This window comes from Onychomys torridus, chromosome 7 (genome assembly GCF_903995425.1).
Source record: "Onychomys torridus chromosome 7, mOncTor1.1, whole genome shotgun sequence".
NCBI lineage: Eukaryota > Metazoa > Chordata > Mammalia > Rodentia > Cricetidae > Onychomys > Onychomys torridus.
The window spans coordinates 47,984,337-48,105,418 of NC_050449.1; the positions used below are offsets into that span (position 1 = coordinate 47,984,337).

Here is a 121,082-nt window from a genome sequence, read left to right on the forward strand (position 1 = left end):
GAGGAGGGAACCTCAGTTGAGAAACTGCCTCCACAAGATTGGGCTGTAGGCGGGCAAGCCTGTAGGGCATTTTCTTAATTAGTGACTGATGAGGGAGGGCCCAGCCCATTGTGGGTGGGGCCACCCCAGGCTGGTGGTCTTTAGTTCCAAAATAAAACAGGCCGAGCAAGCAAATAAGCAGCACTCCCCCATGGCCTCTGCATCAACTCCTGACTCCAGGCTCCTGCCATGTTTGAATTCTTGTCTGGGCTTCTTTGAATGATGAACAGTGACGTGGAAGCCAAGTAAACTCTTGCCTCCCCAAGTTGCTTTTAGTCATGGAGGTTTTTGTTGTTGTTGTTTGTTTAGTTTTGTTTTTCTGAGACAGGGTAGTTCTCTATGTAGTTTTGTTGCCTGTCCTGGATCTCACTCCTATAGACCAGGCTGGTCTCAAATTCACAGAGATCCACCTGGTTCTGCCTCCCAAGTGCTTGGATTAAAGGCATGCAAAGATGCATGCTTCACTGATGATATTTTTATGTGTATGGGTGTCTGCATGCATGTATGTCTTTGTGCCTGGTGCTTTCAGAGGCCAGAAAGAACTCCTTGGTTTCCCTGAAACTGGAGTTACAGAGAGTGTGGCCATGTGGGTACTGGAATTAAGTTTTAGTCTTCTGGAAGAGCAGCCTGTGCTCTTAACCACCGAGGCATCTCTGCAGCTTCCCCTCGAAAGAAACCGTTTTAGATTTATTATTTTCATTTTATGAATGAACATTTTGCTCAAATGTGTGCAACATATATGTCCCTGCTGCCCGCAGAGGTCAGAAGAGGATGTCAGATTCTTTAGAACTCATGTATGGGTAGTTATGGGCCACTATGTGGGTGCTGGGAACTGAACCCAGGTCTTCTGGAAGAGCAGCAGGTGCTTTTAACTGCTGAGCCATCTCTCCAGGTCCATTTGATTTTTGTGTTTTGAGACAAGAGTCTTGTTCTGTAGGCAAAGCTGGCTTCAAACTCATGGAGAGCCTTCTGCCTCTCCTGAATACGGGGATCACAAGCACGAGTCACCACATCATACTTTAGTAAAGACATTTAGAATAAACTAGGAAAACTTGTTGGAGTGAGTTTGTATGAACTGGTGAAGTGGGTAAAGCACACGCCATGCAAAGTTCAATCCCTGGGACTCACGGAAAGGTCAGAGGTCAATGTCAAGTACTCTCCTCAGTCATTCTCTATTTTTTGAGATAGAATCACTCAATGTCTCTTGGTGACTGTTCTATTTCTGTGAAGAGACACATGAGCAAGGTAATTCCTACAAAAGAAAGCATTTAACTGGGGCTTTCATACAGTTTCGGAGGGTTAGTCTGTTATCATCATGGTGGGGAGCATGACCACAGGCATGGCACTGGAGCAGTAACCTCAAATCCCACCCCTAGAAACACACTTCCTCCAACAAGGCCCCACCCCCTAATCCTTCTAACCCTATCAAAGAGTTCCGCTTCAAATATAAGAGCTTCTGAGCCATCACTGGCCACAGGTACCTTGGCACACTAGTCTTTTTGCTCTAGAAACAAAGCGCTAAGAGATGTTCTTGGGGCTTGATGGTATGTAGTAGAAAGTCGCTCAGGCTGGGAGTTCCATGTTTGGTGTTCTGAGTAGAAGGGACACTGTACAGATCTTGGAGGCTTCCCAAAGAACCCAACAACTAAGCTGAGTTCTGACAAGTGGCTCAATTTCAGCAGTTAAGAATGGGACAAAAGGGCACAAGGGCAAAGGAGACAGAATGGCAAGAGCCTATGTGTGGAGGGTGGCACATGGGAGACATTTGGGGGCCAGCCAGCGTGCCTACTTGTATGGAACCTCTGGTCTTTGACACTGGAGTGAGTGATGGGAAATAAATTGACAAAATACACCAATGGTAAGGGAGGGTCACCTTTTTGTTTTGTTTTGTTTTTGTTTTGTTTTTCGAGACAGGGTTTCCCTGTGTAGCTTTGCGCCTTTCCTGAATCTTGCTCTATAGTCTAGGCTGGCCTCGAACTCACAAAGATCCGCCTGCCTCTGCCTCCCAAGTGCTGGGATCAAAGCGTGTGCCACCACCGCCCTTTAAAGGCATTGGGAACTCCAGTCAGAGCTTTGTTTAAAGAGGATGGCTGGGAGAGGGAGAGTGCTGAAGAGATAGTTCAGTAGGTAAAGTGCTTGTCTTGTAACCACAAGGACCTGAGTTCAAGCCCAGACCTATACTAGAAATGAAGGAAGGAAATAAGGAAGCAAGGAAAGAGGGTTGGAGAGATGGCTCAGTGGTTAAGAGCACTGGTAGATCTTTCAGAGGTCCTGGGTTCAGCACTCAATGGTGGCTGACAACTATGTGTAACTCCAATCCCATGGAATCCAGTGCCCTTCTCTGGCCTTCGTGTGCACCAGGCATGTACATAGTACACAGACATATATATGGGTAGGGAGAACATTCATTCACATAGGTACATACACATAATAAAAAATAAATAAAAAGAAATAAGTCACTGGGTGGTGGTGGCATACTCCTTTAATCCCAGCACTCTGGAGGCAGAGGCAGGTGGATCTCTGTGAGTTCAAGGCCAGTCTGATCTACAGAGCTAGTTCTAGGACAGCCAAGGCTACACAGAGAAACCCTTAGACAGGTAATCTTCAAACACTTCAAAGACCTATAGAATATAGCATTTAAAATGTTTTTAAAACTTAGACTTTTCTGGACAATGAGACATATCTACTCCTGGCAGTACTTAAAAGAGGATGATGGGCATCAAAGATACTTGTTAATATAGTTTGCTTACAATGTGGAAAAGACTAGCCATTTGGGCAAGAAATTGCTCTTGCCTGGACTGCTTGATAAACTGGACATACAGGACCCATAGGAAAGTGACCACTGAACTTTGCTAAAACAAGGAGAGATGGTCCTTCAGCTTCTGCTTCACAGAAGATACTGCCAGACATTCTGCAGGACACAGAGGAAAGCTCTGTGAAAACTGATGAACTTTGCCGATAGGTGAGACAATCCTTCAAATTTCCTGTTTCACTAAACAGTCTGCCAGAGACTCTAGGCCTGTAGGCTGAAGATAGATGCCTCAATGTTGCAGAAAAAGGAAAGTTAGCAGGGTTACAGTCTCTTCTTGGCGTGATCTGAAACCAGAAGGCCGGACAGAACAGAGGAAGATTTCAGCTGTTTACTCGGTTCTGTATTTTGTGAGTGTATTTCCCCAACTTACATCTTCTCTCTCTCTCTCTCTCTCTCTCTCTCTCTCTCTCTCTCTCTCTCTCTCTCTTTTTCTGGAGCTGAGGACCGAACCCAGGACCTTGCGCTTGCTAGGCAAGTGCTCCACTACTGAGCTAAATCCCCAACTCCCCCAACTTAATAATTTCCCTGATTTCACACACACACACACACACACACACACACACACACACACACTCACACACATGTCACACTCACACACACTCACACACACATGTCTCACACACACACACACACATGAGTGTGTACTTGTGAGTACAGTTAACGTTGGGAGAAGGGTATTGTATGGGCACAAGCCGGTCAGGCACAGGGCAGCTGAGGGAGACCCTTCAGGATGGGCCTGCAGGGAGAGGGGTGGGGGTTGAATTCAGGGAAGGGCACAAGGGATGGAGTTGATGAGCTCCCTTTCCCCACCACCTCTTCCTGAAAAGGCCACAGATTTAGCTGGTGTTCACTTCATCTCATGGTATTCCCTCTTCATGTGGATTCATCACCCTTCTGTATAGATAGAACCCTTTTCAGAATGGACTTTGGGGAGACATGGTCTAAATTACCCTACCTCCCTGGCTCCCAGCTAGCAGCCCTGTGACGGAAAGATGAGTATGGATCTTAATTTCCTCCAAGAAACCTCTCTGGACTGAGTGTTAGGTTTGAGTTTGCCAAGATCCTTTTGAAATCAGGACTGACCAGGAAGCAGAAAGGGGCCAAAGCAAAGACTTAGAAATACGGTCAAGAAAGAATGTTACAATTAGAATTAAACAAGCAACTCCCAAGAGCTTAAACTCTTTAAACTATACTATCCAGGCAAGAGCCAATAACCATCAAACTGGGCTTCCATTGAGAGAGAAACAAACTGTCTGCAGACATCACGTGTCACCTTCTAAACAGAATCAATCAATCTTTCTTTCCTTTGTCAAATCACTATAATGGTCGACAGGACCTAGAGTGACCTGGCCTCTGGGTATGCTTGTGAGGGATTATCCAGATTAGGTTAATTGGAGTGAAAGGCCCTTCCTAACTGCTGGTCTGAATAAAAAGGAGAAAGAGTTGAGCACCAGCATCAGCTCCACCTGCTTCCTGACTGTGGACGCCTGTGACCAGCTGCCTCAAGCTCCTACCATCATGCCTTAAGCTCCTACCATCATGCCTTCTCTGTCCCTGGAACCCTGAGCCAAAATAAACCGTCCTTCCTTAATTTGCTTTGTCAGGGTGTTTATTACAGCAAACAGGCCATAACCAATACAGTTTGTTCAAACCAACCTATGTTAAAAAAAAAACCCAAAACAAATAAACAAACAAACAAAAAAAAACAAAGCCAAGGGGGGGGAGGGGAACCCAGCCTATGTAAGCTTGTTATATGTCCTCTGGGTTTAGGATAAGTTTTATACCCAACAAGACAATCCTAGAAAGGGAGGTGACTTGAGAACCTAGCTCTCCCTCTTGAGTGTGGACTTTCATCTGTCATGAAACTTTCTCCTAATTCCTTACTTTATCTCCTCTCAGTTTCTCCAGAGGTGACAAGGTCTGAGAACCCTGGATAGAGGTCTCTATGTCCACCTCTGAGAGTGCCCCAGCCTTCATCACCTCCAACACTCTGGCTTCTTGTCACTTACAGTTTAATTCCATACTTGATCCAAACTTGGTTTGATGCCTGCCTTTCCCACTGTGTACAAGCTCCAGTACCAGATGCCTCTGATCACCACCAGGCACAGTTACCGAGATGTACCTACAGGATGCACCCACCTACAAGGTAGGAGCCTGACACATAAGTGACACTAACTGTGTGTAGAAGCTAGGTCTAGCGGCTCAGGCCTATAATTCTAGCTTCTCTGGAGGCTGAGGCAGGAGGATGGAAAGTTCAAGGCCTTTCTGGAGTATATAGAGTGAGGTTTGGAGCAGTACTGGTAACTTAGTGAGACTTTGTTTCAGAAAAAGTAAAAATGACGAGGCCTGTTCATTAGAGTAGCACTCTCTTTTGTTGCTTTGGGTGGGGGGGGCGTTTAGAGACAGGGCTCCTCTGTATAGCCTGTCCTGGAACTCATTCTGTAGACCAGGTTGGCTTCTGAGTGCTGGGATTAAAAGCTTGTGCCACCACTGCCCGGGGCTCATTGGTAGCATTCTTGCCTAGCATGTGCTAGGGCATAGTTTTCCCAGTACTAAAAAAACCCAAAAGTTTGTGGATATGTAAAGATAAAAAGATATATCAAGGGCAGGGTGGATGGCTCAGTGGGTGAAGGCACTTGTTACCAAGTTTAATAACCTGAGTTTGATCCCCAGAAACCACATAGTGGAAAGACAGAGTAACTCCAACCAGATGTCCTCTAACCTCCACATGTGGGCTGTGGTACATGTGTGCTCTGCCCCACCACCTGCCACAAAATCAATCAATCAATCAATCAATCAATCATCAATCAATCAATCAATGTGGAGGGAAAAAGAAGATGATTAACAGTTTCCAGGGAGAGAGGCCAGGAGCAGGAGCTGAGTGTAAATGGACCTGAGGAACAAATCTGTATGTTAAAAACCGGATTGTAGTGATGTTTGTTGTGAACGTAAGTTCCCAGGGGAAAAGGCCACATGGATGTTAAATATTCTGTGAGGCTGAATGTGGAGCATTGGAACGTTGCAGCTCCAGACCCAAATGATCTTAGCTGTCTTCTCTCCTACATAGACATTTGTCATCCATCCCTGTGTGTGACCCAGTATCCTCGGGACTGTTAAGTAAATCCTCTTCGGATGCTCGTACTCCGGCTTTCCCTAACTCAAAGGCTAGGAATGTAGTCAGATAACATCTGAGGTCCACAGGCAGGGGTCTCTCAGCTCTGCTGTAACCTGCCTGCCTGATGTTCCCAGTGCATTTGAAAAGTGTCCATGATTTTTCGTGTTCTACTACTATAAGGATTTCACAAAACTGTGGCTGTGGTGGATGGTGTCTGTGTGTGGGTGTCTTAGTTCTTGTCTTCTTGAAGGAATGAATTCAGTCAGGAGACTAGACAGACAGTTTGACTGGAAGTTTACTTAACAAAACAGCAGTTTAGTCAACTAAACTGCCCCAAGCTGGGGGCCACAGCTCAGTAGGTAAGGCAAGCACTCCAAAGAGAGATTAGAATGCACCTCACTTGCCCAAGGAGCTCCATAATGGGTTAGGCATTGTGAATTTTAAAGACGTTATTATGAATATTTATGAGGTAAGTAACATATTCATGAGGTAAGAAGACAATCTTTTCCATCTCAAATCAGGAGCAGGATCTTCTTCCATTTTGCACATTTCTTTCCATGATGCCAAAGACTAAACTGAGTAACAACACCTTCTGCAGAAAGGAGAGCTGGCTCAGCAGTTAAGAGCTTAAGAACACTTTTGCTCTTCCAGAAGACTGAAGTTGGTTCTCAGCACTCAATGAAGAAAGCTTGTAATCCCCCAGAACTCCAGCTCCAGGGAGTTACGTGCTCTTCTGGCTTCCCTAGGCACCAACATACATGTAGCATATGTTCACAGAGACACAAGCACATAAATAAAAATAATTTTTTTTTTTTTTTTTTTAAGTAAAGCTTGTAAGAGAACATCACCTAACTCCAGGAAGGAGACACCTCCCCCACCAGGGATACCTAAACAGGAGGTGGTGAAGGAAAATTGCAGATACCTCTTGGTAAACATGCCTACTGACAGTCAGACCGCTCTTCCGTGAGTAAATATCCGTGGATTAGCAGTTCATTGTTTCTACTATATCAGAAACCTAAGGCACCAGGACATTTACCTACACATGTCCACGATCAAAGGGTTTGAGTCCTCAGGAAATGTGACATCATTAGACTAGCCTTTACATTGTGGGTTGGTACCCCTCCCCTTTTGTTGACATCATGTGGGTGCCAGTCAGACCCTGCTAAGACTGAGACCAGCTCTTCTCTTGTCTGGTTGAGCTTGACTGTCTCATACCCAGCTGTCTTTTGTTTCTCCAGCCAGAGTTTCTCTGTGTAGCCCTGCCTATCCTGAAACTTATTTTGTAGGCCAGGCTGGCCTCCAACTCAGATCCAACTGCCTCTGCCTCCTGAATGCTGAGATTAAAGGCATGTACTGCCATACCCAACTTGCAAGCTGTTATTTTCCCTCCTTGGTGTTCCTGTCTTCAACATTCTAACTTTAACATTTTAACATTCATTTTAACCCACACACTGTTTTTTTATCATGTTGAAACAAGGAATTTGGGCTAACCTAAACCTGTATTTCCTGGCCTCAGTTACTTATATTTGGCCAGAATAAACCCTCTCTTATTCTCTTTGAGGTAATAGTGAGTGAGAGAGAGAGAGAGAGAGAGAGAGAGAGAGAGAGAGAGAGAGAGAGAGATTCATGGCAGGTATTCCTACCTTAGTTTTTGAGACAGGGTCTCTCACTCAACCTGGGACTCATCATTTCGGCTAGACTGGTTGGCAAATGGGGGTAGGGATCCACCTAGCTCTGATTTTTCCATGGCTCAGGTTATAGATGCTCGCCCTCATACCCTGGCTCTTTACATGGGTACCAGGGATTGAATTCAGGTCCTCTTGCTTTTGAAACAAGCACTTAACCCACTGGGCCATCTCCCCAGCCCAAGAGCTGTGTTTTCTGAGTTGACTTTATCCAACAGTTCACATGTACTAAAACTTCAAACTGTACATTTACATTGAGTACTTTTAAAAGACTTACTATATGTATACGAGTGTTTCGTCTGCTTGTAGGTGTGTGTACCACATTGATACCTGGTGCCCCGGGAGGCCAGAAGAGGGTGCTGGATCCCCTAAACAAGGAGTCACAGATGGTTGTGAGACGCCATGGGGGTGCTGGGAACCGAACCTGTGTCCTCTGTAAGAACAAATGCTCTTAACCTCTGAGCAACACTGAGTACCTTTTATATTTAAACTATATTTCAGTAAAGCCATTAAAAAAAATCAAGTTAGCATGGTGGTGCATGCCTATAGTCCCTGCACTTGGGAGGTAGAGGCAAGAAAAGAGGATCAGGAGTTCAAACACAGCCTCAGCTACATAGTGAGTTTGAGGCTCCGTGAGACTGTCTCTAAGAAACAAACGAACTAACATTTGGGGAGTGAGTAAAATATCTGTCGCAGTGGGATTGCAAAGCCCTAATGGGTCCATTACCCCCCAAATATAGAAGGCTCATTGGCCCCTTATAGGTGGGGAACAAAACACCTCATACACACAGCTACTTAATGAATGAAGCAGGGGCTGGGGGGGGGGGGGGGCTTCCGGGTCGCAGCTGGGCCCGCTCCGCGCGTCATCGAAAGAGGAAGGCAGTGATTGGCCAGCTAGTGGCAGCTGTGCAGAGAAGGGTCGGGGTTGCAGGGGAGAGCGACACGGAGATCCGAGCTAGGGGCGGGGCCTCGCCGGGCCTCGGGGCGGGGCCGCGCGGGGCGGGCTTCGGGGGCGCCGGCTACGCGCATGCGCCCCGGCGTTGCCGCTGTCGCCGCGGTGAGGGAAGTGGACGCGATGGCTGGGTCCGCGTGGGTATCCAAGGTGAGCGCCACAGGGCAGCAGACACGCGGGCGGGCCGCGGGGGCAGACTGGGCTCCCTCCTCATGCCTGGCGGAGGCGAGCGCCCGGGGCTGATGGAGGCGGCGCACGGCCCGCGGGAGAGTTCGGGGAGTGCGGCCAGCACGCCGAGCCTGGCTAGCCCTGAGCCGGGACAGCCGCGCCCTCGGCGGGGACGGCGTCAAGGTCAAGGCGGCCGGCTCTGCTCCGGCTGTCCCGACCAGACTCCTCCAAGACTGGAGCACAGGCCTCGAGCGGAGCCCCGGAAGGTCACGGAGTGGCCGCCCAGGCCCGGCGGCCCTGTTCCCTGCCGGTCTCGGGGCAGCCCTGCCGCACGGCCCACATCGCCCCTCCCGGGTCCCTCAGCCGTTTACCCGGTGGGAATGAGAGGTTTTCCCAGGTGAGGGAATCCCAGGGCGGTCCTGCCGGCCAGATTTTTTTTTTTTCTCCCTCTTGGAACTCTTCTTAGTCTGATGCCTGATTCCCCAGGAGCTATTTCCCCTTCAGAGGACACAGGGCATCGTGCTCTTTGGAATTACGCTCTGAACACTCAGAGAAGGAGACCGCGGCGTCATCCGTCCTTTCACGTCCGGTTGTTGGGAACCCTGCGATCTGGCGCTCTAGCTTGCTTTGATAGATAGCCCAGGTACCAGAACGGAAGGCACTTGAGGTTACATATGCAATCTTTTGGTTTCCCGGTGGAGCTGACCTGTCCCCAAAGACACACTTACTCAAGGTCATCCAGGATGTCATTGTCATCTGGGAGAGAAACCCAAGTATTTTGATTTTCATTTCCCTTCTGCCTGTGCAGTGGCCAAGGACATTTACTATGGATATAGTACTGACCAGGCCTTAGGTCAGCTGGTGCTATAGTGAGTGGTTTCCTAGAAATCTGCTTTGGTATTGCTCCCCACCTTTCTTAAAAGTTTAAAGACAGGTTCAGAGATACACTATTATTTACTGGTAATTCAAGTTAGGGATCTTAGTTTTAAATCCTGACAATGCCATTGACCAGCTATGTGCCCTGAGTAAATCAACTAATGTTGGTGAGCCCACCTGTAAGATGTCTTGTCTCACAGAGTTTCTGCATGAGAGCACCTAACCCATGCAGGACAGGAAACCCTGGCGCTTTCTTAGCTATCAGTGTATCTATCCTGGCAATCGTCAAGTAGACAGTGCTTCTTGGACATTAGTAACTAGGCTTTTTTACTCAGTAACTGGTCTACCTTGTCACTTTCTTCAGACCCCCATTTGCTTGAGATGCTATTTGGTCACATTTCCTTTTAAAGGTGTAGCAGCAAGTTCATCCTTTAAAGTCCCGGCTTCCACTCTCTCTCCCTGGCCCACCGTTATTAGGCACAGTCAGCCTTCAGGAGAAGGATAAAGAAAGCTACCCTGCTGAAGAGTGTGCTGGAAATTGGTTTTGTCTTTAGCTCTGCAAGAAAAACTCCCAAGAGCTCAGAAATTATTGGCTGTAAGGTCAGATGTTCCCTCGGGACATGATTTCCCTGTGAGAGTGGCCCAGCCTTTGGGTCAGTCTCTCTCTAGGGATTAGGGCCTTGGAAGGGGCTACTGAGGCTAACACAGGGTGAAGTGCTGAGTGGCATTTGGGGTTTCCATCAGGATGGCTCATTTACTGGTTTTCCATTTAAGGCTTCTGTTTTGGTCTCAACTAGTCCAGCTGAGACCGTAGCTAAGGCTGACCTTGAACTCCAGATCTTCCTCCCACCTCCCAAGGGTTGGGATTCTAGGTGTGAGCCACCACACCCATTCTCCATTTAAGGTTTTATTTCTTAGGTCATTGGCAGATCAAAGATTTCCCACCAAGAAAATGAGGGTTTTGAAGGCTTTTCAGGCTCCAAAGACTATGAAGAGCCAGTTTCTCACCCTACTTCCCACGAGATATCTCGTTTTTTTTAGGTTGGAATATGAAGGTAAAAAGGAAGTGAGGAGCCACAGGCAGGGTTCGGGTGGTCTAGGGCCTGAAATCACGTTCAGGAAGCCAAGGCTAGCCCTCTCACCAGAAAACTCATCTCCTTAGGTTTTATAGAGGACACATGTATATTATAAACATGGCACACAAGTATATTATAAAGTAAAGGACAGTGTGTGTGCTAGAAATTTATGTGAAGTTCTATTTGAATGGACTTTGTCAATGTGTTATTCTGTCCAAGATCATAGAGGAGCGATGGAAACATGGAAAATACTGGTTGTTAGAAGTCATTACAGGCATGGAAGCTGGGTGGGGACCCTCAGCTACATATAGGATTGAGAGTGGCCTGGCTTGTTTTAGAAGGGATTTATTGAGTATCAACTATGAGGCAGGAAGTGTACCAGGCACAGTAGATGCAGGAGCAGACAAAGCCTAAAATGGCCTGCATGTCTTGGCATATTTGTTTATTGCTGTGGTGTTGGGGGCTTAGCCTGGTGCCAGGGAGGCACTCTACCACTGAGCTGCACCCTCAGCACCCTTTCCCCCCATTTTTAATTTTACAGTCAATTACCTAGGCTGTCCTTAAACTCACTCTGTAGCCCAGCCTAGGCTGGCAGGCCTTGAACCTTCAATCCTCCTGAGTACCAGCCATAAGGCCTGGTAAAAATAAGACAGGGTGTAACAAATGTCTCTTTGCTTAGGCATCTAACCTGAAAAAGTTACATTAAATTTTTTTTAGCAGATTTGAGTGCCTTGTAAAGTGCTTGTCCTGCAAGCCTGATGATGGAGTTCAGACTTCCCGCACCAACATTAAAAAGGCCAGGCGGTGACAGGCCATGTTTTGTTGATACTCATGGGAGACCTGCCCTTTCCTGAACAGAAATGGAGGAGGAGGGGTTGGGGGAGAGGAGGGAGGGGGAACTTTCGGCAAGGATATAAAATAAATTTTAAAAAAGGCTGAGTGGTGGCACGTGACTGTAAGTCTGGCATTAAGGAGGCTGAGACTGGAGGATCCCTGTAGCTCACTGGCCACTTCTTCTTGAATTGGTGAGCTCACCCTTCTCAAAAACTAAGATAAGAGGAGGACACTTGTGGGCCTCTGACTTTCACATGTGTGCACACACGTGCACATGCACACTGATATATCACACATGGACACACAAACCCCCCAAAGTAAGAAAAAGTACAGACTTCAGTTCTACAGTTTCAAGTCAGCCACATTGAGCTAATGGTAGTTGAGAAAAATATTCCTGAAAAAGTCTCCAAGTTTAAAATAATAATAAAAAGAAAAAGAATCAAGTTCTTCCAGCTCCTCCAAAGAAAACTATCAGAACTGACTTATCTTGAGTATTTGGGTTCTAATTCTGTGCATGACATTTCTATTGTGTTAATGTAGGTCTCTCGGCTGCTGGGTGCATTCCACAATACAAAACAGGTGACGAGAGGCTTTGCTGGTGGTGTGAGTATAATTATGTCTTTTTATTTTTCCTTTTAGAAGTTTCTCAAGAAAGATGCTCAAATATGTTTATTATTTAGCATTCCATCTTCATTTATTTAACACTAAAGGGAATTGGCCACACTTCTATCTAATGTATATTGAAATTGTATGTATATTGAATTGGCTGACAATTACACAAATCTCTTGTCGTTTCCCTATTTAGTCTGTTACATCTGGCTATGTAAACCTGTCCCATTAATATCATCAAAGAGCCATGATAAAAATAGAAGTTACCCCGAGGCTGTCACTCTATTTTGTAATCTCATTAGTGTCTTAAGACACTTAGGGTTTTGTTTTTTCAGAAACAAGTGCAAGCTGAGAGAGAATTGTTGAGAAGCTTCAAAAATCTGCTTTGCATTTTTGTTTTCTGTGCTTCCCTACAAACAGTGGATAGGTCATCAACTGTGGGTGCCTTGTGCGTCTGTGGGCCTACAGGCTTTCACTTCATATGCAGTCTGTAGACTCCTGCTAGTGGACCACCTAGTGCCCATTAAACCTGCTGCTTTTGGAATTCCTGGCTTTAGAGTTCTGTGCCGGAAAAGCTGATGCCACAGTTTTGGAGCATTCCAAGACTGTGTGTCAGTGACTTCCTATTCATCCTTTTTTCCCCTTTCCTGGACTCTGATTTGGATTTTGTAATCCCTTCATTCCTGTACTCCCACATTTTATGCCTTAAGGAATTGATGAGACTGTTTGTACCTGTAGTGGAGAGGAAAAGTAGCTTCTCGGATGACGTCACGTGTGGGAGACCAGGAATAAGGAGTCTTTGACCCTGCTTATGCCAGAAATGCAGATATGAGCTAGAGCAGCTGAATGCATGCACAAGACCAGTGCAAAAGCCCAAACCAGACCAAATCCTAGCATGGAAGGGGTGTTGGGCACAAAAACCTACCTCTAGCTGTGGAGTGATTGGCAGTTATTAGCTGCTAGGAGACAGAGTGTCAGTCTTCTCCGATTAGACTACAGGCCCTGGTCAGATGACCATGCTCACTGAAGTCCACGAATCCTGAATATTTGAGCAATACAAATTGGTCTTGAAGGGTGAAAAAGAAGAGAGGACACAAAGCTGGATGGGTGGGGAAGGTGGGGTAGGTCTGGGAGATTTGGGAGGGAGGGAGGGGGGATGATCAAAACACATTGTATGGAATTCTCAAAGAACTCATACACGTTTGTAAAAATATAGAATAAGCCTTTCATTTCAAGTTCAAGAATAACCAAACCAACATTTCAAAGCCATTCTGAAGCTGGACTTGATGGTATGGGTCTGTGATCTCAGCCACTCAGGAGGCTGAGGCAGGAGGGTCAAAAAAAGTGCAGGGCCTGCTGGGCTCCAGAGAGAGTGGAAAGCTGGCTCGGGAAACATGAAACCTGTCTCAAAATACAAAGCAAGAAGGGCTGGGGAGGTAGCTGTGTGCAGAGCATTTGCCTAGCACACACATGGCCCTGAATTCCACCCTCAACACCAAAGTGAACAGAAGAAGAAAAACTCAGCACACCTGGAAATGGGTGAGACAATTATGGTTCTCTGCTGTTATTTAGTCTTTAGGCTACTGATTTCTAAAAATATATTAGCCTGGTTGATGAGGTTATTTTCAAAAGATTAAGAGGATATATTAATTTTAAAAAAAATTGATTCAGCTGTATGTAAAATTGGAGAAATAATTAGTCAACCTGTCCAGGTGTCATTGTAAGGCAGAGGAGGAGGGAAAGTTGAATTAGTGATTAAAAATGAACTTATGATTTAAAACATACATAATATTTTCATTAATTCTTTGAGAATGTCATACATGTGTACAGTTCATTTTATCATATTTGTCTCAGTCTTCCCCCTGAATTAGTGATTTTTTTTTACAAAAGTATGTAGTTGGAGCAAGTCCACAGGTAAAATGCAGTTCCCAGTGAGGGGTCTGAATGAGTCGTCTAACCCTCTCATCTCTCCTGACACGCCTCACTCACCTTACTGTGGTCCGGAGCATTTGGAATGAATGTAACCAAAGTTACACCGAAGACACCCTCACTGTCATTCTACTGGGGCCTTGCGGGTCTGATCATGGCCATGGTTGCTAATGACATCCCACGCTCGCTTAGACCATGTGAAGGAGCCAGTTTTATAGAGGCACTAAAGAAAGTGGAAGCCCTCTAGAGATGGAGTCTGATTTCCTTGTGGGGTTAAAACAGACCTCTAAAATTCTGGAAACACGTTGGAGTTTTATGAGCCTGACCAGGATTCCACAGACCGTGCAGCTGGGGCTTTTGTGCAGACCCTGAACAGCAGTGAGAGAATAATGCTGAAGTGTTTTCCTCTCTTGGGATTTACAGACTTGACTTAGTTAGAACTGAAGTTTGTCTGAACAGAAATACAAGTCAGGAAGAGTAGTTGGTAGTTTATTGTCTGATTGAAGAGCATCATTTGCGTTGCTCTTTAAGTTGCAAACTCTGGAGAACAGAGACATGGAGCATCGTGGAGCCAGTTTCTCCTCCACTGTGCTGATCACAGTGGGAGGTTGTCTGTTTCTTCCAAGCATTTGGGTCTTTCCAACATACCTGGGAAAGTGAGTTTCTCTGTGAGTGATACTCTGTTTAAAAAAAATTCTAAAATCAATTCTTACTGTTTTCTTCGATGATTCTTTTCCTACTCAGGTTCAGACAGTAACTTTAATTCCAGGAGATGGAATTGGCCCAGAAATCTCGGCCTCAGTTATGAAGATTTTTGATGCTGCAAAAGTAAGTGTTTTTAAAATCCTCTTAAAGATACTCCATAGAGACCATCTCAGCCCAGGCGAATTGTTCTAAGTTTCTATATGGTTTGTGGGGTTTGTTGTTAAATAATCTCCACAGATTTTCTACTTGAACAAAAATCAGGGCTGGTGAGTTGGCTCAGCCTGATGACCTGTGTTCAGTCACCAGGTCCACGTGGGGAGAGAAAAACCTGCTCTCTAAAGTTGTCCTCTGACCACCACCTCTACTGTGGCATGTACTCCCACACACATAGGAACATATGTATGTGCACCCAAATAAATACATGAATGAATAAAATTTTAAACATTAGTGTGGTTGTCCAGGCCTTAATCCCAGCATTTGGGAGGCAGAGACAGGCAAATCTCTTAGTTCAAAGCCAGCCAGTGCTACCTAGTGAAACCATCTCCGAAAAACCAAGGTGGTTGTTTTGTGTATTTATCTTTTTTAAGATTTATTTTGTCGGGGTTGGGGATTTAGCTCAGTGGTAGAGCACTTGCCTAGCAAGCACAAGGCTCTGGGTTCGATCCTCAGCCCCCCCCCCCAAAAAAAAAAAGATTTATTTTGTTTTGTACATAAGAGTGTTTTGCCTGGATGTATGTATGTGTCCCACATGCCTTGTGTCTGTGGAGGCCAGGAGAGGATGCTGGGTCCCCAAAACTGAAGTTACAGATGGTTGTGAGCCATCACGTGACTATAGGAAGTTAACTCTGGGTCCTCTGCAAGAGCAACAAGTGATCTAAGCCCTGAACCATCTCTCCAGCCCTGGTTACTTTGGAGATGGAGTTTTGCTCTGAAGCCTAGACTGGTTTAGAACTCAGTGTGCAGCCCAGGCTGGCCTTGGGTCTGCAGTGGTCCTCTTGGCTCGGCCTCCTGAGAGCTGGATGATTGTCACTGTGATGATACATGGCTCAGCGCTATCTGTCGCCACCGCCATTGTGGATGGCTGAAACTACCCACATTGGCATCCGTTATTTATTATGTAATCAAATGGTACTTGCAGGACTTTTGACGCTTTAAACTCTGCTCAGGACTAAGGTGTTTAAATCTCGCCCACTCACTTACCTGCCTTATTGTATTGTTCTGCGAAAATGCTTCCCAGTTTATAAGGTGATTTTTTGAAAGAAGCTTTTTCATGTATTACAGTTTTGGTGTGTTAGAGATTAAACTTGGCTGTGCACATGCTAAGCATGCATCCTTATCACTGAATTATGCCCCTAGCTCCTTGAGATAATTGATTTTTTTTTTTCTGTTGTGGTATTGTCATCAAGAATGGGATGTTAGCCGGGCGGTGGTGGCACACACCTTTAATCCCAGCACTCGGGAGGCAGAGCCAGGTGGATCTCTGTGAGTTCAAGGCCAGCCTGGGCTACAGAGTGAGTCCAGGACAGCCTCCAAAGCTACAGAGAAACGCTATCTCGAAAAAACCAACTAACCAAACAAACAAACAAACAAAAGATATCCCATAGTGCATAGCAGTCACTCATGGATCTGCTCCACACCCAGCCCCAGGCAGTCATTTGCCTTCTCTTTATAAATTTAATAACCTATTTATATCAATAGACTTACATGATCTTTTCTGGTAGACTTTTTGCTCTTAGCATTATGTTTTCAAGGCTCATCACATATCTGTGGTATGAATCATTCTATGAACCTTATATCTACTTCTTATGCTAATCTAATTATAGCCACCTCAAGAGTCCTTGTGAAAAAATAAATGAGCAGTTGGCAGCTGGATGTGTGACTGGGCCAGGGAAGTGCAGAGAATCCCTTGGGCACACTAGTGAATATCACTTACAGCATGTCAGGGACTTTAAGACCTTATGGTACATGTTTTTACTAGCTGCATCCAGTCTTGATGAACCATCATTGCCAGAGTCATTCAAGTCTGTCCAGTTCACTGTGCTATTGTGTGGCTTCTAGGCCCCTATTCAGTGGGAGGAGCGGAATGTCACTGCCATTCAAGGACCAGGAGGGAAGTGGATGATCCCTCCAGAAGCCAAAGAATCCATGGATAAGAACAAGATGGGCTTGAAAGGTACAGTGGAGAGGAGGTGGTGGTTGCCCCCAGGCATTCTCATTGAGAGTGCGTGCATGTCCGCCAAATCTAGCCTGACAGTCTACCAAAAGTAAAGACTTCCTTTATGAAGTATCACCTGTGGTAAGGTACTTTATTTATCTATTGAATGTTTTGTGTTTGGGAGACTGGGTCTCACAGTACAACCCAGCTGGTCTACTTTGTGCCCAAGGTTAGCTTTAAACTTGAGATCCTTCATGCCTCAGCCTTCAGAGTGCTGGAATTACAGGCAAGTATCTCTAGATGCTTTCTTTATTTGCTCTACCATGGAACTATATTCTTGGCCTGAGATGGTTATTTCTTATTTGGGACATTTGTTTTAAAACTAGGAAAAATGGGTTGGGGATTTAGCTCAGTGGTAGAGCACTTGCCTAGCAAGTGCAAGGCCCTGAGTTCAATCCTCAGCTCAAAAAAAAAAACAACTTAGTAAAAACATTAAAGTATTGCTGGCCAATACCAACTTTACTGTGTCTGCTATTTTCAACTCCATTTACATCTAGTCAGATTTTTAATATTTTTGTTATTGTTATACATGCTTAAGGCCATGATTCAGAATAATTAGCATGTGACATTGAAATTAGGAGCAGGCTTTAAACCATGTTCACATCTATGTTTGTTTTTTTCCTTCCTTTGTGTCCCTTATGGGCAGTGAGGCTTAGTGGGTGCTAAGCACCCAATGCAGTGATTGATCCTCAGAAGGTCTCAAGACAGGAAATGCAGGTCATGTCCCAGAAACCTCCCTCGAGGATGTGTTCCTCTTCTTGGATCTGAGGGAGGGGGTGCAGTTGAAAGGAACATGTTTTACAGGAGCCAGGTGGGTGAGTGGGTTCCCTGTGAGACCAAATGTGTGCTGCTGTCGCCTGACTGTCCTTTCTTACAGGCCCACTCAAGACCCCGATAGCAGCTGGCCATCCATCTATGAACCTATTGCTCCGTAAGACATTTGACCTTTATGCCAATGTCCGGCCATGCGTCTCAATCGAAGGTTATAAAACCCCTTACACGGATGTAAATATTGTCACCATCCGAGAGAACACGGAAGGAGAATACAGTGGAATTGAGCATGTGGTATGTTCACCTCAGAGTTTTTTGTTTTGTTTTTGTTTGTTTGTTTGTTTGGGGAGAAGGTTCTTTGTTGTTGATATTTTGGGAGGTGCTTTGTGTGTGTGTGTGTGTATTTTGACACAGGGTCTCTTCATAGTCTAGGCTGTCCTGGACCTCACTGTGTAGACCAGGCTGGCCTCCAACTCAACTGAGATCCGCCTGCCTTTGCCTCTCTGGTGCTGGGAGTAAAGGTGTGTACCACCACACCTGGCTCAGAGAGTTTTATTCCCTGTGGGATTTCCTTCTGTGCAATTGAGGCCGTTGTTCAACAGATCAGTGTCACCTCTGTGGGGAGCTGAAGTTGGTGGGTGTTTGGTGCTGTGGGTGTCTGGCTGAATAGGTGAGAGGAAGAACCTGGCCTGGTATAGTTTGGGTATAAGTATATAGGAATCCCACTCCACAGGTATGTCCGTGGCTCCTAGCCCTCTCTGTACATCATGTTGTCACTGTATAGCAAAGCTATGATGACTGTCTCATGGGACTGCACAGCCTGCCACAATAATGAGGCCTGTACTCTGAAGCTGGCTAGTACCAAACTGTTGCCATACCGCCTCTTCCATTGAAGCAGGACTTCCTCTCTTTCAGATAGTTGATGGAGTTGTGCAGAGCATCAAGCTCATCACGGAAGAGGCGAGCAAGCGCATTGCTGAGTTTGCCTTCGAGTATGCTCGGAACAATCACCGCAGCAACGTCACGGCTGTGCACAAAGCCAACATCATGTGAGTACCTAGAGGCCCGGGTGGACTGGCTTTGCTGTGGGGATGGAGCTTCCAGGACTCAATCTCCAGCTTGTCCTCTGAGCCCCAGAGTTTAGAAAAGAGCACTGTACTAAGCAGAGTGGTGTTAAGAGGGGCTGAGGTATTGGAAGGAAGCTAACTGGAGAAGACATGAGGTTGCAGAGGCCACACAGTTCATGTTTCCTAAGTGGGAGAGCAGGGGTGTTCTGAAGTGCTGTGTGCTCAGGGCTTAAAATAGAGCAGATCCCGTCAGAATGTCTCTGACAGTCCAGTTCTTGAGCCCCGTCTGTTAAAGCTCCTCTTACTGGACAGACATGACTTTCCAAACCTAAGAAAGGACTGAATCTGCACAGCAGGAAGCCATTTAACTAACAGTTACCCTCCTAAAGCAATTTTCATATGAGCTGCGGACTGGGTCTTGTGTACCTCTAATCCAAGCACTTGGCGTTTAAGGCCAGTGTCAGCTATACACCAAGTTCAAGGCCATCCTGAGCTGCATGAGACCCTGTCTTTAAAAAAGAAAAGCTCTAACTAAACAAAAATAATTTATTTCTTAGTTCTTGGTGGATACTACTACACAAATCTAGTCTTCTCTATGGGGAGCCAACTGTCCTGTTTTTACATTTTGTGCACCTGTAAGGATCTGAAAACTTTCCAACTCCCAATTTATTAACTGCCCAAGAAATAGTTATACTGTAATTGAAATCAGATAATTTGGATTCTGGAACTTAACTTATTGATTTGTTCATTTTATTTGGTTTTTGAGGCCAGGTCATAACTCTATAGCCCTATCTGGCTTGGAACTCACAGATATTCACCACCTCTGTCCCTAGTACTGCCGTTAAAGGCACGTGCCACCGCACTGGGCGTTTCTTTCCAGTGCATGTGTGCGTGCATGCATGTGTGTATTGGTGGACATATGTGTGGTCCCTAGGAACCATGTCTCTCATTGGCCTGGTTCACTGCTTGGCTAGACTGTCCTGTGGATTCTGGGCCTCCTCTTGTCTGCATCCCCAGCATGGTATTACAGCGTTTCTGTGGGTACTAGGGATCCGAACCCTGACCTTTGAGCACTTCACTGGCTTCATCTTCCAGCCCCTTTGGAACTTAACTTTCTTGAACTTTTCTTTGATTTGATTCTTTGCTTGCTGCAAGTTTTCAGTTTAAACTATTTACCTATGTGTTTTATTAAATACAGGCGGATGTCAGATGGGCTTTTTCTGCAAAAATGCAGGGAAGTTGCAGAGAACTGTAAAGACATTAAATTTAATGAGATGTACCTTGATACCGTATGTTTAAATGTAAGTATGCATTGACGCTTACTGGTTGCTTTTCATGGTGCATACTGTGTATTCATGGTGTGCAGACATGGTTGCTAAATGCACAACTGTATTTCTTGTAGATGGTACAAGACCCATCCCAATTTGATGTTCTCGTCATGCCAAATTTATATGGAGACATCCTTAGGTAAGTCTGACTGTGTCCTTTTTACTTTTGAGCTATAGTTTATACTTAAACATCCTAAAGTGAATCATGGCTTTATGTTTTCAGTGATGTATTATAAGTTATTGTGTCTTTCTGTATCTGTATTTGTAGACAGATGAACTGAATTCAATGTCACTTCAGTGTACCTGGTTACATGCCCAGCTAGTGGATTCGTGACATTATCACAGTGCCCCTCTCCTTCTTGCCCCTTTGTGCTGAACTCTCATGGAGCTTCACCCCAGCCCAGTCACTGTGGACATAATCTCAGAGTGACAAACAACTCACAGTGAGGGTACAAGGAAGCCCCTGTCCTGAGACCCTCAGTCCTCACATGGTGGCATCGTGCAAGCTCTTTCTCGAGCATTCTTCCCCTCTTTGGAGTCTTCCTCCTCCCCCACGGGATGTTGGGAAATGTTGACTTTCAGAGCCCATTCTTATATATTTCGTACGTGGTGTTCTGTTGGGAAGTTACAGCTTTCCTTCTCAGAGTCTGCACATAGGCTTTTAACTTTGGAGCTTTGCACGTTGTCAGGAAATTGTGCTGCTTTTTAAATGTCACTCATTTGAATTTTTGAGGAGGGTCTCAGCTATGTAGCCAGTTGTCTACATCAGCATGTGCACTCCTGGTTTATCACTCTTTTTTTTATTGTTGTTTTTTTTGAGACAGGGTTTCTCTGTGTATCTTTGTGAGTTTCCTGGAACTTGCTTTGGAGACCAGGCTGGCCTCGAACTCACAGAGATCTGCCAGGCTCTGTCTGCTCTTTTAGTCACTAGTGAGTTCCTCACTGGCTCAGGTTGTTCTGACTGGGCTCAGTGCCTCCATTCCATGGCTCCTGTGTCCTGGGCTGGGCCTGCTCTTTGCCTTTCGAGCCTTGCCTTACTCTGGCACAGTAAGCTGCTCCAGGCTCATGTGTGTTTCTGACCCTGAGGCCTGGAATGAGCCACTTCTCCAAGGAACTTTGCTTTCCTCTAGTGGAGCATCATACTTAAACACTAAGGAATGCTAAGTGAATTGCTTTCTTTTTCACAATGTCCTTTCCTGTTCTCAGTGATCTGTGTGCAGGTCTGATTGGAGGTCTTGGTGTGACTCCAAGTGGCAATATTGGAGCCAATGGTGTCGCCATCTTTGAATCGGTAAGGACTCTGAGACCTACACAGAATTCATGTCTCATTGTATAGCCCAGGCTGGCATCAAACTCATGATCCTCCTGTCGCAGCCCCTGGAGTTGAGATTATAGGTGGTGCGCCATCACTCCTGGCTTTCAGTTTTTCAAGACTCCCACCTCAGGCCACCATTTCCTGTCCGTCTAGATTGTCTCTAGAAGCCTGAGTCCTGGAGTTGATGGCCAACTAGAACCTTCATCCACTTGGTCCTGCCCCTTACCTCTGTTTGCACCCCCTCCTCTCCTTAGCCAGTTTGTGCCCTGCTCTGGAAAGCCCTTGGCTTCACAGGAGCACTCTGCCCACGTCCACTTCTGTGCGGCTGAGAGTAGTATTCAGACCATTGCTGGGTGCACTGTGGTCCACACACAGGCTCTCAGCTGCAGTTTGCAACATCGTCTGGGAAATTAGACGTTTTTTATTGTATTTGTTTTAGTTTTTGTGACAGGGTCTCAAAACATGCCTGACATAGAATTTGCTATGTAGACTAGGCTTACTTCAAATTCAGAGATCCATCTACCTCTGCTTCCCTGAGTGCTGACATTAAAGTCATGTGTCACCATGCCCAGCTTTTTCTGTCTGTCTCTCTGTCTATAAATGATTTATTTATTTTTACTTTTTTATGTGCATTGTTGTGTTTGTGTGAAGATGTTTGATCCCATGGAAGTGGAGTTATAGACAGTTGTGAGCTGCCATGTGGGTACTGGGAATTGAACCCAGGACCTCTGGAAGAACAGCCAGTGCTCTTAATCTCTGAACCATCTCTCCAGCCCAGAAAATATTATTGACCCACATTCAGCATATATATACAATGTATGGCAGACAGACAGACAGACACACACACACACACACACACACACACACACACACACTGTAGGCATGTGTGTGCCAATGCTTGTGTATGTGGAGGTCAGAGTGTTGGTTCTTTGCACCTCTTTTGAGTCAGGATCTCTTGTTTTTCTGCTGCAAACACCAAGCTTGCTAGTCCACCCACTCCCTGGGGTTCCATTGTCCCCACCCAGTCTCACGTTGGAGATTGGGATTGTAGCTGCTTCTCTGTGTGCTCAGCTTTTCAGTGGGTTCTGGAGATGTGAACTCGTGTGGCAAGTGCTTCCCCACCCCCCATCTCCCTAGCTTGGGCCCCTATTTTTGCACTCAAAAATTAGCTTTTCATTTCTTCCCAGCTTCATTTTATTTCTAAGATCTGTGTCAATGAATTGCACACAGCAGCTTTCAATAAATATTTTTTGTTGTTGTTGGCAGAGAGGAGGCTGGAGATCTCGGCTTCTCTGGAAGGCTGTGTTGTCTTTTCATTTTTGTTGGTGTTGTGGATTGAGCCTAGAACTTGGTGCATGCTGGGCACATGCTAAGATCAGGGAGGGCTGCCTGTTCCTGTCTCCCCACTGCCGATGCTGTCTTCTTTTGCCATCATAGGTTCATGGAACAGCCCCGGACATTGCGGGCAAGGACATGGCCAATCCCACTGCCCTCCTGCTTAGTGCTGTGATGATGCTGCGCCACATGGGACTTTTTGACCATGCAGCCAAAATCGAGGCTGCGTGTTTTGCTACAATTAAGGATGGAAAGGTATTTGTAATCTAGACCACTGTAAACTGGGCAAATTGTGTTTCTTCTGTGGGATAGAAACAACCCCGAAAGATTTGATGTTAAACCGAGATTCTTTGTGGACTCCCTGATTGAACTTAAGGAAGACATGTGCACATGTATGCATTTTTCTGGGGGAAGATCCAGATATTTCCCCTGAAAGAATTAAGAGGCACTGATGGGCAGCAGTGTGCAGTAGAAAGAACATGTGAGCCAGAGAAAGGCACAGATGCACCCCGCTGGACTGGTGTTAGTGTGTGACCTGGTCAGGCATTCTTAACATAGTGCCTCAAAGCTGGCCCTTCTCAAAGTTACGACTTGGGATTACTTCTTATGGCCAACATACAAGGACTACAAACATACTTTTAACAGCCTGGAGTCACTTTAGCAGGCATGTGATCCTGTTATTTATACCAAGCCTGTGTTTGGGAAGTAATAGTCTTGAGCCGAGCAGAAAGATGCCTGACTTATGCAGGGTCTCTGAGTTCTGCAGCATGTAGCTACAGGAGAATTCTACACAACAACGTCTGTTTGCAGTCAAGAGGAAATGAGTTGGTAGAAAACAGAGTGGTCGCACTGGAGACTTCTAAAGAGGAAAGTTAGGAGTTGGCTGTGTAAATATTTTCATGCTATTTGCCTCCAAATACCAAATTGATCAGAACATGTCTTGGAACTTTTTTGAGCTTTAAAATTTCCCCAAAGACTTTATGCTTAGATTTGCTTTCATTAAACTACCCATAACCGGATGGAGAGATGGCTCAGGGTTAAGAGCACTGGCCGTTCTTCCTGCGGTTCTGAGTTCAATTCCCAGCAACCACATGGTGGCTCACACCCATCTGTAATGAGATCTTGTGCCCTCTTCTGGCCTGCAGGCAGACATGCAGGCAGAACACCATCTACATAATAAATAAATCTTAAAAAAAAAAAACCAAACTACCCATAACCAACCAGTATCTTCTCGGTCAATAGTTTGAACAAAGAGTAAATTCTGGAGAACTTTCCTGTTCCTTATAAAGGCCTTATCCTTGAGAGAGGCATCTGTTAGGTCTCCAGCAGTCTGTCTGTCCAGAAATGAGCTTGACTGGACTATAGAAGGACTTTGGGTGTTAGATGAAACCCAGCATCCTTCAGGAACTTGTGAAACTTTTTCCTCCCCAGACTCATTTCTCTTGCCTCTGGCAGGAAGGACATGTGGCTCTCCATTGACATGCTCCTGTGGTTACATATCAAAGCCCTCACACTAGCATCCTGGCCCTTCTTGCCTCTCTAGGCTTCCCTCCTCCCAGACACCATTTTGTCCCTGCCTCCGCCATCCAGTCACACTGCTCACTCTTCTCTCCTGCTCTCTCACTTCTCTTGATGATAACCCTGGCCATGTCCAGTATGTTTCTTTTTTTTTTTCTCCTCTGGAATCTTCCAGATTCCTCTGGATACCTTTTCTTATTCACAATAAAGACATTTCCCTTACTGGAGTGGCCATTGCCAGGTTTCTTTTTCTTTCTTTTCTTTTTTTTTTTTTTTTGAGGGGAGGGTTTGAGACAGGGTTTCTCTGTAGCTTTGCATCTTTCCTGGCTTCGAACTCACAGAGATACACCTGCCTCTGCCTCCCGAGTGCTGGGATTAAAGGCATGCGCCACTGCCCCCTGGCTGCCATGGTTTCTTTATGGCACCTCCTCAAATACAGCACTGTTTTTTGTTTGTTTTGTCTTTTTTTTTTTTTTTTTTCCAGAGCTTAGGACTGAACCTAGGGCCTTGTGCTTGCTAGGCAAGCGCTCTACCACTGAGCTAAATCCCCAACCCCCACTGTTTTGTTTTGAGACAGGGTCTTGCTATCTAGTCGTCGGTGGCCTGGCTTTGAACTTGAAAGAATCTTCCTGCCTCAGCCTCCCAGTGTTGGATTTGTAGCAGTGCACCATCTTGCCTGATTTGGGAGTGTTTGGGGTACACAGCTCATGGGTTTCCCCAAGCCTCCTATGGTAGGTAGATAGTGTATATGGGACCTTCCTTTGAAGTCAGTAGGCAGGTACCTTGCTCAGTTCCTATTTCACTGAGTGCTTTAAGTAAAAATATCCTTGCTTTAATTTAGTGTGGTGATGGATGTTTATTTTTGCCTTTTCCTTTTCACAGAGCTTAACAAAAGACCTGGGAGGCAACGCAAAGTGCTCTGACTTCACAGAAGAAATCTGTCGTCGAGTGAAGGACTTGGATTAGTACTCCTGCATGGGGTTTGCTGCTCTTAGTCACTCCAGAAGGATACCCTGGAATCCTCCTCAAGAATGCCCACCATTGGTTTGCTTGCTTCTTGACAGAGTACATTTTCAAATCTGGCCTTTTCTTAACCAGACCCTTGCAACAGATGCACATGATGGCCCTAGGCCTTCATTCGGAGGGTTTTCCCAAGTGCTTGTTATATTTATTGTCTATCTGGTAAACCTTTTTTTGTAAACTCTAAGTGAACTGTATCATTTACCATTGTTACCCATTTTACACTTCAGGCAAGTTAGTTTTTCCTCAACTGTAAATATTCTGATACAGAATTAATAAGAGAAAATATTTAACTTTTTAACAAAAGCCCTGGTGTTGGTTTATGAAAAACATACTGGGAATACAACAGGGTTTTAACAATCGCACAAGATAACATTCTAAGACTAAATGGGCACAAAAGAAATGTCTTGGGAAAGCTCACAGCAAAAATGGTATATTTCTTAGCAATATGGAAAATAGAGATATTTGTCCTGTACATGAATTACTATTAATAAAAATGTAAGCTCCAAGAAATATATAATGAACGATGTAATTTTGTTAATAACATATAGGTAATCCTTGAGTCAGAGCCCCAGATGCCATGTGTATTCGATTATTTTGTTACCTTGAGATTTACTATTTTTTGGGAGAACTCTTAATTAAAGAGAGGTCATTCCTCTTCACTAGACACTTTGTAAGTAAGTGTCGCTGAGCTGTCTGAACCCCTGGACTGAGCTCCCAGTCGGGGAGCCAGCCCTGCAGACTCACTCCTGTGTGGCCCTGGGAAGGGGCCACACTCCAGCCGGTGCCGCAGTTGACCCTGGAAAGTCCTGGCCACCTGTCATGGCTGCAGTCGAGGAACCTGGATTCATATTTCTTAGCTGCCTCTTCACTTCCCCTTCTGCCCCAGTAGCACCCACAAAAGACCCCATTGCAGAGGCAGAGCTGACTCAGGCCAGACTGGGGCTCCTATTGCCAGCTTCTGACCCTCAGGTTCCTATCCCCATCCCTCCCCACAGCCTCTGCACCACAGCATGAAGCCACCCTCTGGCCCACACCAAAGCCAAGCTGTCTCCCCTCAGCCCTTGAACCAGTTTGCAAACCCATGGCTTTGCATAATGTACCCGGGTGACAAAGAGGATTTCCTAACAACAGATGTCCTCGTCTGGGCCGTTTTTAAAGCTTTTGTTCAGATTTACAATCTGTGTTTTACTTTCAACTGCTGTTGTCTCTGTCTTACGGATTGTTCTAGTTATCAGTGGCTTTGGGTTCACAGTAATAAAGAATTTGAAACTGACTAAGATGTTTGTATTCTCTGCCTCTTTCCTGGTCCAGGTGCCTTAGGACATTTTGGCTTTGCTTGTTGTAATAGGTGGTGATAGACTTGGCTGCTTTAACTAGAATGTTCCACCTGACCCTGCACCTTTGTTTATTATAGACTACTAATGATGTACTACTAATGGTTACTCACATCCTGTGGGTTAACTGTTCATGCGCTCTGTCCCACCCACCCAATTGACAAAAAACACCGGGTACTTGCTGAGGTCTGTTAAAAGGTTTAATACTCAAAATGACACATTTAAATACAGTCGCGTAGGCGGCGGCAGTTTGTTAAGCATCAAGCCTGTTGTGTGTGAGGTGGAAGAGCGTCTGGTACTAGTGTCCGAGAAGGTGCCGGAGTTAAGTCAGGCCCTGCTGTCTCTGCAGCACACGTTAGTAATGGGACTGTCATCCTTTCCCCTCTCCTCCAACAGCCTGCCCCGGGAGACCTGTTCCGAGAACTAGAACCTTGTAAGTCTGCCTGGACTGAGGCCAAAATGAACAGTCTTCCCTTTCGGAAGGAGAATGATCTCACCTGACACCAGCACAGGAGCAGTGGTTAAGGTATTGGAGATGTCAGTGCTGTGCCCTGAACTAGGGGTGAAGGCAGCTTGTCAGAGTTCTCATGTCCAGGGGAGGCACCTGGAGCTCAGGAAGATGCCCGACAGCCTGTCCTCCTCCGGTGGGCACCATGAGCATGGCTCTTGATTACTGTTTGTGCTCTTGATAAAAGGAATCGATGATGTCTTTGTACTTCTCCAGAACCGTGAGCCGTTTCAGTTTCATGGTGGGGCCTGAAAGGAAAATTGGGAGGAACGGGTGAAGCCTAGGTTTGGTGCCTTGAGAAAGTAAGGTAGTTTGAATGAGAGTGGCCTCTGAAGGCTCCTTATGTTTGAGCACTTGGTTTCTGGTTGGTGGAACTGTTTGGGAAGGACGAGGGGATCGGCCTCAGGGGAGGTGTGTCACTGGGGGTGACATTTTCGAGTTCTCTCTTAGCTGTTCTTGCAGCCAGGCCTCTGCTCTTGTGGACTCTGGCCCTCTGGAACTGTAAGCCCATTGAACACTTTCTTGTAAAGTTGCCTTGGTCATGGTGTTTCATCACAGCAGTAGACAAGTAACCACAACAGACCTCACATGAGACCCAGAAGACAGGAAGAAGCCAGAGAAGCAGGGTGTGCTGTACAGCCAGCCCCTGAGGCAAGAGTCCAGCATCATCCCCTGAGCCTCCCTGTGTCAACGCGAACTAGGGTTGGTCGGCAGCCAGTAGGGTACAGAGGAGGTGATAGAGTGTCACTTCCAGGAGCAGAAGTGACTTGTTTTCTATTACATAGTAAGGTAGTGCTCACTGTCTCCTTGGCCTGTCTGTCCCCATCATGATCCTCAACTGATTCTTCCTTGAATGAACATACCCTGTCTGTCAGAATACAGGGGTGTGGGTCCAGAAACCTTTTCAGATACCTAACTAATCCATACACTTCAAGCATTCTCCGGACTACTGAGAGCACCAAATACAGTACAAATGGTGTGTAAATAAACTAGTGTTTATATAATGGGAAAAATTTCTGTGTAGTCAGGCCTCTGTGGCCTGGAATCCGAGCTACCCAGGAGGCTGAGACAAGTTCAAGGCCTGCCTGAGCTACAGTGAGTTCAGGGCTGCCAGCCTGGGCAATTCAGAAAGACTTGAGCCTCGGCAGTTTAGAAAGACTTTGTCTCAAACTTGAAAAAGTAAAGGGAACCAGGGAGATAGCTCAGTAGTAGAGCTCTTGCCTGGCATGTTGAAGTTCCTAGAGTCAATCCCAGAACTGGGGGGAGGGGGTCCACATAGTCACATGAATTTTCTGTTTCAAGTTTTTGATCTGATGTTGATTAGACCCATAGACGTGGGACCTGTGCATGCAGAGTATCAACTGCAAATGATGGTCGCAGTCCCACCCAGCCTGTCTCGGGCGCTCTGTCAGATCATTCCTTCTAGGGTAAGCCAGCTGCCAGGCTAGGACACGCAAGCAGCCTGTGGGGAGGTCTGCAGACCAAGAACTGAAGCCTGTTGCCCCGCTGAGCCAGTTTGAGGGGTCAGTTATATGAGTGGGTAACAAGTGCCCCCGGGCTCCCGGCGTCTGCCACCCAGCCCCCTCTGACCAGTGTCATGAAAATTCCCAGTCTGGCCGCTCAGATCAGCTGCTCCCGACTCTTGGCTCACCAAAATGAAGATAATGTTTATTATTTGTTTGTTTATTTGAGACGGGGTCTTGTGTAGTCTAGGCTGGCCCTGGACTCACTGTGTAGCAGAGGCTAGCCTTAAACTCCTGACCTTCCTGCCTTCACCTCCTGAGTGCTTGGGATGTCAAGCGCATCCTACCACCCTAGGCTCCGTGTCTATTGTTCACGCTCCTCCGTCTCTCAGCAATAGCTGATCCACAAAACCTTCCTGCCTTTCAGGGACAGTTCAGAATGACGGACTTAGATTGGATGGGTCGGGGTGTGTGCGGGAAGCTCCCACATCTTAATGTCTAAAGTGGCTTCCTCAAATTGCTTTTCTTGTCTTTTCTTTTTTAAAGATTTATTTATTTATTGTGTATACAGCATGTGTCTCTGCAGGCCAGAAGAGGGCGCCAGATCTCATTACAGATAGTTGTGAGCCACCATGTGGTTGCTGGGAATTGAACTCAGGACCTCTGGAAGAGCAGTCAGTGCTCTTCACTTCTGAGCCATCTCTCCAGGCCCTCAAATTGCTTTTCTTAGCCTTTGTTTCTCCCACTTAATACAAGGTTGAAAGGGCCCCAACTTAAGGTACTGGGTGACTTAAAGTTTTTTTTGTACATAACTCAACCCCCAACTAGAAACATCAAGGTTAGGGTCTTTATAAGCTGCCTGGAGAAGACACCTTCCATTCAGTTAGTTGTCCTTGCATTTAGTTTGAACAAACCTGGTTATATATTCCCAGCATCTCTGATACTGATGCAGAGCACTGCTGCAGACAGGGTGTCTGCTTTCAGTGTGTGTGGATCTGAGGGTCTCACCAAAGAGCCGTGTTCAGTGTTCTGAGCCATGAGCACCCCAACATGCCCAACAGCTAGGAGAGACTCCTCTAGCCAGGTGGAGCTGCACCACAAGCTCTTCTGGGCTTGAACTATGGTCCAGATAGTTCTACTCTCTTACCAGCCATGTGGCTCATGTCAAAGACTATAGTGGTCTCACTGCAGTCCCAATGCCAGTGGGGTTACGTTGTGTACCAGATGAGTGCACTATAACTCAACAGAATAGAGTCTCATGGTTAAGGCAAAGCTAAACGTTTCATGTTCATATTGGTAAGTTCTGGCACATGTGTAATACATGCATCTCTATGTTCACAGGTTTCAGGACCTCCCTACCCCAATACCAGATTCCAGTGTTCTGGCCCTGTCTGTGATATGACAGGTATTTGCCAATGACCAACATGTCTTCCTTTATGCTTCTAAGTTGTCTCTAGATAGTTTTTGATACCTAAGACACTGTAAATATTTTGTGAGGATTTGTACTCTATTATTTAAGAGATTTAAAAAAGCTGTGTATGTTCAGGATAGATACAATTTTTCCTCTTAGTATTTCTAATTCAAAGTGGTTGCATCCAATGGATTTGGAAGTGACTGTTTTTCAGGCTGAATGCAGTCAGAGGCATCCAGCTCAGACGCTGTCCAAAGCCCTATCTGACACCTTCTGCTATGGCTACTTCCTAATAGGCTCCTCCCTGCCACTGCCCCGGGCTTTGCCCTCCCATACAGCCCCAGGAACAGTGAAAAGAAAAACTTACCCAGTTCCCCACCCGAAATGGAGAAGTCACGTTTGAGAATGGCCCACTTCTGGATGTGGTAGGGCCGGGCTGCCGCATTTGCATTCACCCTCTGGATCCCTTCATGGATGGCCTGATACACAGCCTCATCTCTCTGCCCCACAATCTCCGATACAGTGCTGGCTCTGCTGCCCACCCTCTGGCAGAACTCCACAGCCTGCTCAGTCAGGTTGTCTGTTGGCTCAGATGTTTCTGGGTCCAGCGTGCACTGAAAAGAGAAAAGATGAGGATCCATCCCTCTCCACAGAACCAAGCTCTGATTTGGGAGGATGTCACAGACAGCAAAGTGGGAGTTCCTACCGACTCTGTTTCATAGTGATGCTTCTAGGGTGGGCAAGATGCTGTGATGAGCCCAGAGAAATGGAAGGACAGTGGGCTGAGGATTAAACCTCTGTTGGTGATGTCAGCACCTGTTCATCAGGGGCGATACCCCTATCTGGCTGGGATGCTGGGGCCCTGAGCATATGGAAGGGCATCTAGACCTTTGCAAACTGAAATGTACTGGAAAGTGGGAAGGATCACCTCGGTAGCCCAATGGGGCAGAGGAATTTCCACACACACACACCCACAGTGCTCAGGATCAAACTGTGAATGCCAGGCTTGCCTCAGGCTACACCGCAGGCCACCCTCCTGCTACACCTCCAGAGCCAGGACCCTCAACATACCTTCAGGGTTAGCAGCATGGACAGGAACTTCCTCTGGTCCCCGATCAGCATGGCACTACTGATGATAGGTAGCTCTGTCTTCACAGCTTCCTCGATGGGCACTGGGGGCACATTCTCCCCACCTGCAGTGATGATTAATTCTGTGGAGGCAAGTCAGGTCCAGGCTGAACCACATTCCTAGGCCACAGTTGGAGGCCTGAGCAGCAGGCACAGTGCTGGAGATGCCCTTGTGAGAGCCAAGGAGCAGGGCCTGCCCCCCCCCCCCCCCCCCCCCCCCCCGCCCTTGAGGACAGCTGCTTCCCATTTCTCATTCTTCCATTCCTCAGCCTATTGTCTCAGTCCCTCTCTGCACAGCCAGCTCATCCCATGGTGCTCACTAGCCTCTTACTCTGCCCCTGCTCAGCCAGCGACATTTCCCTTCCCTCCTTCCCTCTACCTGCTAACTGCCAGTTAATTATAAGGCAGTCATGCCCAGGTGCATGGTTTGGGAGGCACAGGCCAGAACTTTACACACACAGGTTTATTCAGTGCCCACAGTCAGCTTCTAATGAAGGGCTCTCTCATTACCATTTGCAGAGAGGAAACAGAGGCTGGAAGTTTAGTAACTCATCCACTGCTTCCTGGGGCTGAATAACAGAGCTCAGGTTTACACCCAGTTCAGTTCTGAGACCCAGCGCTTAACATCCTCCCTCCCCTGCTATGGGGCCCTTCATTGCCCACGCCATTCTCTCTGGACAGACCTCCTTTCCACATGGCCAGCTTCTACCTGTTTTCTTCCAGGTGCTGCTCAGCAGCCCAGCTGTTCTGATGGCTTCCTTCTCGGAGCTGTCCACATGCATCTCTCTACCCACCCAGGGCACCCACCCCCACCACCCCCAGAGCCCCTTCTGACCACTTCTTTCTCTGAGCTGTTCTCATGCATCTACCCAGCCAGGGCACATGTTTCAATTAGTATTTATGGTGTCTCTGTGGGAAAGGTCAAAGCCACAGCACACCATTCAAGGTTACAGTCTTCTGTTCTGAGTGATGATAGATTTCCAGGCTAGAAAGCAAGAAACTCAATGGAATCAAACACTGAAAATCTTTCCAGCGAATCCCGTACTGGATGTGAGAGCAGCTGGAAACCCTGGCAGAGGAAGAGCCATCTCCCAGGACAAGATTCTGACATTTTCCTTATACGCCCATACTTCCTGCATTTCCATAAACTGTAGCAGTATGCTGTGGGCAAGGCCAAGAGGAGCTGAGAACTTCCTCTTTCCCTTTGGTCCAGCCAAAGTGTAGACAAACCCATTGTCTTTTAGAAAAAAATAAGATAAAATTATATAAAATAAATGCATTAAACACACTTTGGTTTGTGAGATTGTCTCCTGTCCTATGTTATCTTATTCAAAAACGGTCACTGGCCACATTCTGTGCACAGGTCCAGCCTGACATTAGGCACAGTATAAGACAGTGCCTGGTGGTGAGGCATTCACAGGTGGGGCTGACAGGAACACTGGAGTTACAGGGGACAGGAAGCATGTGGCCCTACAGATGAGAAGCATAGAGAGGTTTGACAGGCAGAGCCCATAGAAGCACATAGCCTCTGGGGGCTGAGGTGGGTGAGCCAGGGCGAAGAGGGCTCAGGACCAATCAACACAAGGGGGAGGGGGGGAGTCTTCCCTGCAGACGGGAAGTACCATAGAATATTCCAGTGATCTAGCCAGTGACTGACAAGATGGGAGTTCTGGAGGGGAGGAGCTTGCTAGACAGAGATCCACGCAAGTTCAAAATGATCAGGGTTTGCTGGAGTAGCAGATGGCAGAGAAAAACAGAAACTCTGGAAACATGGAGAGACAGCTCTGGCCTCGCTCATGGCTGCCCTCCTGAGCCTCACTCACCCCTGCCTTCTGTCACTCCCACCCTCCCCACTCCTTATCCTCAATAAGGGACTAAAACCCTTTAGAAAACTAACATGGGATGGAATTTCCTGAGTCTAATGAAGAGCATCTTCAACAAGTCTATAGCAAACACATTTAGCAACAACAAACTCTAGAGGATAGGTCCTGCAATAGGTCCGGCAGGTGAAAGTACTACCTGAGGCAAGACTGGTGACCCAAGTTCGATTCCCCTGAGCCCGTGAAAAACCAGGCGTGGTAGTGTACACCTGTGATCCCAATGCTCCTACAGTAAAGTGGGAGGTACAGATAGAATTACCCAGAAGCTCATGGGTAGCTAGCCAAGAGTATGCAGTGAAGAAAAATAAGAGAGGCCCCACTTCAATAAGGTGGAAGGTAAAATTGACTCCTGAAAGTTGTCCTCAGACATCCACACATGAGCCATGGCATGTATGCATCCGTGCACATGCAAATGTTAAAATTAAAAAATTTTAATTAAATTTTTTTAAATGTTGAAGCTGTTCGGCTGCGATTGGGAACAAAACAGGAATTTCCTCTATCACACACTGTGTTTCTTCTGTTCTTTGTGCAGTTGGTGCTTGGGGTCAAACCCAGCCCAACGACTACCATTCAACACTGTGAAAGAACAGGTTTTCCTAACCTGAGTGAGAATGCATAAATAATAATAGTAATAATAATGACGATGACTGAATGAAAAGGAAGGAATACAATTGTTACTAAGTATAGATGACATGATTTGTCCAAAGGAAATTCAAAAGGATACACATGCTAGAACTAGCATGGGGTTGGAGAGGCAGCTCCGTGGTGGAGCACTTGCCTGCTGTGGGCAGTGCCTGCTTTCATTCCACAGAACTTCAAAAAGAAAAACAATAGCAGTCACGTACATGGCACAAAACCTGTGATCCCCGCAGCCAGGAGGCTGAGGCAGAAGGATTGCTATGAGTTCTCGGCCAGCTTGGACTACCTAGCAAAACCCTGTTTAATAAATCGACGAGCAAACACAAGAGTCCGAAACAATCGCTCTGAACTTGCTATGGGCCTTTGCAGCAGGGCCTGGTGGCGCCTGTCATCCCAGCTGCTTGGCAAGCTTAAGGCGCCACAAGGATTAAAAGTTAGAGGGCAGGGCTGGAGAGATGGCTCAGAGGTTAAGAGCACCGACTGCTCTTCCAGAGGTCCTGAGTTCAATTCCCAGCAACCACATGGTGGCTCACAACCATCTGTAAAGAGATCTGGTGCCCTCTTCTGGCCTGCAGTCATACATGCTGTATACATAATAAATAAATAAATCTTAAAAAAATTTCTTTTGAGGGAAAGCCCAGCAGTGGTGGCGCATGCCTTTAATCCCAGCACTCGAGAGGCAGAGGCAGGCAGATCTCTGTGAGTTCCAGGCCGGCCTGGTCTACAGAGCGAGATCCAGGACAGCCAGAGCTACACAGAGAAGCCCTGTCTCAAAAAAACCAAAACCAAGCCAACAAACAAAAAGTTGGAGGGCAGCCTAGGCAATATAGCATGACCCTGTCCTCAGGCAAGAGTTTGGGCAGTAGGTCAATGGTAGAGAGCTTGCCTAGCCTGCTCAAGAATCCACATTTAATCCCTAGAATAAGAAAAAGATCATTTGGCCCAAGACCAACATATAAAAAACAATTAATTGCATTGTATATCTCAGCAAGAACAAATCAAAACCAAAAAAAAAATTTAAATGCCATTATTTACACTAGCATACAAATAAAATTCTCCAAGTGGATATTAGTTTAGGGATGCAAAAACTCTATACTGAACACTAGACTACACTGTTGGGAGAAAAGTCAAAAGACGTCAGTAAACAGAGAGGGAGACAGCACATTCAGAGACTGCAGAGTCAACTCTGAGAGATGTACAAACTCACAAAAGTAATCTACAAACTCAACGAGATGAAAATCATCATTTAAGCCACTCCTTTGAATACATCTGCACAGTGAGTCTAACATCCAAATGGAAATGCAAATGTCCAAGGTCACTGTGGAGAGGAAGATCATGTCTTTAGAACCCACTGAACCAGACACCAGCCGCCGCCCCCCCCCACACAACTCAACGATGGCTCACAGTCACTTGGCAGATGAGAAAGGTGGCACTGAGGGACAATGGGGAAAGGGAGTCTTTTGGTGGACAGTACTGGTATAATTGTATGCTTTTGAAGAAAAAGTATCTGGATTCTTACCTTTCACCATGCCATCTAAAAGCATGGCTATTCCTCCAGGGACTGGAATGCAGGTTTCCTCATTTGTCATTACAAAAGTGAACACTAGGTGGTGGAAGCGAGCACAGTTCCCATAGCAGCCACCTGTTGCTCCAGGGCCAGGGTTTTACCGCTGGGCTCACTGGCCAGTACAGCCCAGTCAGTGAGACCTCCTGCACCCCGAAAGGACCAGAGCTTCCTTCAGTTGGAACCTCGGTTAAGCTGCACCCCTGCCTGGGTAAGTTCCAGGAAGGAACCTCGGTTGAGCTGCACCCCTGTTGGAGCCCACCAGGTTTCCCCGTGGCTCTACCCAGCAGGACTGCATACAAGGTTGATTGGACCACGGGCCTGGGTACCAAGTGACTATAACTAGCAAGGGGAGGTCTTTTGCTCCACCCCTTAGCATTGTTATAAATAGACCTTTGGAATAAAGTTCTGGGCCGGTGGATACGGATCCAGGCCCACCTGAGTCTATCCTGTATTTTCTCTCTGTTTCTTTACTATTTCTAACTAAGTCTCTTATCCCTCATTCCTCAAGAATTCCTGGGTAAATAATTGTGGGGCCTGGTCTGTCACACACCCCTACCTGTGTGAGTTCCAGAAAGGAACCTAGGTTGAGCTGCACCACTGCCTGGGTAAGTTCCAGAAAGAGTGTGGGATTGCCACCTGGGGGCTCTGGTACCACACAAACATCTTTCCATGGAGGAGTTCCTATACTTCCCTTTCTCTGCAGAAAACACCTTTGAAGTTTCATGTTTTGTTTTATATTTTGTATCTACTCTGCTCCACTCTCTGTGGAGAGCGTCTCTGTTTCCACATAAAAATACATAATACTTATGCCTTGGAGTCTTGTCTTGTTTCTTCCAAGGAGGTAAACCCCACATCCCCCATTCACTATCTAGGTGACCTTGAAGTAGTTACATAACTTCTCTGGACATCCTTATTTGTTTGTGAAAGTACTTGCCCCAGAGCTGATGCTGTTAGAGGCACGTAACACTCATCGAGGGCTCAAGGCGGAATGAACCGTGTTGGAGTCGACTGCACTTACTGTACCTCCAGGGCAGGGGTGCTCACCTTTGAGGCGCCCAGTGATGTAGAGGAAGCCATCAGCATCCAGACGGCCCATGTCACCAGTGTGTAGCCAGCCTTCGGAATCAATGGCCTCACATGTTTTGTCCTCCATATTTAGATAGCCCATGAAGATGGTACGGCCCCACAGGCAGATCTCACCAATGCCATCCTCATCCTGATTCACCAGCTTCACCCGGCAGCCGGGTACCACCCTGCCAGAGCTGGTGATAAAAGAAACAAGGACAGAGAAAGTCCTGGGTCAGCCCCTGCTGGGGTGCTCTGGGATCTCCAACCTCTCAGTCTTCACTGGCAGCAAGGGTCCCCTGTCAGGACAATGTTGGGTGTCTTCCCCTATCACAGTTGACTTGATATATATATATATATTTTTTTTTTGACAGACTCTGATTGAAACTGGGACTCACCAATTTGAGAGTAGCTAGCCACTGAGCTCCAGTGTTCTTGCTGTCTCCATATCCTCAGCACTGGGATTAGGCATGAGCCATGACATGTACGTCAGGTTCTCACTATGTATCTCTCCCTTACCTGAAACTTATTGTGTAGACCAGGTTGGCCTTGAACTCACAGTGGACCACCTGCTTCTGTCTCCCATCTGGCTTTCTACATGGGTGCAGGGCATATGAACTCGGATTCTCATGCTCGTGTGCCAAATAATCTATCAACTGAGCCATCTTAAAAGCAGAGGGGTTTTATATTTTATTTTATTAAGTTTTATTTGTTTTTATTTTGTGTGCATTGGTGTTTTGCCTGCATATATGTCTGTGTGGGGGTGTCAGATCTCGGAGTTACAGACAGTTGTGAGCTGCCATGTGGGTGCTGGGAGTTGAACCTGGGTCCTCTGGAAAAGTAGTCAGTGCTCTTAACCACTGAGCCATCTATCTCTCCAGCCCGGGTTTTGTATTTTAATTAGCACATTAGCAGTATAAGGTAGACCCACTTGAAAGTTCTTCATCAAATGAATGAATGAATGAACGAATGAATGAATGAATGAATGGCCAAAAGGCTAATAGTAGAACCTGGAGCACTATCAGAATGAATGAATGAACGAATGAATGAATGGCCAAAAGGCTAATAGTAGAACCTGGAGCACTATCACACCAGACAGAGGAAGGTGCCAAAGCACAGCCGACCACTCTTAAATCACTCCCAGAAACGACTGCCCTCCCTGCCTTCCAGCAGCCTGGCGCTGGCCCTCAGTGGGAACTGTCAGCTCTCCTGGAACACAGCCTAGCGTTCCCTACCCTACCGCAAGAAACGGAAGAAGAAAGTTTCTTTACCAGGGACTCCTGGCCTTGGCAGCTAAGGTGTCTTCAGCCACAGGACACGTCACAGTGGCAAAGACTGCCCATCTAGATGAAGGAGGGCAAGCCAGGGTCTTGGCCTCAGATGGCACAGCTGACACTTGAGGCCAAGGCTCCAGTGAGGAAGGGAGAGTAAGAGGAACAGTTCCCCAAGGCACCCCCATGTGGGATGTGGGCTCCCGCTATGTCCCAGCTTCAGACCTCACCTGTAAAGCCGGTAGTTGTAGGGGCTGGACATGAAGTGGGGGCCTGTGCTCTCGCTGAGGCCATAGCCTGCGTACAAGCGGATGTTAAGACCCAGAAAAAAGCGCTGTGTCTCTGCAGTCATGGGGGCCGCTCCGTAGAAGTTCTTCTGACACTTGGCAAAGCCCAGAGCCTGACGGACCCTGGCTAATACTAGGTAATCGGCCAGTCTGCTTGTGAAGGGCTTCAGGTCACTGTGGGAAGGTTGGGGGAAAGAAGAGTCCACAGAAAGAAAAATCAAACACACTCACGTGAGCACACACCAATGTGGCCACTGACGTTGTCTGTTTTGATGAACTGCAAATATTCTGGACATCGGCCTTGTATGCAACGTGAATTTGTGTGAATCTGTGTGAATGCTCCTGCTGCTGCAGACATGCCATGACGTCAAACAAGCTGCCATCTCTCCAGCCCCTTCTTTCTCATTTTTTCCCCTTTTGAGACAGTCTCATGAGTTTACTTAGGCATTGAACTTACTCTGAGGCAGAGGCATACCTTAACTGCCTATCCTCCAGCCTCAGCCTCCTGAGTGCTGGGATTACAGACTTGCCTACCCCTGGCCCAGGCCTGGCTGCATAGTCACCTTTTGTGTGTGTTACTGAGGCTGTAGGGAACAGATGTGTCCACATCTCTGCCACAAAGCTGACACTGCTTCAGAAGACACACTAATAATGGAAGCCCGCCCCCACCCCTCCCTCTTGCAGGTCAAAGGACCTGAGCGCAGAGCTTTGTGCTTCCTAGGTCAGTACTCTACACTTAGTTAACACTAGTCTTAACTAAGCTGGATCCTCAACTTGAAAAGCATTTTTATATTGAAACAAGGCCAGATGTCTACTGTGGGTATCCCCAAAGCAGTCACAAGACAGATGTGATGGTCTATACCTTATAACCCCAACACTTGGAAGGCCAAGGAAGGAGAATCCTGAACTTCAGGCTAGCCTGGGCTACATAGTAAGATTTTGTCTCAATAAACAAAAAGTAACAAAAATAAGCAATCAGAAGGGATTTGGGAGAGATCTGAGTAGTCAAACCGGAAGTTGGGAAAACTAGAATGGCTAAGCCTGTATCACTGAAGCCAACTTCTGAGGGCAAGGGGTGGGCAAGAGCTACCTATCCCTAGGAGGGTGAATTCTTCAGAAAGAATAAGCCAGCCCTCCCAGCCAAAGCCCCCCCCCCCCCCCCCAAGGTCCGCGATGGTATCAGAGTGCAAGCTGAGATGCAAACAGACTATATCTAGTACAACGTTTCCCCAGATTGAAGTCCTCTGGAACCAGGACATCCTCTTAGGTTCTTGCTTGTTACTGTGTAGGAGCCAGCCCTGCACCTTCCCAGGCCTCCTGCCCCCAACTTACTCGCTAGGGCAGGTGAGGTTCTGCTCCAAGGTCACTGACATAGCCCACAGCAGCATCTTGCGCCGGATGAAGCCAGACTGAGCCGCTACTTCCTGGATCCGTTCCATGATCTTCTCCCATACACGGGGCACCCCCATGTGGGATGTAGGCTCCACTTCCCGCAGTGTGTTCACCAGGCTTCCCTGCTCAAGGCCAGAGAGAAGCAGAGCTGGTACCGGGTCTGCAGACATAAGCTTCCCAGGATAAATGCTATCCACAGGCACCCCGGGATGTGCACACACTTGTACCCAGTTTGTGTACATGCCAGTGGCTGTGGTTCAACAGCTGTATCTCCATGACTGCTAACAGAACTTTGGTGTCCCCTGCCAACCACTGTATCCAGATGCTTGGACAGTGCCTTGATGTCTCAGATCTTTCTGCATCTGTCTAACTCAAACATGATAACCTCCTTTTGCCCCATAGAGTGGTACATGTTTGTAATCCCAGCCCTTAGGAGGCTGAAGCAGGAGGCTACGCTACTAACTATTCATCTAAAAAACAAAAACCGGGTTGGGGATTTAGCTCAGTGGTAGAGTGCTTGCCTAGCAAGCTCAAGGCCCTGGGTTCGATCCTCAGCTCCAAAACAAAAAAAAAAAACAAAACAAAACAACAAAAATAACAAAACAAAACAAAAACAAAAACCCCATGCCGGGTGGTGGTGGTACACACCTGTAATTCCAGCACTCGGGAGGCAGAGGCAGGTGGATCTCTGTGAGTTCGAGGCCAGCCTGGTCTACAAAGCAAGTTCCAGGACAGCCTTCAAAGCTACAGAGAAACCCTGTCTCAAAAAACCAAAAACCAAACATAACAAACAAAAAAACTCACAATACACAATTCCACGTATAAATAAACATATATAGTCTTAGTGAACTTTTCTCGTTTGGACTGACAGTGCTCCCTCTAAGCGCTAAGGCCCACCCAACAAAATCCAAATACCAGACATGAGAAGCTGTCTTCCAGTTCTTGGCCTGGAAAGAGGCTCCCCAAATACAGCCTATTGTTGCCCTTGGGTGCCCACTCAGAGATGGAAAGTAAATCCTTATTGCTGAAGACACCACATACTTCAGACACAGGGCTCAGAAGGCCCTGAGTTAGAACTGACCTGAATGTCCCCTCCCTGAGGACTAGCTTTCATGGTATCAGAAGGTACCATACAAGCTTCCAAAGGAGAGACGCGACCAACAGTCCTATCTGTTATGGGATGCCTTTCCATATGCTGTGAATATGTGGGGCTCCCACTGGCTAGTAAATAAAGCTGCATTGGCCCATGGCAGGGCAGGATGGAGCCAGGCGGGAAAATCCAAGGGAGACAGTGAGAGGAGAAAGGAGAGCAAGGGGAGACGCCAAACCGCCATCCAAGGAGCAACACGTGATGGGACGCAGGTAAAGCCACGGAACATGCAATGATAAATTAGTAGTTATGCGTTGAGATAAGTTATAAGGGGCAGCTAGCAAGAAGCCTGAGCCATAGGTCATGTATTTTGCAATTAATTTTTTTAAAGATTTATTTATCATGTATACAATGTTCTGTCTGCATGTATCCTTGCAGGCCAGAAGAGGGCACCAGATCTCATTACAGATGGTTGTGAGCCACCATGTGGTTGCTGGGAATTGGACTCAGGACCTTTGGAAGAGCAGCCAGTGCTCTTAACCTCTGAGCCATCTCTCTAGCTCCCACAATTAATTTTTTAAATTAATGATTATTTTATAGGCGGCTGAGGGACTGCGGGGCTGGGCGGGACCGGAGAAACTTACGGCTACACCAACCCAATGACAATACCTAAGAAACACATCAGCAAACAGCATGGCCTCATAACCCTAAGAGTGGGTTGCATACTTTGATAGTAACCAACAGCTCTCTAATTGTACTTAAGACCCACTCAACAAGAGAGATGGCATGCCTGGTATCCCAGTTAACTGAAACCTAGTTAAGTCATGCTTATTGGAGGAGATTCTGCAAGGCCTAATTGTCTAAACCAGCACAATCCCTAACAACAATCTATAAATATTCATCCTTATACTCACAGAGAAGTATTGTTAAATATAAGGAGAGAAGTATTGTCTTCACTCCTTATCAAGGAGGCATCTCTTTGCAATAGACAGAACCATGACAGAAGATCATGACTAACCAAAATGCTGAGTTATGGAGCCCAGTCCCAACAGATCCATCTACAAAGAATTTTCACAGCCAAGGCTCAGGAAATATTGCAGAAGAGGGGGTGGGAAGATGGCAGGAGCCAGACCAGAGAGTTTTCTGTGAGACTGTGTCCTCCAGATGTGTCAGAAGCTACATCCATAAAGTCTCACCAACATGACCAACATGTGGGACCTGTGAGCTGAACAAGAACCCACAGATTTACCAAAGTGGACAGGGAAAAGCCCACAAGGACACAACCCTACATGAAGAACAGTAGGCAACCGAGGAAAGCTGGAGGTGGGAGAAGCAGTCTTCTCCAGGGAGGAGCACACCAATTGTTTCCAGAGCCAGCTGGTCAACCCTGAAAACATACATACAAGTAACATACGGACTGAGCAGGTTATATGTAAGAATGCATTTATGTGCGTGTGGGAACAATGAGTTAAAAGGGTCATGAATGTGAAAGATAGCGGGAGGTATATAGAAGGATTTGGAGGGAGGAGAAGGAAGGCAGAAACGTCACAATTACATATAATATCAAAAATAAGCCAGGTTTAGTGACTCACGCCTTTAATCCCAGATTTTAGGAGGCAGAGGCAGGCAGATCTCTGTGAATACAAGTCCAGCCTGGTCAACATAGTTCCAGAACAGTCAGAGCTATATAGTGAGACCCCCACCCCTTTCAAAATAAATTTAGTAAAAATCTTATTTAAAAATATTAATTGTAGGGTCTGGGGAGAGAGCTCTGAGAGCCCTTGTTGCTCTTGCAAAGGACCGGGTTCAATTCTCAGCACCCACATGATGCCTCACGAGCATCCAGTTCTAGCGGATCCAATGCCCTGTTCTGTCTTGTGACCTCTGACGGTACCAGGGACATGCAGGCAAAATGTTCAAACACATAAAATAAAATAAATATTTTAAAAAATATATCAATTATAGGTTAAATTCTTGATCTGTAGGGTTGAATTCAACATTATCAAAACTAATTTCATTTGCTTTATTACAGAGGGGGAGAGCCTATCTCAAAAAAAGAAGGTAGATGTGGCAGGAGAGATGGCTCAGTAGTTAAGAGTACTTGCTGCTCTTCCAGAGGACCAGAGTTCAGTTCCCAGCACCCACACCACGCAGCTCACAACTGCCTGAAACTCTTGCTCCAGGGGATCTGATGCTCTCTTCTGGTCTCCATGTATGTGACACACATACATCAATTAAACAATTGAAAAGTATCTCTTTTTTTTTTTTATTTTAAAGCTGGAGAATTATAGAAGAAACCAGCCGACATTGACGAGCCTTGGTGACCACAGGAGCTCATATGACACACATACACAGGTGAGCACAGGAGCATGTATGACACACACACTCCACTACTACCCCCACCACCACCAACAGCCAAACAAGGACATGCTGCCTCCTTCTCCCAGCAGGGTTTGTTTTAGAACTAAACATGCCTAAGCTACCAAGACACCAGGTCAGGAGAGCTGGCTATAGGGTCTCTGGGAACTCTTCTTAGTGGTTAAAATAAAGGTATATGTTATAAGACTGAGGTGCAGGAAGCTGTGGCCACCCTTTAATCACCTTGTGGTCATACACTGGAGAAACAGAGGCTTGATGGTATTGAAACGGAAGGGGGTAGTTTATACGGCTTAACATAATGTCATCAGCTTCCCTATTTGTTTGCTCATTTGAGTCAGGCTGGGCCAACAGCTGCTGAAAGAATTCTGAGTGTTATGTGTATTGAGAACCAGCAACCTATGGATACACACAGGGCCGATCGATTCGAGCACAGAGCTGGGTGTGCCCTGGCTCACACACTGGACACACACACACACAGGGCCAGAAGTCAGGAAGACAGACTGACCTTTAGGGCATCAGGATCTGCAAAGCAGACCTGGGCCCCCCACTGGATGCCGGTCCACAGGTCGTAGATCTGGGCAGCAATGTGGCTGAGAGGCAAGTAGCTGACCACTACCTCCTGCTGGACTTCTGCTGGCTGGATGTCCCCAGCCTGACTGCCGTACCGTGCTGTCCATGTGATCTGAGGGGAAGGAAGCCATGGGGGCTTGGGCTACTTCTGTAGATTCCCGAGCATGTAGGCGCCCTCTCAGGCTTTTCTACAGGCTCTGGAGACCTCCAGGGACAGCCCTCCACCACCACCTGCTCTCTTCCCTTTCCCCTCTGCAGGGCTCTGTCTACACCACAAATGGGGGGGGCATTCCTACTCATCTATCTCCTTAAGCTGAGCTGTCAAAGAGGCTTCCCCAGAGGCTGTTGAGGCAGGACCATGACCCAGAGTCACCTCCATCCCACCCACCCATCTGGGCATTAGTCCTACATTGTCTTGACTCAGCATCACGCCCTTGGGGTTTCCAGTGGTGCCTGATGTGTAGACCAGCACACAGCACTGGTTGGGCTGCTGGGTATCAATGATGGCATCTAGAGCCTCTTCGGGCACTTCTTGTCCCAGTTCTATGAGTTCTTCCATCTGTGGCAACACAGGGCGGAGGCGTTGGTCTGGGTCAGCTGTGTGGGCCCAGACAGGCCTACTCATCACCCAGGGCCCGCTCTTCATACCGTGTACACATTGGCCATCTTCTTTGGTGGTGGTTCTTGGTATATTACCACTGCCTTTAGATGTGGCAAGTCTTTCCAGATCTGCATGGACAAGAAAACAAATTGGGTTTCAGCAAGAGAACGGTCACATCTCAGAAAGAGCCTCATCTGCACGTGTTGGTCTGTGGCAAAAGTCTATTTCTGATCCTTGATTTCAATGGGACATCTCTGTCCATAGCTCCCCATTATGGGAACTTTGGTGCAGGGACAGTGGGGACCGAGGGGCTGATTGAACAAGTCACACAACAGAATGTTAGGTTAGTGCAGATGACAGAGACAGAGGTACAAAGGGAGCATTGTCCTTTCCAATGCTGAGTGTCTCCTAGGTTACTAAGTGAGAAAGATGTGGATCTATAGCATGGCATCTTCACCCGAGGAAGGAATGCAATGTGGACACACATGAATAGCGTACGTACATACGAGCAAGAGGTATTTCTTTCTGTTTGCTACAAGGGACCCGGGAAGGTTAAAACTAATCACCCTGACCCTCTACAGGCAGAGAGAGGGAATGGGTGGGAGAAGGAGAGAGAAGTTCCTCAGTTTAACATAATTTTAACTTCGGGATCATGTAAATATTATAATTATTTGACAATACATTCATGTGTAAAAGAGAAAAGATGATTCTCCAGTTCTTGAGAACAACCTGAAAGACCTGAATCCAACAGTCAAGTGTGGCAGCATGTGCCTGGAATCTCAGCCCTGGGGAGGCTGAGGCAGGAGCAAGCCAAAAAACCAAACCAAACCAAACCAAACAAAAACAAAAACAAAAACAAAAAAACAACCCTCAAGCAAATACAAATGAAAACCACACTTCAAGATGGTGAAACACACACATAAACACACACATAAACACACTCACATAAACAACACACACATAATCACACACACATAAACACACACACACAAACACACAAACACACACACATAAACACACATAAACACACATAAACACACATAAACACACACACATAAACACACACACATAAACACACACACATAAACACACACACATAAACACACACACATAAACACACACACATAAACACACACATAAACAACACACACATAAACACACACACATAAACACACACACATAAACAACACACATAAACAACACACACATAAACACACACATAAACAACACACATAAACAACACACATAAACAACACACACATAAACAACACACATAAACAACACACACACATAAACACACACACATAAACACACACACATAAACACACACACATAAACACACACACATAAACACACACATAAACACACACACATAAACAACACACACATAAACACACACACATAAACAACACACACATAAACACACACACATAACTGCATCAGAGGTTTTTGTTTTATTACTTGTTTGTGTGTTTTGTTTTTTCCCTATGACGAGGTCTCACTATGTAGTCCTGGCTGTCCTGGAACTGGCTCTATGGACCAGGCTGGCCTCACACTCACAGAGCTCTGCCTGCCTCTGCCTCCCGAGTGCTGGGATTAAAGTGTGTGGTGCTGGCCTCATCAGGGGATTTCATTCCTGCATTTTGATTCTTCATTCTTAGGGCAGAGTTAAAGGAAATTCCGAACTTCATTGAGCAGTCTTTTTACTTAATCTGTGTGTGTTCATGTGTATGCACACTTTACCGTGCCCAGCGTTTGTATGGTCTAGGGGCACCTACGTCCCCATGATTGTACAGCAAGCTCCTCACTGGTTGAGTCATTTTCCTAGCTCTCTCCTACTTTATTTTGCCTTTAGATGGTTTTTATTTATTATTATTGTGTGTATATGATGGGTATAACATACACATGTCATGGCACACCTGTGTGAAGGTCAGAGAACCTTGTAGAGTTGGCTCCACATTTATGTGAGTTCTAGGGATTGAACTCAGGTCATCAGATTTATCCATCTAGCCAGCCCAATCTCCCCTGCCTGTGTGTGTGTGTGGGGGGGGGCTTTTTGAGACAGGGCCTCATGTAATTCAGGCTGGCTTCAAACTTGTGGCCTTGGCTGACCTTGAACTTCTGAACTTTCTCCTTCCACTTCCTAAGTGCCGGACTTACATGTGTGCGCCACCATGTCTGGCTTCACCAGTCTTATTTGGCAATAAATCTATAATGGTGTTTTGAAATTATTTGGTATGTATTATAGGATTAGGTCAATGTTATTAGCTGCTACAATTTTTAAGGCTAGATAAGAGAAATTCATGAACAAAATCAAAGTTAAATCCCATCATGTAGTGTTTGAATCAGAGCTATCACTGTGAATTAAGACTTAACTGGACACATAAAGACACAGACAGACACACAGACACTCCTGAGAGAAATGAGTGAGGTGAGTTTCTACAAATTCAATGTTCTGTCTGAAGATGTGAAAGGAGAGGAAAAACCAGCAGAGGGTGAAAAGTGAGGGAGAGAGGGAGGGGTGAGAGGGTGAGATGGAGGGAGGGGTGAGGAGGGTGAGATGGAGGGAGGGGTGAGAGGGTGAGATGGAGGGAGGGGTGAGAGGGTGAGATGGAGGGAGGGGTGAGGAGGGTGAGAATAAGGGAGGGGTAAGAGGGTGAGATGGAGGGAGGGGTGAGGAGGGTGAGATGGAGGGAGGGGTGAGGAGGGTGAGATGGAGGGAAGGGTGAGGAGGGTGAGAATAAGGGAGGGGTGAGGAGGGTGAGAATAAGGGAGGGGTGAGGAGGGTGAGAATAAGGGAGGGGTAAGAGGGTGAGATGGAGGGAGGGGTGAGAGGGTGAGAAGAAGGGAGGGGTGAGAGGGTGAGATGGAGGGAGGGGTGAGAGGGTGAGATGGAGGAAGGGGTGAGGAGGGGTGAGATGGAGGGAGGGGTGAGGAGGGTGAGATGGAGGGAGGGGTGAGGAGGGTGAGATGGAGGGAGGGGGGAGGAGGGTGAGATGGAGGGAGGGGTGAGGAGGGTGAGATGGAGGGAGGGGTGAGGAGGGTGAGATGGAGGGAGGGGTGAGGAGGGTGAGATGGAGGGAGGGGTGAGGAGGGTGAGATGGAGGGAAGGGTGAGGAGGGTGAGAATAAGGGAGGGGTGAGGAGGGTGAGAATAAGGGAGGGGTGAGGAGGGTGAGAATAAGGGAGGGGTGAGGAGGGTGAGATGGAGGGAGGGGTGAGAGGGTGAGAATAAGGGAGGGGTGAGAGGGTGAGATGGAGGGAGGGGTGAGAGGGTGAGATGGAGGAAGGGGTGAGGAGGGTGAGATGGAGGGAGGGGTGAGAGGGTGAGATGGAGGGAGGGGTGGGAGGGTGAGATGGAGGAAGGGGTGAGGAGGGTGAGATGGAGGGAGGGGTGAGAGGGTGAGATGGAGGGAGAGCAGGAGGAGGGAGAAGGAGAGGGAGGAGAAGAGGAGGCATGTAGGATGTGTGCTTATTGGACTGAGGTGAGAGAGACGGGTCAGGAAGGCAAGGAAGTTCAGATGCATGGACCAGAGAGCTATGGAAGGGAGGGTCCCAGACATGCTCCTAGGGCCAGTGACTCATGGGCTCAACATCCATGCTGACAGACATCTCTTTGATGAAAGCTTATAAAAGCAGACAGAGCAATGGCTGGGCCATAGGAAACGGGCCTCACATAGGTATCTTGGAGGCCATGAAGCAGAGACCCAGAAAAGCCATGTCTTAAAGGGGTTGAATTTGAACTTGCCCTCAAAAGAAGTTTAGAGCAGAAAAAAATTAGTTGTGGTACAATATAAAGAAATTTAATATATGTATAATTGAAATCCCTAAGTATGCTTTAAAAATTAAGTTGGAGAATTGTCTAAGTTAGATTAAAACTATAAATCCACCAAACCTAGAATCTCAGTGAATTCAAAGCAAGATACACACACACACACACACACACACACACACACACACACACACACACATACACACATACAAGTGAATAAACTGACTAAAAAGAAAAAACTCCAAGATACAGCCGAGCGAAGTCCTAAAATCAGTGATACAGAAAGCATCTTGAGTCAGGCTAATGCAGTGCCTGGACAACACAGGTATAAGGATTAGGTGTTCACGGCTAGCCTCAAAAGAGCAAACGAAACAAGTCTTAAAAGCAGCCAGAGAAGCCAGGGTGGTGCACACCTTAACCCAGCACTCAGGAGGCAGAGGCAGGTGGATCTACATGAGTTCAATGCCAGCCTGGTCTACACAGTGAGTTTCAGAACAGCCAGGACTACACGGCTAAATTCTGTCTTGAAAAACAAACAAACAAACAAAGGCAGCCAGAGAAATAAATATATTGTAATGCAGAACAAAGAGAGATCACAAACTTCTACCAGGAACCACACACAAAGAAAACATTGGGATGAATCTTTAAGGAGAAAGGAAGGGTCAACCAAGAATTCAAAATCAGACTAAATTAATCTTTCAACAAATGAAGTCAAAAGTAATATATTTTCAGAAAAAGAGGAGCTGAAAGAATGTATTGCTATAGAAATCTAAGGAATGCTGAGGAATGAGCCAGCAAGATGACTTCAAGGGTATACCCCTGCCCTGAAGCCTGACAATTTGAGTTTAATTCCCAGGACCTCCTTTGTGGGAGGAGAGAACCAACTCTGAAAGTTATCCTTTGACTTCCTCTGATAGGTTTCAAACCTGGGACAAATGCCTGAAGTGTCCATTAATGTATCAAAGCCGACTCCTCCCTGTGTCCCCAGACCCCACCTGTTACAGGGTCCTCCGGGCTGGCACCCCACACCCTAACCTAAACTTCTCCAGCCCAGGGACTGGCTACCCTTCCCTGTACAATCCAGCCATTTTGGTTACCTGGTCTTTTTTGTCTACTCTCCTTTGGGCCTCCTGGCTGCTGGACCTGGTTCCCTCTCTCCCTTTCTGTGATAGGGTTTTTTTTGTTTGTTTGTTTGGTTGGTTTTTTTTTTGTTTTTTTGTTTTTGTTTTTTTTTTTGAGCTGAGGATCAAACCCAGGGCCTCGAGCTTGCTAGGCAAGTGCTCTACTACTGACCTAAATCCCCAACCCTCTCCACTTCTCCCTGCTCCCCTCCTCACATGGCTCAGGGTCATGTCCACTCAGGACAGATGTCCCTGACTCTGGCTATGCTCTCCCACATGTCTATAATAAACTTTCTCCTCCATCATAACTAGGAGCAGTCATGTCCTTTACTTTTACAACTTTTTTTTCATTCACTCAGTATGCATGTGCCCCCCCAACCTACTCCCCCACCCCCCCCCCCCACACGTACATGTTAAGCGTGAATGTAAAGTCCTCACTATTTTCCTCTGAAGTTAGTTTGCTTCTGTGAAACTCACTGTGGGGTTTGTAGGTCTGCCTGTATGCTGCTGTGGGCTCCCATCACACGTGAAACAGTATGCTGTCTGAAGGTGCACTGTGATATGTTCAAGATGCATATCATAAGGTCTAGAGCAAACCCTGAGCAAAATGGCAGCCAAGAGAGAATGGAGTGCCAAACACAACACAAGCCCCATGCAGAAGTCAGAAAGGGGCAAAGAACAAGCAGCCACATGGTTGACAATTCTGTTTGTCAGATGGGATAAAAAGGTAAGACCCAATACATGCCGGGTGCAAAAGACTCATTGAAATTTAAAGGCACAAAGTTCTATTTATTTGTTTCTGTCTGTCTGTATGTGCATGGTTGTGTATGTGTGTGGGGGTCAGAGGATGATGGTTCCTTCCTTTTACCACATGGATTCTGGAAATCAAATTTTGGTCACCAGGCTTGGCAGTGAGCATCTTCACCTACTGAACGATTTTAGCATCTGTTTTTCCTTTTTCTTTTTCTTTGAGACAGGGTCCCATGTACCCCAGGCTGGCCTCTAACTTTCTATGTAACGAGAGAATAGTTTTGAGCTTCTGATCTGCCTGCCTCCACCTTCTGGGTGCTAAGACTACAATGACATACTGACACATCCAGTGATGTACGCTAGGGTTATGTGGCACTGGGGATGGGACCAAGGCTTTGTGCAAGCATTCATTAATTGAGCACTCCCAGCCCTCGTTACCTGAGATTATTTAAGAAAGACTTCATAGCTGATAGAGATGCATAGGGAAGTACTGGGGGAATGAAATAACATGATGTCAGAATATTTGCCTTTTAATTTAGCAAAAGACAAAGCAGCGTGTGAAAGCACACTGAGAAGTATGCAACCTGATGATGCAGGGGCTTGTCTCTGTTTTTATTTGTTTGAGAATTTTGACAATACAAATTCTGTTTCAAACCTAAGTAAGGCATGAGGAAACAGGAACTAAAGCAGTTCAGCTGAGACCCTTTCAGGTGAAGACTCAGAGGCTTTCAGTCTGAGGATTCATGGAAACAGGATTGGCTGAGAAGTTGGCAAGGTGAGGTGGTGGCTGTGGCTTTCTCTGCTTCTCTGATCTTTCAGCATTCACCCTGATATCTGGCTCTGATTTGTTTGTTTGTTTGTTTGTTTGTTTTTAATTAAAAGACCATCTAAGATTCAAACAACATCTGGCGTCAGACTTGTAGGGCATGAGTTCATGAAAATGCCACCTGTCTCTGGCCTTGCAGGCCACAGCTCAGGCCTGAGCTGCACGTGGCTGGGTCTCCACCCCATGTGGGCTGGAGTCCCTAACCCACTGGCTAAGTTTCTGTTGCAGCCTTTCTACCACAAACTCCCCAGGCTCAAGCTCCAAACACCCCAGAATTAGCTGCTTTTGCACATTCCCCAGTGCAGAAAGCTGGCTTTCTGGCCTCTTTCCTCTCTTGGTAGGTGCTGGCTTTCCTTGGGCCCCCTCCACAGGCTGCTGCCACACCATCATCTGAATTGTCATTATCAGCAGATTTGGAGAGTCAGTTAAGACTTCTTAAAGGGAGGAATTAGTTTAAAGAAAGTTTTTTCCCACATTAAAAAAATGGAAAACATTTTTACAATGGAGAGTGTTTGCTCTCTGTTTGATAATACAATTGACACTGTGAAAATGGAACAATTAAATGGGAGGATAATTAATGTTGATGAGATAGATGTAATGTCAATTATAAATATATTATTTGTTTCATCATTTAAAAAGTTGGTTAATATGAGTGTCAAGATAAAAGTTTTAGAAAAACTTGTTAAAACAGATCATATTGGTATTCAGACCCAGACAGAAGAATTTAAAGGTGAACCTATCTCAGCATTACATTATATGGTTACAGAGAAACAGCCTAAGGCTTTCAAACAACCAACCTTAATCTACCCGGCAACCTTACAGGAACTGCCAAATGCTCAAGGCTTTGTACAAGCTGACTGGAATCCTGTGCAAATGTTAGATTTAAGGAGACTCAAAAGAAGCTATAGTGTCATATGGTGTGCGTTCCCCATTTGTGAAGCAGATGTTAAACTCATGGTCAACTTGTAATAGAATTATCCCTCAAGCCTGGAGAGATTTGGTTACTTATATAGTTCAGTTAAAAATGTAGGGGTTGGGGATTTAGCTCAGTGGTAGAGCGCTTGCCTAGCAAGTGCAAGGCCCTGGGTTTGGTTCTCTGCTCTGAAAAAAAATGTAATGCAAATTACTAGTCCTTGAAAGTTATTATTACCAACTAATTAGGATATAAAGAAATGCAAGTTACTATTTAGTCATCTATTACAAATGAACTTGTAGTCAGTCATATCAGGTATGTTTTCAAGGTCAAACAGATATATTTTAGATATACAGATCATCTTCAAATACTTCAGAGATCTATAGAATATGGTACTTAAGATATTTTAATAACACAGATTATTTTTTTATGACAATGAGACATGTCTGCTCCTGGCAGCACCAATATACTTCAGAGAAGATGATGGGCATTGAAGAAACTTCTCATGGATTTATTTTCTTTGTGGCAAAAGTTAGCCACTGGGCAAGAAAAGGACCTTGCCTCAACTGCTGACAATAATGTTGTCCAAAATGGACAAGCAGGACACAAAAGAAAGGACTGCTAAGCCTTGCCTAGACAAGGTAGGAAGGTCCTTCAGGAAATCCTGCTTTACAGATGAGTTTGTCAGATATGCTAAGCCTGTAGGCCGAAGATGGATGCCCCAACGTTGCAGAGAAACCTTGGGTGACTGTCCAGGCAGCCAGCTGTTTCTGTCATTTCTCACATTTTTTTGGAAGTTGCTTGTTTGAACTTCCTGCTTACTTAGGTAATATTATTTACTTCTTGGGTCTCTGAGGGAATTGAAAATTAGATAGTTATAGTTGTAATTTTCCTTGATAACAAATTCAGAAAAGAAATTAACTAAATAGGTATAAAATGTATAACTTTAAAGACATCAAAACATAGTTTTCAGTTGGTAATACAAGTTAGGATAGAAAGTAAATTAGGTACAACATTTTGAACTCACCAAAATAGGATAAATAATGGAGTATTTTCTCAAAATCTGTCAAATGTTAATGGACTGGATATTGTTAATGTAATTCTTTACTGTATATATTGTATGTAGTTGTTGTATATAGTTTCTTATATTAGTTATAACCTTCTTTTATTATTTTAGACAAAAAAAGGGGAAATGTGGTGATATATTGTGTACCCCAATAAAGCTTGCCTGAGAATCAGGGGACAGAGCCAGCTACTAGATTAGACATAGAGGCCAGACAGTGGTGGCAGACACCCTTAATCCTATTACTGGGGAGGCAGAGATCTGGCTGGATCTCTGTGTGTTCAAGGCCACACTGGGAACAGTGCCATGTAGTGGTGGCACACACATTTAATCCCAGTACTGGGAAGCACATATGCCTTTAATTCCAGGAAGTGATGACAGGGGGAAGAAAGGTATATAAGGCATGAGGAAACAGAAACTAAAGCAGTTCAGCTGAGACCCTTTTGGGTGAGGACTCAGAGGCTTTCAGTCTGAGGTTCATGGAAACAGCATCAGCTGAGGAGTTGGTGAGGTGAGGTTGGCTGTGGCTTGCTCTACTTCTCTGACTTTTTACCTTTTACCCCAATATCTGGCTCTGAGTTTTTTATTAAAAGACCATCTAAGATTCGAACAACACCTAAGGCAGTCATTTAACCGAGGTCCTGGGTCTGGACCTCATCTTCTTCAGCTATATATTAGGAATGGTTTGTCTCCCTGGCAGAAAATAGTGGGCGGCTTTTTAAGCTGTCCATCCCTCCCCAGCTCAGCATGGGAGGGTTCAAAAGAGGGTGTATCATTGGCTACAGGGCCTGCCAAGTTGGTTTTCCTTCTTCTAAGTGAGGGCTCAGTGAAACCACTGAACTAGGCCATTCCATGGGTGGGAAGGAGGTTTACTGTAGATATGAAACTGCCTCATGGCTATCAGGTGGTAGAGAGAGTAGTCAGAGGCATTTGGGGAGTCCAAAGCTGCTATGGCTACCTGGGGCGGGGGTGGGTGGTGGGGTGAGAGAGGTAGAGGGGCAGGTGTTCTTGCCAGTGTGGAAGGGACAGTAGAATCTGAAATAGTCTAGAAGTTTAGAGTGGAGGAGAAGAGGAAGTGTGCAGGCCAGAAGGCCCACGTGCATTACAGGTAAATGTTAATGTTAATAAGGAGAAAAGAGCCTGAAGGTTAGTTTGGAGCTTTGATATGTATTGCATGTATGTGTTTATAGGGAACTAGATGTCTCTATTGATTACCATAAGTAGGGGAAGTGGTTCTTGCTGGCAGGCAGAGACCTATCTCACAGGTTCCTGAGGAGTGACTCTATCATGAGTAGGTGTCTATCATTCTGCCAGCCATCCTCTGAGCCAGCCTGAGCTGAGGCCAGACTGTCATTTAGGACACTGTCATCAGCACTGCCTTTTTAGGGATTGGGACCTAACAGTCCCCTACCACCACATGTATGGCATGTTGTGTACGTGTGCAGTGTGTGTGGCCACAGGTGGACAGCAGATGTCTTTCCTCAATCACACTCAACCATATTTTCTGAGGTCTTTGGTGAGCTTAGCCAATGGGCTTCAGGAATCTACTCACTTCCTCCACCTGTGCCTGTGCGTCCAGGCACTTGCTGCAGTGCCTGGCTTTTCATGTGTGTGCTACTGATCCACTCAGGCTCTCATGCATGCTGGGATGGCGCTTTACTGAGTCATTTCTCCAGTCCAGCTACATTGGTTCCTTAAAAGAAAAATCTTTCTCTCTTTTTCTTCCTTCCTTCCTTCTTTCCTTCCTTCCTTCCTCTTTTTCTTTTTTGAGATTATAATATAATTACATCATTTACCCCAGGCCAATTTCCTCCTATCAAACCCTCCCATAGACCCTTCCTTGCTCTCTTTCAAATTCATGGCCTCGGGCAGATGGTCGGGAGGCAGAGCCAGGTGGATCGCTGTGAGTTCCAGGCCAGCCTGGTCTACAGAGTGAGATCCAGGACAGGCACCAAAACTACACAGAGAAACCCTGTCTCAAAAAACCAAAATAAACAAACAAACAAACAAACAAACAAACAAACAAGTAAATAAATAAATATAAAAAACAAAATCATGGCTTCTTTTTTCATTAATTGTTGTTTTATACACACACACACACACACACACACACACACACACACTCACTCCTAAATACATAAACACAGTCTGTTTAGTCTGTGTAACGTCACCATGTATATATGTTTTCAGAGCTGACCATCTGGTATTGGATAACCAGTTGGTGTGCTTGACCCTGGGGAAGACTATTTCTCCTGCTCCCGGTACTCGCCAGCTGCCTGTAGTTCTTTGTGCTGGAAAGGGCCAGAGGATCAGGGAGTTTTCTGTGAGATTGTACCTCATAGTAATGTCAGAAGCTACACCAATAAAGCCTCACCAACATGACTGCCTAAACATGAGCTGAACAAGGACAACAACAAAAACATGCTAATATGGATGGTGATGAGAGGTCATGAGGCCTCAACCCTACACTAGATTAGTTCCTAAACCATCAAGGCTTCAGACCTAAGTGGCCTGGGAGAGGCTGGTTCTGTTCTAGGTTAGGCTGTGATGAGTGAGGCTCAGAAAATGACCTATCACCTAGGTGCCTCTGAGGCCACTGGGCTTTCTGAGGACTTCTGGGTCATACTAAGTCCAGAGGTGCTTTGGAAAGGCCAGTAATAGATATATCTCTCTGATGACTACTCCAATAGAGACAAAGGAAGGAATTTTTCATGACCTCTCTGGAAACCCATGGTTCCAGAAGGTTGACCAGTTGGCCCTCAGACCAAGAGTTTGGACAAGGGGAGAAGGCTGCCTGAAGATAGCTTAGGACTCCTTGTCTCAGAGTAGGGTGGGGGCCACACCTTTCCGTCCGCTCCCAATCCTACACATTCATCCAAGCTGGACAAATGGAGATACTCAGAGTGATATCCTAAAAGCAGGGCTCAGAAGAAGGGCTCCGTAAGGAGGCAGAACAATCCCTCACTAGTCAAGGTACCATTGGAGAGACCCCACACAGTAAAACAGAAGCCATGAAATGGAGTTTTCATAATCACTCTGAACTGGTAATAAAAGGCTGTGATCACATGATCTTAGATTAGAGCAAAACTTCATGGAGTCTGACTCTAGCACAGGGTAGCTCACCACAATACACAAAGGTGAGTACCTTATCCAGCTTCACTGACAAGCTCAGGAGGGCTTCTGTAGTCACACCTGCCAAGGCCAACTCTGCTGCTTGAGGAGTTATTAGGTTGATGATTCAGGTCCCCGCTTATATCTTGTTGGGGAGTTTGGGTCCCCCCTCCCACAAGCTTTCCTGGCCCATAGCTCTGCATTTTTCCCTGGCCCCTCTCAGGGAGGAGTAATACTCGGCTTTTCTTTTCTTTCTTTTTTTTTTTTTTTTTTTTTTGGTTTTTTTGAGACAGGGTTTCTCTGTAGCTTTGGAGCCTGTCCTGGACTAGCTCTGTAGACCAGGCTGGCCTCAAACTCAGAGATCCACCTGCCTCTTCCTCCCAAGTGCTGGAATTACAGGTGTGCGCCACTACCGCCCGGCAATACTCAGCTTTTCTTGTTGCTTTAGTATTCCCTGAGCAGACCCGGACTCTGGAGGCTTCCTGGTGGGGGGGGGGAGCGGTCTCCTCACTTTGCTGTGAGCTAGTGAGTCTCAGTCAGGGCTGCTCACAGCCTCACCTGAGGGAGCTATATAAAGTCTTGAGGGGACCCTCTTCAGGACCTGGGCCTGCCCCAGGGAAGGTCTCCACAGCCAAGTGAGAACTACAAGCTCCAGCTTCTTCTTGGTTTAAGTGACTTCTTCAGCAGAGATGAAGAGAGACAGGCACTTACTATGGTCTCTCTAGAGACCTGGGTTCTAGACCATGTTCTAGAAGGTTGACCACTTGACCCTCAGGAGCAGATGGGTGGCTAATGCCCAAGGAACATCTCCAGAGTACAAACTAAGCTACAGAGGGGCCCAATGTCCACAGCTCTCCCTTTAGCTAAGACCTGTCCAGTGGGAAAGCCATGGTAAACAATGGGTTGGCCAGGAGCATGAGTAAAAGGTGCTATGACCCCCACCGTGTGTGTGTGTGTGTGTGTGTGTGTGTGTGTGTGTGTGTGTGTGTGTATGGTGTATATGTTGCATGTGCACATAGGCTGTAGGAGATAAGAACTCTCGATGGGCAAATAAAAGCATCCTTCATACACTAGAGCAGATGTCCAGCCTCTACCCGCACACCCACTCACTGCTCTTTCCCTCCAGACCTTCAGGATCTTTTCCAGCTGCTTCTGTGTGTCAACCACAACAACATTGGCACGGCAGTCATGGGCGATGTACTGGCAGGCTTCTGGGGAGCTGGTGGTGTAGATGCCAGTGACAATGCCCCTGGAGGAGGCACAGGAAGACTCTTATCAGGTGCAGAGGAACCATCCCCTCCCCACAGCCTCACTGTCTCCATCCCCAGGGAGCTCCAATGCTGTTAGTCATCTCGGCAGGCAGGGGTGGGGAAAGGCAGGCCCGGAAGGGCCTAGGGGAGATATGGGATGCTGGGGAGTAGTAGAGGCTCTCTAAAGAGATAATAACCCTCTCTGTGCTTTCTGCCCACCACCAACCCACAGGAGACCTTATCCCTGCCCAGCCACTTACCCGGCAAACACTGTGCCCACTGCAGAGAAGAACCACTCTGGGGAGTTGAAGCCGAGGATCGCCACGCTGTGGGCTCGCTCCAGGCCGAGCTCCAGGCCAAAGGCAGATAGGCAGGTCAGTCACACAGAAATAACCTTTCTCTCCCCTGCTGCCTCCCAGTAGACTGCAGAGACCCCTCCAGGCCCATCTCAGAGTCTACTCAGCCAGAAAACCTCCTAGGGAATCAATTTCTGGCAGCCCTGTTGCCCCTTCCTATGGCTTTCTGGGGAGCCCAGTCTACTCGGTTTCCCAGCCTTCCTTGAAGGTGGCCTGTGGTAGAGGCTCCATAAATGTAAAATTCTTAGCGCAGGGCCCAGAATATAGTGTTAGCCCAAGTGATGGTGTCAGATTTCACAATGGTGGTTTCTAGGGACCTTGCCTGGTGGAGCATTGGGGTGAGCTCAAGCTAGAGAGCAGGTCTGGGGAAAGAAAGGGTGTGCAGTGAGGGCCTCCTACCTTCAGGAAGCCTTTGGCGACTTTGCGGGCAATCAGGTAGTACTGGTAGTACGAGATGCGCTCCCACTTGTTTTTGCACTTGAAGCCGAGAGCACTGAGGTCCCCATACTTATCCAAGGCCTCATAGAACATCCGGTGCACGGTATAGGGAAGCTGCGTGCACAGGGGTTCCAGGCGCAGGCGCACTCTCCCATCCGCCCGCGTTGTCCACAGTGCGTCCTCTGCAAAGGGGAAGAAGATGACCACAGTCTGATCCAGTTCCGGGCAGAGCCTCCAGAGCCTCCACGTCTGCTACTGCCGACAATCCCCTCAGGACAGGATCTGGAGAGCTGGCAGGCAAGCTAGGCCTGTGGTGGGCTGGAAGGTGGCTTGGAGGAGGCAGCCTGGCTTGGCCTTGGAAGGTGAGCAAAGTTTAGGGATACATCATGGAAGAGGATATGAGACAGCGGGAGGGAAGCCCCAGAGATGGAGACTTCTGGGCCTTCCTCTGCTTGTATCCCGGGAGTTTGCCAGCCGAGGCTGGACAGAACCAAAACTCAGCCCACTCACAAGGGTGAGACTGTCTCTGGGTTCAGAGCTTCTCAGGCTCCTGGCAGCAGGCGAGGACAGATCCAACTGGACAGAAAGCCAAGGCTTTAGAGAGAAACTGGAGTGGGGAGGTGGGCTGAGAACCAACAGGCCTAGATCCCTAGGCAGCAGAGCCTGACAGTAGAAGTCTAGACAGGCAGTTATGCCTGGATCTTCTCATTCCACCTTCACGGTGTGGACTAAGACAGCCTTATGGCACACGGGGCAGCTGTGGCCCAAACCGGCTCACTCACTTTCCCCATAGCACACAGCAAGGAAGTGGCAGAGTCAAGACTTGAACTCACATGTGCCTGATGTCGCATCCCACAGTTTGGGACACTGTGTGGGTAAGAACAGAGCCCAGGAGAAGGCACTGGCTGAACTACTTAATATGTTGGGTTGGGGCAAACAGTACAGCCTGAATGTGCTTCCTCAGAGAGAAGGTGGGGTATTTGTCATCCAGTATGGGGATTGGAAGAAATGATGTGTATGAAGGAGACTCAGATGCTCAATAAACACACATTCTCCTCCATTCTCCTGTTTGTAAAGGAAGTTTGCGTGGGTACTCTGAACTCCTTTAGATCCTTTTGGCTTATTTGCTTGTTTGTTTTAGGGTTTTAAAAGCTAGCCTTGAACTTATAATCTTCCTGCCTCTGCCTTCCAAGTACTAGGATTATAGGTATGTGCCACCATATCTGGCTGGGCCTCCCTTCCCTAGGGTAAGAATGGTCATTCTAAAAAAAAGGAAAAAAAAATGTGAGCACAAGTGAGCTGTCCAGGACCCCCGCCCGTGAAGCCTCAGTGCAGCCTGCTGGCCGGACACATCTTATCAATTGTTCACTCCCCTGAAGAAGCCATCTCCTTCACAATGCTTGCCTCAAGGCTGGCACCAGCAGGACATCTTGCCTCTGGTCCTGCCTGAATTAGACAAACAGACTGGATGCCCTCGTCCTTCATAGATACATTCTTAGACTGCAAACAGACTCTGACTTTGGCACAAAGAGGTAAAACTCATGGCACTGAGACAGAAGAACACGCCCAGGCCCAGTCGAAAGGAAATATGAAGAAGGGGGCATGGAAGCCTGTGAGACACACAGGCTGGGCCAGGGGAGGGCACCAGAGAGAACGTTTTATTGTGACCTGTTTTGGCAGAAGCCAGAACAAGTTGGCTGGCAACGCCCCCTTTCCCAGACCAAGTCCCTGTTGCCGCTGCTGCTAGAGCCCATTGCCCTTAGGGTGGAGGTGTCAAAACTGTCCCAAAGCCCTGGCCCCAACCCCAGGCCCCAACCCTGCCCTTTGCAGACTCCATCCACTAACCCATAAACTGAAAAAGAGTCAGGGTAACTTGGGTTCCAAACCTTGACCCTGTCATTCCCCGCTGTGACCCAAATTAGTGATCTTCCTCTTGGCTGCACTGTAATCATGGAAGGTAAAGAGGGGTTAATGAGGACTGAGAAGCCAGGTGCTCAGGCAGTGCTGGTTGGTGGGAAAGGTGGCATACAGCCCTATCGGGAGACAGCTTGGCAATTTCTAGAGGAGTTACTACACTGCCCGGCATTGTGGCCCCTAGGTATCTACTCAAGAAAAACAGAAACATGTGTCCCCACAAACACTTGTATGTGGATGTTCATACCAATATTATTTATCCGCCCAAGAGGGGGAAGAACTCAGATGTCCGCAGACAGGTGATTAAAGGCACAATGTGCATGATCCGTAGGATGGGATCCATTTCTACTCGAAGAATTCTGCCTCGAACATGGAGTCAGCTTAAACCATGTTCAGTGAAAGAAGCCAGATTCAAAGGACCATGTGCCACATGACTCCAAGTGTAAGAAGTATCCAGAAAAAGAGCAGCTTGTTGCCTAAGGCTAGGGGTAGGGATGGGAATGACCACAAGAAGAGTATAAGGAATCTTTCAGGGTCGATGAAAATATTCTAAAAGTGAATTGTGGTGATGATTACAGAACTCTGTAAATTCCTGAAAACCATTGAATTGGGCCTGGCATGATGGCTCAGTAGGTAAAGGCACTTGCCTAATGATCTGAGTTCAGTTCCTAGGACCTACACGCTGGAAGGAAAGAGCTAACTCCCACATGTTACCCGAGTACCATCGTACTGCCACATACCCAACCCAACCCACATACATATAATAAGTAAATAAAAAAACCCTTGGATTGCACATGTACAATAGGTGGATTAAATGGTGTATAAACTATATCTAAGAGATCAGGAGAGAAAATGAGGAGCAGAAGGGCTGCGGACACAGAAAAGCGGGCAGATATTATGTAGCAGGCACGAAGCCCCGGATTCAATCTCCAGCACCACATAAACCACGTGTTGCAGTTCACGCCTATAAAACCAATACTTAAGAAGTGGAGAAAGCAGGATCAGAAGTTCAAGATCGTTTCTAGCTACACAGCAAGTTTGAAAGCAGCTTGGACTGCATGAGACCCTGTCTCCAAAGGAAAAAAAAAAAAAAAAGAATGTTGATCTTCCAAACAGAGCAAGGACCCAGAAGCTGGTGTGTTTAGTGTGTGTGGAGCTGGGCGCCCAGGTGCTGTCTTCCTGGCAATCTTTCTCCTCCCTTCTGACTGCTTGGACCAGAAAAAGCGGTGTCCTCCTGTGATCGCTTCCAAAAACCCATGCATGCCCCACTGCACCTGTTCCCCTAGCTGCCAAGACAAGCAGAGGTAAGTGTCAGTCTTGAGATCATTGCTAAAACCTCCCTCAAGCCAAGAATTTTCTTCCTTCTGTTTCTACATGGACTGGAGACTGAAGTCAGGGCCCTGTGCATGCTAGGGCAGGAGCTCCACTGCTGTATTGCATCCCTAGTCCAGACCAAGAGACTTAACGCTAAGCAGTTATAATCTTGTTTTAATGACAAAAATGGAATACATCCTCTCAGAAATATGAAATGGCTCAGAGGCTTGTGCTGTGCAAAAGTGGGTGGCCTCCTTATCCAAACAGCAAAAAAGGAGCTGCTTTTTCTTTGGCTGTTATTGTGGTTAGGTTGGTTTTGGTTGTGTGTGCTGCTGGGGATATACCCTATATGCTAACCTTCACAGTTACAAACAACTCAGCAGTGCGGTTAGCAGTTATTCAAAACAAAGCGAGGTGGGAAGGGAAAGATCATGCCATCTGACTCATAACCAAGGAGGAAAAACTCAAAATGCCCATGAGACTTTTGTGGCTCGTGTGTCAGCATCATAAATAATGCATGACAATAAAAAATGAATGAGCGAGCGCCCTGGCAATAGAACTTGCCAGTGGGACCCAGAGCACCGCTTTCATCTCCACAAAGAAAGGAACCCTTTTGCTTTCTTTGAGACTCGGGGCCTCCACTTCCACCTTCAGCTTCTTTGCTTTTGATGGAGGCCCTGAACAACGTGGTATGTCTCTAGTCTGAGAAAAGCCACACAACTTGAGAGAATACACTTAATAACAACATGTATTTTTGAAAATGGTTGAGTAGATTCTGTGTTCTCAGTACAAAAAAAAATGTAGTCTGTGATGTAGTGTATATGTTAACAGTCTCAATTTGTCCATTCCACACTATATAGGGTTTTTAATTTCTCAATTTAAAATTTAAGGGGGGAAATCTATAATGCCAGGACAATATTTGTGGCCTCAAGCCTCTGTGTCAGAGAGGCAACAGGGATTGGTAGAGACTGCTAAAGAAATGGAAGAGGGTGTGTTACATTAAAAGAGGGCCCTGCTCCTCAGTGGTGGGCTTGGGTGCCCAGTAGGAATGGTCTGGTTGTTTGACTGAGAATAGCCCCCTTAGGCTCATATGCTTAAAAACTTGGTCCTGGCCAGTCATGGTGGCACATGCCTTTAATCACAGCACTGGAGAGACAGAGGCAGGCGGATCTCTGTGAGTTCAAGGCCAGCCTGGTCTCCAAAGTGAGTTCCAGGAAAGGCACAAAGCTACAGAGAAACCCTGTCTCGAAAAACCAAAAAAAAAAACCAAACAAACCAAAAAAACAAAACAAAAACAAAAACAAAATAACTTGGTCCCCCAGTTGGTGGGACTGTGTGGGAACGAGTAGGAGGTGTGGCCTTGTTGGAAGGGTGTGGCCTTGTTGGAGGGGTGTGGCCTTGTTGGAAGGGTGTGGCCTTGTTGGAGGGGCATATCACTGAGGGTGGGTTTGGAGGTTTCAATAAGGCTCTCTCTCCCTTGTGCTTTTGGATTGAGATGTGAGCTCTTAGCTACTGCTCCAGCACCCAGCCTGCCTGCCTTCTGCCATAACCGCTGCCATGATGATCATGGACTGACTCTAACCCTCTGGAACCATGAGCCCCAAATTAAACACTCTTTCATATGTTACTTTTGTCGTGGTGTCTTATCACAGCAATAGAAATGTAATTAAGGTAAATGGAGACCAAGAGTTACAAGAAATCTGAGTGTGTGTTGTGTGTGTTGTGTGTGTGTGTATGTGTGTGTGTGTGTGTGTATGTGTGTGTGTGTGTGTGGTGTGGGTGTGGGTGTGTGTTTGAACATTTAAACATTTAAAAAAGTATGTGGGTCAGATCAAACACAGTCATTAACTATTAACCATCTAGAGGACAGATATCTAGAGGTAGGATTAATGGATCAGAAAAAAAAAGCGTTTTTAGACTTTTACTTTGGTACAAGGGAATTTGATGATGAACACAGGCATATTCTAAGCGTATGTTCCCTGCCCCTGGTCTCCAGCACCAGCCATGTTTACATTTTTGGTGCATGTTTTGGACAGAGTTCCTCACCTCATTTCTTCTGTCTTGTTCCTGCTTTCTGCCCTGGAGTCTGTGCTTTGGTGTGCTTAGCTTACCCACTACTTGAAAGGAAGAAAGCCAGAGTGGGAAGAGAGGAGAAGCTGGTTGGTCTGTACTTCCGCTCCCTTAGTCCAGCTGTTTCATGAAACAGGCCAGAGCCCTAGCCTTGGGGAACTATGTCACAAAGAACAGGGCTTCCTAGCTAGCAGCATGAAGCTTGCTGGCCCTCTTTGTCCATAGGCCCAGTTAGGCCAATAGGCCCTTCACACTAGCCAGCAGAGAAAACCTAAGGAGAAAGAGCCAGCCTCTCCCCTCCCTGAGGACCAGTTATCCTTTTCCCAGGAACAGGTCACCATGGTCACATGAGATGAGTGCGGGCTTACATGCCTACAACCTCCCATCACCTAGCTAAAGCTATAGGTCTCAGGGTGGCTGAGTAGTAGCAGAGATGGGTGGCAGAACTGTAGTTCAGAGCCACACGGCCTGACACTTACACTGTCCTCATCTGGTGTGCTGTCCCTTGTAGTGGGCTGTGCTGTAAACCGGGTTTCCACGTCTCCTCTGGGAGGAGATGGCAACTCCTGCCCACATCCCGTCTTGGTGACCTTGGACTTCTAGCTGATCTTCTAGCTGATAACTTGTCCCACACTCCTCAGGCTTCCAAAGTGTCCCTGCTACACCCAAATCAGATCTGCTCAGAAGTCTTCGGGTGAGCTCATGGGCCATAGGCGCTGGCCACCCCCTTGTTCTCCGGCAGGCCATCGTCTCTCACAGGGTTCCATTAGCAATCCTAGCCTCAGTGCCCCCTTCCTTACACCCTGAGATGTTTGCAAGCCCCTTGGCCCCCTTCCTGTGTACCTTTGTGCATGCTGTGACTCTAGCTGGAAGACCCTTCACTCTGCTACAGGGACACATTCTGTGTCAGTTCAGTTAAGGGCCTCTGCTCTGTGCCAGGCTGCTAATACTCAGGATCCAGAGAGGAGGCCACCTGTATGGCAAGCAGGAGAGGCAGGGTGCAGCGATGGCTCAGGACCCAGTTAGCTTGGGCATGGTGATTTTCGGTATTTATAGAAGAACAAGTTGGCCTCCTCCTTATCCTTGTAGTGTAGTGGACTAGCCTGAGTGACTGTGTGTCAGAGAGAGCCAAGACTTTATCTTTCTGCTTCACCTGGTCCCACAGGATGGTAGGGCATGGTGCTATCCAAATGCAGGTAGTGGGGAGCCACAGACCCATAGAGCAGTAAATACCAGACCAAGCCCCAAACAATAGGGTCTGGTGGAACTTACATTGGCCAATATCCCTCTGGCTCGAGTCTACCACAGGTCCCTGGTTCCTGGGTTTCTGATGCCAGCGGAGAAGCCTGCCCTTGGACTTGGGAACTGAAAGAAGGCCAAACAGAGGTCTGGGGTACCTCCTCCCCATTCCTCCGATCTGTGCTTCCTGCTCCCAAGCCCACGCTGACACTGCCTTCCTCCAACCTCCACCCTGTAGCCAAGGGGACATGTTTGGACAACAGGTTAAAAGGCCTGAGCCTGGGATTTAGCTCTTGGTGTGGTGTGCTGAACGCAGGGCAGAGCAGTCAGAAGGATCCCTGCCCTCAGTGCTGGGCCTTGGGCAGTAAGAAAGGCCTGCTGCCTTGACCACATGAGTGAAAAAGACCTTCAAGCTCGGCCACGTGTCCATGTGTCAGTGTGCAGGCAGGCCGGCCAGCTGGACTGCTCCAAGTAGGTAAGGATGGACACAATCAGAGCTCTTCCCCTCTCCCCCTCTCTCCCAGAAGTGACTGATGAGATTAGGATAGGCAGGCTGAGATCAGGCAGGCCAGCTGAGATGGTGAGGTATTTGAAGCCGCTTCATAGAAAGTGAAAGACGGAGAAAGAAGAAGCAGGCAGAGGCGGCAGGGCAGAGGGAAGCTGCAGCCTTTTCCCGGGGACCCCAGAAGTCCATTCCTTCTCGTTTCCTACTCTTCTCCTCCGTTGTCCTCTAGCTAAATAACATTTCATCCCCTGAAGCATCTCATGCACCTGCTACCTCCCACTCCTGATTCTCCCAGAGGGGAAGAACCCACAGTAGCAAAGACCCAGCCAGGCTCCACTGTTAGGAAGGATGCCATACAACGTGGGGGCACAAACTGATGGTTTCCCCAGGGTGGCCAATAGTGCTGCCGACAGGAGGGGTGTTCCTGCAGTCAGCAATGATGCTCTTAAGATATTGCTCAAGCGAAACAGTGAGACAGATACAGCAAGCCTATGGCAATGGGCAGCAACCCTGTGTTCCACTGGGAACAGCCTTGGTGTCTAAGAGGGACTAATGAGATACATGATGGGAATCAGGGGTTCCTAGACAGTCATGACAATAAGACATTAAAATGCTTAAAGACACAAAGAAATGCTCATAGGTATAGCATAGCATCAAGCTAGGGAAAAAAAAAAAAAGCAAATGGGCTTGGGGGTTGGAAAGATACCATCCAAGCATGAGGACCTGAGTTCAAGTCCCCAGCACCCATGTAAAAAAGCCAGATATGGTGGGAGCTATCTATAACTCTAGCACTGTGGGGTGGAGTCAGGTGGCTTTCCCAAGCTTACTGACAAGCCAGTTTATCCAATCTGTGTCATCTGAGTTCAGTTAGAAACCTTGTCTCAGAAAAGTAAGGTAGAGAGAAACAGAGAAAGACACTCAGTGTGGACGCTGGCTTACACACATACATGTACCCACATGCACACCGGCATAAACATTACACATATACAACATAAACATACACATTTTTTTTTAATTTATGGGAGAGAGGGATGGAGGAGAGAGAGAGTGAGTCTGCTTCTGAGGAAGAAATTGAATACCAGGGAGGTATGGATGAGCCAAAGTCTTAGCAAGTCAAAGGCAGGGTTGGGACACTATCTCCATTGGTCCTGGTATTTGTCTTGTGTCCAGTAGCTAGAAAGATTGTCCAGTGAATGGAGGGTGGGAAGATCTGAGTCCATGAGCTATGGTAGGCTCATAGAGTCATGCATGAGGGAAAGATCATGCTTGCTGTGAGTACCTCTGTCTCTCTGTCTGGGGTGGTCCGCTAGGGACTGGGAAGACTTAGGGAATCAGGTGGGACAGCTGATAACCCTCAAAATTTAACAGGGGCACAACGCTGGGCTCTCTGCTGTGCTTAAGTTAAGGTTAGTGCTGGGGTAATAGCCACGACCGACAGCTAGAAGCCGCTTGAAATCTCCATCACCCAGCAAGGCACCGGGATGCCCATAGAAGACTCCAGACATCACTCAACCTGCCATGCAAATGGAACCAAGCTGCTAGGAAACTTGTGCTAGAACCATTAGTCCATCAGCCAGCTGGGAACCGCCTGCCCCAGAGCCAGGCTGCTGGGCGTGAGGGTGGGCTCTTCCTGCCCCACTCACACTATCTGTCACCTCCCTTTTCTTCCAGTACCTTTCATGTCGCCTCTCATCTTGGCCTGACCCTGGCAGGGTGCTTTACAATGCACCCATTGTGCTAACGGGTGCTGGGCAGGCAGGGAGGTGTGTGCTCTGGATTTTTGGAACAAAGGCTTCTAAACAGCAGAGAAAAATCACTACATTTTCTGGGAAGGAGAAAAACTCCAGCACAGGGGCAGAGGGTGAGGGTGGCGAATAGGGGACAGAGGTGTTTCCTGTAGCCTGTGGGAATAGCCAACTTCAGAAATGAAGTATATTTGTGGGGCACAGGGGTGGGGATGACATACACTGGTCCTGAGGACAAGGGGCTCGCAGGCCAGTGACAGAATTCTCCCCAAGACCACGTGAATGACATCAGAACTGCTTCACGGCACGGCACCCACAGCTCCTACCCCACATGGAGAACCAACCCTAGGAGGTCTTCTCACCCAGAGATCCCATGATGAGGGCCTCTAGGAGGGCACCTAGAGGGGCACTTTTGGGGATGCCGAAGGTGCAGAGGTCACATTGGCCTCAGGACATAAGGACAAGGCACATAGGTCTGAGTGGCCTGTCAAGACCTCGGTGGTGTGGTGTAGACGATTCTGCAAGTCCAATGATTTTGTTTCTTTTGGTAGGAGAGGCCCTGGAGCGGGGCTCTTGCTAGGCTTCCCTGCGATTGGTCAAAAGAAGAGTGACCCTATGCAGATGTCTGTTCTTCCTGAGCCTCAGTTCCCCTGTCTGGATGATAACAAGGAAAACCATAACTGCTATTAGTCCCTCCCAGTTACTGCTCAGGGTTTTAGCCAGCTTGGAAGACACATAGGAGACTCTGGGCTGAGACCATCTCTGCAGAAGAATGAAGTCTGGAATTCTCCTACCTGCCCTGAAAGCAAAGTCCCCAGGAGAGGGCAGAGGGTTGGAACATCAAGCAGTGTCTGAAGAATGTCTAGAAGCCGCCATGTACTTTGACCCCTGGAAAGGGCTCTCCAAGGACGCCTCAGATGTGTCTTTGGCTGACAGGGCTGTGACTACCCCCTGTTTCCACTTTATAGATGAAGAAGCACTTCTACCATTTCTCCAGATCTCAGGGAAGCCCTTCCCACTTCCCTGAATCTTATTCCCACAAAGGCTAGAATAAGAGCTGGACCCCTTCCTGGTCCCCAGCTTCAGGTTATGAGCTTCTAGACATAAGGGTAGGACTCTGTTCCCTTCTGTCTCTACAGCTTGGTGCTCCAGCCTGGGCCCTCACACGTGCCCCTGGGACAAGGGTAAGGGACAATGAAATGGTATAAATCCTTTGGGCCCTAAGGTCTTCTCTGGCCTAGAGACTAAGTAGAGCTGAGTAACCCACTTCCCAGTCCTCAGCTTAGAGTTCCCTGGGGGCGGGGGGGCAGGGGGGAGAGCTAGCCCCAGTAAGCACCCCTATTAGCTTTGTCCCTGTTAGCTACTCTCCCTGGGCCACTCCCCCTTTCCAGCTGGGGTTCATGTTCAACCTTGAAAGGGCTAATGTCTCAGGCCCTGGCACAAGGCTGCCTTTGTGTGGAGGTCAGATTCCAGTATGGCTTGGCACCACTGCTCCCTGGGAGTCCAGCCTTGAGGACTGGACTGTAGGACCCTCAACCCTCTTGGGAATTTAAGGAGACCAAGGCGCCTCTGAAGGGCCCACACTGAACCCTGACTCCTGCAGGCAAGAATCCAGGAGCTCAGTAGCTAGGTGGTGGGGAGGCTGGGGCTGGCCTGACTCCTCTGTGCAACAATGGACGGCCCAAAGAGACCAAATGGGGCCACTTGAGGGGGGGAGTGTCTCTCTAGAAAGCTGTTTGGCTCAGAGAGAGAATCACTTCTGTCTGTGGAGACCTAGATCTTTCACCCCAGCACTCAGGAGGCTGAGACAGAAGGATAGCAAGTTCAAGGACAGCTGGGCTACAGAGTGAGATGAGAGAAGGACAGAGACACACAGAGAGAAACAAAGAGAGACAGACACTCGTAGAGAGAGAGACAGGCAGAGAGAAGAAAAGTAGAAAATTTCTAAACCTCTGTGTGGGTTTCTTTTCTCAGTTGGAATTGACATAAGCACCTTTGCCCTTGGCTACCAGGAGGAAGGAAATGAAAGCCTGCCTTCTGAGCCTGGCCACAGTAACTACTCAACAAGGGGCAGCATGTGTTGCTGGGGAGGATCAGGGGTTTTCTATCCTGTCTGAATCCCACAAATGCCCTCCTAAGCCTTTGGAGTAGACCACTGCCTGCTTTCAATCTTCTGAAAAGCACTACGCCACAGGGCGGCTTCACAACCCACCCACTCAACCTGTGACCCTTCCCCACCTCTTCCTTCAATAACCACCATAGCCCAGCCTCTCCACAACCCCCAGGATCTTCCTCACCCAGGGAGACAAAGGATGCCAGGCCTAAACTCAGGGTCTAGCATGCTGATGGTAGACACTCATTCCAGTTACATCTGGCACTCCGGGCTGTTCCACCAACATCCTCCCCACTCCAGAGACATGGCTTATGTGAGTGGGACCTAGAGGAGCCCATGCATCCTCTGTTCTGGGTGCCTGCTGACAACCATGGGGATAAGAGGCCCATTAGCCCTCTGGCCCCCATCCCTAGCCTATTGGAGCAAGAGGGTCTGAGGCTAGCAAAAGGTCCTCCACATCTAGGATGCCCACACTAGCCCCAGCCCTCCAGGAGCAGGCCTACTTCCTCTGTCCATGCTGTCCCTCAGCATGTATCTGTATCCAGGCTGGGAGTCCATGGAGGACAGGAAGGAAGCTCATCTACTTCACTGTCTCCAGAGCCCAGAACACAAGACAGAGGCCAGCTGGCCTATGTCTGACAGATACCCACAGTCCTGGCAAACTAGGTGTGGTAGTCTTGTCCCTTTCCCGGAACCCCACCCTACATTAAGTGTCCTCTCCTCATCCTGCCTGTCCCCAGCTGCTCAGGTGGTGCTGCACATGGCACCTTCACTGGGCACCTTCCATACCCAGCCTGTTGAGACCTGCTCTTCCTGTGCCTGCAGCTGCTGAGCAACTGAGGCCCCTAGGCTAATGTCACTCGCACCTCTCAAGGAAGCCAGATGCTCTTCTGAGCTCTCCCATATCAGCTCCCTTCCTTCTCTTTCAACTGCAAGGATGCCAATGCCACCACCCACTCCCAGGACCTCTGAGCCCCAGGGCTTTGCCCTTCAAGTGCCTCAGGAAGCAATTAAACATCTGCATAAGCAAGCTGGGTCTGTGCAGGGAGGGGATACTGTCAGGGAGGACATTGCCCTGGGAACCCGACAGGTCAGGGAGGTGCCTGGGCTCCCAGGAGCATGCCAGTGAAGCCCACCTGGGCCGCATGTTGGCTCAGCTTTTGCCCCCTGTGGAGCCTAGCGAACCATTCTCTGAAACCAGGGAATGGCCTGACTCCTCCTTCTTTACTTCTGGCAGGAGGATGTGTTAAAGACCTCTAGTAGGCACTCTCAGTCCGCAGGCCGCACCTTCCCAAGGCCACCAGAGGCAGCCTGTCAAGTGGCAGCAACAAGCCCACTCAGTGAAGGGACTGGAGGAGGGAGCAGCCAGTCCTGGTCCAGGGCATTCTGCTTCTTTGACTGTGGTTTTTGGATATTTTATTTTGTATTCATTTAGAGACGTGGCTGGCTAGGAACTGGCTAGGTCTCCCTGGCTGGTATTAGACATACAGCAATTATCCTGCCTCATCCTAAGTGTTGAGACCACAGGTGTGTGTTATTATGCCTGAAATAGATACTTCCTCATGCCTCAGTTTCCCTGCTGAAAATGGGCATAGTGACTTCCCTCTAGCCGATGGCAATACCTGTGACACGGCAGAGAAATCTGGACACTGTTGTCTTTTAGCCACTCTGGGGCCCCAGAAAAGTCTAGTCACCCGAAATACGAGGAAAGAACATTTGGGACAGAGGCCATGGGCCTCCTCCTCTTTCTCTGGTTCCTGGTTCTAACATCACTCCGTGGTCCAGGGACTTAGAAATGGCCCCTTCTTCCCTGCCTTGCCTCATTCCACACACTGCCACCCCTGCTCCCAAACTTGTAGACACTTTAAAGCATGAGGAAAACACAGGCATACCCAAACGGAAGGCCATCCACCAAAATACACTACCACTTCAAACATAGCCACCTAACAGTATCTTGCCTTCGACCTCAACCAGCTCCCACATAGATGTCTGCCCGTCTTCTGGAGGAGACTACAGCAAACTTCCTGCTGGGAAGAGCGGCAACACAATGCTCAGCCTTGAAAGGTGACCCATGCCAGGGACAGTTAGCTCTCAAGGACAGCACAGAGAGTGGGAAGCTGGGAACCCCTGAGCTGGGTGCCTAATGTTTCTTTTTTGATTTTTGAAACGCTGCTTTTGTTACAATACTGTCCTGCACACAAAAATGAGCAAATGCTGTAATGATATGATTATCATCCAGATAAGTTTTCAGGGTGAATGATAACTGCCTTCCTTGAGGCACACTTATCTGAGGGGAAAGTCACAGAGTGTGACGAGCCAGCTTCCAAAACAAACTGGGCTAGTTTGCCCCCGTCTGCCTGCCCCGTGCCCCAGTTAACTAGATCCAAACTCCCAAGGTGTTGCTAGGCCCCTTCCTGTCCACTGGCAGCCTAAGCATGCAGGCTCTGTCTACTAGGTTCCCCCCATCATTGACCTCCTTCCCAACCTTACTGAGGAAGAAATCAGCCCCTGTATTTTCCATCATGCCTGGCCCCAATGGCAGCTTGGCAGCTATGAGTGAAGAGTTAGCTGGGGTCCCTGGGATGTGGACATAGCAAGATTTCCATGGGCTCTTCACAAATTCTCCCCTTGGCTCCCAGCAGCCCCCACAACTCCCTCCAGAAATACTCAAGCAAACTTACCTGCGGCATCTGACGGGGAGGCCTTCTCTGGAGCTGAGAGCGCCAGGCCATGACTTGGGGACTCTTTGTTGAGTGTCCGCCCATCAATTAGGGAGCTGGTTGGGGGAGATGGGTAACAAAGGTTAGGAGACCCTGTGTTCTATCTCACTTCCTCCAGTGTCCTCCCTTCCCCTCTGTAGGAGAAATCAAGTCTGTGCTCTGATTTGTTGTATCTCCATACAAGAGCATGCTTCCCTCTGAGTTTCAGTGTCCCCATCCAGACAAGAAAAAGGTTGGACTTTGGGGGACTCTGAACCTCCCTTCTAAGAGAGTATAGGCTTTACAGTTTGGGCAAGACTCCCACCCCAGCATTCTTCATACTCACTAGTCCTGAGAGGCTCAGAGTGGAGCTGGGGATGTTCCTAGAGCTCTCGGAATTCTAAGGGGCTCCCCACTCCACGGTGTCTGCCTGTAGTCTCCATTGTCCCATGGAGAGGGCATGGGCCAGGGAGAGCTGGGGCTTTGCCTGTCCTAGCTCTGTCTGGCCAGGCTGGGTAGCTCTGAGTAAGGGTCTCCCCTCTTTGCCGGAAGAGGCTGGCTCCTGGATGTCTGTTATCATCTCAGCCCCAGTGTCCCTCAGCACCATCTTTCCCAGGATTTACCTGGCCACACCTCACCTTCCTGGGTAGATAGATGAGCAGAGGGATTTCAATACACACCCTCAAGACTCCACAGGGCTGCAAGATTGTACAACACCAGAGACACATCATCGCCATAGCTATATAAACAGAACCTACTGGAATTGTGTAGTGGGTAACCTGTATAGCTGGTCACAGATGCCCTAAGGGTATGACCCTGGCTCCAGGGAGTCCCATCTGTTTGTCAGGGTGGGGTTATCCCCATCCCTGCCCAGTTTCCAGGAAGCCAGGCCAATTACCTGCTTCGTACACTCGGCCTTATTCCTTGCTGGTACTGCAGGTTCAAACTAAGTTTTCGAACACACCCAGGCCCACCTGGCAGCAGTCTGCTTAAGAACCTGAGATACGTGTTAAAGCAAAAGACACAGGGGGTTATGAAGGGAGAAGGGTCCGAAGCGGGAGAAGGAAAGGACAGAGTTGAGTGAGTAGGGCATGGTCCACAGGGCTGGAGCATCCCTCCTGTTGCTATGACAACCTGGCACAGAAGGGAAGGACTGAGTTGGCTCTTTCTTATGCACACTGTGGGCAAGGCCTGGGCCACAAGGCTGGAGCATCTCCTCTGTTGCTATGGCGACCTGCTCCAGAGAGGATGAAAGGATGATAAAGCTGAGGTTTCTGAGAATTCTGGATTCACTGACTTTGGAGCATCTCTTACAACACTGTCCTCTAGGGATGCTGGATGGAAGCTGCCCCACATGGGGATGAAGACGGTAATGTTACCAAATGAAGCTGTGAGCTCCCTTAGCGAGGTGTGCCCTCGAAAGATGGGGCCTGGACCACAAGGTCAAACCCTGTGCTCAGAGCTGATACACCTTTGAAATCACAGACTGGAGAGCCACCACAAAATTAGTCATAGTCTCCTACCATCTCAGCAGCCTCCTCTAAAACGGTCTGTTTCTAAGTCCCCACCATTAAAGCACAGGTGTACTTCCACCCCTAACTAAATTTGGGCAAACTGGTTCTGGCTTTCACAAAACTACACAGAGGAAGTGAAAAGACAGCCACCCTGGGGAAGATAGAGGCTAAGCTACTTATCCTGATGAGAGCCTTCTGGTTACAGAGTGAGGGAGGCCTGTCCTCCCAGAACAGGCCTTTTTTGAGGTCTGGCACCCAGTGCAGGAGAACTCTCCGTCCTTATCTGGTAACCCTATTCTTCCCCCACTTCAGGTGGACCCTGTTCTTCTACCAGGGCTTGGTGGGAGGGGAGACCTCACTTACCCTTACAGCTGGCCCACAGAGGGTCATATTCAACCCTCGTGTCCTGGGCTTAAAGAATTTGGGGTACCTGGGTTAAGAAAAAAGGTCAAAGAGGAATTTCCCAGACAAATTGAGCTCTTCTCCCCTTGGAAGGGCCTTGGAAACTGAGGCCCTCCAAGGGACTATCACCTGAGTCCGAGTGTGTGTAATGCCCTTCCTGCTCACTCAGGGTTCTAGCTGAGTTATAGCCGAGAGCCATCCATACGAATCGCCAGCATGGCACTGCCTCACTCAGCTTGTGGGTCTTTAACTCTCTCCTTCACCAGTTTTTACCACTGTCGATGTTGACTTCTAGCAGGGCATCATTTTTATGGCAGGATAGGAAAGAAGAGGGCTGAGTGTTATGTCAGAAGAGAGACCTCAAAATGGGATGCCTTGTGCTCTCCTCAAAACCCTGCTCTTCCCAGACCCTCTGTAAGCACTGGGAAGTCCCGGGTGGTAGAGCATTCACCTAGCGTGTATGAGGCCCCATGTTCAATCCCCAGTGCTAAAGGGAAAAGTCTGGGGGCTCTCTGTTCTTTCCAGAAGGACAGGTGACCAGTGAATGACCAGCAGGTGACCGATCCCAGCAGGTGACCGGTCCCAGCAGGTGACCGGACACTAGGGGTAGTAACGAGCCTGTTGACGGTGACCAACGTTTTATACCTGTCATTCTGGAAAATTAGACTCCTCCTGAATCAGTGCTCTGGAAGCTGGCAGGTTTCCAGAAGGAAGTCATCTCAAGTAATAAAATGACAGTGTTGGTGGGAGAAGGGCCTGAGCTGACTTGTTTCTGTGTTTTGAATTCCGAGGAGGAAGAATCTCAAGATGGCAAGAGGCTGGCTCCCTTTCACCCCAGTGTTCTCCTCACACAAGCATGTTGTTTGCTTTTCACAGAAACAAACCAACAAAACCCAGGATTGTTTGCCACCTTCCTGGGTGTGCAGGGAACAAGAAAATCAAGGTATTGTTTGAGCAACTGGGTATGGTGCGGACAGAGCAGAGGCGTGTGGCAGGGTCTGCTCACCACCTCTCTTTTAACCATCATTCTACTTCTCCTAGTCACCCAGGCTTGCCAGAAGAACTAATGGGAACCATCTGGGTACAGAGCCTCCCTAGCTTCCTTAACCCTTCCTTCAGATTCCCTCAACACCCTCTAGCTTGGTCTTTGAAGGTCACACACAGGAAGTTCCTGGAAAGTTAGAGTCATTCCCAATTCAATGCTCTCTGGCCGTGAGTAATCACTGCGGAAGCCCAGTCAATGTTGGTCGGGTATACCCATCATATTATCACTGTGTGACACATAAGTTAAGGAGAGCCCTTTCTTTCCTCCAGACTCCCTCACACCGACTCATTTCCTACATATTCTTGGCAACCATTCTTCCCAGTTATCCCCGAGCAGTGCTGCAGCTGGTGGTAGATAGACGTTTTCTTGAAACAGCTTAGCATCAAGTCTGTCCGTCTGTTAGGCTTCAACTAACTTTTCAAGCTGTAATGCTGTGGTCCAATCGCCGAGTGTCTCTGAGCTGTTCTCTAACCCGTGTCCTACGCTATTGTGAGAAGTTGATGTAGGGGAAAGTACTCAGTACAGAGTCATCTCTCATCATGCCTGGTGAGCTGCCACGGACCTCTTGAGAAGTAAGAAGACCAGACAGTGAGATGGGGAGGGTGAGTGAGCAGGGTGAAAAGTCTCTAACCCCGGTCGGGGACTCAGATACTGTGCTAAGTACTCCCCTTTGGGAGATGGTGATGGGCAGGAGGCAGGAGGATGATGGGAGCCTGGTTTCTTACACAGTCCTCAGGATGGAGCTGGCAGACCTGAGAAGCAGCACCTCTGGCATGGTCCCTGTGGGGTGGCTGCACCCCTCGAGCTCACCCAGGAGAGAGCGAGAACCTCAGAGGGCGTGTCACAGCGTCCCCTGGGGAAAGCCACCGAAGCCCCAGAGAGGCCCAACTCGACCAGACCGCCCTGCAACAGAGACACAGCGTGAGTCACTGCCTAGGCCTGGCAGGGCAGGGGTAGTTGCCCTCCTTCGAGGCATGACTCACCACTCCTGGGGCTGGCACCTGACTGCAATTTACTGCCTCCTAAACCCACACGTTCCTTCAATCTGGGAATAACACAAGTTCACAGGAGGTGGCTTCATTGAGGCTCTGGGCTCAATATTCCCTAGAGCCAATCGCTCACCTGCAAGAGCAAATCAATCAGATTTCCAGGACTCCTGCTTTGCCAAAACTTCTGACCACTTCCACTAGCCTCTCTGGTGCTTGAAGTGTTCACCTCTCTCTGCTCAGAAGCAAAGGGAAAACCAACTTCCAGAAATCCCGAGGAAGTTCTTGATGGAGGTGTTACCTCCGTACCACCCTGCACCCTAAAAACCCCAAAGACATGCTGAGGTTCCCTAAAGAAGGTTGAGTCCACGCTTTGCCATCCTACTACCTTATTCACCGGACCTCATATCCCAGCTTCCTTTTGTCTACATGGACTGCCTTGTCTCAAAGAGGAACGCTCTGGCAGCTCTCTGCAGTCCTTATTCCCACCCTCCAGACCCCCACAGAAGACCCACAGCAGAGGCTTTGCCTCGCAGGCTCTGCCCCAAACTCTCTCTCACCTTCCTCTTCCTTGTGGCTGCAGACTCAGGGCTCCTGCAGACCCCTGCTCCTGCAGCTAAGGCATGGTGAATCTGAGGACTGGCTGCCGAAGTGGCCCGGGTTCCGGGTGATGAGCCATAAGGGCTGGGCATGAGTGGGGACCCGCCCCAGCCTGCCTTGGGGCTCCTGGCAAGGTGTGGCCCCAGATACCTCTGACCTACATGGCACAGGACCCAGCTGCCCACCTATGTGGCTCTTACATAAGCCGGGTGGGAAGCAGGACAGGGACCTGTCAGTGCAGTACTGTGGAGACAGCTTGTTGGCTGTGATCCCTCCCAGAGTCGTGGAGAAATTACTCCTGCTCCTGGGCCATATACCTGGGAGAGCCCACCCTGGGGCCTCTGGGGCTGGGCCAGAAGATTGACTGGTTTGTTTGGTTTAGTCTTGTGGCAGGGGTGAGGGGGGTGTTGGGGGTGTCCATTTTTATGGCTCATAAGTACAAATATCTTGTCAAATGGGCTGGGCTGGGCTTCCTGTATCTTCTGTTCTACCTTGTAATGTCAGTGTTAATAGCCCCATTTTCCAGACTAGTGAATGAGTCCAGGGAGCGCTAGACTTGCCCCATGTTACACAGCCAGCAAGAAGCAGAGCAAGCGGGTTGCTGAAGCCAGGATGCCAGGACACAGGTTTATCCAGCACTTGCATCCCAAACTCAACCATTCTATCCATCCTACCTTGGAGAGTCCTCGTCCATGGACCTTGCCCTCTGCTTTCTAATGCCCCCACTGCCCACAACACTGGCAAGTTTGCAGCTGCAATGGCTCCTTTAGTACCCTCTAAAACAAGGGTCCTGCTGTTGGGAGAGCCTCTGCCCACCTTCCTTCCTTCTTAGATTGCTCTGTTTCTTGTTCCCTTTGAACAATTCACCCATATCTTCATCTTTAATTACCAAACTCCTCCCAGGCAGAGATGAGAGGCTAGAGGCACCCCAGCCAGCCTGAGGGGAGATTTCAAGCCCTAATTAAACCCACAAGCAGGGCACAGAGACAGCAAGGAGGGCAGGGGATTGTTGGGAGGTCCTCTGCCCATTTGGGTGACAGATAACTACCAGCACCCCATCTTCAAGATAATCTGACCTTCCTCCTGTTTTAAGTCCTTAACAGCTTCATTCCCACCTTGTGACATCCAGGGCATTTCACTCTTTATTCCGAAACCTGGTCATGAGCCATTTTGAGAACCTTCTAGAAACTCACTGCTCACTCCATCCATAGGCTTCCACACTCAGAAGCACTCTTCCTATTTGAGAAACCTGTGGGACCCCAGGAGTCCAGGCCCAGCCATGTGAAAGGCCTTCAGACTCTCCTCCCACCTGGAGAGCTAGTGAAGGGTCCTTTTTCCCCTGTGTTGGCTGAGTAGAGTGGTACAATGCCTGGGATCAGCACTGGGTCTCGCTGTGGGGGAGGGGTGGTAATGTCTACACTTGAAGGCAAAGGTAGCCTCAGACCTAAATTTTCAGGCCCCCTGATGGCTGGGTAGTTTCTAAATTGATGGGGTCTAAGGAGCTTGGGAAATATGTAAGCCCCTTTCCAATCCTTTGAAAAACCCCTCATCCAGCCTCCTCTAGCTGAGTCCTATCTCTCCAAGCCCCACTTGCTCCAAGAAGCATTCTGAGAGGGACCCCCAGCTGTCACATCTCTTCCCGGAGCTGGCTAGCTAGTCCAAGGCATTTAGTTAGCATTTAAGGACTAGCGATCATTGGGAAACTAGAATATTAACTCAGCCCTTATTCCCAGGGTTGCAAATAACCTCTCCCTGTCCCAGAGACTGACAGCTTTCTAGGGGTCCTCCCTCCTACCCTGGGAGTTGATTTAATGCCTTCTGCGTGCCAGATGACGTGTGGGCTGTGTGGGCAGAGGTGAGCAAACTGGATGTGGCTTAGAGATGGTGTGCTTGATGGTCAATGAGCAGGTATGTGTCCAGGGCTACAGGGGTGGGAGGTGTCGTCAGTGGCAACCTTGAGGAGGGCAGTCACAGAACGTTGAGTGAGGCTGAGGATATGATTATTTCATGTGAAGCAATGGGACTAGGGTAGGGGAAGCTAGTACGGGTAAAGACTTGGCTATGGACCATCTGGTCTTAGTTCCCAGCTTATGGGTGGGGCCTTGGGCCAAAGTAAAGATCTGCTGGGTATGTGTAGTCTCTGGAAAAGGGTTAGGGTAAGGCATACACGATCTAACATATGCTCAGAGCCACCAGAAGGAACAGATTGGAGCAGGGATCCCAGGGCCCTTGACTGACTGAGTCCCAGCAGGAGTGTGTTGTTTACTGAGGGACCTCACCCTCCAACAATTCATCCCAAGCCTTGGCTCCCATCTTGATGGGTGGGGCAGCCATCTAGCCAGCTCACTTTAACCCAGCTGGCAGTACCTAGACTGAGTGTTCAACTTTGTCAAGGCAAACCCCATTGCCTGTGTATGGAAATAAAAACACCAATCATTAAGTTCTACTATAATCGCTCAAAGGAGTTGGCTAGCAAATTGGTCAAACCTGAGGCAGAGATCTCTGGACACTAATCTTTGGATTTTTGCCCAGGCTTTGCCTTAATCATGTGACTTCAGATAACTCCTGGTTCCCTTCTGGTACTCCATATTCTGAGATGTCACAGATAAAGGGCCTCCCAGTCTCATGATTGTTATTGACAATTAAGGGCCTGGGATAGAATTCTGCTGTTTTAAGAAGAGATAAGGTGTTTGCGTGTTGCCAGGATCCCACACCTGGGAGTGCAGAGGAGGCACACAGGAATAAGAATGGTATGTGCTCTCAGCTTTCCTGTACTGAGAGCTTACGGTGTTGTGCAATGCTTTCCATGTTTTACACCTGTGTGGAAACATCCATCCTCTCAACAGCCCAATGAAGCACTCTGCCGCCCGAATCTTCTAGATAAAGAAACACACTCAGATACAGACCTCAAAGAGGTGGGCTCCAGAGCTCGTGTATCCTGGAAGTCTTGCCCCCTTCCCTGTCCCCAGGTGATTGGAGTGGGACAGGACAGACAAGAAGGCCAGTAGAGAATGGGACAGTTCACCATCTTCTGCACCTGTTCCAGAGTTGTGACAAATGTTCGGATCATAAGAAAAGTCAGAATTCCAGTTTTGAAATACTAATGAAGCCGTTTTCTTTTCTTCAAATCCGAAATTTTATTTATGTATTGCACGTGCGCACATGTGTGTGTGTGTGTGTGTGTGTGTGTGTGTGTGTGTGTGTGTGTATGTGAGCATGTGTGCACACATATGGAGGTCAGAGAACAGGGTTGGCTTGAACATTGCAGGAATTGGTTCTCTTGCTCTGTGTGGGCTCAAGGGATCAAACTTAGGTTTTTAGGCTTGTCTGCCAACGCCTCACCCCCTGAGCCATCTCTTACATGGCATTAATGACAGATATAACTGGTGGGCTTGATGATGCTCAAAGTTGGCAGGATTCTAGTCCCAAAATGACTTGAAAGCCACTGACTGCCGTTTTTTATTTGAAGGGCCCCATGTGTGTCTCTGACTGTGTTTGTTTTCTCCGGGGGCCTCGGCTACCCCGTCTATAGACTAGGACTGGAGTAGGGGTGGGGTGTAAATTGCAGCTTCTCTCCCAGAGAGACCGGAGGAGGGAAGCCATCCATCAGTCCGCCCAGCTGAGTGCCGATGCTGGCCCCTGTCCTGGGGGACACATCAGCCAAAGAAGAGAGAGAAGTGTACCACAATCTGTACCTTGGCAGGCAGGGGACTCTGTTGGGAGTGGTTAGAGTGTCACTGAGCAGCAGAAGGGAATCTAATGCTAGCATTTCTGAGGCACTAGACTATACCAGGTAATGTCTCAGTTACTTCACAGGGCTTGCTCGTTTAGCTGTCTTGACTGACTGACTTGCACGACTGTGGCTCCCATTTTATAAGGAAATAGAAATGCAGAAAGATGAAGTAAATTGCTGAAAGCCATACAGCAATGACAGGACAGCTGGGACCCAGGTGAGCAGACTCCAGAGTTCATTTTTTTAAATTTTGTTTTCTGGTGTGGGGAATAGAATAAAACTGGATAATTCACTTGTGCGTGCTGGGTAATCTCTGCTTGAGCCATACTCTAGCCCCAGCTCTATGAAGCCCCCAGCTCCATTCTATGTCTTAGCAACATGGAATTTCCTAGAAACAACTGACCCAGATCAGCAGACATGGCGACCAAGGAACTGGCTTGATAGGTTTGTGTTTGTTGTGTTTGTAAATCCTTTAAACTAACTAGTCTCATCCCTTTCAACACCCAATCAACCATCCAGCAAAGATTGACTAGACATCTGAGAATGTGCAGTCAATGGGGAGGCAATAACAGAAACAAACCCGGATATGACAGACATGGAAATGAACACACCAGGACTGTATAGCAGTTATTAAGACAAACTGGAGAATTAAAGGGGGGGGAAGTATCGTGTGTGTGTGTGTGTGTGTGTGTGTGTGTGTGTGTGTGTGTGAGTCTGTCTGGGTATATGTACGCTGTGTATGTTTTGCCCTATTCAATGGGTATATGTATGTGTGTGCTGAGATGTATGTGTGTACATGCTTGTGTGTGTGAGTGCATATGGAGGTCAGAGATCGATGTTAGGTGTCTTCTCCCACCACACTCTACCTTAGTCATGGGGCCAGGATCTCTCACTTGAACCCAGAACTCACCAATTTGGTGAGTCTAGTTAGCTAGCTTATCTCAGGATTCCCTCTTTCTACCTCCTGGACTTTAGGATGAAAAGAGTTGCCACATCCACCAGATTTACATGGGTGGAGTTCAATGTCGGTCCACTCACTCGCATGGCAAGCTCTTCACTGATGGAGCCTTCCCCAGCTCCCAGGGAGACAGTGTCCACAAATCAAGAAAACACAAGACAAGTCCAACCTCTGAAGTGAAAGGTTCTCCAGATGACCATAGGGGCAATTGAAAAGACGCTCGTAAACTTGTGAACCTGAAGACAACCTAATAGAAAGTATTCAATCCAAGGAATAGAGAGGAAGAGATTTTAAATTGAATAGGACAAAACATTACTGAGAGAAGTTGAAGAACTGACTCCGTAGATGCCTTAGGAGAGAGAAAACACTGTTGGAACCTTCATGATGTGTAGACCTGTAATCTAACACTCGGACTTCGGCAGGATGGAGATGCCAGCCTGGGCTACACAGTGAGACCCTGGCTCCAAACAAAGTAAAGGAAACAGAGAGGAGGGGAAGAAAGGGGAAGGGAGAGAGAGAGAGAGAGAGAGAGAGAGAGAGAGAGAGAGAGAGAGAGAATGAATTGATTTAATATTGGCCAAATTGGTCATAGATCAATATAATCTCATAAAAATCCCAGGTGATATCCTTGCAAAGATCGAAAAGACACAGGCAGGAGCTGGAGACATGGCTCAGCAGTCAAGAGCACTGGCTGCTCTTCCAGAGGACCGCAGTCCAATTCCCAGCACCCAATGGCAGCTCACAACTATAATTCCAGTTCCAGGAGATCCAATCCTGTCTTCTGACCTCCATGGCCACCAGACACACCTGGTGCACAGACATACACACAGTCAGGATATGCGCCCCCCTCCCTACAAAATAATATTTTTCCAAAAAGAAAATTCAAGACCGGGAACAGAACAAAGTTGGAACCTTCACATTTCTGGATTGCAAAGCACGTTGAACACCTGCCATCATCAAAACACTGAGGCACTACTAGCACAAGGCAGACACATGGTCAAATGCAATGGCGTAAAACTCAGAAATTAGCTCAAGTTCTTGTGAGTTTACAATGGAGTGACTTTCACCAAGATGAGAAGACCTCCCAACAGAGAAATGAGGGTCTTTCCACCAAGTGGAGGCAACCGAGAGAGGATGGAGGCAAAGCTCATCCCTGCCAGCCACAAAACAGTAACTCAAAATGGAACAAACTAATCAAAATTATTTGATCTAATTCAATTACTTAGTGCAAAAGCTAAAGCTGTAAAAACATTGGAATCTTATAACTGTGAATTAGGCAAAGGTTTCTCATGCATGACATCAAAAATATAAACAATGAAACAAAAACAGGTAAGCTGGATTTCATCGGAATTAAAACTGACCTTCAAGGGATAGGATCAAGAATCTGGAAAGTTAACCCACAAAATTAGAGGAAATATTTCCAAATCAGACATATGGCCAAGAGATTTGTGTTTAGAATATGTAATCACCCCTCACCAGTCAACAATGAACAATAGACAAAAGAGATTGAAAAGACATCTCTCTGAAGGAGATAAAGGGCTCTATGGAGGTTTCTCAACGTCTTCAGCCTTCAGGAAGCACAAATCAAAGCCATATGAAGTAACAGCTTGCACCTGCAAAGGTTGTTGTAATCAAAAAGGTTAAGGGAGCTGGCAGAGATGTGGAAATGCTGGTGCCCTTGAAACTACTCAGAGGCCAGCGTCTTTTGGCTTCCAAAAGGTTATGTGTTGAGCTGGGTGTGGAGTGTACTCCTTTAACCCCCAAACCTGGGGGACTGAGGCAGGCAGATCTCTGAGTTCAAGGATAGCCTCATCTACACAGAAAGTTCTAGGCTAGCCAAGGCTACATAGTGACACCCTGTCTGAAACAGGAAAATAAAACTTTAAAAGGTTATGTATTGAATTTCATCTGACCTAGAATGGTGGTATTGTGTTCCCCGAAATATTGTGCCCACTAATAAACCTGGGGTCAGAGAACAGGACGGCCACAATATTAAACATAGAGGTTAGGCAGTGGTAGCACATGCCTTTAATCCCAGCACTCGGGAGGCAGAGCCAGGCGGATCTCTGTGAGTTCAAGGTCACATTGGAAATAGCCAGGCGTGGTGACTGACACCTTTAATCCCAGAAAGTGAGCCCTTAATCCCAGGGAGTGATGGCAGAAACCAGAAAGATATATAAGCTGTGAAGACCAGAAACTAGAAGCATTTGGCTGGTTAAGCATTCAGGCTTTGAGCAGCACAGTTCAGCTGAGACCCATTCGGATGAGGACTCAGAGGCTTCCAGCCTGAGAAAACAGAATCAGCTGAGGAACTAACGAGGTGAGGTAGCTGTGGCTTGTTCTGCTTCTCTGATCTTCCAGCGTTCACCCCAATAACTGGCCTCAGGTTTGATTTTATTAATAAGAACTTTTAAGATTCTGCTACAAGCAACTCCCTCGTAGATCTATACCCAGGAGAAATGAAACTAGATGTTGACACCCAAACGTGGACATGAATATTCATAATAGCCTGATAATTATAACACCCAACTGCCCATCAGTAGATGAAGGGGTAAACAAGTTGTGACATATAAAAGGATATTATTTAGGCATAAAGGAAATGAAAAACTGCCAAACATTTAATCTGGCACTTGGGAGGCTGTGGCAAGAAAATTGCTTTGAGTTCAAGGCCAGCCTGGGTAGCACAGGGAGACCATGAGTCAACACCCCACATGCACATACGCACAAATGGAAGGAGATAACAATACATGCTAAATCATGACTGAATCATGAAAACATTAATGCTAGGTAAAAGAGGTCAGCCGTGAGGCTGGAGAGATGGCTCAGCAGTTAAGAGCACTGGCTATTCTTCCAGAGGTCCTGAGTTCAATTCCCAGCAACCACATGGTGGCTCACAACCATCTGTAATGAGATCTGGTGCCCTCTTCTGGCCTGCAGGCAGAACACTGTATACATACATAATAAACAAACAAACAAACAAATAAATAAATCTTAAAAAAAGAAGAGGTCAGCCACAATAGGTCATACATATATCAGCTTGTTTCTATAGAATGTCTCTGTAGAGACAAATTAGTGGTTTCCTCAGATTAAAGGCATCAAAGGGTTGATGGATGCAGTCAAAGACAATATTCTAAAATCCGTTGTGGTGATGGTTACATGTCCTTTTGATATATCACCAAACAATCTGTACACTTTAAACAAGTGGATTTTATGTGTGTGACTCTATCTCAATGAAGCCACAGTATTCTTAAAAATAAAAAGAGATTCATGGCAACCTATTAAAATCTTTAACAGACACTTATCACACACACATATTTAGTGCTCTGACGTGCATTTTTCCAGGATTCCTGAGAAGAAGAAAGGGAGAATGGGGCAGAGAGAGATATTTGAAAAAACCATATCTATATTTTAAAATTTGGTTTAAAGGGGGAAAAAAAAAACTTAACTTATAAATTCCACAAGAAAGTCTAGAACTTTCATGTCACTGATCCTCAGGTGGATTTTAACAAAAAGGAAAGAAAAATCACACTTAAACCCTTCATGGTCAAACTCCTTGAAACAAACAAACAAACAAACAAAAAACAAAGTGAGGGCAAAGAGTTGAAAGGGAATGGCGGATCGGGAAAGGACACATTACAGAAAGGGGGCAGGGCAGAGTGGCTGGCCACTTGCCATTCGGGAGACCGTGGAGATCAGAGATGTCAGCACGGCTATAGAAAATCCTTAGATTCAAGCCAGAATTCCCTTCACCTTTAAAAGGAAAGTAAAATATTTTTTTCTGCAAATGAAAGATGGGAGGATTTGTCACAAAAATGCTGTAACAAGTTGAAGTCATGTCTGTCAATTCTTTTTTGAGACTGGTTCTCCCTGAGTAGCCCAGCCTGGCTTGAACTCACAATCATCAGGCCTCATCCTCCTGAGTGCTGGAATTACAAGCGTGTGCTACCATGCCTGGTCATCCTGCAAATTCTTAACACTGCTTCCATCAGTAGACGAAGTCTAATTAATCCCACCCACAACCCTTAATAAGTGCTAGCCTAATGCCTGGCTTCCAACAAACATTGTAGGCAAGTGCCTAGTTTCCAAGGCTAGGTCAGAAAAAGCAACAGTTTCCACCTGACTCTCTCAAAGCAGGTGATTTTGGACCCCTGACCCATTATGTCAGAGTTCTACCTACCTGGAAGGTATGATGGTGACATCACTCACGGTAGACACATAGAAACACACATGCCAAAGAGTATCAGAGGGTCATTTCTCAGCACACTGAGTTTTCCCAGCACAGGCTCCAGACATGTGAGTGATGAGTCTCAGACATCCCTAGTAGCCCTGCTGACCAGCCACCACATTGTGAGGACACTCAAGTAGTTCATAGAGAGGACCATTGGCAACTAACGTCTGGAACTAAGGTCTCCAGTCAATGCCGGCATAGTCATCCACATCCCAGTCACTGGCAACTTAACGATTCAGATGGCATCTCAGACATCAGGTGTGACAAGAGCCAGCTACAGAAGGGTACAATCCGTGTGGGTTGGCTTACACACGTGGTGTTTAAGAACATCTAGAGCAATGGGTGGACATGAGGGACTTTTCTGGAATGATCAATATTTTCTAAATTCCAGTTGGGTTGTTGATCGTATAGTGCGCACATTGAAGTCCTCATGCTGTAAGTCATTATGTTTCACTGTGTGAGACATTTGTCCCCATTAATAAAACCCCACCCACCCACTCAACTCTTCAGAGGGACATTTTCCAGGTGGAAGTTTGGGGAGCGAGGCCCAGACGTCTCTCTGTGATCACGGCCTCTGTACTTTCCCAGCACTCTGTAAGCCCTGTTCTTAAGCATTTTCCACACATAGCTCTGCCGGGAACCCAACAAGGGATCCGGGAGACTATATTTTTCTTTTAATTAATTAATTGTTAATTTTTCATTAATTGACTCCTTGGTGTATATATATATATATTTACATTCTGGTCACAGTCACCACCTATCCTATCTTATGGCCATCCCTTGCCCCAGTCTCTCTTCTCAACGAGTGCTCCTCCCACTATCATTTTTTAAAGGTTTATGTTTAATTATGTGCTTGTTGGGGTGGGGTATATATATGTATGAGTGCCTGAGGTGGCTAGAAGCTGGAGTTACAGTGGGTGTGGGAAACTCAGTTTAGAGCCTCTCCAAGAGCAGTGCATGCTCTTAACCACTGAGCCATCTCTCCAGTCCCATATTATCATGAATTTTGTTTCATGACCCACCGAGTTTAGGCAGGGCTGCATACATGGACACTGTCGGCACAGACAACTCACCAGTGGCTGTACCCCTAAAGACAATGGCGTCCACTCCCACCACAGCCATCAGCTGCCAATTAATACCTGGGGGAGGGGCTAGGCCCCATGAGCCCCTCCCTCATGTATGACTGAATGTTGACAGGTCCAATCTTGTGCAGGTAATCCCAACTGCTTTGAGTTCATTGGTGTGGCAATCACTTAATGCCTAGAAGATGGCCTTCCACAGCCCCACAGCCTCATTGTCTGGCCCTTTCATCCTTTCTGCCCCACAGGGATCTCTTGAAGGACTGGGTGTGAAAAAGAACTCCCTCCTACCACCCCTGCCCTTTACAGGGATGATGAAATTAAGCAGCAAATTCTCCTTCCCTGGAGGTATTCAAGTTTGAGTACATTGATGCTGTGTGGGTGGAGTAACAGAATGGGTAAGACTATGGAGGGCATCTGTCATTTAAAAGGGCTTGCCTGGGGATACAGTAATTAACTTTGGTCCCAACTCCTGACTTTGAGCCTGCTTGGCCTCTGCTGCTCCTGGCTAACAACCGAGAATCCTGCACAGACCCAGAGCTGGCCTGGGTTAGTCTGAAGACATCCAGATTGGATTTCACATATCTGGGACCAGGCCTAGTTTGCCTCAGGGACTCTTGACTTCCAGGTAGGCCCTGTTCCTAGGAGACTCTTGATACTGACACCTTGCCTTCCTGGGGCCATTATCGTTCTCACTGGCCTGGAACACCAAGATCCTCCCCAACCTTTCCATAGAGTTCTCCCTCCTAACCAAACTCTGCTGACCTCTCAGGGCTCAGATTTAAAATCTCCTTCAGTCCCCAAGACAAAGTCGGATCTCTATGACACCACCTCTATTTCTTTTTTTAATTACCAGCATTCAAAACCATTTTTATTGTGGTAAAATAAATATAGCATAATAATTGACCTTTTTTTTTTTTTAACCATTTAAAGTGCATCATTCTCCGGCCCTGAATATTTTCCCCTTTCTTTCCTTTTACTACATTAAAACAATTTGTGTGTTTGGAGGAATGCGCATGTGGAGGGCAGAGGACACTTACAGTAGTTGGTTCTCTTGGGTTCTGGGGGTTGAACTCAAATTGTTTGGCTTGGTGGCAGGCAACTTTTCTGACTGAGCCATCTCACCAGTGTCTCCCTCCACCCCCCGCCCCCCCCACACACACACACTGGGAACAGAACCCATGTCCTCATGAAATCCAAAGTAGTACCCACCACTGAGACACACACACACACACACACACACACACACACACACACACACACACACCAACAGTTTTCTTTGCATTTTAAAATTCCTTTTTGGTCCCTATCATTAAACTTACAGTTTAATCACTCATGGCACAATCATTTATTAATGTCTGTCTTCTTGGTCGGTATGTAAACTCCTTACGGCAGAGACTCCCTTTGTAATCTATGATATTCTCTGGTATTCAGTGCAAATCCTGAACACTTCTCTACAAGTCATTTTGAGCGAGTGGAATAAATAAAATAAATAAAACAGAGGAGAACAATGGAGATATCAAAACATGAAGAAAAGAAAGGGCAGCTACATTTTTCTACTGTGCAGAGTGGGCAGTAGGAGAAACCTTAGAACTGGAAGGCTCTGTGTGTTCCCAATGCCAAGGACACTTGTGCCTTTGGTAACATTCCCAATCTGGTTGTTCCTCTTAGGCTAGCATGCCCCTGAGATGGAGTGATCCCTCCCTGCCATCCTTGGCAAGCTTTATTGCCTTTACAGCCTTTCTTGCCTAGCTTGCTGCGGCCTCCTGGACTATCTTCCATCTTGGGCTCTTGGCAGGGGGGGGGGGGGTGTCCTCTCCACACCTGGCTTCTGCCAGGCAGAGCTAAGACACTAGCAGGCAGCTCAGAGTGAGTGTGGGCAGTTCAGAGCCAGCAATCCTATGGACCAATTTTCTGCCTCACTTTCCCCAGATACCTCATATCCAGTCCCTTTGTGGCCACCACCAGATTCATTCCTTACTTCCCACAGACTGTCACCCACTGTGAGAGGCTCTGGAACCTTCAAAGGATGAAGGGACATAGCTATCTGCTTCCTCCTCCTCTCTGGTTGGCTGCAGTAGGTCTGTCCATCAGAAGTAGAGCAACTCAGACTCTCTAGACCCATGAGTTAACCAGGCCCCTGCCTGGTGGTCTGATGGCCACTTTTGCCCAAGCATACTGCCCCTGCTACCACCCTTGGACCTAGAGCCTTTCAAACCTGAGACCAACTGTCCCCTTCTCAGGTTCCTCTGAGGACTTCTTCCATTGGGGTGTTTCTCCTGGACCTGGGACTTGATATGACCAAGACCTAAAGGTTCCGGGCATGCTCAGTAAAACCTCTGGTAGATGGCATGGTCTATAGCCTCAGTCTCAAGAAGTACACCGGTTCTAGGTACCCCAATGCCTGTTCCTCCACCACCAGCAACCCCTCTGCACATGAGGGAGGAAAGAGGAAGCAAGGGTCTCTCCTCCTATGGAAGGTTTCTGGAACCATCCCTACCCCAGGAGCAGCTGCCCTGGCCAGAGCTGTGGTACTTTGGTGACTCCAATAAGGGCTTGATGGTCTTTCCTTGCAGCTATACTGTGAGGCTGCTGGGTTACATTGACCTGCCCTGCCAGACAGATGGGGAAACTGAGGCCCAGAGAGGGTATGTCTTGCCTTGAGTCACAGGGTAAGTCAGGAGTAGAGCCTGACCAGAGCCCAAGCCATGAGCTTTGCAGCCTGCTACCAAGATGCCCTGGGGTGGGTTTGCTCTGAGGTTTCTGTGCCTGTAGTGTGTGAACCTGCAGCCCTGGAGACATCGTCATACATGATCAAGGTCAAGGGAGGTCAGGCCATTCATCTTCAATTGTGCAGAGAGAGACACAGAAACTCAGAGAGGTTGTTCAACAACTTGCCCAAAATTGCTCAGTAAGAAAGTGGTAGAGCTGGCACTCCAACCCTGGCTTACAGTCCTTGTGTGTCCCATAGGGCCCTGAGCCTTTGCTCCATCTCATAACAGTCCTTCCCTGCCCAGGCTGGAGATGGCCCCCAGGACTAGCCACCTCAGTATTATCAGCAAAGCAGACCCAGGGCCTATCAACTCAGATGCTCAGCTCCCTCCCTAGGGGCCAAGTCCTTATCAACAGGGACCTGACACATGGACTTCAGCAAACCCTGGGGCTACTGACCCAACTCAGGTCCCTCACTTAATGAAACAGGGATCTTTGAGACCCAGCTGATGTTCTTCATTTCCAAGGTCTATGAGCATCAGCTAGAATGGCCTGCTAGCTCCTGCTCTCTGAGCTCATGAGAGATGGTACCCACAGCCTCTAGGGCCCAGGCCTTTCTGTGCCTACAGCCCATGTCCAGGGCCACAGCTGTTCCCCTATACTTGCATCCCCTCCAGGGGGAAGGGACACTGCTTCTGGGTGAACAGCAGCCCACTCTGGCTTGGCGAGTTTGTCCAGAGGACCTCATGGGGCAGATTAACATGTCCTCCCATCCACCACCCCACCTTTCTTTCTGCATCGCCTTTATGAGGACAGTGGCCATGTTCTTGTTGTTCAAATCCTTGCAGGTTCTGTGCATTATCACCAAGGCTCAGACCTTGGCACTTAGTCTTGAACTACCCTGTTTACAATCTAGTCACTTAGCACACTACTGTCCCTGAGCCCCTGTCTTCCACTATTCTGTGTTTTGCCTATTTCTTACTCCTCTGTGAGGCACAGATGCAGTTCCCCCAAATCAGTGGCTTTGGACAACCTCAGCTGCTGCTCATGTACTGACAGAGAGGACCAGGGACTTGCCAAGGTCATACAGCAGGCTGGAGCTGGGATCATGGGCACTTCCCTGAATCCGTCATGGACCCCATATGTCATGTGCCACTCCACCCCCAACCCTAGGGACACAGAGGAACATGCCCATGGACTGAAACCTCCTTTCTTAACCGCTGTGTGACTCGTTCCTCAATGGAACCTCTTATGGCCACTAGAGGAACAGGCACATTAAACGGCACTCCAAAGGACAAGTGTCCCAATCCCATTCCTTTTCTATCACAGAGATCAGGTAAAGAAACCAAGGCTCAGAAAGACAAGTCACTTGCTGGGGTCCTACAGCAGAATGAACTGTGCTCTCAGCTCCAGGTGAGACCTGACTCCAACTCACCTGGTTTGGGAGTTGTCTTGGGTGGTCCCCACATCGGCACCCTGCTGCTGGGCATCTCTGCTGTTGGGCATGTTGGAGTCCCTGGACAGGCAGCAGGTATCCTGCTTCAGAACTGCGTGGCATCTGCTGTGGGCATTCACCGCAGACAGCCGTCTCCCACAGTGAGAGGTTGGCCTTGAGTGGGCAGCGGGGGGCGGGCATGGGGCAGAGGTAGGCGGTGCCTGGAGTGACCCTGAGGGCCCCATTTCCTCTCTATTTTCAGAAGCTCAGAATGTTCCTAGGCAGTGAAGTTGCTCCGGATGAAAACTTTTCTTTTCTTCCTGGTTTTGCTGTACTCAAGATGAGGAGAATTTCAATGAAGCCAGCCTTCATTTTTATGCAAATCGACCCGGGTTCTCCCAGAAGGTCTAGCCAATGGGCTCAGGACTTCTAGGCCCCCAGAAAACCTCCTCACTGTCTTTAAAGGGACACTTTGGAGCAAAGGGGGTTCCCACCACAAATCCAGACCCTGAGCCGGAGATGGCTGCTAGTCCCAATGCCCAGTCTGCCACCTCAGCTTGAACAGATGGATGCAAGCCAAGAGGGTTTGCCCGGAGCCCCCTGGCTCCAGATCCTGTACTAGACACTTCAGGAGAGCTCACAGCTCCTTCTCCAAGGAGTCCAGTATTGGGGGCGGACGAGAAAGAGGAATGTCAATAGGGGGACTGCTATACAGCTATAGAAGCCTCTGCACTAGAGTAGGCATGACAGGGAACCCCAAAATGAGGCCATTCAGGGATGCCTAAGCACAAGCAAAGATTTGCCCCTTTAGTTAAAGGAGGAAAGGCTAGTTGGCAGGCAGCCATGAACAGAGGCCGGAAATACGCAGGGCAGGCATGTCTCTGAATAGCAGAAAGGCCCTCTAAGGTGAACTATATATTCATTTCTACAGCTGCCATAACAAAAAAGTGTAATCCAGATGGTGTAGAGTAATGGAAAGGCATTCTCTCCTAGTTCGGAGGCCAGGGGCCCAAATCCAGGTGTAAAAAGGAGCGCACCCCCTCCAAGGCTCACAGGAAGACTGCTCACCTGCCTAGTTTCTGCAGGCCGCCGCTCCTGGTCATCTTCCTTGGCTTTGAGGTGCAGTGACTGTACCCCTCTTCTTCCCTGTGGCTGTCTTCCCCTCAGTCTGTTTTCGTATAAGAGCACCAAGTATCAGATGAGGGCCCATCACAACCCTGTACGAGTTCATCTTAGCTGATTACATCTGCATAAACCCCATTTCCAAATAAGGCCCCTCTCTGAAGCTCTGTTCGGACATTAATAAGAGAATTTAGAAATAGACACAGAAAGAAGCCTGAGAATGATTTTATTATAATTTGAGAGAAAAACAACATGGTAAGTGGGGGAAAAAAATGCCTCGACATCTGCCAGAGGAAGGAGATGGAAAATCAGGTATGAGAGTCAGAGAAATGGTGAGTGATTTAAAAAAAAAAAAAAAAAGCAAGCATATTTAGGCTAAAACACAGATAAGGAGAAGGAAAAGAAACAGGGGTTTCGTGTCAGGCTGTGGATCTGAATCCATAGCGTACTGTGGAGGGCCCTATAAACTCTACTGCTGCAGATAAATGAACCAGAAGTAAGTGAGACCTGAGGGTGGAGGGACCCTGGGAAGTGATAAGGCCCTAGAGTGCCTCGCCAAGGCCACAGAGGAACATCAGAGGCAACAGGGCCAGGCAGCCCTATGTCCCAGAGCAGGCAGTGGCCTGCATCTCAGCCCCTGTGAGAAGAGGGTTGGCGGGCTGCCAACTGATGAGAACTGCCTCTCAGAGTCACCTGGGGTCAAAGGATAAATGTGTCCACACAAAGTCCATGCTGGGACACAGTAACTAAACATGAGGGAGAGGGAGAGGCTGCTAAAGCCACATTTGAAAATGGCAATTTAGTTTCCTCCTGTAAAATAAATACAGCCCCATGGGGCTTATTCTGTCTGCCAGAGTCCCTCTGTCCACTTTCCTGCCTGCTGCCCAAGAGGAGGAGGGCTAACCCTGGGAGTCTCCATCCATGGACTTCCTGGTCTCTGGCTCTGGGTAAATTAGGCCAATCACCCATTGGCTTCCTGGTCTCTGGGCTCTGGGTAAATTAGGCCAATTCTGGGTGGTGGCAGGGGAACAGAAGTTGGTTAGAAAGAGTGTGTGTTATGAGTGGTCCACGAACCTGTGCTTGGGGTATGTGTGCGGGAGTGTAGGCATTTGAGAGGGCCACAGAGTATCTGGTGCCTTCTGTTTCTTTCTGCCGTGGATTCCCTTGAGACCTAATGCTCACTGGTCCAACTAGGCTGGCTGGCCAGCAAGTCCACCCACCCTCTCCTTTCTGCCCTGCCCCCCACATTGCTGGGGTTACAGGATAGGCTTTTTCATGAGCTCTGGGGATCTGAACTCAGGACCTCACGCTTGTGCGGCAAGCACCCTCACCCACTTAGCTGTTTCCTCAGCCCTGAGCTTGGAAGTTTGATGTGTCTCCCTTCCACCCTCCCGTGGCTACTCCTTTGGCAGCAGAGAATTCCTTGTCCTCGTAGCTAGCGACATCTCTTACTGTGCAGCTCCTCCCTGGCACTGTGTAGGAGAGAGCTCCCCCAGCCACTGGCCTTCACAGAGATCTGTATCTGACTGTGGGGAACCACGGAGACAGTGAAAGTTTGCTGCTATTCAGACCTGAGTTCCACTCGTGTTTCTTCCGCTTGGGAGCTGAGTGATCCTGACCAAGATGTTCCATTTCTCCTAGCCTAAGCTGCCACTGCGAAGGTGGGTTAAAACCGCCATGCCATGACATTGTAGGTGAGGAATGATTGGGAAGGCATCAGTGGGAAAGATGCTCTGAGGTCCTGCGACTCACATAAAATAAAATAAATATTAAATGGCACGAAAAGGAGCGTAAAAAAATATGCTTATTAAGCTGGATTCTCATTTTTAGTTTAAAAATCTTCAGTTTGACTTCAATTCACCGGTTGTCCTTCTAAAGGGAGCGTCGGTGGACAGCAGCCTGCAGGCCCCTTGCCTGTTAGCCCCTTTGCCCCTGCATCTATCTTGCTTTTAAAATATTTATTTTATGTGTATGAGTGTTTGTCTGCATGTTAGAAGTATATCAATCTCCTGAATGCAGAGTCTGCACAGGCCAGAAGAGAGCATCTGATTTCCTAGAATCTGAGTTACAGATAGTGGTGAGCTGCCATGTGGGTGCTGGGAACTGAACCTGGGTCCTGGGAACTGAACCTGGGTCCTCTGGAAGAGCAGCCAGTGCTCTTAGCTGCCAGGCCATTGAAATGACTTCTGCAAGTGACATGTGTTGTCTAGGTACAGTTTTGGAGTCAAGTCCAAAAACATCTACATAAAAAAGCAAAGCAAAAGCCCCTTTCTACAGTCCAGTTTCTGTAAATGAGTTCTCTGTGGTTCACACTGCCTGCTTTTTGGTTCCATTACCCACCCTGGATCACATGTTGGGTTAGTTTACCTGTGAAGGGTTTTCTAAATGTTGCCGTGCTTGTGTGTCTTGAATTCTTACTCAGTGTGTGTATGATTTAAGATTCCGGTAGAGATCACAAGGCAACTGAGCAATTTCACAAGTTTTCATTTGACAAACTGTATGAAGATGGTCACTTAATGAAAACCATCACCTGGCTAGTGTTATGGAAGAAAGTACTTAAAAAAATAAACAAAAAACATTTTTGTCTTTGCAAATATTTTTAAATGCTTGCAGGTTAAAAGTTGAGCATAGTTCACCCTTTCAAAAATTTAGAATGTAAGCAATGGATGCCCAGTATGCATTTTTAAATTTTTTTACTTGTGTGTATGTGTATTCAAGTATGTATGCACATGTTGTGGCTGGGATGAGAATGGCCCCCATAGGCTCATATCTTTGAATGTGTTGTTTTCTAGTTGGTGGAACTGTTTTGAAATGGTGAGGAGGTGTGGCCTTGTTGGAGGAGGTGTGTCATTGCAGCAGGGGTGGGTGGCAGAATTTCAAAAGCCTATACTAGAAATCTTAAATGGAATCACCAAATAAAAGGAGACAAAGCCCCAACTAGACATCTCTCAACACCAATGAAAACCTCCAGTGCCAGAAATGAGTTAGAGCTAACCAAACTTCTGGCCAAAGAGGCCCAGTGGAAACCCCTAGACAACCCAGGCTATTGCCAAGGCTATTGGTTACTCTCTACAAACTGATAGCAAGGTCCTATTGATGAAAACATAACTCACTAAACATGGAGAAGTCAAGCACAAGCCTGCCTAGAGCCTTTACCCCTACTGACTAGTATTTGTGATGCTGCTGTTGTGCCCGTGTCTCGAGCCCCCCAGGCAAGACCACCACAGAGCCAATATCTGATGCAAGTACAAAGAGGGTTATTAATATTAAGCAAGCCCGGGCTTGGTCTGCGTCCAACACTCTGGCTAAGCAGGTAAAGGAGGACAGCCCTGAGCTCTCAGCGTGAGGGTCAACATACTTCAGTTAGCAAGAACAGTTAGCCAGTAGCAGAACTGCGGAAGACAAAATACATTTGGATACTCTCCCAGAACGGTAGACTTTGATGGATTGAGCCTTTGTTTTAGTTTCAAAACTATTTCTTGGCCAGCAGCCTACCTACCTGGAGGGGTCGCCTTGACCAGGGATCCGATCTGGTTATTTAAGTCTCTGGAACTTGGTTCAGCTTCTATCTTAGTACTATTAGAAATAAAAGTTTTAACTGGAGTTTGTCTTACTCTCTCACTGGAAGGTGCTCTGCACACACTACCAGTGGAGAAAGGTAAACACCAATCCAGCTACAAACCTTGTGAACTGCAATGGTGACCAGCCTGTGAGACACACTAGTGCAATAGTGGCACAGAAGTCGTGGGAGTGACCAACCACTGTTTGATCAGCACAAAGGCCCACTCCATGAGACGGAATCCATGCTTGACGCTGCTCTGGTGGCCATGAACCGGAGACGACATAGGCCATGAAACTAGAAGAAAAACAAAGATGCTGTTCTGCTAAAGGAATGTAGCAGCGAAATGACCACTAATAACTTTCTGCTACACTCAGATCTGTGTCTTGCGTGGCCAACATCATTGAAGCTTTCTTCTGCAGAAAATGGGAACTCCCACAATGACCCACAAGGGACAGTGAGCAGAGTGAGAGACCTTGGAACACTCAGTTCTAAATGGGATTCTCCATCAAAGCCCTCCCCTCGGGGCTCAGAGGACTCTGTAGAAGAGGAAGTAGAAAGATAGTAAGAACCAGAAGGGATAGAGGACACCAAGGAAATGAGGCCTTCTAGGTACAACGGACCGATGCACATACAGACTCACAGACACTGGCAACAGGCACAGGGCCTGCACGGGTCTCAATAGCATTTTTGGAGATTTTTGTTTGTTTGGTTCATAAAGCTTTGTCAGGGCATTTTATTTAGCCCTACAGATCTCTTGCTTTTATATTATGGTTCCCAGTTTTGTTTTTATAGGTTTCCTGTGTGTGCAAATGTGTGTGTATCTGAGTCTGTGTTTCTTGTGCTTTTTCTTTGGCTCTTTTTTTCTCTGTTTGTTTGTTTTGCCCTATTCTGGTTTGTTTGTTTTTATTTTATCTTCTCTTATTTAATTTTTCTTTTAGATTCCTCTTTGTTTTCTAATGAGGGAGAGAAAGAAAGGGTAAGGATTTGGATGGGCTGGGGAGCAAAGAGAATCTAGGAGGAGCTGGGGGAGGGGAAACTGTAATCAAAATATAGTGCATGGAAAAAAATATTTCAATTAGCTGGGTGGTGGTGGTACACACCTTTAATCTCAGCACTTGAGAGGCAAAGGCAGGAGGATCTCTGTGAGTTTGAGGCCCACCTGGGCTACAGAGTGAGTTCTAGGAAAGGTGCAAAGCTACACAGAGAAACCCTGTCTCGAAAAACAAACAAAAACAATTCAATAAAGAAAAAACCCATTCCAGTCTTGCTTTCCTCTGCCTCCATCTTGCAGATAAAATGAGATAAAATGTAAGCTCTCAGCTACTCCTCCAGCCCCATTCCTGCTGGCTGCTGCCAGGTTCCAAGGCCATGGTGATAATAGACTAACCCTCTGAAACCATAAGCAAGCCTCCCAACTTAATGCTTTTTTTTGCTTTTTCTTTTCTTTTCTTTTCCTTTTTTTTTTTTTTTGGTTTTTCGAGATAGGGTTTCTCTGCGTAGCTTTGCACCTTTCCTGGATCTTGCTCTGTAGACCAGACTGGCCTCGAACTCACAGAGATCCACCTGTCTCTGCCTCCCAAGTGCTGGGTTTAAAGGCATGTGCCACCACTGCCTGGCCAACACTTTCTCTTGTAAGTTGCCTTGGTCAAAGTGTCTTGTCATGGCAACCGATCAGCAAGACGTGCAGCATGTGTGTGGAGACCAGATGACAACTTTTCAGGAACAGGCACTCTCTTCTATCATACATATCCCAGGGATCTGACTCAGGTTGTCTGGCTTGGCAGCAAGCATGTTTACCTACTGAGCCATCTTGCCAGCCCACAGATTGCATTTTAAAATTAGGCTTTTCTTTTTCAACCATCCATTATCTATTTCATAAACTGTGGAGAACTGTGTGGAGGCAGAGGAAGAACTCCACGGGTGCTTGGCTTTTGAAACATCTAGGAGGTGGAGAGAGTTGGCTGCTTGACAAATAGCTGGGTACTTTATACCCCTGTTGGAGAACGGGGACAATACAAGGCCATCTGTGTCTGCGGATAGTTGTCTGTAGTGTCCGTTCGGACATTTTGAAACAAATATATCATGTAATGGATACTATTGGGTCATTCTGTCCTTCTGCGGAGAATTTGGCCTGTCTCGACCACAAATCTAGACTAAGGCAGAGAGACATGTACAACAGAGAAACTGATATCCTCCCGGTCAAAAACAAACAGTAAAAGCCCCCAGTGTGGCAGCTGATGAAATAAGATTCATATGTTTAAAGAAATGTCTGTGTCTAATGCAAAGGTACCAGTGTTCAACGAGAGCCCAATTCTTATGTCTAAAGCAACAAAGCTTTTTTAAGGATAATGGCATTTACATGTTTTTATTTATCGTTACTATGAGGGGATGGTTTGAGCATGTGGAGGTCAGAGGACAACTTTGTGAAGTTGCTTCTTCTTGTCCACCTTATTCAGATGGCCAGCTTTGTATGGCAGGGTTTGCACGGTATCTCTCTAGCCCAGTGGTTCTCTACCTTCCTAATGCTCCAACCCTCTGATACAGTTCCTCAGGTTGTGATGATCCCCAACTATAAAATTATGGTTGTTGCTACTTTATAAGTATAATTTTGCTACTGTTATGAATCAGAATGTAAATATCTGTGATTCCCCATGGTCTTAGGTGACCCTTGTGAAAAGGTCAGTTGACCCAAAAGGGTCATGACCCACAGGTTGAGAACTGCTCTAGCCCAAAGATATTATTTTGTTCTAAGTAACATCTACAAAAAGGAGTTAACTTGAAAGATGAGATTTTTGTATTTTGTGGTTTAAAAGTTTATGTCTTCTGGTGATTTTTTTTCAGGCTTTTGACTACTTAAAATTTTATCTTGGTGCTAGAGAGAAGGCTCAGCTATTAAAAGGAGATGCTCTTCTTGCAAAGGACCGGAGTTAAATTCCCATAACTCACACTGAAGAGCTTATAACTGCTTGTAACTCTAGCTCCAGGGGATCCCATGCCCTCGTCTAGTCTCCTTGGACACTATATGCATGTGTACATATACAAAGGCACACACATATAAATAAAAGTAAGACAAATCTTTAAAAATTATATTGTAGTACCTATTTTTTTTATGTTTTATATTTTTCAATACAGGTTCTCACTATGTAGCTTTAACTGTCCTGGTTGATACTCACTCTGTAGACCAGGCTGGCCTAGAACTCAGAGATCTGCCTGCTTCTGCCTCCCAACAGATTAAAGTTGTGTACCAACAGGCCTTGCATTGTAGTATCTTTTTTTTTTTTTTTTTTTTTTTTTTTTTGAGACAGGGTTTCTCTGTGTAGCTTTGGAGGCTGTCCTGGAACTCACTTCGTAGGCCAGCCTGGCCTCGAACTCACAGAGATCCACCTGCCTCTGCCTCCCGAGTGCTGGGATTACAAGCGTGAGCCGCCACCACCACCTGGCTGTAGTATCTATTTAAAAGTTACCTTATCATACTTAGTACAACATCTTTCTGTGACTATAAACACACAGAACTATGTGTCTAAACTTTATATATTTTGTAAAAGTTACAGAACTAATGCAAGTTTAATATGCACAAAGCAAGCAGAAAATGCTTTTTTGTTGTTGCTGTTCCAAGACAGGGTTTCTCTGCCCTGGCTGTCCTGGAACTTGCTCTGTAGCCCAGGCTGGCCTTGAACTCACAGAGATCCACCTGCCTCTGCCTCCTGAGTGCTGGGATTAAAGATGTGCACCACCACTGCCCAGCTAGGAAATACTTTTTTTTTTTACACAATATGCATTACATATAAAATAGCTAGTAAGCCGGGCGGTGGTGCACACCTTTAATCCCAGCACTTGGGAGGCAGAGCCAGGTGGATCTCTGTGAGTTCAAGGCCAGCCTGGTCTACAAAGCAAGATCCAGGACAGGCACCAAAACTACACAGAGAACCCCTGTCTGGGGCTGGACCAAATAAATAAATAGATAAACAAACAAACAAACAAACAAACAATAAATAAATAAATAAATATAGCCAGTGAAACTTTTTTGACATTTCTGCTCATTTTAATTAATGCCATTCAGTTGTTTTGTTTTGTTTTGTTCTTTTTTCTTTTCTTTTTAATCTGCCATTTGGGGCAATCCTGCTATTTGAAAGCCTGGCTTATGCCTCAGTAAGTAAGTATTTTGTTATTGTGTGAGATGCACTTTCACACCAGAAAGTGAATGTGTGTTTCGTCCCTATCCCTGTTCCCTAAATTTGTCAGGTCCAAACTGTTTTATTTTTGTCCTGTTGTAGCCCAACTATCCTACTGAACCCGAAACTCTACAGTTCGATCATCGGGAGAAACTGAGTGATGAGCAGAGGACTTCTGTGTATTCAGTGTAAGCTGGCTGGTGGTTGCTGTGGACTATAGAAGCTAAGATGCAAAGCTTTCCAGAACATGTCACCGGTGTCCTACAAACCTCAAGGACGCTAACCTTCTCCTAGTTTGTGTTGTTCCTAAATGTATCACGGCTATTTTCTTTCTACAATGATAATTAAACACACCCTAAGACTATGCACTCCAAGCCATGCCTCCTGGTAGTTAAAAGGGACATTGGTCACCAGAGAGGTACATTTGTAAACAAGTATTTAATTTTCAAACTAGTTTTTTAAAAAAAAGTTGCTCTTGTTAGTTGTGTTCAGTACAACTTTATAAATGTTGTCTTTTCATGCTCTCTAGAAGTATTTGCTGTTGATAGTTGTATTTGTGTGGGGGTGTATGTGGGTGTCTGTATATGGTATGTCTATATGTGTTTGTACAGGTGGGAGGGGTCAGAGGCTAACATCTGGTGTCTTTCTCTGTCATTGCTCTCTGTTTTATTTTTCAAGATAGGGTCTCACCCATTTGGCTAGACCGGCTGACCTCCCGGGTTTTGCCTGTCTCTGCTCTGCCCAGTGAGTGATTGCAGACATGCACCCCCGCACCTGACTTTTATGTAGGTGCTGGGGATATGAACTGGGGTCCTGATGTCTGGGCAGCAAGGACTTTACTGACTGAGCCACCTCCCTAGCCTGGTAGTTGTGTTTTCATGAAGTTTTACAACTACGTATTGTCTATTAACGTTCTATAGAAGTACTGTTTTTACATTAAAAAAATGATTATGCATATGTGTGGTGTATGTGTGTGTGTGTGTGTGTGTGTGTGTGTGTGTGTGTGTGTGTGTGTGTGTATTTTGTTTAGAGGTTAGAGGACAATTTGTAAGAGTTGGCTCTCTTCTACCACGGATAGAATTCAAGTTATCAGTCTTGACAGAAAGAGCCTTTACCCACTGAGCCATCTTACTGGTCCCTAACTTGTCTCTTGACTTGGCCTCTTGAGGCCATCTGGCTGAGCCTTCCCTGTTAGGGCTCCCACGGTCCAGACTCTGACCTTAACTAATATCTCCTGTAACAGGTCAAACCAAGACAGAGACCATGACTTCCAGAAAGTACTGGCTAAGCTTGGGTGGTGAAGATGAGCCGAAGCCTGTTCCTCTCTCAGGTTAGAAGGCTTTGGGGATGAGGGAGGTGGGAGAAGGAAGGGAGAATGAGCCATGTAGGTTACGGGAGGAGTCCTGGAGATGGCAGGGAGAGGATTGGAGTATGTGTTGCGGGTAGAGGGCCTGCCTGCCCTCCACTGTAGACAACTGGCTTTGAGCCTCTATGAACTTTCCACAGGCTAGAGTCATGACCTCTGTGTGGCTGGAAGGCCAGAAGGATCCGTCAGAACTCAAGTCTGACAGTATACTACTCCTTTGCCAGAAGCTTCCAGAGGCTTCCAGAGGCTTCCCTCCTCACAATAAAAGCTGAAGTTCTTACTTAGGACAGCCTTCGGTTCTCTGACCTTGGCTTCTACAGCTCAGTTCTGGCAACAGTCACACTGACCCCTTGGCACTCTGAAAATCTACAGGCACACTCCTCCCTCTGGGCCTTTCCACCTCTCCTCTGCCTGGAACAGCTTCCCTCTGTGCTTACCAACTCACCCATACACCTCTTCTAATCCCTACTTCAGTGTCACCTTCCAAGTAAGGCCTTCCCTGACCATCCAGTCTGAAACCCATTCCCCCAGCGGCTTCTACCCTGATTATTTCCCTCCTCCGCCCTGGCATTGTGACATACCATGTCTTTCATTAGCTCCTTGGATGCAGGTGTTTCTGTGATTCCTGCTCTTAGCCTCGGCAGCTTTCCTGTATCCTAGATTTGCCTTTCCATAGTTTGAGTTAGCCACCGCCAAGCACAGCCCAAATGTATGAAATGGAAAATTCTAGAGTAAAAGAACTCATATGTTTTGACTTGTCTTCTGTTCTGAGGGCAACTTGAGTGTAAGCATGGCAGAGTGATGTCACTTCATCTGACACTGAGATGGCTAATAATAACTGGGCCGGACGCAGACCGATGGTCATCTGGGACAGAAGGGAGAGGGATGGCAATGGGATTCCAACACACTGTTCAGAACACCTTCCCCAAAACCGATGGAGGAAGACAGTAGCAACCGAATCCAACATGTGATGCCTGCATGACTAACCTCACTCCATCGCACAGGCACCGTATCACCTCAAACCTTCCCAGAAACCGTGCAGACATGTGAGGTTGTTTGATGGTGTTGGGCTGTATTTGTATACTATTATGATATGCTACTCTAGGCGTTCTACTTCTGTTATCATTAGCTGTTAATTATTTACTGTTCCTAATTCACGAATTAGATTCAACCGGGGGGCCGATGCATAGGGTATCTGTAAGGTTGATCTAAGCCATCCCCATCAGGCCTGCCCTGCCTAGTTTCCTGCCAACTTCACACACAGGCTAGAGATTTTTGGATAAGGGGCTCTCTATTGAGAAAATGTCCCCACTAGATTGGCCTGTAGGCAAGGATGTGGTACATTTTCTTGATTGATGATTGATATGGGAGGGCCCAGTTCACTGTGAGCAATCCACCGCTGGACTGATTGTCCTGGGTCTTGTATGATGGTCCTGGGTTCTACAAGAAAACAAGGTGAGCAAGGCAGTCAGCAGCACCCCTCCATGGCCTCTGCATCATCAGCTCCTGCCTCCAGGTTCCAGCTTGAGTTCCTGCCTCAGCTTCTCTCAGTGGATTGTGATTCAAGATATGTATGCCAAATAAACCCTTTCCTCCCCAAGTTGCCTTTAGTCATGATGTTTTATCACAGCAATGGAAACCCCAGTGAAGACAGGGCCTAGGTCTTCTTCAGTGGATCAGGGAGGCAGGTTACCACACTTTGAAAGAGTGCCTGGGTTGGAACAGGTGCAATGCCAGCATTTGTCAAATGAAGGAACTGTCCCCTGTGAGCTGGCCGAGTGACGTGCTGTGGACCCCTGCCTACTATGGCATGATAAACTGCTCCTTTTAGAAATACTGGGTGTCCAGCACTCGGGAGGCAGAGGCAGGTGGATCTCTGTGAGTTCAAGGCCAGCCTGGTCTACAAAGTGAGTTCCAGGAAAGACGCAAAGCTACAAAGAGAAACCCTGTCTCGAAAAACCAAAAAAAAAAAAAAAAAAAAAAAAAGTGGAATAACTGAGATGAAGCCTCAATCTGAGGTGTGATCACAAGTGAGGAAAACAAGATGATTGGAATTATCAAGAAAAACAACTTGTAAAACTAAGCCATGACAACTTGAAGGCAATGGAGTCCGTCTGTCTTCAAGGTCAGGCACAGGGTTGCTTGCGTAGCCCAGGATGGCTAGTGCTGGGCTCTGCTACCTCCCTGACCTTTCCTCTGCCACTGTACATCCCATTGAGAAGGTTTTTTTTTTGTATATATATATATTTGTGTGGCATGAAAGCACATGTGTGTGCATGTTCCCATGTGTATGCATGCACATGTGTGTACAGTTGAATGTGCAAGCATGTGGAAGCTAGAGGTTAAGTCCAGCTATCTTCCTTGATTGCTTCCTACGCCTGTATTGTGGCAGAATCTCTCACTGATCTAGCTAGTCTTGCTAGGCAGCTTGCTCCTGGGATCTGTCATTTCCTGTTCTTGAGTGCTGGGCTCACAGGCCTATTACAGTCATACCTACCCGGTATTTACATAAGTACAAGTGATGTTTATTCCAAGCCATCTCTCTATCATCTAGTACTTTTATTCACCTCAACTCATTTTTAAAACTTAAAAATGGGCTTTAGTTTTACCCTAAGGGATTATATCTGTGAAATCACCAACTGAAGGCTATATATCTATATGCACATAAATATATTTTCTTCCTTTTTTTTGTTTGTTTGGTTTTGGTTTTTCGAGACAGGGTTTCTCTGTGTAGCTTTGCACCTGTCCTGGAACTCACTCTGAAGCCCAGGCTGGCCTCAAACTCACAAAGATCTGCCTGCCTCTGCCTCCCGAGTGCTGGGATTAAAGGCGTGCGCCACCACCACCCAATATATTTTCTAATATATTGAAATTAATATGAAACAAATTTTCAAATGCTTGTCTACCTATTGTGTAGTTTATTGTAGAGTGCTTTTGGAATCTTCTATAGGAAAGGGTGGAGAAATAAATTTTTAAAGAATTTTTTATTTATTCTTTCATAATTTCATACATGTATGGCTCTCTCCAGCCACACACACATACCCTTTTTTAATGATCTATACCATTAGTGAGTGACGTCCACGTGCAGACGGTATGGGGACATCAACTGAGCATGGGCACCCTACCGTGGCCAACCCCCAGTGAAAAATGACTCCCCAACCCCAGCACCCCAGCAGCCATCAGCTGCCAGCAGCTCCTCAGCTAGAGGTGGGGACTCATGAGTCCCTCAGCATCCATGCTGGCCTGTTGCTCGGCTTGATCTTGTGCTGGAAACCACAGCTGTAATGAGTCCCTGCGTTCAGTACCCATGTCATACCCAGGAGTCAGCATTTCACGGCGCTCCTCCCCATCCTGGATTGTCATTCTTACACCCTTTTCCTTGCTGTGGGAAAACTTTTTTTTTTCCTCTTTAATGAAAGAATATGTTGGGCTGGAGAGATGGCTCAGAGGTTAAGAGCACTGGCTGCTCTCCCAGAGGTCCTGAGTTCAATTCCAAGCAACCACATGGTGGCTCACAACCATCTGTAATGAGATCTGGTGTCTTCTTCTGGTGTGCAGGCAGACATCAGGCAGAACACTGTATACATAATAAATAAGTAAATCTTTAAAAAATAGGAAGAGTGTGTTATTTCAGCAATGGTAAAGTAGAGGAATGGTTGAGGGGAAAGGAAGTGGAGGGCAGAGGGGATGCCCCGATCTTCATTGTGCAGGAATGCTTTTCAGAAACTGGGTCAAATGCCAGGGGGGAAAACAACACATTAAATTATTAAGTACTAGCCAGGCGGTGGTGGCGCACACCTTTAATCCCAGCACTCGGGAGGCAGAGTCAGGTGGATCTCTGTGAGTTCGAGGCCAGCCTGGTCTACAGAGCGAGATCCAGGACAGGCACCAAAGCTACACAAGAGAAACCCTGTCTCAAAAAAACAAAACAAAAGTGGGAAGGGTGCTGAGTATAATGACCTAAGTCATTAGGGCAAATGTCATAGCTCTTTAGATTTTTAAGCAAATAAGACCAGGCTCTGTAGCTAAGGATGACCCTGAACTTCATAGCTCCTCCTGCCTCTGTCCTGTATTAGGATCACAGGCTTGTGCCACTAGCTCTGTTTATGTGGTGCTGGAAACCAAACCCAGGGAATCCAGCACCTCTACCAACTGAGCTAATCCTCAGTCTTTTGTCAGTGCTTTTAAAAGGTGCTTCTAGGACTTGAGTAGGAAGGCCATTGCTGTGTACCAGCTTTCAAGGAGACACCCCACCCCTGCGTGTGCGCGCGCTCTCCACCCCCCCCCCCCCCCACACACACACGTGCGCGCATTCCTCCCCCTCCCCCTTTCCCCCCTTTCTTTTTGTTTACTTATTTCTTATTTTCAAATACTTCCAGTGGGACCCCAGGCCCTGGACTTTGTCACGCAGAAGCGTGGGGATTTTGGGTCTCTGCTGACCTCTGCTGGCTACAGCTCCTCCGAGCTCCAGCCATCTCACCGGCCTTCAACCGCTTGTCTGATGCAGGCCCGGGTTTCTGCAGTTCTCCAGAACCGTGCAGCCCTGGACTGCCTTTGTGTTCTCTGGGTCTGGTCGTCATGGACCGAGTGGACCTGAGCTCCAGGTCAAAAAGCCAGTCTCCTCCAGCTCTGATGAACCTGGAGTTTGGCGGAGGCCCAAGGCCCTGAGGGTGGGTGGGTGGCAAGAGTCTCCATCTGGATAGGGCTGTGCCCAGAGCAAGAGCCAAAGACTGTACAGTAGGGGTTTCCGCTGCTAGGGCGGAGCTGGACCGCTGAGGTCTGCTTTGGAGGAAGATATCGGGGCAGAAGACCAAGGAAGCAAACACAGACACCTGACTGACCTCGGCAGAAGGAACAGCCTGCTTTCCTCACCTGGAAGGACCTCGATGGGGGGTGGGGGGCGCACAGGACTATGGATGATGGGCTTTGCTGCATGACCTGGGCCAAGCCACCTACCTTCCCGGCTGCTCTGTCTTTGTCTGTAACATGGGGAGTCTCTTGGTCGCGAGATGCAGAAATTCTACCAGCTTCGGCAGAAAGGAAGGCTTGGCTCACGGATTCCAGACAGTGAGAACAATTAAACAGGGTGGGTGAGATCTTACGTCCTCTATCAGACGCCCACCCCTTCACTTGGACTGTGTTCTCCCCATCACCTGCTCTGCACTTCAACACAGGGAATGGGGAGGAAACCCAGGAAATTCATGTTGGTTCGTAGTCTCTGCCCACCCATCCACTCTCTTCTCTCAAAGGAATGGGCCAAGGCCGGGCAGCGGTGGCGCACGCCTTTAATCCCAGCACTCGGAAGGAAGGCAGAGCCAGGCAGATCTCTGTGTGTTTGAGGCCAGCCTGGTCTATAGAGCGAGATCCAGGACAGGCTCCAAAGCTACACAGAGAAACCCTGCCTAAAAAAAAAAAGAATGGGCCAAGGTGCAGAGCCAGGACCTGTCTAGATGTCTTACACGGCAGAGACCTATCTATAGGTTTTTTTTTTGGGGGGGGGGGCAATGCCAGGGAGCTCGGAGCCCAGCTCACTGCCACCTGTGCTGTCTTGTCTTTTCTTCCCCACATCCTTTCTTCACTGGGTCCTGCGCCTTCCCCCTCAGTCTCTGGTCATGAGCTTTGCCTTGGCCCTGTTTTCTAGGGAACCTAAGCCAGCTGTGTAAGATGGAGTCCTGAGGTCCCCCAAGTTAAATACTCAGGGAACCCTGAGAGCGGCCTGCTGTGTCTCTACAAACATGAGTGTTGCTGGGCCTAGTGCAATGCCCTAGCCACTCCTGAGGCTGAGATGAGAGGGCCTTGAGCCTAGAAGTTCCAGGTCAGCCTGGGCTGTACCCCACTTGGCTAGTTGTGTCTAAAATTGGAAGAGTGTCCTGAGGTTGAGGAAGGCATGTACCAACAGAGATAGGGTCTGGGGTCCAGCCCACATGATCCTGGGAGAGACTTCCACATCTCAGAACTGTTTCCTCCTCAGTGGCTACACTGACTGAACAGAAACCCAGGGGTCACTTACCTGTGGGGTCTGAGAGTATCAGACCAGGAAAAATTTGAAGAGAGTTCTTCCAACCCCGTGCCTTCAATAACAGATGAGGGAACAGAGGGAGCAGGGAGGGAGGGAGGAGGAGAGGAGAGAAGGGGCAGAATGGAGGGAGGGAGGAAGAAGTGGAGACAGGACGGAGAGAGGGAAAGAGAATACCACCTCTGCTGCAGGCTCCACAGATCTTGGAAGGGCATGTCCACCCTAAGTCTATGACCTCACAAGTCCCTGCCTAGGCTGTGGCTAAGAACCAGAGAAGGGGTGTATAGCAGGACTCCAGAGTCCTGGCAAGTGGCCTGGGAGCCAGGGACCACGGCCAAGGCTGGCAGAGCAATGTCGCTTACCCAGGGCCCAGACACCTAAGCACGGAGAATTTACTTCCTCCCTCAAATCTCATGTCCCACTTAATGACACACCTGTGAAAGAAGCAAGAGGAGGCAGAATGGAAGAGGGGGTCAGGGCCCCTGGTGTACTACTCCACATTGAGGGGGAAAGAGATCAGTTCATACCCCACCCCTCAGGACTGGCTGCTGCTTCTTGGTCTTCTCAAGGCAGTCGTAGAGGAGGACAGTGGTCACACTGGGGGCAACATGCTCAGATTCACACTAGACACCCACAGCCAAGGCTTCAATGTGTGCCTTCGACCATACATGGTCGAAGGAAACCTTATAATGACGCCATCACACCAGTGGGGATGATCTGAGAGATTCGGCCCCTGCTGCAGTTCCACACAACCCAGGCCTCGATCTCAGAGATCAAGACCTCTGTGTTGGGTGGTGGTGGTGTTCAACTTTGCAGTCAGCTATGGATGAGCAATCGTGGTGACTGTGACCCAGCATGAAACCTCAAGAAGCCCTGTGGAGCTTAAGGTACAGGGTCACAGATGAATGACTTGTTCTTTTCTCTAATGTTACCTAAGAGTCTAAAGATCACTTTCTTTTCTTTTTCCCAAGTAGAATATGATCCTTGTTAGAGATGCTTTCTTTATGGGGACTCTCCAAGGAAAAATTCAGACAGACTCTGCCCACTCTCTGAGAGATCAGAGCACCTGCCTTGGCTAGGTTGGGTGGAACCAGCCTTGATCGGCCTATTCTGAGGAATCCTGGGACATAGAAAATCCACCTCATCCCTAGGAACCTTCCCAACATCTAGGAGTGACTTTACCACCATTTATAAAGAAAGCCCACATTTGAGGTTGTGGAAGCAGATAATATAGAAGGTCAGAGGGGTGGGGAGAGCCTAGGATCTGCCATCTTTGAGGAATGGGTCCAGGGAGACAGGGCAGGTACCCCGTGGCCTCCTCCACTGCAGCTTCTCACACTTACCTCCTCTATTAGCTGACCCCCTCATATGCCCTCTGGAAACACTTCCAAACTGACATTTCTGGTACTGCTTGGCCTGGGTCATAGGAGACAGGGCTTGTTGCTGGCTCCATGGAGTGCAATCAGATGGGACCATGCCCGTGTCTCCCCAATTAAAAACTCATGGTCACCTATGATTGCACCATGATTGCTCCTCCTTGGAGGCCCAGGAATGAGTGACACCTTCCATTTGCAACGAGTTATGTGTCAGCTGGGGAGCTTGTAGGGATCAGAGCTGAGTGAGTGGAGTCCTGGCATGGATGTGTGTTGTTGACATGAATGAAGCCAGGTCAAGGACTCACCCCACAGGAATGGCAAAGCCTTGCCTGGGTAAAGCTGAAGAGGAGTGATGATTCCTCCCCAATCTGAGCGTGAGGGAGTGGCCAGTGTGTTTACAGACCACCAGCAACTGGGGCATCTTCGTCCTTCAGGATCTTTACAGATGGACGCTGTTGGCCTAGGGAGACTTCCTACAGACACTAGCTAGCCCCTCCCCCTGTGCTGTCCCTAATAAACATGATGACGTTCCAGGTTGCTTGTAGTAGTTGGGTGCCCTGCATCAGAGCTTGCATCCCCCACTGGCTAGCTTTCCTGTTGCTGTTGTTGTTTAAATTGTATCCAATGTCTTAGTTTTTTTTTTTTTTTCTATCACTGTGACAAAATGTCATGACCAAGGCAAGTTACAAAAGAACTTATTTTCATTAGGCTTATGGCTTCAGGGGGTTAGAGTCCATGATGGTGGAGCATTAGTCCAAAAGACAGGAGAATAAAACATAAGATGCTATGAAAAGATGTTGTAAAGGGGAAATGGCCTGTCTCCCCACTCGTAACCCCCCTCAAGTCCCCCCACCTCCAACCCTCCCCCCCCACTAATGTAGGGGTGAGAGTATGCTCATGCCTTCCCTGAAGGTGGAAGAGCCACTTTAGGTTCAGCTAAGAGCCTGGCTTAAGGTTTTAGGAAGCCTGGGAGCAGGGAAGAACCCAGCAGCTGCATTTCTGACAGGTCTGCATCATATCTGTGCAGGTTAAGTAATGTCAGCTGAAAGCCTACTGGACTTACGTACTTTGTGTCCAGTGGCTTGGTCACATTCTTTAATACCTGTTTATACTAATGACTCCCTCTATTTGGGGGGGAGGGGCAGGTACTGTTCTAATCACCTGGAGACACAGTGGGCACTGTTCAAGTAGTCAGGGCAGGCTATAGCCTTTTGATTTAGACAAGATTTAATTTGTCATATGAATTACCAACACACATGTGTGGTGGCAGCTCCTGAGAATTAGAACAGATATAATTGGGAATTAATTGGGGCCCACCTCTTTGGTGTTTGGACACACAATAATGATACCAATGATGTGGCTCAATTATGTCGATGTCAATTATGTCAGCACATCCTAGAAATGCAAAAGGTTTATGATCAGACTGTTTCTCCTGCTAATATTGCAAAAATGCTCCTCAGTGAGCTTCGAGGCTGTAATCCCTTTAATCTGTTGAAACGTCCTTTCGCTGTGCATGGGCAGAGTGGCTGTTGTGCTCTTCCCTCTTCTCCTGACGACAGTCTGGTGTGGAGCATTGCAGGGAACCGCCCCTAGACAAAGCATGGAGACTCATCCTGAACATCTAGGAAATAAAGGGGCATTGTAGGGAGTGGAGGAAGCCCTAAGTGAATGTGTATTGTTGCCATGGGCACAGACATGACAAAGACCAAGGCTGAAGATCTATGGGAAGTTGACAAAGCCTTTTTCCTATATAGGCCAGGCTCAAGAGGGATAGCAAAGCTTTCCTCCCAGATTCGAGTGTGTGGGCGTGGCCAGTGTGTATGGGAGTGGCCAATGTGTGTGGGAGTGACCAGTGTGTGCAAAAACTATCAACTGCAGCTTCCTCCTCCTCCCAGACATTTACAGCCTGAGAATGCTCACCTACAGAGACCCTCTACTGAAACTAGTGAGCCCCTACCCCTATGCCGTACCTAATAAACACGATGTTCAGGGTTGCTGGGCCATAATAGGAGCCCTCCATCAGAGTGAGCACACCTCCACCTGAGTCTAGCTTTTTTTGTTGTTTTTTTGTTTGTTTGTTTGTTTTTTCAAGACAGGGTTTCTCTGTAGTTTTGGAGCCTGTCCTGGAACTTGCTCTGTAGACCAGGCTGGTCTCGAACTCACAGAGATCCACCTGCCTCTGCCTCCCGAGTGCTGAGATTAAATGCGTGTGCCACCACTGCCCTGCTAGTTTTCTTGCATATGTGTCTGTGTGTCTGTCCTTTCTTCATTCTCTTACTGCTCCTAGTCAGGGTCCCAGGACCAAACTGCAAGACACAAGGCAGCAGCCTCTGGTATAACAATGGGATCAGTGGTGTGTGTGTGTGTGTGTGTGTGTGTGTGTGTGTGTGTGTGTGTGTGTGTGGTACTGGGGATGAACCAAGGGTCTCATGCATTCTAGGCAGCCATTTTACCATTGAGCTATAGCCCCAGCCCCAGACAGTACTCATTTAAAATCATGTTTTTACTATACATAGTGCTCTGTGCTATAGCATTTAAAAATTTTTATTTTATATGTTATGCATGTTTTGCATCCATGTCTATCTGTGCACTGAGTACCTGCCAGCAGAGGCCAGAAGAAGTCATCAGATTCCTTGGAATTGGAGTTGCAGATGGTGGTAAGTTGCCATATGGGTGTTGGGAATTGAACTTGGGTCCTCTGCAAAATCAGTAAGCACTCTTAACCACTGAGCCTAACACACACCCATGTGGCCTTACACAATTTTATCAGATCACTTTTTTTTTTTTTTTTTTTGGCTTTTCAAGACAGGGTTTCTCTGTGTAGCTTTGCACCTTTCCTGAAACTCACGATGTAGCTCAGGCTGGCCTGGAACTCACAGAGATCCATCTGCCTCTGCCTCCCGAGTGCTGGGATTAAAGGTGTGCGCCGTCACAGCCGGCCCAGATCACTATTATTACTGCCTTTTAGAGGGAGAGAGTTCAATACAGGCCCTGGTTTGTCCACGTTTGTTTACATGGGCTGTGGCACACAACAAATCAGACAGCCAAGCAGGGCTCCCTGTCAGAGCCACCAGGCATGTGTGAGACGAGAGAGGAGGCCACTTTCATGTGGGGGCAGGAATGGTTTCTGGGTACAGGTGACTTTTCAGTGGAAATTTGAAGGAAGGACTTGATTGAAGTCACTGAATGTGGGGACATGAAAACTCTAAAACAAGGTATAAAAGTCCAAGGGTGGCCAAGAAGCCATGTGCTGGTTGGGGGAAGGATATGGACTGGCAAGAGCAAGGGACAGATTCATAGATGTCTTAGTTACTTTACTATATATATGAGAAAATACCAAAGCAACTTATAAAAGGAAGGGTTTGTTTTGTGTGTACAGTTCCAGAGGGATAGGAGTCCCTCGCCATCATTGTGGAATGAACATAACATCCTAAAATGCCACTTGGAGAATGCTGCCCAAAGCCTCAGTGCCAGGGAGCAGGGCAGCAGGCTGGCAGCATGGCACTGGAGCGGCAGCTGAGAGCTCCCACCCTGATCCACAAACGGGAAGAGAGGGCACACTGGGGATGACTGGAGGCTTTTGAAAACTTAAACTTTCCTTCAGAGGGATGCCTCCTCCAACAAGGCTACACTTCCTAATCCTTCCCAAAAGCCACTAGCTGGAGATCGAGTATTCACATGCCAGAGACTTAGGCAGGACAGATACCTCATTCAAACCACCGCTGTACGTTTGAAGCCTTTCGGTCTAGGGGTTTCCAGGTGGTGTAGACATAGCGGTAGCCGGTAAAGATGTCCCAAAGTGTCTGGACATGTGTTTGTCAAAGTGGACTTTGCATGCAGTGTTAGCTAAGGATTTTAATCCCAGTGACTTTGTAAGGCAGAGACAGGAGGGTCGGAACGAGAGGTGACATGATGGCAGACGGATTTGAGAGACTTAAAGGTGTGAATCTGCCAGTTCTGCATGCGGAGGCGGGGCCCTGCGTCAACGAAGGCAAAGCAGGAGGCTTCTGGAAGCTGAAAAAGGCAAAGACACAGTTTCCATCAACCTTGCAACCTCCAGAAGGGGACAGGCTGTGAACACCTTGATTAAGCACTGTCAGACTCAGATTGGGTTTCTTTCTCTTTCCTTTTTTACATCTGTTTATTCAGTCTTCACCCCCAGAGCCCCCCAACCCTGTGTGTGTGTGTGTGTTTGGGGAGGCATGCCACAGAATTCATATGAAGGTCAGAGAACAACTTGCAGGAGTTTGTTCTCTCCTACCAAGTGGCTGGCTCTTGGGGACTGAACTCAGGTCACCAGGCTTGGGAAGCACCTTTACCCCCTGAGCTATCTCATCAGCCCTTCCTTTAGGTTTCCGACATCCAGAAATGTGACAACCAGCACACACCAGTTTATGTATGTGTGGCTGTTCATTACCACAGACACAAGAAACTGATATAGGGTCCTTGCCAGCACCAGGTAGGCACTGAGGCTTTGAGCAGCAGTCTCCAAGTGGCATTTTAGGATGTTATGCTCATTCCACAAATATTTGCCAAGCACCTTCTACATATCAGGCTCCAGGCTAAGCCAGGGGAATATGTGGCAAAAAAAAAAAAAAAAAAAAAAGATGCAGCTCCTCCTCTGGGAGGGACCCACAGTGTCACTGTGGACATTCCAACTGCCACACAGGACTGGAAGTGTGTGTAAGCTGGGAGATTAGCAGTGACTAGCAGCCTAAACAGAGTCTGTGCTTTCCTGGCAGCTACAGGGCCTTATGTAGGGGGCTTATCTGATACAAACAGAGGGGAGCACTTTACAGATATGCCAGCGTCGGTTGGCAGCCATTGACTGTGGCAAATTTGTGCCCTGGCTATCACCTGCCCTTTCTCAACTGGAGCAGGCATCCAGGAAAAGACATACAAGCATTGGCTGTTCTTCCAGAGGATCCAGGTTCAATTTCCAGCTCATAACCACCTGTAACTCCAGTCCTAGAGAATTGGACACCCTCTGGGCACTGGGCATGCACGTAGTGCACAGACATACATGCAGGCAAAACACTCATGCATATACAATAAAGTTTAAATCTATGTCACATACACAGAAAAGAGTCAGGATCCAAGTCCCTTAGAGATAGTGAGCAAACAATGACCAGGAGAAGGCACAGGGGATCTGTGGCACTGGCAGTGTCTTTTCATTTGGGGGTGGAGTTAAATATAAGTAGTCATTCATGATGGTTTGCTGCAATGTGTGTTTACAATCTGTGTATTTTCTTTGTGTTCAGTGTATCACAATATATCTGTTGAGAAATTAACATTTTCTCTTTTTGCAGTGGGAGAGGTTGAACCTAGGGCTTGGACATGCTTAGTAAGTGCTCTGCTGCTCCCAGGATCCCCAAATCCCCACAAAGTGCTAATGAATGTCCCTGGACATATTTAGGTGCCTGTGTGATGTGAGTGATATTGTCTTGGACTTAGAAAGCCCAGGTTAGTAATGTTAATCTGCCTGGGCTAAGATTCTGAGTGACACTGGGCATGGCATGCTCTGGTTCCTCTTTAGGTCTCTGTTTCCTCCATCCATAAATGGGAAGGGTGTGCATATTGAGAATGAATGTTCTTGAAGAGACTGTGTCCGTGGGTCTGGGGGTATAGTTCAGTGGTAGAATGCTTACCTGGCATGCCTAAAATCCTGGGTTTGATCCCCAGCGGTGAAGGTAAACAGAGGAGAACTTCATCTGTATCAAAGATTCTTCGAGCTGCTGACCCTTGACTGACTAGGACATTGTGGTTACAAGAGAGAGGAAATGCTCTAGATGCAGAACCAAAATTATCTGGGGCTGTTTAACAGCTATTACCTTAACTTTTGTGTCTGACCTAACACCACGACTACTAGCTAAATGTCCCAGAATGCATCACAAAAGCAGCCGCTGGCCTCTACCTACCCTAAAGCTGCATGGTGGCATCGGAAACATGGGAAAAGATTTGCCCACCTTGCTGTATCCAGTCCCCAGCCCCCACCCCAACCCATCACCAACGCAATTGATAGGTGGATTTGGTCTGTCTTTTGTTCTGCTGCTATGGAAATTCATGTGACCTCTCCCACAGCGGGATATGCTATTCAGGGTAATCTGAACACATGTTTCCAGGCCATGGTTACTCATATTTGGCCAAAAATAAATGGATTTTTAAATTTCCTTTAAAAACAGAACGAGAGGCTGGTGAGGTGGCTCAGTGGGTAAAGGTGTCTGCCACCAAGCCTGATAATCTAAGTTTAACCACTGGGACCCAATTCCTAACAACAGTTACCCTCTGACTTCCATGAGTAGTATCATCTGTGGCACCTGTGCACGCATGTGTTTGTGTGCATGTGTGCACACACGTGTGGGTGCGCGCACATACACATACTCACAAATATAATGAAATAGTTTTTAAAGAAGAAATAAAAACAGTACCTTTATTTTATGCTGCATATAGATTGTAGGATTTTTGCAGACGCTTAACAAAATGCTACTGCTAACTTAACTAAAGAAAGGGGAAGGGAGAGAAGGGAGGGAGGGAGGGCTCTTTTGGAGCTGAAGCTGCTTTCCTGTTTCTCTGTTAAAGGGGTCACAGGACAAATTGGCTCCATTACTGTTGGCTGGATTCCTGGCCCTTGGCCATGGAGACAGGTGCGTGGTGAACTGGAAAGAACATGATGGGCTTCAGGATCCTTTTGTCTGGGTTAGAAGTCTGCCAGGGTCCCTTTTAACTGTGTGTGAACTTGGGTAAGTTCTTGTCTCCTCACACTAATAACTCAATGCTCATGACCATGGCCACAGTACTGGCAGGCGTGCTAGTTACCGGAAAAGTGCCCAACAACCTTCATGGTGAGGCCTCTGAGCTAAGTGGCTTCCCTGCTGGGAGAGGGGCAAGGAACACATTTGATCTCAGTCCAAACTAAACATAGACACTGCCTACTGCCTCCTCTAAGGCTAGAGGACCTCCAGTGAGCAGATGTCTCCTTTACAGTCACAGAGACTTTGTTCCAAGAGCCCAATCCCACCCTACTGTGGGGGACTCAGGCCTGCCACGGCTGCCAGTCTCTGGGAGGCAGGGACACGGAAGCCTCCCAGGGTGAAATGCTCCCTGAGAACTGGGAAGGGCATGGGCTAGTGCTGTCTTCCAGCTCAGTGTCGGGAGAAAGCACCCACAGCAGGTGCCTGCCTGGGGAGTCTCGCTGAGCTGGAGGCAGAGCTCAGCTCTGGGTCTCACTCCCTGAGCAGCTGGGTTGTGGGTGGGTGCAGCCAGGATAGGAAATAGGGAAGAGTCTTTTCACATGAGAGACAGCTGGAAAGTCTGAGTGGGAGCAGGGAGCTCAGAAAAGACGCGGGAGTCCTGGAGACACTGCTTTTCACAAATCCAAGGGATTCTGAGTTTCTTGGCCTTTTATATAGCAACTAGTGTTTCTCTGACCCCGACTCTCAGAAAACCCAATCTGTCTATTGTTAATAATTTGCCCCTAATTGTGCAGTATATACATGTTCGTGCAAAAAAAAAAAATGAAGCACATGAAAAAGCAAAATCAAAATATTAATGCATCATTCATCATTTGAAGATAACTACTGCTAACATTTCTGTGTGTGCTCTTCAGATCCATGCTCATTGGTCACCATGCATATTTGATCCTTCAATTCTTGACAAAAGGCAGCATAAACTGGCTCTAGCTAATTGTATCACTTAAGGCTGCTCTACTGAGAAAGTCCCCAAATAATGACAGCTTTACGCCACACAAATTTATTTCTTGCTCACTGGATCAGCTCACAACAGCCATCATGGCTGGGAAGAGAGATGGGCTAGGGTTTGTATGTGCCCCCCAGAAGTTCATGTGTTGGAAACTACCCTCCATTCCCATGTTAGTAGTTTGTGAAGGTGGGGCCTTGGGACATACTTAGCATTAGATGAAGTTATAAGAGTAGGCCCCCAAGATGACACTAACTCTAGCCCTACTGTTGGAGCCCACAGAGGCTTCCTAGTGAGAAATTACTCAGGGTCAGAGAATCAGAGCTTGATTTACCCAGCAGGGCTGCATAATGGGATGATTTGACCACGGGCATGGTTACCAGGTGTTTGGAAGCATCTATACTTGGTTGTACGGTGTGCTCTGATCTTTCAAGGGGGAGGTCTTTTGCCTCTCCCCTTGGCATATCATAAAAAGCCCTTTTGAATATATGAAGGGGCTGTTGGGTTTTGACCCAGGCCCTCCCGAAGCTATCCTGTGTTGTCTTTCTTCTCATCATCTAGGTCTCTCTATCTGATATTTCCTCATTCCTCTGTCCTCCACCTAAGAACCCTTCAAAAGGTGGGAGCTGGACTCCCACACCCCACCTACCTGATTGCCAGGAAAAGATCTAAAGGCAAGTTCATTGCCAGTGACGGAATCAATACTACCCACTTATCAGAGCCTCCATGAGAACTAAGAACAGGTTTCTGAGTATTCCTGGAGAGCCAAGCCTGTGAAGGACCTGGACAGGGACACTCCCTAAGAAAGCACATCAGCTTGTTGCCCTTTCCCAGGTGAGCCCAACAAATCCCTTCCATCTGTCCATTCAGTTGTATCCTTTGCACTATCCATCATATTGAACTGGACTCTCTGAGCTGCTCTCACAAATTCTTCAAACTTAAGGAAGGTGTCAAGCAACCTGTTTATAGCCAGTGAGTCAGAGGCACTGCTCACAACCCATGCCTGCAGTCCACCAGAAGTGAAGGACAGTCTCATGAGACTGAGTCCCTCCCCTGTAGGGTCTTGGCTGTCTCCAAGTGGACAGGGTCAGAACAGCATGAAACAGAGGACACTCAGCAGCAGAACTGCTTGCCAGGCTGTTGGTAGGAAGAACACCCCCCCACACAAACCCACACCACCACCACCACCACCACCACCACCACCACCACCACCACCACCACCGTAACAGTTGTAAGTATTCAGCCTACAAATCAGTAAGATCACTGTCAAGTGGGGGATCTGATAACTCAGGGCTATCATCCCAGTTACTCCAGAGGCTGAGGCTGGGGGATCAAAATGTCAAGACCAGCCTGGACGATGCAGTGAAACTGTCTCTGGGAAAAAAAAAAAAAAAAAAAAGTGTTGTTTAGTGGTAGAGTGCTTGCCTAGCAGACATGAAGCCCTGGGTTTGACATCATGGGGGAAAATGTCAAAAAAAAGTACGGTGAGCAAAAGCTGGCAAACTAAAAATAGCATTGCATTTAAATTTAAGTGGAGGTCAAGAGTAGACCAACTCTGAGTTGCCAGAATTCAAAATAGTGAGCAGACTTACAGGGCAACAAAACTGTCCTAGATCTGATTCATCTGACTCAGGTAGCCATGTGAGTACATGCATGTGCAAAAATACACCGAGTTTTGTGTTTTGCTGTTAGGCTGTACTCAAGCGCTGAGAAATTTCCAAGTTAAAAATCATGCTCCCCCGCTCAGGTGAGCTACACCAAGTACTGGGGTGATGTTCACCTTCTCCATGTCAGTCACCAGCTTCTAGGGATGTGAGAGAATTTTCTCCTCCTCCCTGGATGCTGGACCCACCGTGCCCGCTGTCCAGTGTGCTCAAACCCCGATGGCATCCTCTGTGAGAACCGGGGTGAGTTGGCATTCTCTCTACTGCACAGGAACTTACTGACCCAGTCCCTCACTGTTCCTCACTGGCAAAAAACCAAAGCAAAAACTAAACAGAAAACCCCCAGCATCCCATCACTGAACTTGTGTTTTTCTAGTTGATAGTGGGGCTGAACTGCCAGAACAGAACCTTCTCGACTTCTTTGTTCAGGACCTAGCATTCTCTAGGGCTGTGCCAGCTGCTCATCAGGGAAGAGGTAACTTGGGCCATTGCCATGACAAGAGGCAACTTCAGGGGAAAGGGCTTGTTTGGGCTCATGATTTGAAGGTCCAGGTCCAGCATGGGCCGGGAAAGCAGTCAACAGGAACAAAGCTGCTCCCAGGGCCCCTGCCGGGGAGCAGAGGAGGACAAAGGTGCTCAGCTGGTCTTCTCCCTTTTTTTTCAGCCCAGGATTCCAGTTCATGGGACTGTGTCATACCCAGTATAGCCTTCCCTGTCTGGATGCACCTCTCTGGAAACACCCTCACAGACCTGTGCAGAGGTGTCTCAAGGGATTCCCAACCCAGTCAAGCTGCCAGTGAAGACAAACCACCACACGGTCTTTTTTATTTTGAGACAGTGTCTCACTATATAGCCCTGGCTGGCTTATTTTTATATAGCACAGGATGGCCTCACACTTGAGGCAATCCTTCTGCCTCGGCCTTCTGAGTGCCAGGATCATAGGAGTATGCCATCACACTTAGCTCTGTTTCTTCAGGCCTGGTCTTTAGAAACTCAGATACCTCTCTAAATTGCTTATCTGTTTGTTTTTCCTGTTAGAGTTTCTAAAGAATTCAAAGCCAGTTACTTGGACTCACATTTTCATTTGTGTGCATGTTTGTATGTGTAGGAGGGATACATGCCACAGTGTAAACGTAGAGGCAGGGGACAACTTTGCAGATGTCAGTTTTCTGCATGTCTGTCCTGGGGCTTGAACTCAGGCCATTCAGTTTGACAGCAGGCCTCCTTTACTGACTGAGCCATCTTGCTAGCCCCACATTTGAAAATGTTCCCTCACCTTCATGCTGGCAGGACTGTGATGTGTCTCCGTTTCTTAGTGACCTCCAGCCCTCTCCTCCCAGCCTCAGGGGCTGAGGACAGCACTGTACTGCTCTGACAGTTCAGACTGCTCAGAATGGGTCTTGGGGTTTAAAGCACAGGAAACCTGCATGCTTGGAACACATTTTGCTATTGGATCCTGGAAATGTCACAATCTGGCTAACAGCTGCAAGAGGAGAATGCATGGAGAGTGCAAGGGACTAAGGGCCAAGACTAAAGAGAGCTTGCGTTCGAGACCACGGATGGGAGGCTTCGGCAAAGGAAAAAGTGTGGACGAGATATGAAGCTGGGAGGCTGAGCCCACACGTTGGAGGATGAGGTCCGCCCCACACTCCTGGTCTGGAGTACTATGCAGCTTGCTGGGCACTCTACTAATCAGGAACCAGCACCAGAGCTGTGGGAAGATCTGGACGTACACATTTAGCATCCCAGAACAGTGGTATAATGGAGGTGAATGGATGAAGTCAGCTGATTGCCTGGAGAAGGGAGTGATTTTTCCAAACTACTGTTCTATTTGGCTTTGTGTGAGTGTACATGTATGTGTATGCACACACAGTCCCGTGGGTAAATGTGGGTATGCACATGTCACACAGCATGTGTGTGGAGGTCAGCAGACAACCTTGTGTCTTGGTTCTTAACTTCTACCTTTCTTGGTTTGTTTCGAGACAGGGTTTCTCTATATAGTCCTGACTGTCCTGGGACTCGTGCTGTAGACCAGGTTGGCCTCGAACTAAGAGACCCATCTGCCTCTGCCTAGTGCTGCGACTCAAGGCATGAGCCACCATACCCAGCCTTACCTCCCACCTCTGTTTTTCTTTCTTCCTCCAGGCTGGCCAGCGTTTGAGCTTCCAGCCAGACTCCCGAGTTTGTCCCTTATCTTCCCATGGGAGTGCAGGCATTACAAATGCTCCTGCCACACCTCTGGCTTTGACAAGGATTCTGGGGATTTGAACTAAGGCGGTTACACTAGTGTAGCAAACACCAACTGAAACCACCTCTCACCCCCACCCACTATGTAGTTTTTTTTTTTATATCTAGGCTGAGTACTTTGTAGCGAATAACAATGGCCAACATTGACTGATTTCTCTGTTAAGCACCACCTAGGGATTTTTATTATGTATCAACATTCCTTACGGTCCTGTGAGGCAGATACTTTTTTTACAGATCAAAACAAGTGAAGCAATGAAATAACTCGGTTACACAGCTAGGGACTGGCAGAGTCAATACCACAGCCCAGCTACTGATGGGTTAATTCTGCAAAGAATAAAACAGGGTGTGGCTCCAACTCAGCTGCTGACTGCTACAAGCTTGGGCAGGCCATTCTGAAATCACTCAGGAGGAGATTCTGGAAGCTGTGAATCTGTTCACTATCTCAATTAAGAGATGTCTTAATGGGGGTATGTAAGGCTATCCAAATGTATCAAATGGTACACTTTATGTGCAATTTGTTGGGTGCTAATTATTCCTCAATAACGGCATTTTAAAAAACAGATCACAAGTGCATAACGGAGGAAAACATTCCTACTCCCTCTACAGTGACTGTCATTTGTTCTATGTGATTCCACTACAATGTTCAAGTCTACTGCATAAACTTCACGGTCCTTTTGAATCTAACATTGCTTTGACAACTGAGACTCTCACTATGCTTCAGAAGAACAAACTGTCTCCAGATTAAAACTGAAAGACACAATGACTCAAGAAATGTTTGATAATTCCACATTACTAAAATTGGAACAAACAATGAAGAGATGTTGCTTATGACATGGTAAGTTTGCTGAAGTTAAAAGTAAATTTAACTTAAAAGTAAAAAAGTGGCACCCACCTTTAATCTCAGCAATCATGAGACAGAGGGGCAGGCAGATCTCTGAGGCCAGCCTGGTTCTACATAGTGAGTTCCAGGACAACCAGAGCTACATAGTAAGACCCTATTTCTAAAAAATAAACAAGTAAATTGTATGAACTGAATATGAAACCACCTCACCCTTAAAGCCTTTTAGAGGCATCTCAGTCCCCCAAAAAGGACAGCCCCCCCCAACAAAGGTCCATCTCCCCACTTCATCCTCTGCTCCAGAGGCAATGGTCCTTTTCCGTCCCTTTGAAGCCAAGGTCTTCTCTTTGGCCTTCATTCTTCTCTGGCACTTTCCTCAGCCCTGGAGGAGCCTCCAGGAAGCCCACCAATGCCAGGGCACCTCTTGACCACAGAGAACACAAGAGAAAACTCTTCCTTCCCTACCCTTATCACAGCACACAGTAGGGGCTTTATCTCCACCTTATTCTTGTCCTCTGCGAGGGTGAGAATGGTGCCTGATTCCCACTGTGTCCTATACCTTCTTGAGCTAGGACACAAAATGTGTCACAAACACTTGGATGTCACATCATCACGTCCACAGTTCTGTATCCCCAAATAAAGGTGACATCAACTCTGGGTGAAGGCCAGCTCCCAGAAGGAAGTGGCCTCTCAGAGACCAGAGTCTATAACCCACAGAAACATCAGAAGACACTTGGGCTATGCCTGTTCAAGCAAGATGGCAGTGGGTGGTGAGCTTTCAGTGAGTTCTTAAAAACTCCTATAGTGTGCAGAGCTCCATGCGTCACTCAGATACTCGGGTGCTGCTAGCTAGTCCGTGAGCAACTCAAGGACCCGGGTGTCACCATACAGCAGGCACATATAAACCATGGCATGATCACTTGCTCCATTTTCTGTGTATGCTGAGGCCTTGATACACTCCCCGTTGAATTAAAGCAGCCATGGAGACAGCTGCTGCTGGCTGCCCCTCCACCCTTCTGTCTTCCTTCTCTTTGTCCTCCTCCTCCTCTCTACTCCTTCCCTCCCTTCCTCCAAAGAGAGATTTAATTACTTGCCCAGAGTCACACAGCCAGTGAGAGGCAGAGCTTCTCCAAGCAGAAGTTCCCCGTGATAGTGAAACAATAGTTTGGATGTCAAC

At 47.5% G+C, this 121,082-nt stretch overlaps 2 protein-coding genes across 2 annotated transcripts; one reads left to right on the forward strand and one right to left on the reverse strand.

Moving 5' to 3' along the window:
* The first annotated feature begins 8,663 nt into the window (after positions 1 to 8,663).
* On the forward strand, positions 8,664 to 26,646 carry Idh3a (isocitrate dehydrogenase (NAD(+)) 3 catalytic subunit alpha). The gene is made up of 11 exons (XM_036191967.1): positions 8,664 to 8,753; positions 12,098 to 12,160; positions 14,840 to 14,923; positions 16,859 to 16,973; positions 17,893 to 18,080; positions 18,702 to 18,835; positions 20,052 to 20,154; positions 20,256 to 20,320; positions 21,388 to 21,472; positions 22,934 to 23,086; positions 25,232 to 26,646. Exons 1-11 carry the CDS (start codon positions 8,679 to 8,681, stop codon positions 25,313 to 25,315), a joined length of 1,149 nt encoding a protein of 382 aa, XP_036047860.1. The 5' UTR covers positions 8,664 to 8,678; the 3' UTR covers positions 25,316 to 26,646.
* A 242-nt stretch (positions 26,647 to 26,888) lies between these two features.
* Acsbg1 (acyl-CoA synthetase bubblegum family member 1) lies at positions 26,889 to 90,094 on the reverse strand. Its single transcript, XM_036191965.1, is given in 15 exon segments — positions 26,889 to 27,462; positions 30,456 to 30,702; positions 31,160 to 31,299; positions 36,347 to 36,564; positions 37,869 to 38,099; positions 39,258 to 39,439; positions 43,292 to 43,468; positions 43,766 to 43,915; positions 44,005 to 44,085; positions 56,641 to 56,761; positions 57,023 to 57,111; positions 57,518 to 57,738; positions 71,138 to 71,232; positions 89,848 to 89,942; positions 89,944 to 90,094. Coding segments are annotated over 15 exon segments (2,238 nt in total). The 5' UTR covers positions 90,049 to 90,094; the 3' UTR covers positions 26,889 to 27,376.
* Positions 90,095 to 121,082: the final 30,988 nt, after the last annotated feature.

Excerpts from the sequence above, each read along its gene's own strand:
- Idh3a (XM_036191967.1), top strand. The coding sequence starts at position 8,679 with ATGCGCCCCGGCGTTGCCGCTGTCGCCGCGGTGAGGGAAGTGGACGCG. Across the intron at positions 12,161-14,839 it reads CGAGAGGCTTTGCTGGTGGT|GTTCAGACAGTAACTTTAAT; the intron begins GTGAGTATAATT and ends TTTCCTACTCAG. Across the intron at positions 16,974-17,892 it reads GAACAAGATGGGCTTGAAAG|GCCCACTCAAGACCCCGATA; the intron begins GTACAGTGGAGA and ends CCTTTCTTACAG.